Source organism: Falco punctatus (assembly GCF_963210335.1).
Source record: "Falco punctatus genome assembly, chromosome: 2".
Taxonomy (NCBI): Eukaryota; Metazoa; Chordata; class Aves; order Falconiformes; family Falconidae; genus Falco; species Falco punctatus.
Genome location: NC_137581.1, coordinates 51883971 through 52028149, shown reverse-complemented (window position 1 = coordinate 52028149; position 144179 = coordinate 51883971). Strand labels below are relative to the sequence as shown.

Below are 144179 nucleotides of genomic sequence, written 5' to 3'. Positions count from 1 at the left end.
ACTGTTAGATTAAAGAAAAGTAAACAAGAATGTAATTTATTTTGGAAAGGCAACTTGCGAGAACATTTAACACAATGGAACAAATAAGTAGAGGAACTCAAGTAGGTGGGACGTGAGGCTGCATGCACCCAGTTTGTAAAGGTTTGTGTTACATCAAAAGAGATGCTGCCCTCAGCTGCTTCTCCCTGAAGTTCTGTGGGATTATGTTGAGCCAGCCTGCATGTGAGTACATTAAAATGATTTATTTTTTCCCAGATCTGGTACCTATACATCAGCAAGTTGAAAGCAATTTGTTATGTTATGCATCAGCTCATGTTATGTTAAGTTAGTACTCCAGTGCTACATGAAAAAAGACTTGTCAGACCCTTTGCCTGAGTGATCAGCTTTCTATGCTAGCCGGTCATCACTTTTTTGAGGACAGTTTTTATTCACTACAAGGTGCCTGATTTCTTTTAAATTGGAGAAAAGGACTGTTTTCAGACATTTTTCTTTTAAAATTTGTATTAGCTTCTCTATTTCCTAAAACATAAATCCAGCACAATGTATTATAGCTAGCAGTCTCAACTATATACTGGAAAAAACCCTGACTTCATCCACTCTGCAATACATTTTTATATGGCTAAAGCTCTTTCGAATTTCAACTTCTGAATATGGCCTTGCTGTTTTAAATCAGCATATGTCTTGTCCTACTTAAATGTGTGTCTGATGTTACTGTATAAGCATAGCTTCCATATCTTGCTAGATTTGGAAGTTCTTATCTTTTTATCTGTCTTTTTCAGCATTTTCAGATCACTGATGTTTACAGGTGAGATCATACAAAGTTAAATCCTTTATTAATAGTTCTTTGCATATAAAATGGAAATGCATTATAAAAAGCATTCTAAAAAGATGATCTCTGTTTCTTTTGAGAAAGTTATAATGCTTTTAAATAATACTTTAATCTAGTAGTCTGTATTCCCATACAAATGTTAAAGTTGCACATACATACTTACTATGATCCTGTTATATTAAAACAGGCTCAGAATTGGTAAAACTTATCTTACTATGACTGCTTTAGAATCTGATGATGGTTTTGCTTTCTTAACTATGCTTAGTCAATCTGGCAGAACATGTTTTTATCTCTTTTTTTAGAATTTCACAAATGGGGTTTCTCAGCATAACACAGAGGTTCTTTCCTATGTCCTCTGTGGAATTAAGGAATTGTAATTTTGTCTTCTAGATGTCAGTCAGAATCACATAAATGTATTAGAGTTAGTTTAAAATTCTGCTGCTTTGTAAAACATAGCAGCACAAACATTTTAGAGTAATTTTAGAGTTCTCATATTTAACAGAATAACCTACTGTACTACAGGCTAGTCGATCTCACTGTTGTCCTTGGAAAATCATGCAGCAAGCCTCTGAGAAATACATTTTGATGCACATGAATGGGAAGAAGGTGATTAGGAATAGCCAGCATAGCCTGGAGAAGAGGAGACTCAGAGGTATCTTATTGCTTTCTACAACTACCTGAAAGGAGGTTGTAGGTAGGTGGGAGTAAGTCTCTTCTCCCAGATAACTAGTGTTATGCCAGGGGAGGTTTAGATTGGATATTAGTAAAAATCATTTCACTGGAATGGTGGTCAAGCACTAGAACAGGCTGCCCAGGGAAGTGATGGAATCACCACCCCTGAAGTTATTTAAAAAATGCATAGATGCGGTGCTTAGGATAGTTTAGTGATGGACTTGGCAGTCCTAGGTTAACGGTTGGACTTGATGATTTCAAAGTTTTATTCCAACATAAATGATTCTATGTTTCTATAATCTACCATCCTGTACAACAGGCCTGATGGCCTTCTGTGATGAAGTGATTAGATCTGTGCATGAGGGAAGAGCAGCAGGCTTTTTCTACCTTTAACTTTAGGAAGGCTATCGGCATGGCCTCCCACACCATCCTTGCATCCAGTTTGGATGGTCCAGACGGATGGACTACCAGATGGTTAAAAATCTGGCTGTATCATTAGTTTCAAATAACAGAGGTTACTGGAGGCTGGTTACAACTGGAGTTCCTTGGCAGTCTATACTGGCTCGTATCCTGTTTAGTTCCTGTTTATGATACGTAATGATACTAATCAAAAAGTAATTTTTAGTCTAAATATATTATATAATATTATTTCATGAATGACCACAAAAGCATTACAGCATTAGTGTTAAAGTTTAGAAACAATATAAAGTTATAACTATTGCTTTCACTGAGAAACAAAAAGGTCTTTTAGTATGAAGTGGAAAGACTGGGTATTTAAATTTAGGAGGCGGGGGGGTTAGATAGGATCTCTTATGTTCTTGGCATCATGTGATAAACTAAGGTATCATCAAAGGTTCAAAGTAAAGCAGACATATTTAAAGAACAAAATATTACAGATGGAGACTATCATCTATGGAGTTCTATATACTCTGAACATTTTTAAAGGTCTGTAAATATTCTATTTTGGGAAGCCTGCTGGGCCTGGATTCATCTTCCAAAAATGTAGGAATATAATTAAATGAATATATATAATTAAAATTAATTCAGGCCAGAAGCTCACTTTTCATCTTCTAGAAGCCACTTATAAAATTATGTTACATAGAGGTACAGTACAGGAAGTTCATTAATCAGTTGTCTCTTAACCAACATGAGATTCTTTGTTATTGTTCTGTTTTCTTTTCCAAATTTGAGCTGGTTGCATCCACCCAGATTTCTGTCTCGTATAATATGTTATCTAATCTCTTCTGATTGTTTTAATGGAAAATACATGTTTTTATGTGCTGGTAGGAAATTCAGAACTTCGAGAGTCAAATTAATTTTGTTTAAAGGACTTATGTGAAGTTCCTTGGACTTTTTGAGCACTCAGTAACTGAATAAACATATGTAAGCAATCTTGGTGACATAACTGATTCAATCAATACCTGTAAAAAAAATGGAAATATTTTAGAAGAGACTGGCAAAGACCCAAATGAAATCTAGAACACAGTTTTACTAAACTTTAGTTCAAGTTAATTCTGATATTTATTTTGAGTTAGAGACATATTCTATTTGAAAACTCACTGTTAAAATATAAATACTTGCATCCTTATTTTTCTTTAGACCATTCTTATATTTTAACACTTGGTAATACCAAGATATTATGAGATGTACATTTAAAATGCCAAAAGTAAACTGAAACAGATATCCATAATACTGAATTCTTTTAAGATGTTATATGAAAATAAAAATACTGTAAAGATCAGCTTTGCAGAACAAGGAACATGATCTTAAGATGCCAGAACCACTTTTCTTTTTGCAGTTTTGATTTTACTTAAAAATTTCTGTAGTCTCCTTATGTAAAACTAGTAATAATAATCACTTATCTATGCAGGTATCACAGCAATCCATGCACTATAATCAGCCTCTCACATATATTTTACTATGTTTAACTTCAGCTTAAGAGTTATAGAACTTAAAGCATAAAAAGAGGTACAATTTTAGGTCTGTCTGAAAGCAAGAATGTTCTCTAGCATATATTCTTAAGAGCTTTTTAATACTTAGTATTGTGGTAACATTTAATTTTTTTTTTAGGTAGAAATTTTTTAAGGATTTTTTTTTTTACACTAATCACTGTATCACAATGATTTTTGTTGTTGTATTCCCCCAGATTTTTAATCTGACTTTTCATGAAACTAATTAATCTTTGCTTATGTCTTGTGTAGAATAACCCTACAGCTCATAAGGAAGTCAAACACAGCTCCTGTGCTGAAGCTATATCATCAGTTTGCCAGAGGGATTGTAATGACCAGTACCAACGAAGGGAGAGAAAGGTTAAGCAAGCTAAATCGCTAAATGGATTTCATCTTTTATTTACCCATAGCTATCTACTGACACAAAAGAATTTAGATGACTGTTCAGATGATACATATTTACATTACCTGAATCACCATTACAAGAAAAAAATGACACACACACCCCATCAACAACAACCCTCACCAAAACCAACAAACCAAAAAAAAAAAAAAAAAAGTGCAGTTGAACCTAACATCTTCTATAGCTCTGAGGTTCACTTACACATGCTGCAATGAAGGAGTGGTAAGACTAAGGATTTGTTTTTATCTTCACTTCCAGGTGCTGTTCATCTCCTTGATGATGTGGTAATTGCCTTCTGTCTATCACATAAAAGTGTAACATGCAAAATATTTGGAAGAACGGCAATTCCTAGCTTTTTCACTTCTGCTATGATGTCATTCTGTCATTTAACTCACCCTTTTAATTTTTGCATTTCAAATTGTTTTTTAATGTTAAATCCATTTGCTGAAACTCAGATGTTTAGTACCATTTAAGATTCCTTTGAATATATTGTTTGGTTTTGGGTCACCAAAGGAGAGAAGTCCTGTGGCTTATCTGTCAGTCTGAGTTGCCAATCACAGGTACTCAAGCTCAAGTGGTGCTAAAGACATATGCTTATGAAACTTAATCCAGTCACTAAAATTTCCTCTGTAGAAGTCTTAATCAGAATTAATAAATTATTGTTTCCTTTCTTCTTTGAGTTTAGTTGGTGGAAAGAAGAGGCTGGTTTAGAGTATGATTAAATTAATCCTACAGTAAATAAGTAAAGTCAAATGAATTGTGCCCTTCAAGTCTGTTTCCCTCCATTGGGTATAAAAAAAGCCTGAATAACTGTGTCATATTAACATTATGGATTTTTTTTAACTTGTAGAGGAGAATCTCACACTAGATGTTTTATTGAATATTGCTTTGAGGCTTTTGCTTACTTGCATTATCTTCCAAAGGTACTTCCAATATTAATTCATAAACAGCAATATGTATTCCCATTTGAAAATCTAGGTGAGCTTATTGTCAAATACCTATTTAGAGTAATAATACTATAGTTGATCTGGGCTTTTTTATTCTGTCTGTCTGTGCAGAAGCAGATTCTGCAGCTTCCAGAAGCTGAACACATATGATTTTTCATGGCCTGTCAGCACTTTAGTGCAGTAAGCCTACACATACTGATGGTCAGATCAGACTGCCTGGCAGGTCCAAGTTAGTTGCATGAATTAGACACTTCGGATTCCACATGGTGTTCTTAATTTAGATTCTTCAACAAGGTGACTAAAATTAGGTGGCAGGATCCCACCAGCAATTTGTTTCAAAATTCTGTTAAGAAAATAATCTAATTTTATAGTTAAAAGGAAATAAAACCTGGAAAAATCCCCATATGCTTTATTAGGGCAAAACAGACTGGGCTTTTCTTTGCTTTTTGGCCTAGTCTTCAGTTTTATCCTGTCTGAGAAACCAGTTATTGAGCTCTCTTAAATATGGTAAACCATGTACATCAGACACACCACCAAAACTACAAATATGTAAACCTCATTTGAAATACAGTTTGCTTTTCCTATATATCAACAATGTGTTCAGAGCATGCTTTCAGCATATTCCTTTAACATCAAAGTTGCAGATTATTTGAGACCATAAGAAATGAAAGCTCATTACCGTTCACAGTATTTTGCTAAGATTTCATGCATGCCCATAGATCTAAAGCTTTAGAATTCTCTCATTTTTTTAGCTTAAAAATCCAAATAATTTTACTTTAAGAATCCTTTATCTTCAAATATCACTTATTTAATAGTTTATATGAAGGAACAGCAGTAGTTCAAACATGAATATCCTGTAGGATGCTGCCAAAAACTCATGGCTCAGAAAGATTGGATTAGATTTAGCCTTTTCAACATGGTAATTTATTTTGATTCTTTCATATGTATGCTTAACTATTTGTAGAGGAAAGTCTGCTTGTTTTCTGCTGTAACTAATTCTGCTGAAACCTTACATAATTTTGTAATATTGATTATTCTTATAAATGCAAAGATTTTTCACCTTTACAATTTTCATATTCTTTACTTTCTGTACAGATAAAATGAAATGCATTTTTCTCATTAAATAATAATTACTTGACATTCCTATTTATATTTTTGTATCAAACAGATAGTTTCAGTTTTTTTGATGATGCATCCCCAGTGTACCCAAGGATTATATTGTATTTCTTCCATCTTAATTCTATTAATGAGTTGTGAAACTATACTATTTTTTTTTTTACTTTCCTTTTAAGAGTGCACCCACAAATGCTGTCTGACTTTGATCAACCTAACTTCTTTGCTGAAAGCTTCTATTATAAAAATAATGTACAAATCATGCTTTAATGATTATGTGGTCATTACAGTCCTTAAAAGAGACTTTTGTACTTTATAGGACTGTTGCATAACACATCTTTATATAGTATTATAGCAGAGAGCTTAGCTGGCTAATTTTCTCCTGCGAAAAATACTTTTCCCTTTTTAAATCTACATATAGAAAACAGCAGTTTAGACTTTTACAAAAAACTCTTTTAAGGCATCTCTTTTCAAAACACGGAAATTATTAACTCCATTATTCACTTCTGCGGCCTGGACTGAAAACTTGGAGGGAATAAACAATTACCTCTTCTTTATGTAATTGGTGGAAAATGTTTTAGAGTGTTTTAGTTGAGGTCATATAGCTTAAAATCAAATAGCTACTGGATTGAATGATTCACATTTAACTGCTCTGCAAAATCACTTGCTGTGATATTTAATGTACAGGAAAACACAGGAGTAATTATTCAGATAGATTAAGTGCTTTTGTTTGTTAAGTAAACAAATCCATTTACTTCATGTTTGAATAATATTAATTTAAAACATTAAAACAAAACTCTCTCCCCAGTGTTTGGATAACTCATCCAGTAAATCAGCTGAAAACAAAAAAACTGGTCTAAATGCATACTGTTTCCTGACTACTGTGATGTTCTGTACTGATGAAAAGTAGCTGATAAGATATTCAGCTGGTAGCCAGTTTTCTCTGGGCTTTTTAGTGCTGTTATGAAGTAATGAAGAACAGTGAGTTGGACTAGAACGTTAAAAGTTTTTAACTTTAAAAGCTGATGATACCCCTTTAAGTCTAAAATGTAACTATGTAACATTTTGGTCAGGTTCATGTTTTGGTATTTGCATGTAGATTTTTTTCTAATAAAAGTGAAAGGAAAAAGGTTGCATCTGCATCAAAAGACAAATCTAGCAAGAACATAGAACAGCTTTTTATTGTTTTCTTTTAAACATATTAAAGGGCATGGCAATTATCCCAATGCTAAGCAAAAGGAATTCTGAAAGCTTATGAATAATAGCTATTGCAAACCACATCATTATATAGCTCTTCTGTATATCAATCAAGCTCTTCCATAAAAAAGATTTGACTTATTTTTGTTCCTAATAAACTGAGAGCTTTCTGATGTATATATATATATATATTTAATACCTATATTGATTTCTTCTTATGCAAACCTGCTCTTAAATGGCTTTTTTACCTCCTGCTTGGTGCTTATCCGCTTTCCCTTCTGTGTTGGGCTGAGGCTAGACCAGAAGCACAGCCACAAAGGGGCAGCTCCCTCTCTCTTCCCCCAGGCTTGTATTGGGTTTATGTGGGGTCTGCAGGGGTGGCTTCTGTGAGAAGACAGCAGGAGCTGTCTCTGTGTCAGCCAGTTTCAGACAACTCCAAGAAGGACCTGCTGCTGGACAAAGCTGAGCCCATCAGTGATACTAGTGGCACCACTGTGATAGCATAGTTAAGGGTAAAAACTGCTGTGCAACAGCAGCTGGAAGACAGGAGTGAGAAAATGTAAGAGAAACAGCTCTGCAGACAGCATGGCCAGAGAAGAAGGGAAGAGCTGTTCCAGGAGGCAGAGCAGAGATACCTCTGCAGCCTATGGAGAAGACCATGGTGACACAGATTTCCACACTACAGCCCATGGGGACCTCATGCCAGACCAGGTGAATGTGCCCTGAAAGAAGCCGCAGCAATATTATTAATTGGTAATAAATTAAATTCATTTCCCTAATTGAAGTCTGGTTTGCCTGTAATGGTAATTAGTGAACTATCTCCCTGTCCTTATCTTGACCCATGAGATTTCCATTGTACTTTCTCCCTGTTCTGCTGAGGAGAGGAGCAATAGAGTGGCTTGGTGGGCAGCTGGCATCCAGCCGGGGTCAACTCACCACAAAGCCTTTATAAAGGGCCCATTTAATATCTGTCTCTCACTATTGACCAACAAACCAAAAATTAACTTCAATTAGATGACTTGCTGATGATTGAAATTAGGTGAGTTAAAGAACAGCTGTAATGAATTCTCTGAATTTTGCTTTAATGTTACAGTGGTGGTATCTTACATAGAAATACTTCCAATAATCCAAACATTTTTAAAAAATCCACACAAAAAGTGGTGTTCATAGAGAAAAAAAGCTGATGACATTTTAGAGAAGTCACTGCAGACAAAGCAGAAGCTGTGGATATCACAGGCACATGTATAGATGGTGGAAATGTTCAAAATATTCCATGGTAGTACTGACAAATGGTTGCTGAAGGATGCTTACCAATGTTGTTTTAGAATTTTGTGCAAGGGAGCAAAGTGGTTTATTGTTTTCCCATACAGTGCTTTATGGGAAATTCTAAAGCTTTATGAAACTTTTGCTTAGAATTTTAATCATTATGTTCTCTAAATTAATAGTAATTATTCTATATTGCTCAGAAGAAATCAGTATCAGAAGTAAAGATTCATGAAAAAATGATTTAAAGGGAAAAGACTGATAAAAATGAGATACAGTATTAGATCATAGTTCTATTGACTTTAAAGTTCAAGGAGATGCTATTAGATCAGTTTGCAAACTAAAAGCTTGTACATGTAAGAAATATGTCACTGTTTCTTTGGTATTCAGATTTATTACAGTTCATATGCCTAAAATGAAATTAAACCAAGTGTAGTCTATTGCAAAGTCAGGACTGCTTAACAGGACTTTACTTGAGTTGTCTGGGAAGTGCCATAACTCTAGATTTTCTGTAGCTCTAACATTTTGTGGAATGGAAAATAACATAGTACTTTATTGTGGGATTTTGTTTTATTCTTGACTTCAAAAATGTTTCTTTTGTTAGTTTTTCATTATTGCCTTTGAACTGACAATTTAACAGATTCTCCAGATTCTTTCTTTGATAAAATTTTAAGGATCACTTCTGCAATCAGAAGTGGGGTAACAAATATAAACCAATCCAAAACTATCATACAATGTAATAGTTACTTCTGGAAGTATGAGATGCTTTTTACTCACTTCACTTTTGGGGTCTTATTGTAATATAAGAATGACAAAACCACAATAAGTTGATGCGTATTTTTGCTTTGTGTGAAAATAACACAAGATGAAAAATTAGCAAATTTTATTTTACAGTGGTCACGAAATGAAAAAAAAATGTTTCTTCTCTGGTTCTGTGTTACATATTGCATCCTGTGATTCCTAATAGGCTGCCTTGGAGCAGGTAAGTGGCAAGTAAACAGAGAACAGCTGAGGCAGCAAGAACTCTGTCATTTATTTAAAAAAATGATTGAAGGGGCCTCAAGTTGTACAGTAGTGTGTTCCCAACATATTAAAAGATCAGCCTCTGATCAGCAAGGCACTTCATAGGCACATTTTTAAGCATGTTTGTGATTGCTTAACTGAGTCAAGGTCATATATATAAAAGCTAAAACCTTTAGCTGGATGTATGTTTAGTTGAGATGCACTGAACTATAGTCTTTCTTGCTTGAAGCAGACTGCTAGGTTGACAAAGCAAGGTCAAGAAACAGTAACATTTTAGTATTATTATAATTATATATTATTATAGTACATGTTTTGAGAAAACCAAAAGGCCTCAGCCATTACTGGATCTCTATTAAGCTCTCTCTGGACAAGAAGGAGCTTCTCCTCTGCATTGAATAAGGAGGTGACAACGGTACATGTCTGTGAGGGTGGCTGCTCTTCCAGGAAAGGTGAGGCTATTCTGTTGTTAAGCTAAGCTTGCAGGAAGGTTCTTTAGTGTCACTGGACCATCCAAAAAATGGATGTAGAAGTAACGAATACTAGTCTAAGATGACTCTGAATTAGATTTTTTTTAAAAAAAATGTTTAATCATTAGAAGATGATTAACAGAAAATGAGATTAATATTCTGTCTAGTTCTTCAGACTGCTTTTTTCTGTAGGGTATTGTTAGTGTGTCACTTCACCTATATTCAAGTCTGATGTTTTGCATCCATGTGCATACCTCCTGTACAGCAGCATGGAAGAAAGCACTAAATAAATCATCATACAGGCTGAGCAAAAATTTAAAATCAGTTCCTGTAGCCCTTGGGAATGCGTGGGACAGTGGAAAACATTAAATTTTGACTCTTCCACTATGTATCAACAGCAGATTTTTACTGATTTTCTACTTCTTTTTGTTGTGTTCCAGTCATATACAAAATAAAAATTGTGGGTTTTTTTCAGCAGTTTTTCAGTTTGGGATTCATTATGTTTAACTTAAAATATCTGAAGCTACCCATTTTGTCACTATCATTCTCTTAACTCCCTCTGTGGTGGTTAGATAAAGGTAATTTGGTAGAAGTATTTTCTTTCTCCACTGTCTGTAACAGGAGGCTAGCCTAAGGTAAGAACCTTTTAGATGGCTATGTCAAGCTAAAAAAGCCTGTCCCTGCTGAACCTATAGGTGCTACCAACTTCAGTTCTGGTGATTTATTAGTGGCATTTTCCTTTGTGATCTTACAGTGTCAGTATTACCTCAGTTCCTAAGTTGTATGTTGAATGTAATGCCTGACAAATGAAACGATCAACCAAAAATCTTATAGCCATTTTAAGATCCCATGGAAAGAGCGAGATTGTTAATACTGGTGTCTTTTACAGGTTCTACCCAAGGTAATTCCATCTACACTCGTTCACTCTGGAGTTTTGGTGTCTTATTTAAAAAAAAAAAAAAAAAATAAAATAAAATTGATGCCAATTAAAAAAAAAAAGGAAAAAAGTAAAAAGAAGTACTTCACTTTAGTGCCTGATTTATTCTGGCATGCCGTGTCAAAAATCTAAAAATATTGCCATGCTGCAGTCTTATCTTGTGTCCTGCAAGCCACTTCAGAATCCTCCAGGGGGAAAGATACAACAAATATAGAATTTTCATATTATATATTGCATTGCACTGAATTAAATATATTTCCACCATTCCTGTGTTATTGGTAAGACAAAGTTACAGAAGAGAGATTTTCAGGTGAAAAAAAAATATTACTAATGGTACCAATGGAAAAGCAACTCATGTTTATCCCAAATAAAGTCTCTTCTAATATAGGAAAACTCATGGGATATTTTTTTTTTTCCCAGCATAAATAAATAAATATTCTTACTATGGTACTATTGATTCTACAGGACTTTATACCATTTGAAAATCTGATCTAGAAAATTCATCACTGACCTACCTAGATATATCATATTTAAGTGGCAGCACTCAGATTCTGCAGTTAGAACAGAGGTCCTATGATGGAAATTAGTTCTATCATTTTATCTGACACCTTTATCTATTAGCATTGTTAATAAAATTAATAGCCTGTATTTTAAAAAAACTAGCTAAAATATCTTTTACCTGTTCCTTTTCTTTTTTCTTTTTTTCTTAATTGTCTGCTTTTCTTTTTGGCAGAATCTTGTCTAAAATTATTTTCATTATACACCTGTTTAGTTTTACCCATTTGCTTCTTTTTTTATTTGTTTATTTGTTTTAACAAAATGGGAAAAAAGTTGAAATGATCATATTAAAGTATTGAAAGTGATAAGAGGCCTCAAAGCCAGATAAAGTGAAATGACACAGAGAAACTAAAGGATCAGAGCTATATAGGATTAAACTTTCATCAGTGCAAGAGGGGAAGTGTTAGATGTATTTGAGAGGGGAATAATAGAAATAATGATATGTGAGCAGAGAGTTAGCAACCTCATAATTTTGCAGCTGAAGCTAAGGTGAGTTTTGCTACTCTCTTCAAGACATGTGAAAAGCAGAATCTGACATTCATGTAGTGCAATTGTGTATTGTATTTCAACCCATAGGGAGAACAACATTTTTGAGGATTTGGACTTTGAAGGGAAATCCACTGAGACTAATTAAGTAATTCAAAAATAAATAACTCAAACTTCAAATGTCTTCTGAGGTTATAAATAATTTTGGTAGGCAGGGTTCTGCAAAAGTGTTAGGTGAGAGTATCAAATATACTTGCTCTCTTCCTGCTTTTCTCAGTCATCCATATATGGCTTTTCTTATTTACAGAATACCAGGATCATAGACCTTCAGTCTGAACAAATGTAACTCTTCTTATATTCCTGAGGGATTGCCCATATGAGAATGAGCTTGTATTCTGTAGATGCTAATGGGAAAATGCAAATCAGTAGTCTCCAGGGTTTACAGATAATTCTGCACCTGCATGTGGAAAGGGGAGCAAGCCACTTTTCCATTTTCACTCCAGAAAAGGTATTTTAACATCTTTACTGGTGTTATTAAAATTTATGCTGTGCTTGAAGTGTTCCAAAGCACAGATCATGTTCTTCTGCATGAACAGATGAGGTTCTTCTGGTGCTGAACTCACTGGGGTGACAGAGAAATAAAAATGTTAAAAATCTGAAGAAGGAATGATAAATTTTAAGCACTGACAAAAAATATTGTAACCTATGAGATACTGTAATCCCTGTGAGATTTACTTGGTTGCATGTTTCTGGCACATATGAAGACAATACTGTCCTAAAAACTGGGAGAGAGGTCAGTCAATAAAACATCCTTTCTCCTTCCTACTCTAAAAGTAAAGGTATGTTTCATACTTCTTTTTGGATATAATAAACAATAAAATAATTACAATTAAAAAACCAAAACATAAACAAACCAAAAAAGCCAAAGTTGTATAGCAGTACTGCTTTCTGAAGTGAGTAAAACATTGTGCTATAGACTGAAAAATAAAGTGCTGTTAGAAATTGAAACAAAATTACTCCTGATCTTGTGTTTTTCCACAAACCTCTTAAAACTACATAATATCCATTTCTTGTACTGTAGTCTGGTTTGGTAGCTTTGTACCTACCTGTTAGTATGAACCGAAAGAATTTACCCCAAACCTTTCGATTTCCCTTCAGTTCCAATATCTTAGTGGTTAAAAATACAAGTGAATAACAAGTGGTATTTTGCAGTTTTTCACATTTGAATTGTAACAAAACTTTGCTGTTTTTTTTTCTAAATGTCCTTTTTTTTAATTATTGAAAGTATAACAATTTAGCAGATAATTTGACCTTTTTACAAGTTTAATCATTCATGCATACAGCCTATTCTCAGTACTATTCAATATGACAGAATCCATGTATTTTTAAAAAGCCTGAGCTGGAAAGAAACATCTGGAAATTTCAGTGGTTACCCTGATGTTATGATAAATTACATGATTAACAATTATTGGCTGATTCTGCAAATAACATGTGCAATCGTTGGCAGATTGTAGTCTTGGATTATGCCCTGGATTGCAAGTCATAAAGGTCTTAATTCCATGCCTGGATGTATGACAGTTTTCTTTCCTGTGATATTATGCAACTTGTCTATATTAATGGCATCATACAGAGTTCAAACATAAGTGTTGAAGGTGTTGAAAACCCAAATGATAAATTTGCAATCCATAACAGTCAGTTTAGGTTAGTACTTCAATGTTTAACGTATATATTAAGAAGATTAATCCATAAATGCACTTAAAGAGCTCAGATACAACACATTCAAAAAAGTAAAAAATTCATACATTATTATTTTTCCAGACAAAATATTTTCTTTTTATATATGCAAACCTCAATTTTTTATAATATTTAATAAAATATTATAAATGTTTATTAAAAAAGAGTGAAGTTCCTAAATGATTCTGTGCAGCTAGATCATGACATTGTGTTGATGTAAGGTGTTTCTAATTTCCAAACCCATAGCTAAATTACCAGAGAGAGAAGAAAAAGATCTAGCCACTTACAGCTAAAGCTTCTATTTCTGATGCATGAAAATGCCCTTTGACCCAAGAGCAGAATTTAGATCTCATTACCTAAAACTAAATACAGTGTATTACTTAATACGTTGAATGAAAATGCTGCTGCTGCTAGTTCAGATCTAGCCTGTAAATGGTAAGGTGGATGTATTTTTATTAAATGTCAGAATTATTTCCAAAACTTTTTGTATTTTCCCCACCCTGCACAGCATTACATTGCTATATCTACTGTATCAGTTATATACATGTTTTTTTGAGATAAAAGCATTACTAACGTTAAACAGAAAGTAAAACTGCTATACTTCACAGGTACGGTTTCATGCAGATTGTTTTTGTATGTAAATTAAAAACAAAACTCTAAATGTTCACAATACTGATTAACCATTGTTGAAACCATCTTCCTGTTTCAAAAATTAATTAATGTGAAATATCATTATTTTTTTTGTATAGTCAGTTATGTGACTCTAAGTCCATTTGGATATATCTCTGCCTTAGCTTACCATGGAGCTCAGTGCCGGCTAGCACAATTTTTTACCTAACCTTTCAAGTGGATATTGCATCCCATATCAATTTGCAGATTGTTATGTTTATTCTCTAACCTATTAAAGACAGCACAAAACTACATATAAAGGTTACTACTATAGTTCCATCAATGGCAGGAAGGACATTTATGTAACTGACAATTTTAATGAACCTTAACATCTGCAGAGAAAATATCTGCATCTTCTTTGATGAGGATCGTCTATTGTTAAGGGTTATCCTGACAAAACTGCAGATCTAAATAAAAACACTAAGACTAAATTTGCCAAGCTCACTCAGAATGAAATATTTCTCAAGAGAATAATGCATTTATTTATTTGTTTATTTATTTCGCTCTTTATGCCAAGTTACAGTTGTTCTTTCCTAAACTTTTCCTTTTATGGCTGTGAACCAAAGGGTTAATGTGTATTTACACACAAATATAGGTGAGAGGAAAATGTCAGGTAGTTTTTCCAACCTATCCAACAGTGCTCTAATATATTCTTTTTTGAAAACTTACAGAAGCAAGTCTGCAATCATTAGGCAAAAAAAGTACTTCCCAAAGACCCCTTTTCATTGGGCAAAATTCATTCCACACATAGTCTCAAAGTTTTACTTAATTCCTCAAACATGACCCTAAATTGGACAACTGTGAAAATTAGGATTGGATCTGATTAACTAAAGATTACAGAGTTTTCTCATTGTTGGGTTTAAGCTATGCTTTCTTTCCCCTTTGCACATATGTCAGTGTAAAAAGGTAAAAAATGGATATAGGAGTTTTGTTTATCTGTTTGTTTTCCACAGAGAAGCCCAAACAATAGCATTAAGATGAGAATTACACCATTATCTAAATTACATTTAGGTTCCACATGTTCTGAAACCTGTGATTGTTGGCAGTGCTAACACTGTGTTCACTTTTAAAGCCCTACATAAATAAAAAATACAGAAATTGTCAAACAAAAATGACTGTTCATCTCAAGGTTTTTTATTGTTTTATCTGTCCTCCATCTCTTGATTTATCCTTGAAGCTATCTAGGGTGGGGATTGCCTTATACAGAAACTAACACAATGGTGTTGTGGTCTATACCTAGAGATGCAAGTGAGATGCATTTCTGTTGTGCTGATATACTTGGCAGATAGTGAGGAAAGAATTTCCTATGCTATTCCTCGTGTTTCTGAACTTATGATGTAAGGATAATCTATCTCTAGGTATGATTGAACCATACCAAGACACATTGCCACTCTACATATCTTATGAATATGCAAGGCATCATGTCTTACAGGCACTCATATCAATTTGCCAGTTATCATTATATGCTTGCAGGACCTTTTCTCCCAGAAGCACAGGATGAATGTATCCGTATCCATATTTTACATCCTTGTCCCCAAGGAAAGTTGTTACAGATTTTATTTTTTTCTCTCCCCAATGGAATTATTTAAATGCCTTCCCAGGCGTGTTAGATACTATGTTCTAGGGCTATAAATGAAATCTTTCTACAATGCACTCGTATTTCTATTGACTTTGTCCTACTCACCTAAAATAGATACACTAGACATATTTACATGTTATTATTTTTACTTTACTAGTATATTCTATAGGTAATATGTGGATGAAATATTTGTATGCATATACTTGATTTAAAAGTATGGTCAATTTTGAGTTTGCAAGTATTACTTTTCCACATACAGCCTATGGAAAATCCAGTTGTAAGGACAAAATAGATTACTGCTAAAGAGAAAACCACATTTTTCTTTCAGTCTCTTTGAGCTTTCTATATCACAGACTCAAATTTCTTGTAGTTTAAAGCATCTCTCCTCTATTTCATGATGGAAAAGTAGTTATTAACCCTATCTAATAAAGAAAATTTCCTGGATTTAATAAAAGAGAAACTTATAAAAATAATAACTATTTTACATTGCTAATTGAGTAGCATTTAACTACATATGTAATATAATGAAGGCCTTCAAATGTCTTCAAATATTTCATTTTTTCTTCCTCAGAATGGATATGTCATATATTTTCTGTTGGTATCTGGGTTTTCTTCCATAAGCGTATCTTGTCTTTGAAGGCTTGGCTTGGTTTTCCCCAGTTTGGCTTGATTCATAGCTTTTAGCTCGTTTAACAATCTCATATAAATTTATTAAAAGGAAAGTAGGGAACAGGTTAACGGATTTCACCACCACCACCCCTACCATACTGTCCATTGGGTACCTCTGAGGGAAAGATAATTTAATTGTTTAGGATCCACTGATTTTTTTGCATTTTCACTGTCATCTAAACCTGAGGAAGACCATTTAATGTGAAATGTAGATTGCTGAAGATTACAAAAGAAAAACTGCATTGTACATCAGGATGCAGGTTGGGGTTTTTTTAGGTAGTTTTAAACTCTACTTACAATATTTGTTAAAGTGAATATTGCCTTGCTTGATCTTTACTTTCTAATTATACAATCTGAATTTTTCCAGCCTTAATGTTACAACTCATCATTACCTATAGCATTAACTAAACTAATTCTAATATAGATTTTGATTAAGCTTAATGTAGATAGATAGCTCTTTTGGGATGTAAATACATTTTACATTCATGTTAATGATACAAATGTACATAGGTTAGTAGACATCTGTGTTCCCTATTTTTGTTTTTGTTCGACACATAAATTATTTCCTGTAAGATCCAAGAACAGTTCTCTGTACTGTAGTGTCCTGGTTTCAGCTGGGATGGAGTTAATTGTCTTCTTAGGAGCTAGTGCAGTGCCGTTTTTTGGCTTTGATGTGAGATTTTGCGGTTCCTCAGGCATTGTTCGCAAAAAGGCTGGAGAAGCACAAGGAATTGGGAGGGGACAGAGCCAGGTCAGCTGGCCCAAACCAGCCAAAGAGGTATTCCATACCATGGGGTGTCATGCCCAGTATATACACCTGCTGTGCTGGCCAGGATGGGCAGATCATTGCTTGGGGACTGGCTGGGCATCAGTAGGTGGGCCATGAGCAGTTGCATTGTGCACCATGTGTTCCTTTCTTCCTTTCTCTCTGGATGTTATTCTTTCCCTTCCCTTTTTCGTTATAACTGTTATTGTCATCACTGTTGTTATTGTTCTTTCCTTGTTATTCTATTTCAATTATTAAGCTGTTCTTATCTCAGCCCTCGAGTTTTACATTCCTTTCCAGCTCTCCTCCCCATCCCTCTGGATGAGGGAGGAGGGAGTGAGTGGTGGTGTGGTGCTTAATTATCAGCTGGGGTTAAACCATGACACGTACCCAATGTATTCTTTCTTATTCTTGGACATTTCCAATTTTTACCTAATTCAGTACTATTGCTACTAGTAGATTCCAGAAGCATGACTTAGTTTCTCATTTTTAGGTAAATGAGATTAATGGAATAAGACCAAATGCAAAACAGAATTAATATCAAATACTAGGAAAACAAACCTCTGCACCTTTACCTTGGGCACCATCAGATGTTAATCCATTTCTTCATCTTTCTATAGGAAAATAAAATCATGATCACAAGAATATTACAATAAGTTAATTTAAAAACAATGAACACTTAAAACATTGGGAGAAGGAAAAGAAAGAGCCCCCTTGTCAGCATGTTGATTTAAGTTTGGGAGAGTAAACTCAATCAGGATGTTAGGAAAGGCAGATCAGTTAAGCACATTATAATATTAAATGTTAAGATCTGTATGCTTGGAACACATAACAATGACAGTACTTCATGAAACAGGAAAGATATTTTTGAACTTAAATTGTCATTTAATGAATTTAGGAAAAGAAATTAAAATCACACAATAGATTATGTTAACATCTATGTGGCATTCAAGCTGTTCCTTGCATTAGACTTGGAATTAGGAAGCATTTCTTTACAGAGAGGATGGTCAGACACTGGAACAGGCTTCCTAGAGAGGTGGTCATTGCCCCAGGCCTGTCAGTGTTTAAGAGGCATTTGGACAATGTCCTCGATAACATGATTTAACTTTTGGTCAGGCAGTCGGACTACATGTTTATTGTGGTCTTCCAATCCCTTCCAATCAAAATGCCCTTTCCTGTTCTGTTCTATTCTATTCTATTCTGAATTGGGGGTGGTGGGGTGGGGGGTTGAGGGAAATCCTTTAAAAGATAAGACTTCAATTCAGAACACCTAACAACTATTTTTAAAATCATTTCAGTGTAAATCTGCATCTTTCTGGAGACATCTCACCAATACAGGTACTAGTTCCTGGGTAGGGACATTGTGGTATTTTATGAGGAAAATTTGTAAAGATCAGCGGAATTGAGGGTTTTTTAGATTGAAACACTAAGTTGTATTAGAAAATAACAGGAAGTTTAGGGAACAATGTGAAAGACATGGGGTTTAGAGGATACTGTTATAATAGAATTTACTAGAAGTAACTACTAGAAATCTATTAGAATACTAGAAGGTATTCTAATAATCTAAGTTACTATTTGGTTCATCATTTCACTATGGCATTATGAACCAAGAGATACAGTCTAATTTTTCTTTCCTAGAGAAGTGTGGCTTTGCCACTGTAACACTTCACAGTAGCTATTACTGATTTATACAGATATCAATAAATGATAAATCAAGTAATGAGACAAAGTCATGCATGAAATACTTGGGAAAATATCATTTGAAAAAGAAACTAAAAACTTCTGAAAACACCCCTATTCTTACAAAAAAGACTGTGCTCCACACAAAACTGTGTGCATATATATATCTAAGTTTACATAAATGTACCCATGTGAATGTTGAATCACAAAATAAAGATTGTATCCATTCAAAACCTTTTTTTCTGCTCTAGCAGCCTTATGGCAGCTACTGTTTCTGGTGATTGGTATCACATACACCCCAGATAGAAGTAGCATGGATATATTGTCCTGTTCATGGTCATGTTAGCCGCTGCAGGAAAGAAACAAACACTCTCACATATGCCATTCTCCTACTTGATCAGATTTAAAAGTCAGCTGACATGTGGTGCTAAAAAGAATTCCTTTTTTTTTAGTGTTCAATTATTTTTCTTTGGAGATAATATTTACGTGCAGAGGTGATACCTTTCACAATGCCTTAGCTTTTAATTTCCATAGGAAGGATCTGTAAAGTTTTTTTGAGTCTTATATCAAGGAAGGGGATCAAAGTCATAATGAAAGGTGATGACATTTGATATCAACCTGCATTTAACACAGGTGAAGCTTCAAATATTTTAATAAAATTGGAAGACTGTTTATGTACTTTTCTAGTATCTGTACCTCTTGCATGAGAACGCTCTTTTCTTGAAAATTGTACTTTCAAAATGACCCTTTTTGCAATAACCATACTTCTCAGGAAAAAGGTTCTTTCTTGACATAAGTATTTCTTGCATAAAAAGGCCTGCTTCCTGGTAACTACACTTGTAAGAAAAGAAAAGGCTAAAAATTTCAGTGAAACAGTAGCATCAACAGACAGCCTGACAGAAATTATATTCAGCTCCCACTTTTAGCTAGATAATTCTGTATTTTAAAAACTTCATGCATTACTGAGGCAAATGTTACTTGATTCACCCTGCATCTCTGCTGTGTATTCATCCTCAAAGATGTAGATTGAGGAACGATTGAGATTAATTCACTAGAAGATTACAGAATCTAGCAGATCTCTACTTTCTGGCTTCCATGTTCTAGCTTTTAGATGATACAAAGAATGAGTCTTACAATTTAGACATTTATGCAAGCTGCTTGAACTTAGTCTGCATGACTAAACTATGTGTGAGTAATAAAAATGTAAAGAACAAAACAAACAAAAATGCAGAAAACCACTATTAACTAGTTTTCAGATGGAAATGATGTCTGAGAATTATATGGATGAGAGGATTCTGAGATAACTGAAGGAAACAGAATTTGGCCTAAAATGCAATGCTGTAATACCAAGAAATATTATACACACATTATCCAATTGAATCTAAACCACTAAATCCTACAGTCTTCAGCAGGCAAGTTTCCATTACACTGAAAAGGATTACATAACAACTGATCACAAAATCATAAAAACTAGAGGTCAATATGTAACTAAATACATCTTTCCCAGTCACTGCAAAATAATTCCAACGTACCTGCTACTCTCTTTAGAAAATAATGAGCTTCATCTGATTCTGATCATTATACTTCTGCTGTCAAGCACAAAATTACTAGAATATATGCAATGCCCACATCAGGTTGTTAGATCAAAGTCCCTCACTCAATGGGCCACACAGACTAATGAGAATGCAACCTATCTACTGCTACAGATTATTTTAATATTTCAGAATGGTTTCAACAGGAATCTTTTTCTTAATGATAAGGCCCTGTTTCCTCTTTTCATTGCAAACTTTTCCACTAAAAAATTTGTAACTTAAGAGCTATTTCTACTCTCATAGTAAGTTTAACTTTTCAAGAATTCCTCAAATATTATCTTCCTGCTTCTCTGCATCTGTATATTTACCTTTTTTATTGTAAATGAAGTCTACTAGGCCAGCCATTCATTTTTTTTATTCAATTTAGCAATACTTTTAGGATAATGAAATTCTTAAATTACTATTCAATTTATGTGTGCTTTGAACATTAGATAATTAAGTGCCCTGAAAAGTAAATTGATTCCATTGATTAAAGGGTTTTTTTAAGATAAAACCATCAATAATATGCAGATGTCTCAGCAGGTTACACAGTGGAACATGTTAATGTTAGTTTTCTGAAATGTTATCTAAAAGCCTATCATAAAATAGTCATGCCATATCAAAGTTAAAATATTTCACTGTGTTCCCCTATTGCCCACAGAAGTATCTCAAGCAAAACTGTAAATATTTTAAAACATCATTTTGGATGAGGTAGCTTAAACATTTTTTAGCTGATGACATTGTGATAGCAGCACCGAGGCACATTAGCATAGAGAGTATATCAACAGAATTATCAAAAGAAAAATCAAAAGTTCATTTACATGTTTTCTGATCATTATACACATTTCTAAATAGTTCCATATATTTGAGAGATCCATACTTATTTAATCATTCATGAAAGATGTAATTCTAATATAGTTTAACATATTCAGAATATTTTTACCTCTAATAATTTAAGAGTTATAGCAGTCTTTCCACATGGCAGTGTCCAGAGTTGTAGGGGAAAAAAAAAAAAAAAAAATGTCTTGTGAGATTTTGGGGGTTTGGTGTGGGGTTTTTTGATGTTTTACAGCATTAGTAGTCTGTAGGAAACAGCAGAAATAGCATACCATTTATTTTTTGTTGTGGCCATATGGGTATATGTTTATGCATGCACGTGTGTGCATGTGTGGGAGAAAGATGGGAGGAGTTGTATCACCATGGGGCTTTTTCTTCACAGTGACTGACAGCTAGTTATTTCAACAGATGCAAAGAAGTACTGGTCTTCACAAGTTTAATACATCTTACACACCAAGGAAGGCATTTTACTGTGTATATGACAGTGTTGATTTGTAGAGATACTATTTTGTTGAGGACAGGACACTTTTGATGTATGGAATGCAGGACAGGAATAGTTCTGCTACCTAGATTTTAATATACTTGATTCTTAGACAGCAAAAATAATACTAGCCACTGTGTGAAGAACAGATTGTGACCTCCACAACAGGTTTACCATTGAAAAACTGAAAAGGAAAATTGTCTCCCATTTATTGACGGAAGTTGCTCTGTTACTGAATAAGCACCTTAAACATTTTGTGTGTAATACTTAGAGTTATTCAAAGTTGTTGCACTCCTAAAGTATCCATGAATGTTGTGTTTGTTAATATTTAGCATCTATGTGTTGCTCTATGATTTGAACAAAAGCAATAACAAAAAAGGAACCTAACTATTCCTCTCATGAAAGAAATTTAATACCTCTTCATGCCTTTAATTTAAGGTTAAAGATTCATGTTTCATGAAGAAAATATTTTTATTTGCAGAATGGATCTGCTGAGCACAGTCTATTCTACTTAATATGACTATGTACTGAACTAATGTAGTTTTAAAATAAGAAGGAAGTGAACTCATGCATTAAGGTTAGATCACCTCTACATTAAATAGGTGGAGGTGATAAAGACTTCAAATAAAGTCAGTTTGGATCTATGACTCTTATCAATTCACACTGCTTAGAACAAAGAATTTACCTGAAATTAATATAAAGTACACTTGTTACAATGAAATATTATAACAAATTATAATTTGCAATCACAAAAATGCATACAGCTTATGGTACATAACTATAAATATTTTAGAATATAATAACAATTCACAAACTACTTTTGCTTCAGACCAGTGAAATTTCTAGCTATATATTGACTACAGTACCAGTACTTATAACAGCCTGGGAAAGACTGAGTCAACATAGGTCTGATAATTTTTTAATGAGAACAGATTTTCTTTTGATTTTGCAATGGTTGACCTGTAAAGAAACCATGAGTAAGAATGTCTTAGGACAGCTAGGCAAAAAGCAAACTGCTATATACATCTGAGAGAGAAACTAAATCTTTGCTAGTACACTTCTAGAACCACCACTCAAAAAAGTTCATACATCCATGCAACGCAGCAGGCCTAACTAACATAGAAAAAAAAGAAAATTCAACAAGTACATATGATATCATGTTAATCAACTGTAGAGAATTGAGAAGAAAATTACTTTCTTCATTTGAACTAAGTAGATAGTAAAGTCTATAAATAATAGCAGTTTTATAAAGAAAATAGAATTATAACTGAAAAATATTTCCAACTTAGTGACAATTAAAAGTTTGTAGGGGTGATACAATTAGACATACACAATTCTTGTTACAGATGGAAAGCTTTATAATTATCAAAAGTGTCACAGCAAGATGTAATATGCAGTGAAGACTTGATGTTCTATTAATGTCAGAAAATATGTGGAAAAGTAATTTTCAGCACACTGGTAACGCTTTCTAATAACAATCAGAATTGCAATACCACATTTTCCAAGTGCCCTGAACTTTTCCTGTTAGTTGGGTCAATTTTCCTACATAATCTCTGTATGTGTAATATTAAAAGTTGGATACAAAAATCTAGGCATGATTTTGCATATGCAGGTTTTGTTTGTTGATGTAAACTTTGATATCTGCATTTGTGCATAATGGGTATATGCAAAATTGGGCACATAGGTTGTGCAACCAAAAATATGAGCATAAAATTTTCAACACTTTTTTTTTCCCCTTCTAAATTATCATCCTTATACCTAATATATTTTCCTTCTATCTTCCTCGAGGCTTCAGGCTAAATTTGGTTCTGCTTGGCAGATACCAACAAATGTGTGAAAGCAATAGAAACACTGTGTAATAATGACAAGAAAACAAAACTGTTGAAACAGTTATCTAGAGCATTCTTCTAGAGAATAAAACATCCTTAATTAGGAACTGTCAGGATATTGCTTTGCTGTATATCATATATTATGTCATTAAAAGCACATAATAACAAAATTATTTTGACATTCAGTATTACAATATCTTAATAGAATGTATTTAAATTGAAAAAAAAAAAAAACACCTCTTCATAAAAGACAGTCCTGACCCTAATATAGTGAAAAGCTCAAGAAGTCCTTTGCATTCATTTTTCCATATGATACAACTTCAGAAAAGACAGTCCTGAACCTAATATAATGAAAAACTAAAAAACCTCTTTACTTTCATTCTTCAGTATGATATAGCTCTGCACCTTCAAACTGGGGATGTAAACAGTATTTGAAAAAAATTGAATACAACCGAGGAAAACTTGTATTCCCTCTACATGATGTCTAGATTAATGCAGATATTGTTTTCTAAAGAATTTGCAGAAATAAAAACATGATGAAGCATCATCTCTGGTGTTTAAATATTGACAACTACTTCAACAAGGTAAATCCATGAGAAAATATTAATCCCAATGGCATTATTATTATATAGCTGTTGGTTCTGGGGGTTTGGGTTTTGTTTGTCATTCTCAGTTATATGTGACTGCACTTACAAAGACACTGTCAGAATCTGAACTCCATTAAGCTAAGAATTTCTATGTCTGCTATACATGACCTTTGTTTCAGTTGCTTTTGAACCATGTTATATGTTAAATAAGTGACAATAGCCCAAATTAGGTTTTCCAGATATAGAATATATATCTAATTTAAAGGTATTCTTCATTATTCTGAAGTGCTTCACCTCAAGAAGCAGACTAATGCACTCTGGACACATCTTTTGCACATTCTTTCACTTAGTTTGATCTAAATCATGAATAACTGCCAGACAGAAAGAGCAATAGAGTTCATCAGTATAAGACATGGAGAAATCAAGGCCAAAATTTGTAAACTAATATTCAGAGGAAATCATTATACAAATCACGTGTAGATGATACAACCTGGATGTTACAGCTATCAGGGTTTTTTAGCATGAAAATTTTAGGCCGCTATTTTGTCACAACCCTGTAAAAAAAAATAGGGTGGAAATCTATACTTGTATTTTTTGTACAAATGTATATACAGAAATTAAAGCATACTCCCAGCTAATCACACATATAATTTAAGCAAATCAAGCCTACTAAAGTTAAGGGAGTTATGTATATGTAACTAAGGACTAACATTTAGTCTAATAAGAATGGTCAATTCAGTTTTCCTCTCCATCATTTCCATCCCATACTGCATCCTTGAAAATTAGAGGGCACTGTGTTTAAACATAATAATCATACAATTTACAACTGTACTAAGTTGAGGGTATCTCTAATGTCTTTTCCACAAAGACAGGCTTACGATTATAAATGCATTTCCCTTCAAGCAATATCCATTTCCACCCATTTCAGCAGGTTTTCAGCTTGTCCGCTGGTCATTTCTCCTTAGTCCTACCCTCAGTGTTTGATTAAGCATGAGAGGGTTTTTTTGGTGCTCTGATGCCCAGTCCTGGGTAATCTTTAACTGAAGGGTAGAAAGGAGGGCAATGAAAGGCAGAACCCTCATGACGCAGTGCACGCCATGATGAAAAGTACCTGCAATGGCAGACCTCCTGTGAAAGGGAAGAGGACAGACAGTAAAGGAAAGAAGACAGAAGGAAATGCCATCTCACGCTTTTAAAACCTTAACAGAAAAGAACACCCTGCTGCTGACTTTAATAGTTCATAACAACAGCTGTCTTCCCCTTGTGAGTGTTTTCTATCATGTAGCGTTTCCTCATATGACATTCTTCAATTCCATCTACCTCTTGTATTGCTTCATGCCTCGCTGCACCACAGGAGGCATCATATTGCAAAAAACTCGTCTCTTGTGAAGTGCCTGAGCACCACAAGAAAGTACTTCTCTGTCAGAATGAAGAGTCTTCATTACAGATTCCAGCTTTTTTTTTTTTTAACCCAGAAACATACCAGTAACAATCAAAATTATCTGACACCATTTAATAAATTAACATTGTAACAGAATTCAGTTAAACTGTCAGATACATTATGGTGGCACTTTGCTGCATAATTTATGTCTAATGGGCTTTAACGTACATAAGACTTTTATATACATATATGAGCATACATAGATATCATGTACACCTATGATGCTGTATAAATTAAAAGTATACATAGAAATATATGTGTATAGTTATAAAGTCATGTATATATGATGTTCTCTAATGATTCTAATTTTAATTTTAATATTGCAAATATAAATATCAATCTAAAGACAGTCTTTGGATTATTCTGTTATGTATCTCACTGCATTTCTGAGGTATTAATTTTATATGATATTTGCTTTTTTTACTGTTCACTGAAGGATAATGTACAAAATGTCAGAAAAAAATACATGAATCAATTTTATGAGGTCAAAAGCTCCAGCAAATACTTGGTAGGTTTTTTTGGGGTTTTTTCCAATTGATGAAACAATCAAAACTTGAAGGCTCAGTCCTGCAAATGCTTTAGGCATATGGACAATTTTACTTCCATATGTAGCTCTTGATGCTATTATGAAATTTCTGAAAGTAAAATTACTCATATGGTTCAGAGCATGCAAGTCTAAATATCAGCAATATATTAACTATTAAAAGCATTGTTTCTGCTACAGAACTGCACTTTATATATACATTCTATTTGGCATAACACATTTGAAACCGTCCTGTAAAATAACATTGCTTGACCTCTGTTTTCTTCTTTTTTTTTTTTTCCTTTTACTTATGTCTTTTTAAAGATCCATTAAAACATATCCTAAAGGATTATTTAATTATTAATTAATTATTTTGAAAGGTAAACAACATAATGCATTGGTAAAAATCCGTTGTTATATTTTGCAATTATGAGATGACTATGAAAATGTGTATGTTCTACTCTTAATTACTATGGTATATTAATTACGCCTAAAAGCATAAAGCAATAAATCCTGTAAGACAGCTGAATGCAACTGTTTCTAGCAGTTTAGATCAACAATTTGTTTACTGACAGGTTTTGTTGGGCTTTTGGGGGCAAGACTGGTGATACACATCCAAATATTGAGCAATATTCACTTTTGACAAAGGTTTTAGTTCAATATAAAGCTAGATAAGTTGAACATTTGGTTTTGGTTTTATTTTATGCAAAATCATGTTTTATTTGTCAGGAAGATTTTTATTTAACAAATTCTAAAATACATTTGAAAAATAGTACTTTCTCAGGAAAAGGGGGGTGGGGTGGGGGTATATTGAGCATGTCCCCTCCAAAAAAGGAGAACTGCTATTTTCACCTCACTTTCTAATACAAAGTTCATGTTTTCTGTAACGGTTACAGATATGCCAATAAAAACATATTTAATGGAAATTAATGAAAACAAAAAAGTATTGTAGTACCCAGTAAAGTCTTACAAAATATTTATTAGTGAAGAAACATAATACAAAATATTTTAAAGGTCTGATCCTACAATGCTTTGCTGAGCAAGATGGAAATTAGCAAAGAATGCAGAATTTGACAATAGCTAATTTGTTTCTAATACAAGATAGATAAATGATCTTAGTATTGCATTAGTCATTTAGGCCCAGATCCTTAAAGGCATAGGACTTCAACTTAATTTTTTTATTATCTGTCATTTAGCCCTTTATTTATTATATAAGTGTATATGTATTAAATAATTAGAATTCTAAAGAAGAGATTGAAAACTGCTAAGCAAAAGTGCACTGATTTCATTGGGTGTTTTGCCTGATTAAGGACTGTAAAAACAAGCCTTAGGGAAGATCTAATAGGAAACCTATTAAGTGACCATGAGATCACACAGTAATCCTATCCTAAGGATAAAATCTAATCCTATTTTGTCTGAAGTGCTAAATTCCTCCTGGCCTGTCATCAGCACATGCATAGTTACATCTTTTTTGCTTTTGTGTGTGTGTGTGAAAAAGACAGTGCAGTATCAACCTTAATATGTCTTTTATTATACTATAAACTATAAAATGTGTTTATGGCATAGTAATGACTTAAAGAATTAAAAAATATACTACTTTTATTGAAAAAAACATATGAAAGAAAATAATTAGCTGTTAACTTTGGTGGCTGTTTTCCCTATCTGTCTGTAGCTTTCTGGAACAGTTATGTCAAATTACTTTTGCTTATGTCAAATTCTTACAGGGGAAGATGTGAGTTTTCTAGCCAGTAATGTAGATAAGAAAACATGGCATTTGTTCATCCAGCGTAGACTTTGTAATTTGTGTATTTCCAGGTTCTTATTGTTACAAAAGGCTGAGAGAGACGTTTATATCTACTGATTAATTAAGTTCTAACAGAGTGCCTTCCTCTAACAAATTCAAAACTACTCGAAGACCACACCTATATAACAGAAGCATACAATATGCTGTGATTTTGCTGAAAATCCCTTGTATGAACTACTTCTTAACTTTCTGTGGTGGGATGGGCAAAGGAATTCAATTACACTATAAATATCTTATCCAGGTACAGCAAGAAAAAGTGAACATTCTTTAAAAATTGGGTTATATTTGTTGGTGGGGGGGTTTAGTAAAGTAAATATAGTATTTCAGTGAACCATACAGAGTATTTTCAACTTGGACATGTCAAAAATGCAAAGCTGGGTCTTCTGTGATTTTGCCAGAGGATTTAATAGATATTTATTTAGTAAGGCTAGAAGGATTCAATAAGACTAGTGTTTAATTTATCCAGGCCTGTAATCTCAAACCTCTTTTTGAATACATGTATACACCATCTGATTCAAATACTTCAGTTGCTACATATTCTACTAGATAAATAGTTGTGATGGTTAGCTACCCTTGGAGCTGCTTATTTTTCAACCCCATCTTAAAACTTCTAACTAGAGCCAAACAAAACAGTCCAATAGCCGAGGAATTTCTTATGGTGTCTTGAAAATTTTTCTTTCAGCTTTTAAATTGTAAAAATTTTTAAAAATGTAAGTAATTTAATTATTTCCTCATTGACCAATATGAATGGTTGAGAAAAAATGCTGAAAAGCTATTCAGGCCTTTTCATAGTATTACAAATATCTGCATTAGTTACCACTTTTTTTTTTTTTTTTTTCATCAATGCATGCCACTTAGTGCTTTTGTAGCTGACAAATTTTACGTGAAAGGCCCTGTATTGAAAATCAAGTTTGCTTTCAAGTGGCATCCCAGGTATACAAATGTTGAATCCTATCCTTGCCGTATCGCAGCAGTCAGCTTAAGATATGAAATGAAAAAGTATGGAAATATATGTCAAATACTGATTGTAATATCAAGCTTTCCTCAGGTAGCAATTAAAAATAATCAAAAGAATACAATAAATATAGACGATTTCCTGTATTTCTGTGTTATATTTTTCTGAAATTATTTGATATTATTGCAGAAAAATGCAAATCTGAGCTCCAAAATATGCATATAGAACATATGAATAATGAAAGTTATACCAGTCATTAGAACTACTGGAAATAATGTTCAAAACCTCTGAAAAAAATACAAAAATATGTTTGGATGAACTCTGAAACAGAAATCTTAACCAAAATCTGGGATATTTACACTAATATTTTGACCACGTATCCCTTTAAAATTCTATTTTCTTTTTTAAATTTGCAATCTGTATATGATAATATTCACTTCCTGTGTTAAACCACTGGGGAGTATTGCTGTGTAAGTTGAACAGTTACACATTTCAGTGGCAGAAGTGATGTCTGAATGCAGCTTTTATTAGCTTCTTAAGTGCCCAGTGCTGTTCCCATTGGCAGTGCTCCCATTGACTTCAATCAGGGCAGGAACAGGCCCTAATTTTGTAAGGCACTTTAGGATCCTTTGGGAAGAAAGGTGTTAGAAGAATACAAGCCATAATTATCAATTAGTTTTCAACAAAGCACTCTCACAAATATCTCCCATGGTCATAGAACATCATATCTTAATTTCAAATTTTAGTTTGCTGTAGCAATTTTAATGCTGCTGCTGAATGATTATTTGTCCAGGCACTGAGTCAATTTGTGACACTATAATTTCCAACTTTGATGTGAAGAATTCTGATTCCTGTGTAATGAAAAAAAAAGAAAATTCAGCCAATCAAAAGGATTTTTCTTAGGTTATGTAAAATAAGATAGACCAAAATACCTGCCTGTCTTCTGACTATGCTGCCCTAACTACAGCTAAAGCCTCCTTCATTTTTAAGAATCTCATATAAAGGGTTAAAAGGCTGTAAACGTCTGAAAAATATGATTATATGTTTAAGATTCTGCAATATTCTAAGTATTCAGTACACTATATTCTATATGTTTCTACTCTTCCGTCTCTACATTTGGACAACGAAAATAAAATCATTGCTTTCACTTCTGGCAACAACAGTCCTTGCTTTCAGTCTTCACCCTGCAAATAACTACATTCTTCTCAGTATTAAAAAACAGTTTTGACAGCATTTAACTTTTAGATATTTAAAATGCAGACATAAATATAAATTGTCCATATTCTCAAAACATGAATTCACTACAAAGGGCCCTTATTTCATCACTGTGGACATTTAGCGAGTTGTAACATGGAGAGGTGCAAGGCCTCTGAGCCACTGTTCACCCACTTCCTAAAAACCCAGTAAGTCCCAAAAATAAACATGACCTGATTTTTCAGAGTTCAATGACAACAACAATAACAATTCTTATTGAAGCCTTTGGATGACAGCTATTTAACATCTTTATATTTCATTCAAATCCTGTAATCCCTGTTTGAATAAAATAATCTAACTTTCTGAGAAAACAAGACACAATGAAGAAATTCAGAACCTGTAACTACTTATCTTCTATATATGGCTTTACAGTTCAATCTCTGAATAAATAAAAATATTCATTAACCCTCACAGTACCTTTCTGCCATTAGGTGTAAACATTATTATGAGTAACCTTTTCAAGCCAGTAACATTAAATTAAAAACAAAATACAGGAAATTAAAAAGTAAGAGTTTCAGAAATGGAACTAATATTATATTTCCAGGTCCTCAGGCCTTTTGGAGCATATCAAAATGCTCTCTGTTACACACACCTCATCATATATTGTCTACATGAGTAAAAACAGAAAATTCCCTTTTTAAAGGAAGAAAAGACTTTGCTAACAGTAATCATTACCCTAATATGCTCAGAAACACTTACTCCTCCATCAAGGGAATGAGAACTCAGACTAAGGACTGACCTAAGCCTCTGTGTGTCAGAGATACATCTGAATCGCTTTTCTCCAAACATAAAAGTACGCTACACAAAAAATTCTGATTGAACCTGTTGAGACTACTCACATCAATCAAATTATTCACGTGGTAGTAGTCAGAGAATAAAAATATACCTTTGAACTTTTATCTTCATTACTGTGTTAAATTATGTTCCCGTTACAGTTATGTGAAATAATATCGAGATTTAATGATTAAACGAAAATTTGTGAGGTCTTACATCAACACAGAGCAGGAGGTAAGGGTAACTATGTGTAAGACGAACATAAAGAAAAACAGTTTTGCTGTGTAGGTGTAAGTTGAAATTACATAGTATTGATCAGGCCAAAGTTGGAAAATTTCAATATTTCATGACAGTTGATTGTATAGTGCAGTAAAAAATTCTCAAACATTCAAACATCAAATGTGGCAAAATTCATATTTTAACATTTTAACATTTTAAAAAATAAATCTGGTCCATTTGGACAATTGTTCCTAAGAAAATTATTATGAAGATAAAATGATGAGAGGATGCTTTTTTTCTTCATAATTAAACCTCTGATCCTAACCAAATCTTACAGAAACTTCTTAGTAATCCAAGAATTCTTAAGAAACATTTAATTACAGATAACATTCAGTATATAAACTATACTGAAAATTATAGAACACATTCATTGTAGAAAATCATGGATGATAAATTAGTAACCATTATAAATACATTTAATAATATTTATAAAAATTGATGAATTTGGAATAATTATTTTAAACTACTTTTATTTATAGAAACAACGTTTCCCAAAAGAGTAGCAACTTCTTATTCTTTAGGAAAAAAAATCGGTAAGGAAGAGATGATGTACAAGTTAGTACAATATCTGTTAGTAGACTTCTACCATTTAAAACTTATTAAGTAATATATTGCACAATAAACCTAATAGATTATACCGTTCAGCATCATATTATGGTACATTGCCAGTTACTTGTTGGTAGCTATTACCTGACATGTCAAAAAAGAAAAAAGAAACATTTCAGATCCAATCAAAAATTGTCGATAAGGAGTTTGTTTTGCACTTAATTACTCTACTGAAAACCTTCATTATATAAGCATTGCCTACTTTTAATCAGTTCCTCTTTTTAAGACAAGATGCATTTAAAAAAACAGCTACAACAACAACAAAAAGGCTTTGTTCTTCCTGTCTGGTGCCCCAGACATGCATACATGTAAGTGTAGTTTTACGTATGTATGTATTAATGTTACAAGTTTACACTAATGATGCTATAGATAGACTTAAAAAAAAAACCAACAAAAAAAAACAACCCTACCGTAAACATAATTTCTTTTGACGATGATGAGGATCTTGCTTAAGGTCTTACTCCAGCTATCAGAGCTACAAAAGCAAATACTTATGCCTCTTTACTGTCTCACAGTGTAAGAATGGAGAGAAAGAGGGGAGAAATGTAGACCATGTGATACTGCTTAGAAAATCAATAGCTATCTAAGAGAGTACAATACTTTTCTTTAACAGAAAATATACACACTTGAGAACAATAGCTTAGAATTGTGCTCTGTACTTAAAATAAAAAGCAGGCTTCGAAGCAAAGGTAAGCAGCTTGATTCAGTAATGTGTAGGGGAAAAAAAAAATAAGACAAGGAAACCAAAAATCAAACCAGAAAATGTGTAACTGTTAACTCCATTTTAAAGCGTTAGAATGTTTTTAAACATTACTGTCATAAACTTTATGAACCCATCAATATATAGTATTTTTAAATAATTTCCACAACCAGTATTGACTATATTGCATGCTATCTTTGGATGGAAATAAATTTAAAATATCCACCCTTAAAAGATCAAGCATAATTTTATCACTGAAGAAAGAAACCAACCTTTAGAAACTGCCGAAGTTATAAGTAATAGAGAAGTTAGAACCAACTGAGATTTGAAACACCTTTGCAGCAGGCATTTTCCCTATGCACGGTAAGCTAATAAATAGTCTCTAACAGGAAGAGACAAAACCAGAAGACAAACCGTAAAGACATTCCATATTTGCAAAAAATAAAATAAATGGGAGAATTTTCATTCACTTCAAAAACATCAAATATACTGATTAGCCAATTTTTCCTTTGGTGCACTTTTCATCATCACTAAAGGAAGATATTTATACTTGAGAAGAAATGATTCAGCAGAATATTCTTTGAAAGTATATGGTTCAATTTCTTTATCTTAATGTAGGCATTTCTTATAACACTGAAAACAGAAAAATGTACATATTCTTGAATGTTGAGCTTAATGTGAAATGTACTGTATCCTATACATTTGGGTTTGCTATAAATTATCAGATAAAATTTAACTGAACGTGCAGTACTGTATGTAACTACACATAAACCTATGTAGCTACATCATTATGTCACTTATAAAAAGTTCTATGAATGACTTAAAAAAGCCTATGTGAAAGCCATTTTAAATTTGATAACTAATAAATTTTAGATAACTGTAATGGCATATTTGATTCAAATTAATAAAGTTTCAACCTGAAAGTGCATTTAAAATTTTTAATTTTATAAATTTTGAAATATAAATTACAGTGATAAAACTGTATCATAGCTGAAGAGTATCAATACTGTCAACAAACCTGCTTTAATTTTAGCAGAAAGCAATTGCCTTTGGGACTACCAGTTTTATTACAGTTGTGACTAAAAACCCAAATATTTTACCTAAGTTCAGCATCTAGAAAGAGAAAAAATCTTTGTCATGTGATAATTACTGCATAATAAAATACATTTATGAAATTATTATTTTAAAAATAAACTCAGATATCCAATACTGAGAACTTTGTAAGAACTGTTTTCATTTTTATAAATACATTTGGTATGTATTTGTTTACCATTTGGCTCGGCAAAGTAAATGCTATTGTAATGGAGTTACAGCAAAGTTAAATTCAGGCCACTCCTGTTAATTGATAATACTTCAAATGTAAAAGGTAGAGTTTTAAGGTGCAGGAATAGTAATGGCCCTCAGTCTATGTTGTGCCAGTTGCAAACTGGATTTGGTCCTGAACTTTTGTTCTTAGCAACCCAAACTCCAAATTTATATTACTATATTAGACAAACTGAAGTCTTGTAGGACTGGAGTGACTTTTTGGTGACTCTGCATACAGCATTATATGCTTCTTATGTTATAAGAAGCACTTCAGCTTCATTCCAGGCCTAAGAGATTTCAAAACATATGTGGAAATGTTCTTACATCAGAGTAAAGACAATTTTAATTAAAGAAATATAGATAAATATAAGTGTATGCATACGTATACATATATATGCATACTTATATATACATGTATACATACACTTCCCTATATACACACACACATATATATTTCTTTTTTAAAATACAGATGGTAAAAAAATACAGATAGTTAAAATAATAATGTACTTGGTAATTAAGCTCCCTTCCAGAAATTAGAAAAATGTACTAAATTGTCACATTTCAAGTTTTAATTTAAGAATCTAACTTAGTCAGTACTATTATTTAAAAGTATTTTTGAATAAAGTTGACATGATCTCCCTGACAACAGCAATCTCACACTCTGACCCCTTTCCCAAACAGAAATATAAACTTTTTGCCACAGTATTGGTACAAAATTACCAGAAGGTGCCAATATTCTAATGTTCACAGAATCAGATATACTGTTGAAATCATGAGAATAAATTTTTTTATTACATGAAATATTGAGCTAAACAAATACTATTTCCACTGTTTATCTTAGCCCACTCTAGACACATTTTTGGAAGGTCACCCAGAACCATGTCATGATATACAATAGTAATCATATGTCCAAACAGAAAAAGAAAATAATTTGTGTTTGACATGGTCTATAGTTTTATAACTATAGCAAATTATAAAATAGCAAAATTTAAAAATACGTTAAATATGAGGCTGCAAGAATGCAGTAAAAGTGGTTGCATCTTCCATGGCAAAAACACCACAAAGAGAACAATTTTTATCATTACCTATTTAATCTAATTCAAGGTTTCAGGACCAAGCCCACAGAAATAAATAAAGGTATGCTGTCTTTTCATATGGTCCATCATTCTCTCCAAATGTATATGTGGACATAAACTGAACTTCCCATACAATCAGGACAATACGGTTCTGAGATAAATTTTACAGTGCTATACTACATTAATGTTCAGTTAATTTGTCAGCAGATTGGAAATGTAATTAATTTTGGAGGTACATAGCAGAACTACAAATGTTTATCATTACTGTATTCAAATTTTCCACTTTACAAAACAGAAATACTAAAAGAATGGCTTATTTCAGTGACAAAAAGCCTGACTCATAAGAGCAACGTAAATGGTTTTTAACTTCCTTAAGTCAACAGAATCCAGTTTTGTATTTGCACAACTAGAAGCAAAATGTTGTCCATTAGCTGTAAGTTAAATAGTTAATTTGATAACCATTTAATTACAAACTTCATTACACTTTATTTCTTTGTATATTCAATTAACTAAATGCCTCTGGTTCCTAGGACCAAAATGTGCCTCTTTTTGTTTCCTAACTCTGTTCTGTTCAGTGTTTTAAGAATAAACCATTATTCTAAAGCATAACTGTGCTTAGTATTTCCGGATTATTATCATACCGCTAGATGCTCTGAAATGTGGCTGAATAATTAACAGAAAAAAACAATATAAATTGTAAAGAACTGTGATATTTATATTAGGATAGTATTTATACATAGATGGATAAACACAAATCCATAAGACAGCATTGCTGGACTGCGCGGAGATCTACATGCTCTCTAATTTATCAGAGCACATTGCAAAGCTTCTTAGAAGGGTTGGGAAATGATGCAAATGAATAAGTAGTACGGCCGCCCTGTTCACAGTGCTGCTATCCTGCTCACTTTCACAGAACTGCCTCACTCCTCTACTCCTCCAGCCTCTCGTCACTCCTTAGCTTCAAGCTCTACATTTTCCAGAGTAAATGGATGCTGCAGAGAAGAGGTACAAGTTCCCTACAATCAAATAATCAATAGAAATGTGAAAACCATTTGAAGGCTGACAGCTATGGAATTGTGTCTGCCATTCACTCTGCCTTCCCTACCCATTTTTCTGGTTTAATGCCAGTAGTGCCAGTAGTGTTCCGAGTTCTACATAAGACAACCAAAGATTTTGGCCCCCTTCTCTAGAAGCTCTTTTGGAGATGCTGCATTTCAGTATGCCAGTCTTTAACCAAATGAAAGGCTATTTGGGTTCCCTGGAGACAGGGAGCAATATAAAGAACCTGCCCTCTAATAATGAAGGAGCTCTTGTTTACCCTGTCCTTCAGGATGTAGTGCCTTAATGGACTCTCCCCCCTGAGAGGGAACCATATGCATTAAGCAGACTCTCAAGTTTCTGTAAGAAACACACAACACTCTGGTCTGACTTTTTAGCTCTTTTTAGATTTTTAGCTGTGTTTTCCTTAGGTCAGAGGATCATTTTTTATTGTATTTTACCATTAATTTTGTTATATTACTTTAAGAATTAAATTATTACACAATATGGGAAAAGGTACCACCATGTCTAATATTTTCCTAAAAGGAATACTCACAAGAATTAGCTATAAGCTTTATAAAAAATGAAAACATAGGAAAAGTCAGAAATTAAATACTGTAGTATGCAAAATCAACTGAACATGTTTTTATAACCTTAAGTGACCATTAAAATAATGGGAGGTAAATCTAAAAAAAAAGGTGTGAGAATTTGGTCTCTAGAATTATAAAAGTGGAAACTGTGTTTATATCCGACTTCTAATTGATGATGGGACTGACATAGTATTTGGTGTTTCATGCAGTGTGTAAGAAAGTCTAGAAATTAGAGGGTAAAGAAAATAAAACAAGAGGAAAGAGAAGAGAAGAAGAGAAGAGAAGAGAAGAAGAGAAGAGAAGAGAAGAGAAGAGAAGAGAAGAGAAGAGAAGAGAAGAGAAGAGAAGAGAAGAGAAGAGAAGAGAAGAGAAGAGAAGAGAAGAGAAGAGAAGAGAAGAGAAGAGAAGGAAAAGAAAAAGGAGAGCAAGAAAGAGAAAAAGGTGTCTCACCCCTAAAGTCACCATTAGGATTTAGGACATTAAATTGTCACAATACTAAAAAAAAAAAACCAAAAGAAAGTACAAAGAATATTTCATTTACTTTGTAAGAAAAAATGTTCTATAGTATCACAATCCATGGTTTGATTCTAGTAGTTACACTGAGAAATTAGGACTCTTTTCCATTTTTTTTCACAGAATTTCCTGCACCTTTGAAATTAAATGTGAGACCATATGAGAGATTCAATAAGCTCAATACAACCTGTCAAAACAACAAGAAAAAAAAAAAAAAAAAAGGGAAAACATCACTCTAAAAATCAACCTAATCCTGTCTGATAACCAAACTAAAACAAGCTAAAAAAATACTCAGAATTCTCAAAATATGATTTTTTTTTCGTCACATTTTTACCTCTTCGGTCAGCACTAACTCAGAAGATGATCATGCAGAAGGTTTCACTGTTCTTGCTAAAAAAACAAAGATCACATTCTTATACAAATGAGTTTTCTTTAAACAAATTATCCTGTTTTCAAATCAGAGGCACATCTCCCTTTATCAAGTCATATTCTCATCTGCTTTTTCTTATTATAATTTTCCACAGATGTTATATGAGTTATACTGAGTGGGAAATCCTACTTCCATTAAAGTCCTCATTGACAAATAGCTCTTTCAGGTCTGTTTCAGGATAATTATGGACTAAAGAATATTGTTTTGTACTCTGCATCCTTTTTTTAAGGATTTATCTTCAAGAATGCACTTTCTGAAGGTAAATGATAACATTTTTTTTCCTCCAATAATGGAACTGATATTTTTTTCTACTGAAGATGAGAAGTTGAAGAGATTTAAATTAATCGTTCTGATTTTAGTGCAGACTGTTAGCAAAATTCTTCATTACCAGTTATTAAGTGCATGTAGAAAATATGGAAGCAGAAGTACTACCAGCCTCAGAAATGGCAGCATCAGAATGCAAGCATAAACAGACTGCGGAAGCATTTCTATCAGCTATTTCTTAAAAATCGAAGCAATTCCTGCTCATTTACTCATTTGTGGATGCTGCCTCTTTGTGGCAGAATGCCATGTTAAATGTACCTTTCACGTTAAGGACCTAATCCTACATTTGTATTGACACCTATGCAAACTTCTGTTTATGAGTTTAGAATCACACAGGAAAAAAAAAATATATATACATGAACAGACACAGTTTGCAGGTCCTTCTCATTCAATCCTTACTGAGTTCGCCTTTCTCTTAGTGAATGACAAAGCCAGTAAGTCTGACAATTTTCTTACTTATACCCATTTAACAACAGCATGCCTCTACTGAGTTTAAATGGAAGGAGAACCAGGCCACTGGTTTCAGCAATAGTTATAAAGGCGGTAATTCAGAATTAGAACTGCAAAACTGCACCTCGGCAGCAACACTCACATCTCTCACTAGTGTCAATGGGAAGTCTGCAGGAGATAGAGAGCAGTACACAGAACAGCCATGTGTTGTGTCTCTTGTGACAAAAGAAAACTCCTCATACCTGCATTTCAAACTGAAATAACACTCTACTTGCTAAACTGTCCAAGCTAAATCAAGCTAAATACAGTCATGCTTTTTTTTTCCCCCCTCTTTTTCTCAGTGTGGGTGGCATAGAGGGAAGAACACATGCCAACAAACCATTTATCTTGAATTTTAACAGACCAGTTTTATAGCTTTGTTTTTGTAGAAAGTGACATCATATATGGATAGGAAAAGCAGAACAGAACAGAGCCCTTTTGCCATAAAATATGTACTAGTCAGCAACTCTGAAAACATCACCAAACATGGTAACCTAATGAAGAAAGACAAAACCACAGGTGAAATATCACTTACCCTGTTCCATATTTCAAAGAACACTTCAGTAAGGAAACAAATTGTAAATATAAAACTATCCTATTCAACATGTTAGTGAAACACATATCCCTGTGTTGCTCTCTGACCCATGTTATGTGTGCTGGTAATTGCCGTATGTCATGTTTCGAAAATAAAGAACAAATTATGTTTTGCCTGGAAATGTTAGATCTTTCTGATGAGCCATAATTGCTAGTAAAGAGAATCCAACGTACAAACAGATGATTTTGGCAAGAAATTTTAAATTTCAGATACTCATTACTTCATGATCTTACATTTGAAATATTTATCAAGTGTTTATTCAGAAACTATTAAAAAATCACATGTGCTGGGATACATATGAGACATCAGTTGTCCCATCTTACAGTGATTCTCTGTTTATGAATATCCTTGCCATTGCCTGCTGCCCAAAGGGGTAAAGACATTGTATATAGATGTGTACAGTCCATTATTTGGTCTTTCAGGATGCCAGTAAACACATGGATCTGTACAAGTGCAATTTTACTTGACTAAACAATCAGAAACTGGCTACAACAGTTGTAAAATCATTATATTTTGGTTAACTAATAAAAAAGAGAGAAAAAGAAAGAAAGAAAAAAAAAATCAAGTGACAAAAATGAAACACTTTTTTCCTGCTAAAATGAATGCCTCCTACATGTCCCTCACTAGCTTGCCCAACCAGATGCCTGAGCAGGAGGTTGCTAAAAGGTACATTTTTAAATAGAGAAACATCAATTTTTTTTCTATTGTGATCAGATCTGATGTCTTAGATTGTCCGTAAAGATTTGGTCATAATTGGCATTATCTGTAATGATTTAAAAGGTCCTTCTGATACTACATCAGCTTTGGGAAAAAAAGCTCTCAATGTAGTGCAACACTTTAAAGCAATCTGGAGACTTTGGACCCCATCCTGAAAAAAGAAGAAACACTTAAATGTCCCAGTAGTTTTACTTGTAAGAATAGTTCTGCATCCTCTATCCTAATCTTTTGGGTGTTTGACTAACTTTGCTCAATGAGTGAGTCTACAGGACTTACACGCATTGGTAAAGTTGTTCATGTGCTTAAGTGCCTGTAGGACGGTGGCCTAAGCTGGGACTTCTTTCACAAGTAAGAATTTGCAGGATTAGGCCCTAGAATAGTGAAGGAAAGAGAAATGCTAATGTGCATATAAAAATAGGTGCTACAATAAAATATTTTTTTTATATTTCATCAATAAGTTATTTTCACTAACCAGTTATGGATCATATATCTCTGCACTCCTTGATGATTTGTCCACATCTACAGTGATCCTTTTAAAGATCATAATATATTTTTTAATTCAAAAGTCCAGAAAGCATACAAACACATCCTTAAAAAAAGGAAACCTTGTATTAAAGTCAGGGTGTGCTAATCTCTCCATAAAAGCCATTTAGACTCACACATGGCTAAAAGGGGAAAATGTGCGCTGTACTCTTCAACCAGAAAGAAAACAAAATTAAACAATGTCTGAACAAAAAAACCCACACAAAACAACCCACCACCACCAAAAAGTTACCATGACTTCTGTACTTGCAAACTGAATATGACCTGACATGACCCTCTTGCCACCTTGCCCAAGCACACATGGACACAGGCACAATGCCAGTGTTGTGCCCAATTTACACAATAGGTGGTTTCTTACTTCCAAACACAGTAAAAGTAGAAGAAGAAAAAAAAAAAATAAAAAAAGAAAAAAAAAAAAAACCCCTTATATCAAATTAAATTAAAATAATAAATAAAATAAAATAAACAGCACACCCTTCCAGAATCATTCCCCGAAGCTGAAAAATTCTGTGCCAAGGCACTTCACCCTACAATAAAATGAATTTAACGGGGAAAAAAAGGAGGGGAGGGGCAAGGTGGAGGGGGAGGTCTGCATTTACGTTTGTTTTGCGTGTGGTTGTTAAATACAAATACTCTAGAGAAGGAGCTGCTGTGGCTGGCGGGGTGGGGGCGGAGGGGGGCTGTTTCTCAGAACTGGCTGAATGTGGTCTGTTTTTCCAGCACTTCGAGGTAGTCCGGCTCTGCATTTAGTTTTGCTTTTAGCTCCAGGTACTCGTTCCTGTTGGGCTCTACATAGACAGTACTCGGCGGGCTGTAGAGCACCGTCTCCCGGAGCCTGCCATCCCCCGGCCCCGGGTGCAAGTACTGGTGCGCACGCCTAAGGTCATAGTTGGGGGAGTAGGTGTAGGCGGCGGGGAGCTTGGGGTAGTCGGGGAGGGTGGAACCGGGTGTACCCAGCGTGGACGAGGAGTGTTTGTCGGGCTCCAAAATGCCCCTGTAAAAGCGATCGGCGTCTTGCACCGGGGAGAGCAGCTCCTCCCGCGGCTCGATGGTGCTCACGCTGTACGCGGGGCTGCGCACAGGCGCATCCTCCCCGCCGGCCGCCGGCGGCGGCGGGGGCGGCGGTGCCCCCCCCCCGGGTTGCAGGGGGTGGCTGCTGTAGGTGACCTTGAGCTCGTGGAGGTCTTTGTAATCCTCACCCGCGTTGCCCTCCCGGGAGCGGTAGATGGGGTTTTTGCACATGTGGCCCAAGGGGTGCGGGATGTACTCGTAGACGTGGCCGGCGGGGGTCTTCACTTTGGGCAACGCCGCGCTCCCCCCGCCCCCGCCGCCCCCCCCGCCGCCGCGGTGGGGCGGGTGCTGCTGGAGGTGGGGGTGGTGATGGTGCTGTTGGTGGCCGCCGCTGTAGACGCTGTACTGCATGTTGAAGGAGCTCACGTCGGAGTTGTTGGCGCTTGCGTGGTCACCCTGGCCCTTTTTGCGCCGCTTCATCACCAGGACGAAGAGCCCCGCCGCCACGAAGACGGACATGATGAAGACCAGCAGCAGGCTGAGGATCAGCACCGAGAGCGGCACGGAGGAGCCGCCGCCGCCGGGGCCGCCTGCGGGCGCGGAGCCGCCCGCCGCCGCCGTGCCGTTAAGGCGCACGGTGGAGGAGGAGGGGGTGGTCCTGGCCGGCAGCTGGCCCGGGGACGGCGTGGGCGTGGAGACGAGGATGTCCGAGTAGTCGGGGCACAGCAGCTCCGCCCGGACGGCCCGCATGTCGCTCTGGGCAAACTTCTTAGGGGACTCGCAGATAACCTGGTCCACCAGGACACCGGTGTTGAGCTGCTCCAGCCACAGCTTCATGCCCACCACGTCGCAGGTGCAGTCCCAGGGGTTCTCGTGCAGGTCGATCTGCAGCAGGGATTTCAGCTGGTCCAGCACCCCGCTCACTGGCAGGTAGGAGAAGTGGTTGCTCCGCAGGCTCAGCCTGTAGAGAGACAGACCAGAAAAAATGTTCCCCGGCAAAGACCTCAGCAGATTGTTGTTCAAAAACAAGAGCTGAAGGTTGGGGACAGATTCAAAGGTGCCTGCCTCTATCTCTCGAATGACATTGTACTGCAGGAAGAGGTACTGCAGGCTTTGTAGCCCATAGAACAGCTCTGGGCTCAGCCGCTCGATCCGGTTCCCGTTCAGGTACAGTCTTCGCAAATTAGTTAAATCCCCAAAAGCTCGGTCCTGAATGACCGAGATCCGATTATTGCCCAGATGCAGCAAATCCAACCCAGTGGCATCCACAAAATCTGCCCTGCGTACCAGTGCAATGTAGTTTTCTGTCAGATACATCTTCTTGGGATTATAGGGTTTGGGCTGCAGTTCAGAAATGCTCTCAATCTTCCTCTCCTGACAATTAACATTGAGGCCCAGGTCAGAAATCTGTAAGTTGCAGGTGCAGGCAGTGGGGCACTCCAAAGGCACCGGGGATTTGGTCTGGTAGGCAATGCTGGGGCCATAGTTGCTGTATCCCAGGTCTTTTGAGGGCAGGCGGGAGGTGGGGCGCACCCTTGTCTTGTTGGGCTGGCGGGTCCCTTTGGGGGGCTTCAAGGGGGATTTGTAAACAGCTGAAGAAGAAGTGGCCACAGAGTTGACCGAGGCCGGGGTAGTGTGGAAGTACCCTGTGGTGCTCAATGGTGTCTGCGGTCTCATTTCATAATCCGAGATGAGCCTCCTGGGGCAAAGCTCCTGCTTGGAGACTTCATCCAAGTCTCGACCATGTAAGCGGAAAGGGGTCTCACAAACCACATCTCCCACCAGGGCAGAGTAGGAGATACTGTCTAGCCAATCCTTTAGAGCAATCAACTCACAAGAGCAATTCCAGGGGTTTTCCTCCAGCTGTAGCTCCACCACTTTATCCATATGCTGCAAAAGGCCCACATAGGGCAACAGCTTCAGCCGGTTACCCCTCAGGTCCAGGTGAGTTAAGGGCACAAAACGGAAAAGGTTGTTGGGCAAACTGGAGAGGAGGTTATCATTCAGAATCAGCACCTGCAGCAAGTGCAGTTTGCTGAAGGCATTGGGTTCAATGACACTAATATAATTATAATCGACCTGTAGGTATTCCAAACTCTCTAGCCCAAGGAAAGTGTCATCCCGTAAAAGTTCCAGCTTGTTATTGTTCAGGTGCAGCCTTCTTAAACCTCTCAGACCATGAAAGGCCCCAGTTTCAATGTCTTGTATGTCATTGCTCCCCAGATGCAAAATTGAAGCCCCCGTATAATTTACGAACTGGTTTGGGTACAGCCTGTTCAAAAGGTTCCCAGACAACAAGAGGTGGTAGACAGGGAACCTTGGTGGACTGATCTCAAAAAGGCTGATGATCCCTCTGTTTTCACAGCTCACTGTTAAGATGCTGTCCTTCTCCTCACAAGGACACGCATTATCACAGATTTCCCCATAATACTCGATGCTTTCTGCCCACGAAAGGACTAGTGATGTTAAAGCAAATGCGATCGTCTGCAGCATCCAGATATGCATTTTTTTGTTGAGGTCCTGTTCCAAAGTTACTGTAGAGCAGCAAGCGTACATTTTATTTCCTGTAAGGATAAGGAGAAAAAAGAAAGCAGCGTAATAGTATACCTTCATAAAACTTAAAATGGACACAAAGTTTATATGTATCTTCAGTGGGGTAGAGAATGGATTGTTAATCAAACAAACAAAAAAACTCCTGTCACTTCTAATTCCCACACTTTTGAAAACTGGATGACATGGATTGATTAAAAGGCTGATAGGCAACTCCTAGCAAGTCAAATGTCTGTGGTGTTTAAAAAGGTGAGGTCACAGTAGGAATTGTTCTGGTTCTGTTTGTGTGGGGTGCATTTCCATGCTTCCTTGGATTTCTTTTTCACGACCAGCCCCATAAATATACATAAAATGGCTGTCAGTTCAGTTTCACGGTTCTAATTTAAGAGAAAAGAAGCACCATTTTACGAGGTTTCCCACCTCCCCTATTACCCAGCTCCCCCTTCCCTTCAGAACCTCCCCACTGAACAGCGCACCAACGTCTTCCCCTCCTTCTACCTTGATTTTTAACCGGTGGTGGAAACGCCATGGTAGGAATCCAAAGAAAAATGCTCAGTGCTGAAAACGGCAGCTTAATTCAACAGAGGGAATACTGACACATTCTTTACAACACACATTTCTTAAAACTCTTTTATGGTGTTTTTCTTTTTTTCTAGCTGTACATTTGCAAAGCACACACACCCCCACACAGACATGCATGGATCCCCCCACACACACACTCCCCCATGCACCCCCATATGACCTTTGTGCTGGAATTCTTCAGTAGTGAGATTAAATATGTTAACCTCCTACTTCAGTGCACTTAACAGCTCTCCTCAGTGATAGAAATCTTGTATCTTCACAAAAGTAAATAATTTTAATCTATTTTATGATTGCCCCCCCCCAAGTTATATACAATGTAACAGAGCTGACTAGCAAACAGAGATCTTCAGTTCTTATACACACACACACACACACACACACACACACACTTAAAGGAAATGTTTTAACCACTCACCCCAAATTTGTGAAAAATGTAAAACATGCAGATGATCTTCAGAGACTCAGCCATATCTGACAAAGCGTTTATTCCCAATGTTCTGCAAAACTAGGCTGGTAGAAGTGGAGAGATCTAAATAGGTCTCATGGAAATATCTCATAGCCAACACTCCAAGCATCAGAGTTACTGATTATAAGCAGCGATGGCTGTCAGTACTCTTCATCCTTTAGGGGAGAAGACACCCAGGCTGATTAAAAGCCAAGGGGGTTGGAAGGGAAACCCTACCATTGACCTATGTCAGTAAGTTAATACCCAAATTCCACCTAGCTGGAAACAAATCCCATTTCCATTCCTTCTTGCAGTCTTTCTGACTCCTTGTGGCTTTCTTCTACTTCTGCTAGTCTAAAAACAATATGAACAGGGAAAATAAATGCATTGTGTGTGTCAGTAAGGGAAGACTAATAAATCATCCAGGCTTAAACGCTGGGATCTTGGAGCAGGCTTGCATTTTCTATCGTCCACCTCAGAGCTCCAATTCTCATGATGCAACTCTGGTTTGGAGGAACGCATCCTAAAAAACAGGAAGTCTCAGTACTGCAAGACATCTCCTGTGGCATCAGGTTCACGGCTGCAAATCTAGCACTTGCAGCAAAGGCAGTCATGCAGCAAGAAATCGGAAGTCTTGGTGAATCTCTCTCTAATTCTGACCAGACGTCAACTGAATTGGAATTACTCAAAGCAAAAGGCTTCACTGCATAAAGGCAGCAGAAATCTTACTCAAAGGCATGTATCTAGCATATTCTTTCTCAGCTCGATCAGATCCATTCATCCATTAACCAACAGTTCTTCGGAGGGGGGTGTGTGTGGAAGAAAAAAGGCATTGAACCTGCCCGGTCAGTGTTAAAACTCCCAGGCATTTTACAACTTTAATTCAATTATGGTTATTAAAGGAGGCAAATACAATATTCCCTCCCTCCTCCTTTCTTCCTTTCCCTGAAAAAAAAAAAAAGGGGGGGGGGGAGGGGGTGTGGGTAGGTAAAGAAAATAAAGTTGTAGCTGGCTATATGCAAGGTTGCAATCCCGCCCTGGAAACCCCTCTGTGATGACTGCGTGCTGCTGTTCGCCAGCTCCCTACAGAGGTTCAGACTGGGGGGGGGGGGGGGGGGGGGGGGGCGCGCGACGAGGGGGAGGGGAGAAGAGGAAAAGGGTTGCATTGGGATTTTTCTTGTGTGTGTGGTTTTTTTCCCCGAAGAGTTCAACCCTTAGATTACCGCACTGCATATCCGGCTCGAAGCAGCCTTCAGTACCGCCGACAGCAGCAGCAGCAGCAAGCAGCCCCCGCCGGACAGCGGCACCCCACTGAGCAGCACCCAGAGTTGGGAGACATGGCTTTCCGGGGGGGGGGGGAGGGGTTGGGGGTGGAAAGCAACAGCAAAGAAAGACCCGGCGGGGAAGAGCCGGGGGGTTGGGGGGAAGGAAGGGAGGAAGAAAAGGCAGAAAGAGAGCGCGAGAAAAGTCAACCCCGGTACTTACTTCGCCCGAAATCTCCAGGGCCCAAGCATGGTGTCAGCCCATGAAGACGCCGACCCGCTGCGCGGGCGCTGAGCGGAGCCACCGGGGCGGCGGCGGCGGAGGCGAGTATCGCAGCGGCCGGGGCGGCTCGGTGCGGAACGCACACAAACACCCCCCGCACGCAGGCGGCGCCGAGACACCAGCGCTCGCACAGGGGCGCACACACGCGGGCACACGCACACACATACACACACACTCTCTCTCTCTCTCTCTCTCTCTCCCTGTCTCTCACACACTCACCAACGCGCGGGAGCGCGCGCGTGCCCGGGCAGCCGCGGGGGCGCGCGCCCCGCACGCGCTCTCTGGCGCGTGCTCGCACGGCGGGGGCGGGGGTGTTCGGCGGAGCGTCGCGCTCTCCCCGCCGCCGCTGAGCGCAGCGGGAGCGGGTGGGGGTAGGGGGGTGGGGGGGTGCGGTGGGAGGGGAGCGAAGGCGGGGCGGTGGCCGGGGGCGCTGAGTGGGGCGGAGGGGTGCGGGGAGGAGGGAGGCGGCGGGGGGTGGCGGGGGGAGGGGGGAGGGAGGGGGGCGGTGGGGGTTGCGGCGGGGGGGGGGAGTTTGCGGGGGGGATGTCCTCGACGGAGGGCGCGCCGGGCGGCGGGCGCCGCGCGCCCCGCGGCACGGTCACACACCGCACACGCGCAGGCGGACACATGCCAACACGGACGCTGCGCCCACGCCCCACGCAGGACCGCGGCGCTGCTCTCGCACTTTCACCAGCACGGGCCAACTTTCCCCGCGCTCCCGGGGACGCCCCCGCTCGCCCCCAGCCCCTCGTGCCGCAGCCCCGGGGCCCGGCGGCCTGCGGTAGGGAACGGCGCACAGCGCGGCCGCCCCCGTCCGCTCCCTGCGGCACTCGCTGCCCGTGGCCGTGGCCGGGCGGCGCGGGGCGGGCGGTGGGAGCCGCTGGGCCGGCGGCTGCCGCTGCCGCCGCTGTGCGAGGGTTGCCGCTGCCTTTGCGTTGAGAGTGGGGAACCGGGCGGTCGCGGGGAAAGGGAACGGCGGCCTCGCTACACGCATCCTCCGATACGGGGCGCGCGGGGTGTGTGTCGGGGATGTTCATCTTCTCCCCTCTGCCCACGGCACCCACGGGGCGCGGAGACAGTAGGGGAGGGGACACAGCGGCAACAGCTAAGCGACTCTGCGGACACCCCCCGTCCCCGCAAGGCCCGTTCCCGGCGGCCGCGGGGAGGTGGCGGTGCCGGCAGCGCTCCCGGGCGCCCCGGGAGGCCGCTGTCGCGGGGCTGCTGGGCCGTGGGCTGCCGGGCCGTGGGCTGCCGCCGCGGCGAGATGCGGCGGTGTGCGGCGCCTCCGGCCGCCGCCAGGTGGCAGCGCAGAGCGGCGGCTGGGCCGTGCGGGGCCGCCCCCGGCAGCGGACGGCCCCGCGGGGCGGGCGCCGCACACGGGCGGGGGGCTGGGGCTGCCGGGGGGCGTTGGTGTCCGCGACGGGGAGAGACCAAGTAGGCGACGCTGTGCTGACTGCGTGCCGATGGACAGTGCTGCCGTTTTTCCGTTTGCCTACAGAACACAGAGGGTTTTTTCAGCGCAGAGCTACCTGTAGCACTGGTGATGGTTTTTACGTTTCCTTTAGGTTTTTATTTTCTGTGAAATTAACGTATTTGGCCGATCTAAAAAAAAAACCCTAAAAAAATATGGTAATTTAATTGCATACATGCAAAGATGTGCACATGTTGCCATTTCTGTGTTCATTACTGTTACGTGCTGTATGCATTTTCTATGTAAATCAAATGGGTGTTAAGCATACAGGAACAGATACAGTACATCCCATGTGCACAGCAGAGGGGCTGGAATCAGGTTTAATGCAAGGGGAACGCTAAACATAGTTGTGCCTTCACAAGGTTTTCTGGGGTGAGTCTTAACACTGAAGAGGGAACTATATTCCCCATGTGATATGTGAATTCATCACATCCGTATCTTCAGCACACCCCTGGAGATCCCTGAACTCCTACCTCTAGTATTCCAACATGGTAAACCCAGGCATGATTGTAAGGAATCACCTTTTTCTTAATGCTCAGCCTTCCCCAAAAGTGTATTCTTCTCTCTGCAAATGTAAAAGGAGTGTGACTGAAATCCTCTTTCCCTAGGCCTGATAAAAGTATGATCTGGTGTTTGGATGGACGACAACATTCTTATATAAGCCAGGTAATATTCCTGACCTTGCAGAAGTTTTTGGAAAGCTTCTCAGTGGGACAAAGTACTTCTATAATTAAAGAATATGTAACATTACTGTTTTGATGCAAAACCAACCAATTCAGTGGAAGTTGGAATGGGTTTAGATTGAGTGTCAAGATATTACTTTTAGTCAGGAAAGGAATACCAAAGCACACTAGGCACTTCCCCCAATTCCCCACCCCACTATTTAAAGGTTTTCTAATATTCCACATGAAATTTACGATAAGAGTAGAATAAAAAGTATTCACAGATAGGAAATAGGGATGTTTTATTGAAGTTTCTTATGACCTTGCTATTTTTGAAAAACATTCTTGTTTTCAATTAATAATTCTGTATTTTGAATAAATGAGATTTTATGCATAAATGCTTGCATTTTTAAGGCCTGTCATATTTATAGCATCTGCCTGTGTTTCTAGGCTATTTTTCTCTGACACACAAAATTAGAAACATACACTTTTTTATTGAAAAGAGAGAAAGGTATTTTAAATATGTAGCTAGGCTGAGCTTAACTCTTTCAATGAAAACATTTTTGGAAAAGTTGACATTTCATAAACCTGAAAATGTGTCAAAAATTATTATTTAAAAGTTAGTATTGTACATACATTTCAGTCTAACTATTCTGGTCCTGTGCTAATGAGACATTAAAAAGTATAATTAATAGAAAATCTGATTTAATAAAATCTTGCTTCCAAGTTGTCATGCTTCTAAATTATTTTAGTAGCACACACAAGATTTAAATAGTTGTTAGTGTAGAACTATCGTGCCACTGTTCCATTCATTCTTATTCTGATTAACATTATATTTTTAGCAAAAAGCCTTAAAGTTCTGTAGAGTTTTGCAGAATATTTATTTCAATATACGTGACTAGCATGAGAGGGCACAGCTATGTATTCCTTACTGAAATCAGAGACTCCGTTTGAATAAGGTCTAGGTAGTCTGAAAGCATTCCTTACAGTAAAAAGTTATATTTGAATATTTGAACTAGTACTGTCATAAACCTGAGCACACAAACGTGAAACAATAAATGCTGCTAAATTTATGAGAAATAAAGAGGTCTTTATTACTGTAGTGTGTTGCCTTTTGGTAATTTATCTTTCATCTGCCTTTAATTAAACCAGGAGATCCTGAAAACCTCAGGATGAAACCTGGAAGTAATTCATATAATCCTCATATGGAATAAAAATAGAGGGACGTGAACAAGGATGGAACAACAGAAAAGACAGATAAACAAAAAGTGATGATATGATGAATACATGGATTTTAACTTTATAACTGTACAGGTCTGCACCCTTTTTGTAGTATTTTGATCAATAAGACTAGCAGGAACAGTTGATACAGCGTGTGGAACCAGACATAATGTGAAAACAGGAACATGGAGGTACCGAAGCCATGAGTGAAATATATTGGAACTGAAAGATACACACGGTTTAGGAAAGACAAAAAAGGTGGTGAAATAATTTCATGTTAATGCACTAAAAATGTTAAGGAGTACAGACTGCTAAGCAATAGCGCAATAAAGGAAGTTAAATTTGATGGTGAAGATGAGATAGTGTCTGCTTGAATGAAAATTATTGAGCAAAAGGCTAGGAAAAAAGCTTCACGAGGATGCAATCTATTCTGAATCTGCTGGTGCAGATTTGATGTGGATAATAATGCCTACAAATACAGGAAATAAAAAAAATAATATTGTGTGATTACATAAATTTGTGTGATTTCTCATGGGCAAATATCAGAAAAAAGTTGAAGCAATGATGTTGGGGTTTATATGAATTTGAACATGATAGAGGATAGCTTATTCTGTGGAACAGACAATGAGCAAGCAAGAGGCAAGGATAACTTAGACTTAATTTTAATGAATTATAGGATCTGCGGTAAGAACTGATGATAGAAAACAATCTTAAATCTGGTGGTTTTGAGCTTCTCCACTTCATGTGAAATTGTAAGACAGAAAAAAGTGGAGGATTTGTAACTGCAGTCCAGTGTTTCAGAAAGGCAAACTGAGAAACAAAAACGTTTAGTGAAATAGTCTCGAGTGAGGAGCACCAGAATTGGTAAGACACGTTACTTTATGTAAAAAAGTGCAAACACTATTGAATGTTTACAGTGGGGGAGAGGGAGAGAAACAACAACCAAAAAAAAAACCCAAACAGGGATAAAAAGAATTCCCAGAAGGTGAAAAATCATAGGCAAGTGATTAAGGGTAAGCACAAAACCTGTAAAGAATGGAAAAGAGATATTGATTAGCAAGGAGAAATCTGCATCAGTAATTAGAAGGTATAAAACCAAACTGAGAATGGTCATAAACCTTGTTAAACCAACACTTGCACAGAAAACTGAAACAGTAGAGGTATTAAGTCATGTAAGCAAGATGAGAACTTAAGAAGTGGGATAGTTATTAAAGGATGGGGTGAACATAAAGTATAAAGTAGGCCTGGACTACATAGTTACTGGAAAAGTTGCCTCTGTTTCTGGTAAGACTGTATATGTAAATTTTTGTATATAATGGAAGTAGGAATAGGGCAAGAGAAACTACATCAGCAGCATATCTGGTACCGTGTGGCACAAGCATTTGGTCCAGAAAATTTCTGTCATAGAGTGCTGAAAGGATAAGCACATGAAGTGCAAGTTCAGAAATAAGCAATTGTAAAATTTCCAAGAAAGTTAGACAAGGGGACAGGACGTAATGTTGAGACGGGAGTATCTGAATGGATGTCAGTCGTTACGGGAGTTTCTTGGTGATCAGTTTTGAGCCCAGTCCTTTGTAACACACTTAGCACTGATTTCAGAGTATGAGGTAAGTGGGTCTAGACAGAGTTTCTAGACCATACAAAACTAGAGGTCTTGCTGAGAACTGGATAAATAGGCAAGAAGACTTGTATATACACATGTATTATACATGTACATATAGATACATATATATCTCTATGTGTGTGTTGAGATATATTTACATATATCTGTAAATATATAAATATGTACAAATTTAATGTTACTGCCAATATTTTAACAGTCAATATTTATAAATGTAATTCATGTGTATTTATATATTATTTCCTTTTGACCTGGACTGATAGGAATGGTGTGACATTTAATAATATAATCTACAAACTCATGAAAGAAAACTTTTGCTATACACAGGGAAGATCCAATTTTATAAAAAATTCTAGAAAACTGAAGGTAGTGGTCAATCAGAAGGTGACTGTATGTTGCCCTTACAAGTGAAGTACTGATACAAAGGGAAAAGAGAGATGTGATTCTATGGCATGTTAGGCAGGATTGTCCTAAAAGGTGGGAAGGCATTAATGCTATTGTAAAGGATGTGTTTTTTCATGAGTTGCTGTTGTATTTTTCATGGTTCTAGTCAAATGTTCAAAGATCTTGAAATGTAAAGATCAGAAAGAAACTAGGGTAATTAGGGCACGGAAAATGTGTCTACAGAAGAGATGATTTTTTTTTAAAAAAAAAAAAAGGCATACATAGCCAAATAGATATTGAAAGGGCATGTGATTCCTTACAAATGCATTTGTAGTTAAATACTAAAAAAAGATAGAAAACATTTGAACTAAAGAGTGATGTTGGCATGCCATCAAATACTTACATACTATATACAGATACTTACATTTACTATATAGCCTAGAAATATGAAGAAATTTACTGACCGTCTGTAAAGTGAGATACTAGGAAGGTCTTCCAAATAGGTAATCGGGCCAATAAACCAAAGTTGTTTTAATGTAGAACTTGAAAACCTTACAGAAAAAATTGTCATTGAATGGGACAGTTCCTGTTAGGAAAGTGACATTTGTGCCAAGTTGGGAAGGAAAGGGCTTTTTGAAGAAGATGGAATATGGTTGTTCGACATTTATACTCTATCTGTTCTCTGCCTCAGGGCTTACTGCAGGCTCTCAGGTTAGGAGGGATGTTTTCTCCTTTTATATATAATACAGTTTCTGAGTTCTGTTAATTTCTTTCTTTCTTTTGTTCTCCTTTGTAAAGTCAGACATGTTTTAATTCCTAGAACATTCTGCAAAGAATTTCTAACATATTTCCTCCCGTTGCAGTGGCCTCAGTAGACAAGGCAGTGCCCTTGTTCCCCTTCTTCCTCCCTTTTTCTTTTTCCCCAAGGAACATTAGAGGTCTGGTTTTTGGTCTTTACTGCAAAATTAAAGGTTTTGAAACAGTATTGGAAAGTGGGTAGTACAATCTAAAGTAAAAGTTCTGCAGACCTTTCTCCCCCGCTACATATCTAGTATATGGTAACCCACAACTGTGAGGATGCAGAATCTGAGATATCCTTTCCAGCTTTATGTTCCTATGCTTCCTCTTACTACTTATGAAAATATTCATATATTCATATTCATAAATATTCTTACTCAACTCAGTTCCATTCTTTCAAAAATACTAGCTAAACTTTAAGCATTTTCAATAGGACATGTATTAAGTGACATATAGGAAAAAATCCCTCTAAAATTTCCCAAAATGTTCTGCCCATTATACATTAGATCTAACTTTTCATCTCTCTTATCTCCTTGCTATACTTAGGATTATCAAATAATTGAAATTATATTACATCAAATATGTCTAATATTAAGTATCTGAATCTGTCCATAATAACTAAAATAAAAGGATTCTGATTTTATGTGGATCTGAACACTTCCTCTGGGATAGCTTCTTAGTTTTTCTCATGGAAATTGTAGGGTAGGAATTATACAGAGGTTTATTCATATACTTATGCACAGGTTTAACCCTAAGGTACAAATGTATTAGGTTGTTCTTTTCTTCCTGCTGTAATTTTCTTATAGTTAGTCAAGCAGATTTAACAGGAGAAACTCAGAGAATTACCAAGTGTTTTCTGTCTTAATGATTAAAATATTCAACAGAAGGAGCTGGGTTAAAGTTTTTACTTCAGATTATTTAATAGAAATTTGAATATGGTGAGTATACTAGCCCTCAAACATAGAGACTGACCTATCTTGTTCCTGTTCACTTTGGGAGAGTTAATGTCTATTAAAATATTCCTCACAAGCAAAACAAGCAGGGGAAGTCAGAAATTGGAAATCAGTTATTATGTTTAAATTAGACTTCCAGATGACTCAGTAGTAACAGCACTAATGTGATTCCTAATGTCTATGAAAAAATTGCTGTCTAGTTAAATGTTGTTGGCAATAAAATATACAGCAAGGAATGTAAATCCTTAAGGCACACTCAGCAAGAACCTTGGCAGAATCAATGGTTTCTGAATACTGGATCTAGATACTGTAAATGATAGGTAGGAGCACATATATATTTTTGTAAACTTAGTCCTATGTGACTACAAGTGGATACAGGTGCTTAGCTTTGTGTTTTATAATTTGAATTATTTTGCCTGAGAATAATAAGTTGGTTTACTTTTCTGGTAGTGTTAATTAAGAAAACCTATCTGCACGCACATTAATTTTTAAAAGTTAAAAAGAAACAAAAAAATTAAATCCTCAATCTGATTTCTAAACACCAAATCCAGTCTTATGGATTTCCCTATGTATATTTAAACATGTATTTACCAAATAAAAACATACATGTTGGTTTCACATATTTATATACATGCATTCGCTTAATAACATAGAACAGTTGATCAATCAACAATGATTATTGATGAGACAGTTTGGTCTTTATTTAAGATAAATATGAAACTTTATTTACACAGTGAGAATTAAATATCGGTATTTTATTTATTCATTCTACCTAATATGCACTATATGTTCTGTTGCATTAAAAGGAAGTAAGGAATGTATTGATTTGGTTTGTTCATTTTTAAATAAGTGGATTCACTACACTAAAAGTGCAGAAGCCTTACAATGAACTGAAGTTGCATGTTCTGGCTATGCAGCATGATCTGGATTTCCTATGACTGGTGACTCCTGCGGGTCTTCTAACTAGGGAGTTTTCATCAATTGCTGCCGCTAGGTGTCCCTATATGCACCTATGTGTAGGAAAATGCCTAATGAAAACATTATCTGAAGGAGAAGAGAAATTGAGCAGAAGGAATACAAAACATGTTGATAAACTTTCTTTGTGGTTTTTAAAGTTCTGTTTGCCATCTTACACATTACCGAAGAGGACATATTAATAGATTCATGTTTGTGCAATTAGATTTGAAAACAAACTTTTCAAAAAACAATATTAATGTGATCTTAGAGTGGTCTTTTTGACGTAACATAGTTATATATATACAAAATGTGAAATAGCTTCTAAAAACATGTTAGTTTAAGTTTTATATTTGGAAAATCTAATATAATTTTAAATTGTTCATGCAGTTTATTATAAAAATGGGTTTTCATATATTTAATTAATGATATATGTCTAAGAGTAATGAAGAAATGTGTATTGCGATTAGTTTCTGACAAATGGGATGTTTGAAGAATTAAAGGCCTTTGATGGATTGCACAGCCATCTAACCCTTATAATTAATGTTTACATAGATCACAATGTAAACTATGATAATTTGATTGATACCATATTCTTTTCATGATCAAGTTGTTATTGAATCTTATGCAAGCATTCTTTTAGTTGGCCAGTTGTTCAAAGTCAACAGCCATTACAACATTATAGCTTTTTGTTGTTGTTATTATTTTCTAAAGAAAAAGGAAAATGCAAAGAGGCGTGAAGGTATATTCTTTTAGTTATAATAAGCAAAATACTTGAACAAATACCTCAGAGGATTAAATAATTATTTCCTGTAACACTAAAGGCAGGGTGTGCAACACTGAGAGCTGGATTATACTGATATTGTCTGGATACCAGGTGTTCTTGAGCTGTGCCTTCTCTTTCTCAAAATACAGGCATTTACTTAAAAAACAAACAAACAAAAAAACAAGCTTTCATCTTTCTCAATACTATTCAAAACATGACTACAGAAAAGCGGCTTTTCTGAACCTGCAGTCAGTAATCCTGAAAATGTAATTCTGAGTTTACTTGTTTTGAATTTGTAGAGAACAATAATTCTCTTTTGGAGATGTCAGCACTGTTAAACATTTTACTGCTGGACATTTGTATCACACACAGTCTAAGAATTTGGGATTAGGTTTTATTTTAAAGGTATTTACTAACAACATAATTTTGCCAGAATGCCTCTACTGGTTTTAAGACAGTCAACATCTTGGTTTAAAATTTGAATCCACAGTCTTTTAACCCAAAGGTGAGAGTTCCTGTGCCAAGTCCACTGCACTAAAACCTGATTAACTGGTGGATGCATTTATGAACCATAGCTTGTTTTTCTTTGTTAGCATTGATTACTTCACGTTGCTGATTCTTCTTCAGAAGTAAACCAACTGAAAGTCAAAGTGAAAGCAATTTGTATCAAGACAGATATGATAATCTGGTATTTGGTTTGGATTTTCATGTGTCTTAAATTTCAATACATTTAAATATATCTGGTCAGTTGGCAAGACTGAGTGTTGGCAGATCAAGAAAACTATGAGACAAATCTATTACAAAACTGCAAATCTGTCTTTAAAGGAATTGTGATGTGGCCCCATATTCTTTGGACACAGGCTGGGATCAGGGATCATGAAAAGGGAAGTGGTATGTAAGGACTGGCCTTTTCTTTCTTTACTCTTTTAACTTACTAATTGCTGTAACTGATAATCAGTTTAAAATTTGTATACAATAGGCAATGGAAAAGAGAAGGACTGGTGCTTTACCATTCAAATTGGAGAAATAGAACATGATTTGTGAGCAAGGGAATTTAACCATTATAGAACAGTGGAAAACACAAGAATCTGCCTGTGTCTTACTATCAGTAATACAACTGAATAATAAGAGTTTATTAGTTTGTCAGTGAAGCTTTTAGTTTAAGTGGAAAATACTAGTGACATATGTAATACAAGTTTCTACATAGCATATATTTTCTATATAAAGTATACAGATATCTTACAAGACTAAAAATATGATACAGTCATATATATGTTATATATATATATATATATATTAAAAAAAACATGATAACTATATAATACACCTTAGTTAAGAATACCAAATGCCCTGCAAATATTGTTTAAGCCTTATTGTATCACTAGGTATAATACATCAAGCACCCTTTCATACCCTCTGTTAGAGAGAAATACAGAGTTACAGTCTTCAGAGGAAAAAAAACCCGCTGATGAACAGTTTATTTCTGCATAGGAGTGTCATCAAATTTATGATTTAGTGTTGTTTCAGCTCTAGATTTCTATATATGTCCCTGTGGAACATTAACATCCTTCAAGGTTTAAGTAGAAACCTGCATGGGATTTTACTGTGTTTATTGCTATTATGGTGATACCTAGTAGTTGCAAATGGCATCTGGATTCTCCATTAGAAATATCTAATTAGATAGTATCAGTACATATTGCCATATTACAACCTACAACTTTGAGAAAAATCAGTTGGAGTGGAAGTGTCAGTCCTATTGAAATCCAGTGGAAACTGGATAGTGTGAAGTTACTTAAGTGTACTGGGCTACGTTGAAATTTGCAGCCAAAAAACAGATGAAGGAGAGGAAAAGGAAATATTATCCCCAGTCTTCATTTCAGGAACTGAAGCAGAATGAAATCAGTTAACTGAAATGCTGCATATGGAATATGGAATACTTTACTGAATTAATTCAATTAATTTCTCAGAGCTCCCTCTTCAATATATCATCCGGAAAGTGAATCTAGTTCTTATTGTAGTACAATGTTGGAAATGTCCTTTATGTCTTGCTTTAATGCATTTTTTTAATGCAAAGTATTGCTGAAACGGATAGCAACAGAGAAGTTTAATAAATAACAGTATCAGTACCTAAATCATGAAGTCTTTCTTGCTTAAGATAATCTTTAGCATTTTGAAGCCTATAGGTTCTGCAAGCTTCAGGCTTTGTTAGGAAGCTGTATTCCTTTACAGAATGTTACCTGCTTCTGTAATGCATCTATGCAGTGCTAAATTAAATTAATTCCTTCCACTTGAACAATTTCCCAACTATGGTAGGAAAGGCAAGAAATATTTTACTTAGCTTTATAAAATAAAACACACTTCTTAAAGGCAGACAGATCCTGTATTTTGAAATAGTCTTACTAGCAACTGTGTGTGGTGTCTAAATCAGGGCAAATTCATCTTAAATACTGTCCTATAGATAATAATGTGTGATGGGTATCTCTGAAGGATGATTCTACCTATGTGACCTGAAGTCTGCTCTAAATACACGTCCCCATTTACTGATCATGGGGACATAATGCATTTAGCTTAGTATCTGAGCTAATACCAAAAATCAAGTGGGGTACATACTTGGTGAATGGTCAGTCAGAATATATTAAAAGCAGAGATACCTAAGTATAACTATAAAGAGATTAACATATATTTATACTTTATGTCATCTGTAGTCTTACTGACCTGGGTGGGGCTTTTTTGGGAAATACAGTGCTACTAATTGTGAGGCAGATATAGTATCAAAATTCAGACTTGCATTAGTGAAAGGACTTTAAAAAAAACTTAGAATTACAGGGAACATCTTAAGTTCTCTTTCAAAAAATAGTTCATATGGTCACTAGCAAATTAGCATTAAAATTTCTGTATGATAGCTTATTTTATGTAGCTATTTCTATAATAATATGTATTTTTCATTTGTTATTCCGTTAAATTGATCTGGATGAACATATGGATTGTGGAACATTGCTGCTAGCATTAACGATATGGTAACAGATCTGTGTAGCCAGAAGGGAGGATTTTAGTTTGTTTCATTTTTTGCTATTATACATGGATTAAAATGTTGTGTAGATGCCATAATAAGAAGTCAAGATCCTTGCATTGCATTTATGTTTTGTTGTCATAGCAATTGCTATTTAGTCAACAAATTATGTCTAATGAAAAGTTTTCTGTTAATTCATATTTTATTTTCTTTCATTACATATTCTATTGTTCTTAAAAATATTTTAAACCTGCATTTTTTTGTTTGTACAGAGTTAATAGAGCTCAACGGTTAACCTTCATATCTAAGATAAAAGGGAATAAGTGTCTTTGTTATGCTGAAAGGAAAGTATAAAAAACCCCATAAAACTGCTGTCATTAGTCTGACCAGTGAAATTTGAAGATTTGGCAGGAAATCTAGAGCAAAGACTGCCATGTGATTTATCACTAATGACTGCTGACTACCACATAATTTAATATGCTACACTAACACCCAAAATGCTACTATAAAACATACATTGTTCATTTTCTATTTCTGCTTTTGACAAAAAACAGTTCAATTGACTTGTGTGTCCCTTCACTCTAAATCTTATCAGTGTATCTTCACTCCAAATTCTTAGCTGGAGGAATCTAGTACTATCATGAAAAACCTTCTGACCCTTGTAGATGTCAGAAGTATGTAATCCCTAGTCATTCATCATATGCTGCTGCTTACAGCATACTCTGTCAAAAAAATAAAAAGTGTATTTTCAAATATAATTTCTATTACTTACACAGAGTAAGAAGTAATAGATCTTTTCATATTGTGAAAAATAAATTATGTCATGGATTCATGTTGCATTATCATATAGTTGTTGAACAGTAAATTAATAATCTCTTATGTTTATTTAGCACATACTATTTTGATGTGCCTCCATCTGGTTTTGGTTTCTTTTTCTAACCCTTATCAAACTGCAGTTACGATTTTTAAAATGTTATTAATACTTTCAGATCTTGAGGTACAACCATATTACTACCATTTCTTTTTCTAATCAAATTATCTTTGTGTTTTGTTGCAGTGTTTCCTAGCTTAAATAAACCCTGCTTCATTCCAGACCAAATTCTGACATTATGGGTTGCATTTCACTCCACTGATTCTACTAGTCCAGAAAAATTGAAGCCCCAGTAACAAAATCTGTGAGCAGAGAGACTTTTCTTTTTGGTACTTCTCCATTGAAAGTTCATATTTTAACCCTTTCAAAGTACTTGTAGTAGGTGACATTTGCCCCATTTCCCAAATCCTGTCCATGATAATATGCCCCGCATCTGTGCGGGTTAAGATTTAAACCTGAACTACCTGTAGGTTCCTCAGTCTGTTCCCCTTTCTGAGTTCTACCTTGCAGAACATGATGTCAGTGAACAGTTCAACCAGTAAAACTGTTCCAAGATAAGGAAAATAACTTTTTCCAAATTATTTTCTCATTATTTATTATATAATTTCCTTTTTCTCTTTTTCAAGTAAGAATAGCATTTGCATGCCTGAAATTTACTCATAAAAAATAGCTCCAGAGATGCCATACAGTTTTGCTTCATCATCTGCACAGCTGCAAAAATTATTTATTGCCTTGAATACTACTCCGCTATGGATAAAATCCTTTATAGATTTAATGAAGGAAACTGTTAATTAAAGCTGTTAATTTACAAATTGCCAAAGCTTTAAAGAGTGTTTGCTTAGACATCTGACCTGTGAATTAGCACCTGAGAAAATGTATCACGTGATGTTTATGATCGTTGTTTACTCTCTTCTTTTTTCATACCTGTCAGTACAAGTTTGTTGATAACAACAGATTACAAAGTTAAAACCTCAATAAACTAAGATGTACATTAAATAGTAATTTCAGTTAGACCTGTGGATAAATTGAGGGGATTGCATACTAAAAGGGGGCTGAGATGGACTTCAGGTAAATCAAAATATGATTCAAAACAGTTCCGCTTAGAAAAGCCCTTCCATGACACCTAACCCTGAAGAGGCAAGAAATCGCTTCTGTGGGAGACTAGCTGTTCTTACTGGGAAAATTCAAGCACAGCAGATAGGCCTGTTTTAATGGAAGCTTATTTGCTCTAGGCTGCCTCTCTGCTTAATGATAAACAGGTGTTAAAAGCCTCCTTAAGAACTGAATCATCCTCTCAAGATAGCTATTTCTTTCAGTTGACCATGTCCCTCTGTCCCTCAGGGAAAGTAGGAATCCAAGATAATTTAAAGGCTCATTTAAGTGCTGCAAGCTAGATGGGAGGAACTCCAGCCCAGGAATCTTATTTTGGCTGTACCAGAACTCACTGAAAATGAGTAGGCATCCGTGCTGATAACCTTGGTTCTGGAAATTAAGAGAAGCAGTTTACATGACAGAGCTACACTGTTATGTTCTTTAAAGGTTAGTAATGAGAAATCTGAGTTTGATGTTGTGTCTGTGGGAAGTCTTTAATTATAAAACAGATTAATTAAGAAATCTGAGGGACAAAAGATTCTAAGGCAGACAAAAATTGTTTGAATGAGTCAGGCTGTTAACAGAAACTTTTATTATTCACCTGTATCAAAATGTTCCATGATGTGTTATAATGCAGTACAAGCCTGTTCAAGACTTCATTAGCCTCACATTCCCCCTTCGCATCTCCCAAAAGAAAAATAGTACACATGAGAAACTCACAGGCAGTTGCTGAGATGTCTTAGGTTTTAAAAGAAACTCATGACTTCAGACTTTTTCATTGCTCTTCTGAGTTTTTTCCAGTGCTGTTTTCTGACCTACTAACTTTTCTGCAGGCCAAAAGTTTTGGAGTGTGGAGAATCAGAAGCCCTCTCTTGTCAAATACTTCACAAAGCTCAGCATAAGTGTCATGCCATACCGCATGTAACATCTACATTCTACTATCTACCACAATAAGGTCTTGTAAGAGCTCTTGTCATATCCTTCAACATATATGCTCCAACAAGAAAGTAATAGCCTTTATAATGTTTATACCAGTTCAGAGAGTGAGGGGTATCTCCTCTCTCCAGTCTTAACATTAAGACTCATCACAGCTACCTTACCCTGACATCAACCATCAACAATTGAACCAGATAACGGCACTTACGCTGATACTGATACCAATAAATGAGGATGCTGGAAATACCTAATGTTAGGTTAGTTCCACATTTTTATCAGGTATAAAACTGTTTTTTGAAAAGCAGCTAGAAACAACAGCCATATGAAGGCACTGGCTTTAGAATCGGCCCACACTGTTTTCAGTCTAAATGCTATAAGCTAATACCAAGGACCTTTACCTGGAGCTTTTTTGGATAGCTTACAATGTTCTGAAACCTGCCAACAGAAATTTTACTTTGTTTCTTCTTGTTACTCTGTTGTTGCTAGCCTGTTGATTGTCCATTGTTCTGGTTTCTTTATAATATGACTTGATTCTGCCACAAATCCTCTATTTATTTTATTATATAAAATATATTCTCTATGCTTAAGTTAATATCTTGGGTTTTTTTCATTTGTTTGTTGTTGGTTTTTTTCTTTCCAACTCTGTCTCTGAACACCACTGTAATTTGATAGCAAATTACTGGGTTTTCAGATCATTAAAAAAAAGAGTATTTGTCTCAGCTGTCCCAAATATGTGATTCAAGGAACATTCCAGGAAGAATATATCCCTCACAGCATGCTATTTTATTGCAAAATGTGGTAATACTACTCCTTTCATGCAGAAGTTTAGAGATGAGAAGTTTTGACCAAGGAAGTTGATAACATGAGTTTAACTGCCTCTTCAAATTGACAGATTTCAAAATCACTTCTTCCCAGTCAGAGGAATCTCTGAGTATAGCAGACTAGTCTTTTATATTTTACGAAGCCATTTATAGATCCAAACCTTTAATTTTTTTACTCCATTTCATTTGGCTTGTGTACACATCCTTTTTTCATTTGTAGTAGTCAGTTAATAATCTTTCAAATGCTTTGAGCAGCCTTAGCTTGACACTCCACTCCAGGAATGCCTTTTTAGTCACTGACTGTGGTATTCAATTTGCTCATATAGCAGTTCAGCATGACCTTTTCAAACTCTAAATAAATGAGCAGGGTTCGTTTTTCAGTCATTTAAATTAACCAATATAAAAAAAGCTGTATGAAGCCGCATTGCTTAGCATTTTGGCTAGATCCTCCACACACTGACAACAGTGTTTAAAAAAGTTATAGTTTCTTTTGGTAACTTTTTCACCAAAGATGTGAAATGACTCAGTAACTGAAGGTCGACGCTTGCAGTTACATTTTCAAGTTTAAAAATATATTTGTAAAAACCACAGAGTTTACAAAGATCTGGAAAAGATAACTTTGCAATCAAGGGGAAAATCCCCTTCAGTTCTATCACACCAGAGTGTGCAGATTCTTTTCTACCTCACATGTCTACCTTACTTTTTCAATGGAAAATAATTGATTATAATTACCAGACTTTTGAATATTCTCATGTAAATACAAACTAATTCCAGAGACACTGAAGATTAATGTGAGATGAACATTGAGATCTGGATGAAGTCTACTGTGTGGCATTATATATTTCCAGCTGATCATTTATATTGTAAGATGTTCTCCATTAAAATGCCAGGATACATAAATGGGCCAAACTATAAATGCCAAAACTTTTAACTGAATAAGACTTCAGAATTCAATTTCACAGCATGGAAATTTTTATTTTGTGAATTAACTTTGTGATGAGGATAATTTAGTTTTTTGAAATCAGCTAGTTAATATGTACTGAAAAATTCTGAATACATTCTGGAATACCTACTACATGCTGAAAAATACTGAAAAAGAGTATTTTCTAAATTAATTGTACTAAAGGAGGACAATTTTAATTCTTAAACACATTTTTTCTGGGGTATACCCTCCTATTCTCTTTTAATATTTTCTATATTGCAGGTGTGAGAAAATAACAATACAAGGACAAATACATACACTTGCCTTTAATATAGGCTATGGTCACATCATATTTCAAAGGCAGTATTGAATCTGTTTCTGTCAAAGATTTTTAAGGTCAGTCTGACCCCTGAATAAGGCTCTTCTCCACTGAAAACTGATATAGCTGTGTGACAGGGGAGGAAAGTGCTTGCAGCATCAGTTCCAGAGAAACATGAAAAGGAATAGCTCTGCAGATGGCAGAGTGCATATGAAGGTCCTAGAGATGTAACTCTCCTATATGCATATAGATATATGTGGGTACATTTCTGTATAGGAGAGAATATAAATATATATCTCCTATGTATGACTCTGCTATATCTACAAGTATAACTGTCTTTTTTTATGGTGTGTGTCTTGCTACCCAACAGTAATGCATCATTTGTCACTCAACTGCCTTCTTTAAGACACAACACAACTACAGAGGAAAAATGATCAAACAGTTCCCCAAGACACAGTGGCTGTATTTACTCTTTGCCTACATGCAGGGTATGTGAATATAGACATAATTTTTCTACGCTCTCCGCCACTAATTTGACCTCATAACAGTAAAGCAGAATCTGCCCTTTTAAATGTGATTTTCACATATGCATCATACAGGGGTGCATGCTTAGTGAGTTTGGGTATTTTGACAATTCTGTAAGTTACATACAGTAAAGAATTGATCTGTAGTAAATTCAAGTGGAATATCGCATGCCATTTTGTGACAATGATCCTAGATAAAGTGGAGAAATTTGAAAAGGAGCTAAGAACCACTAAGGACCACAGTTATGCATCTAATGGCTTTTTGAAAACATGTTTGAAATCAGTGGAAGTTCAGTGTCTAAATACCTTGGGGAATCTGGGTGTGCAGATGACCTAAATAATGTCTGAGGTGACAGCATCATAGTAATTGCTAAGAATGCTGTAAACGTGTCATTCCCAAATAGGGAAAAGTAAATCAGAGAATATGATCAATAGGCTTTCTAAGCTGAAAGGTTGTGGAGTTAAAAAAGGAAAAGTCAGGTTAAAGGGCAGGTTTTTAAATACAACAGTTGAAATCCCACCAATTTCAATTGAAATTGAGTAAATAATGATTGAAAAGATACTGTTGAAACAAATTCCCTTTCAGCTGAGTTGATCATGCTATTAAAAAAGTAATTTTTATTTCTAACATCTCTAAACATTTTGAGGTTATATTTCTGATAGAGTTCTTGAGTACTTGAAACCGAAGTTACTGTTACATTAACTCAATAGCACTCTGTTGCAATGTGGGTTTGACCCTGCATTTGTACAGTATTTCTTTTACCTACCGACGTTCCTCAGTTTTAAGTATATAGGAAGAGCAAAACAGACAACTTGCAATCCCTGTATGGGGAAGAAGATAGACCATCAGTAGATTTTACCCATTTTTAGATATGCTTAGTCTGCCATGCCATCTCCTACCATGCATTTAGAGTACTTTTCTGGCACACAAGAGTGGCTGTTTTGGAGCTTTTCCAGAAGCTCAGCTCTGAGTCAGAGAGAGAAGTCTACATTTACAAAGAACCATTCACAACTGTCAGAAGTTAGCTGTCTGTGGGACTCAAAGTACAGCTGCAGTTTTTCCAGAATACTGACAACTTCTTTGGCAACCGGAGTCTGTTCACTAGTACTGGGCTTTCTGAAGCTTTATCAGAAAAAATGTCTCAGTGCCCTATGCCTGTAATTTCCATTTCTGTGTTTTTATTACTCTTTTGTTGTTTTGTATTCCAAAGATATGCTGCCAATTTTTTTCTGAAGTTAGGAAATTGTAAGTTATCAAGTTTTGAAATCATATGCTTATTATCTTCAGGTTTCGTGTTTGGATTTTTTTAAAGCTTCCAGATGAACAGAAAGCAGTAAATTCTGTTTTTTAGTTTCTCTGAGACATATAAAATTGGGTTTGTAGTATTTATGAAGAAGAAACAGCAGTAATATTTAAATTAAATAGGAGTGATGGGATTGTATCCTCCCAGTTTTGCTAGTCAGAAGTACAGTCATATCCTCCTCTTTTTACTTCAGTATGGATGCTGTCTACAACTCCATTTCTCCTCCAGATGCTCTGAATGTTCTTCATTTTTTCTTCATATTGAATACACAGAAAAACAAACATACTGTGATGTAATGCAGTAAAGAGATTTCATTTTCATTTGTGGAATTCCTCTGCAACTGTGTTTCTCAGAAATACAGCAATAAACTGAGTGAAAATGTTTTTTGTGCCACATTTTCTGAATTCTTTTTCTAATTCCCTTCCCTTATTGCCTCCTTGAAAAGTTTGCAGTTATAGCAGGGAAATGAAAAACAGCTGGGAATAGAATCCATACTTTCTTATTTCTTCTGAGAAGTGCACAGTACACATTAGAATAATATAAAGTTGCATATGGTAAACACTAGCATTTTTTGAACTGTGTCCCAGAATGTCATCTTAAAGAATATGTCAAATATGAAAGAACAGGAAAAAACCCTACAAAGCCAGAGAGATCCCGTTGCAGATTTGACACCAGGCAAGAAATAAAATTAGGATAGTTATTATGACCTGTAGTTTACATCTAAAGCACATTCAAAATCGTCTTTTAACTTTTTTTGTAGTTGTTGTCCCATGTCCCCCTGCCTCTTGCCCCCTCTGCCCCCCTTCCCCCCCCCCCCCCCCCCCCCCAAGTAAATCTGACAGTTTTCAGGGTACAATTTTATGTATGAAAATTGTAGTTGTCAATGCAGAGGGGGCTTACAAGCTTAGCCAAGGAACCTTGGTCCAACTCTCTTTTTTTTTTTTCCCCTTTGTGTTACTTGGAAATAGCTGTAAGTATTTGCCAGTTTACAAGGAATCACTGTTAAGAAGAACAAGGGGAGAAAAGAGAGGGGTGACATTTTAAGAGTCATGACTTCTCTTTCTTTTGTTATTCCTGACCCTGACACACCTTGCTTGTGTGTTCCTTATCAGTTCTAACTTCATTACCGTCTTGAGGCTGACCGGGTAGCACAGAAATGTGGAAGACCCCTGCGGAGTTACAGCGAAAATCCCTCGCAATCAGGACGGGCTGTATCCGGCTGAGCTGCTTTCCTGTGTGTAGCACAGCAACTGATGGCTGCTCTGTGGGAGCCTTTCTGGATGTCCATTTTCTCTGATTATACTGATTTTATCTTCAAAATCTCCCTGATTTCTGTACTAATTTCCTGAAAAATATTAATGGGCTGTTCATGTGAAAGGAAAAGACCTGTAAATGTGTGTTCTCAGTACTTTTGATGTTCTTAAAACTTTTTTTTTTTTTTTTACGTTTCTTTTTCTTCTGCAGTAATAAGCAGCTGCCACAGGCCAGTGATCATGCAGATTTCCTCAGGAAGATGAACTCTTGGATTTGAATATGTTGCCATATTCTGAGTAATGCTGCCTTGCTATATTAAACGGTGCATTGGGATGTCATTCAGTGAAAATTACTTTCCCTCTGTGTTGCCATCACTTGTTAGTTTGGTTACTAACTAACATGGTAAGTTTTTTGTTTGGTTTGTTTTTATGCTTTTACTGTGGCTTTTCCTCTCCCTTCCTTTTTAAAGCCAGATCCAAATCACAGTACTCTAATCATTATCAAATCACTCTAAGCATTGTAACATATATATAAACGGGTGAGATGACTTCCATGATGTTTAAAGAAATATTCAAAAAGCACAGTTGAAAAGGCTGTGAAAGTGAGTAGCCAAAGAGAAACCTCCCCCCCAAAATTATACTTTATTCAAAAAGACATCTTAGTAAGTATATTTTCTTCCCATTCCTGAAAGGAGAGAAAAGCCATGTTGACAAATGTGTTCTTCACTGTACCCTGTGGAGCCCAAGCAAATCTTTATACCAAATAGCACATAATTATTGTATTGCCATCATGTTGCCACAGGTTTCTAAGCAGCCTTGACGCATTCACTTTCTAAACCACTGGGAGCTCTTTATCTCATGAAATTTGACATGCCCATTATGGATAGGAAAGTACTCAAATGAAGTTACCTTTTGTCATCTCAGGACTTGCAAGTTGTCAAAAAAGTAGGTTTCCAAGGGTCATATGAAAGAGCAGATATTTATCATTGTTTGAATTCTGTATTCCACTTTGGCCACTATGTATGGAAGAAAAGGTGAAATGCTCAGGAAAAAAAAAATAATCTTGAAATGTTACTGCTGTTCCTTTGTGAAACCCGTCCTTGTACCCTGTTTTCTATAGCAATAATAAACCATCATTCAATAACCCTGAAAAGCATAAAAGTTGATGATGGAAGCACTTTTAACACTGTCCAATTAATACAGAGAACTTGTTATAATTTGGTAACCATTGAGCAATATGTTTATCAAGACTCAAGAGTGAAATGTTACATGGATATTGCGGTTCAACCCTGGCTGGTAATTAAGTGCCACACAGCTGCTCGTTCACTCCCCCTCACCCAGAGGGATGGGGAGGAGAGTTAGAAAGGAATGTAAAACTCAAGGGTTGAGCTAAGAACAATTTAATAATTGAAATAGAATAAAAAGGAAAGAACAATTGTAACAATGATGACAATAACAGTTACAATGAAGAGGGGAAGGGAAAGAATAACATTCAGAGGGAAAGGAAGAAAGAAACACGCGGTGCACAACACAACTGCTCGCTGCCCGCCAATGGATGCACAGTCAGTCTCCAAGCAACAACCTGCCCGCCCTGGCCAACACGGCAGGTATATATAAGTCAGCATGACATCCCATGGTAAGGAATACCATACTTTGGCTAGTTTGGGTCAGCTGTCCTGGCTGTGTCCCCTCCCAACTCCTTGTGTTTCTCCAGCCTTTTCACTAACAAGGCCTGAGGAACTGCAAAGTCTCACATCAAAGCCAAAACACAGCACTGTATTAGCTCCTAAGAAGATAATTAACTCCATCACAGCTGAAATCAGGACAATGGATACTGCAAAAATTCAGTTGAACTGGTAAAAAAGCCAAGAGTTTTGGAAGTGAGATGAGTAGTGGTACGGGGGAGAGAAGATCTGGAAGAACAAAACCAAGAAAAACTCATGGGTCAAAGTAAAGTTTAATAGGTGAAGAGAAACAAAACAAAGTAAAGCAAGTGATTTGAAGGCACTGACTCACCACCTCCCACTAGCAGAGTGATGCCCAGCCAGTCTCCAAGAAATGCCTACCTGCTAGACACTAGCCCTGTTCCAGACCTTCCCTCCACCCATTTTATTGCTAAGTATGTCGTATGGTATTGAATACCCCTTTAGCTGATGTGTGTCAGCTGTCCTGGCTGTGTCCCATACCAGTCTCTTGCCCACTGCTCACTGACTCCCTGCAGGGGGAGGGAGAGTGAGAAACAAAGTCTTTGATACCGTGCAGGCACTGTTCAGCAATAGCTAAAACATAGGTGTGTTATCAACACTGTTTTGATCACTAATCTAAAACAGCACCATGAAGGCTGCTATGAAGAAAATTAACTCCATCCCAGCCAGACCCAGTACAGTATATAAGTTTTTTACCAACAAAGATTACTGCTTCTGGCACTATTTTTGTAAAACAGCTGTTCATAACTACTGTCAAGGACATGAAGCTAAACTAGGTGGACTGTCCTGTGTGGCTACTGTATGTCAATTGTTAGCTTTTTAACCCACAGTAACATAGAACAAATCTTGGGGAAGCAGGCTGGACGCTCATGTCTTAAACTCTCTAAAGGAAATTAAACATCATGGAAAGAATAAAAATCAGCTACGCTGTTCAAAGTTAGTTGTAAAACAGAGTTTCAGAATTATCCTATTCTGAGAGCAGGGAGTCATAAAGAGTTGTCACCAAAATCTGCATACAGTTTATATCCAAGTGCAGTCATAGTAATTATGTTCAGAGAAACATAAACAACAAAGACTGAAATAGAAAATATACATCAAAATATATACTCAGAAAGTTTTATCTTTATTGCAATATATTCCTTTGAAAACTGGAAGATGCTGTCTTGGTGACTTCCAGTAATTGGTAGACTATGTTTTAGTAAGTGTTCCCTAAACAGATGAATAAATATATATGGTTATATTAATATCTCTATATACCCACACACATATGACCACCAGTGTATCACAGAATCACAGCATCGCTGAGGTTGGAAGGAACCTCTGGAGGTCATCTATCTTATCTATGATCTCTGCTGAAGCAGGACCACCTGGAGCAGGCAGCCCAGGACCATGCCCAGACAGCTTTTGAGTATCTCTAAGGATGGAGATTCCACAACCTCTCTGGGTAACATACATGTGTATATAATATGTAACTATAATTTTTCTGCAAAGTTGAATCAAGTGAAAACTGAGAACTCTGGCAAAAAGCCAAACAAAAGATTACAATTTGCTTTTAAGGCTACAATTCTTTATAATCTCCACTGGATATGTTAGTATACATATATTTTGTCTTCCTTTTTTAAAAAAATAATTTTGAGAGAGAAAAAAGAATATAAAATTGAGACCATTTATAGCCATAGTATTTCAGTGTCTTTATGTATTGACAAAGTCTTGTCTTTTCAGGGCTGCATGTAATGTCGTGTATAATTTTGTTAATCTTTTTCTTAATCAGTTACAAGGCCACTTTCATACCCCTTTCTCTTTCTAAAAATAAATATTAAGACTGATTTACACCTTCTTGTTTACAAGAATACAAGGACTACAATTTACTGTTTAATTTAAAATGCTATTTGTAATTTTTATAAGCTTTATTATTATGCTATGGGACAATGTTATGATCTTGAAAAATATATGTAAGGACATTTAGTTATCCACACTTCCATCTAATTTTCAGGTCACCTGTTGTCATGTGACTAGACACAAATAATTAAATGGTATTTTTCCATTATGAAATTTATGCTGATTTAAGAAGTTAAGATTGTTTTTATCAAAGCTCATTTCTCTTAAGAAATATCTTATTAGGGATTATTTCTCTGTTTCCAATTTTAGGTTTCATACGGAATCTGGAAAGACTTGATTGAGTTACTGATGTTGTTCAAATCATAGAATCATAAGCTTATAAATTAGGTAAAGTCAGAGAGGACCCTTGGGAACCATCTCTTCCAACTCCTCACTGCAAGCAGGGCCAAATTCTAAATATCAGGTTGTTGTGACCTGACAGACTTCCTGCCTGCTACCCAGAGTGGGGAATCCTCTGCTCTGGTTATAGAGCCGGGCAGTGCAACCAAACAGTAGAACTCACTATGTGATTAATATGATTACTTTAATAAAACACCATAAATCAATACTGACAAGCAAACCCCTGTCCCTGTTGATATAATGGAGGTAGTGATCATATGCTGATCATCCTTGATAGTATTATAATAAACAACACATGGAAAGGTAAAGAAATAGACTATAGAGGTGATTGACACATTATAGTAAGCTACAAGAAAAGTAAATAGACATATGACCCGCACTGGGGAAAAGCACTGTGTGACGATGATGAGGGATCTCAGGCCAGCTGAGAGGCTCCGTAGAGCACCGAGTTAAGATTTTATACCCTTAAAGTCATGTAGGCTTTTTGTATGGATAACTTTGATAGGCAAACCTTTTTTATCAGTTTAGACACAACATGAAGGTGTTACAACACTGGATGTGTGGTCCCCCTTAGCCGACAGATAGTTTTTATCTTTGGGCTTTGTTCCCCTTGAGACAGGTGTGAGTGAGGCACTATCGCACATGCACAGTAGCGATCGAGGGCCTCAGAAAGGAGAAACTACCTGGTCTACACCCAGTCCTGCTCCTCTATTGACTTCATTGGCTGTTTCCCTTCTTCAGCACACTTTGTTGGTTTTTTCCAAACAACAGTCTGAACCTGACACAGGTCTTATCAGCCTTTTTGTAAATGCTGCTCTGACACAACCATCAAGGGAGTAACAGAAAGTTTATTTACATCTATGAAGGAATTTCTGTTGACTTAGCTTGGCTTTCAGTTAGCCCAGACTCACTGATAAGAAAGGCTTTTTGAGTTCCTTTGGAAATCAACTTGTACTAGTTTTGATTGATTGAGTATTGCATATAGGTGTGGTGGGGTCGACTGGCTGGATGCCAGGTGCCCACCAAGCGCCTCTGTCACTCCCCCTTCTCTGCTGGACAGTGGGAGAGAAAATATAACAAAAGACTGTGGGCTGAGATAAGGGCAGGGAGAGATAACTCAGCAGTTACCATCATGGGCAAAACAAAGTCAACTTGGAGAAATCAACATCATTTATTACCAGTCAAGTCAGAGTAGGGTAGTGAGAAATAAAGACAAATCTGGGAACCCCTTCCCCCCACCCCTCATTTCTTCCTGGGCTCGACTTCACTCCCTATTTCCTCTGCTTCATCCCCACCAGTGGCACAGTGGAATGGGAAATGGGGATTGCAGTCAATTCATCACATATTGTTGCTGCTGCTCCTTCCTCCTCACTCTCTTCCCCTGCTCCATTGTGGGGTCTCACCCATGGGAGACAGTCCTCCATGAACTTTGCCAACACAGACCCTTCCCACAGGCTGCAGTTCTTCACAAACTGCTCCGGTGTGTGTCCTTTACACAGGGTTCCTTCTGGAACAGACTGCTCCAGTGTAGGTCCCCCATGAGGCCACAGGTCCTGCCAGGAGCCTGCTTCAAGTGCAGGTTTCCCACAGGGTCACAGCCTCCTTCAGGCATATCTACCTGCTTCAGCATGGGATCCTCCACAGGCTGCAGGGGGATATCTGCTCCACTGCTAACCTCCATGGGCTGCAGGGCACAGCCTGCCTCACCATGGTCTTCACCACGCGCTGCAGGGGAATTTCTGCTCCAGCACTTGGAGCACCTCCTGCCCCTATTTCTGCACTGACCTTGGTGTCTGCAGAGCTGTTTTTCTCACATATTCTCACTCCTCTGTTGTGGCTGCTGTTGCACAGCAGTTTTTTCTCCCTTCTTCAAAATGTTATCCCAAAGGAGCTACCACTGTTGCTTATTGGCAGTGCTGCTTTTTGGCTTTGATGTGAGACTTTGCAGTTCCACAGGCCTTGTTAGCAAAAAGGCTGGAGGGGCACAATGAGTTGGGAGGGGACAGTGCCAGGTCAGCTGACCTGAACCTGCCAAAGAGGTATTCCATAACATGAGGCGTCACACCTGGTATCTATATATATACCTGCCGGGCTGACCAAAGTGGGTGGATCATTGCTTGGGGACTGGCTGGGCATCGGTCGGTAGGTGCTGAGCGGTTGCGTTGTGTACCACATGTTTCTTTCCCTCTGGATGTTATTCTTTCCCTTCCCATCTTCCTTGTAACCGTTATTGTCATCATTGTTATGGTTGTTCTTTCCTTTTTATTCTATTTCAATTATTAAATTGCTCTTAGCTCAACCCTTGAGTTTTACATTCCTTTCCAACCTTCCCCCCCATCCCTCTGGGTGAGGGGGAGTGAGCGAGTGTGTGGCACTTAATTTCTAGCCAGGGCTAAACCACAACGCTTTAAAAGAAAAAAACCAAACCACCAAACCCCCCAAAACCACCCACAAGACATGTTTTCCACTAGTTCTCTACAAGTCCATCTTTCCACGTGACTTAATTGAAACAACTACTTTGAACTTAATACAAGACCATGCTGTTCCAGCCTGGGACCGCCCAGGCCTGGGCGACCCGACGCAGCCCCTGCGGTGCAGTGCAGACACACACGCGGCCAAATGCTGCCAGGCAGGAAAGTGCCTCGGCAGCCGCGTGGCCCTTTGTCACGGCCCGCGCGTACCTTGGGGGGCCGAGGCGGCCGTGGGTGCCCGGGCCCACCCCCCGCGCGGGCGGGGCCGCTGCTGGGCCCCGGGCGGTGCCCGGTGGCGGGTGGCTGTTTGCCCCGGGGCTGGGCACCGCTGCCGGGGGCGGCCGCACCGCCGGGGCGGGGGGAGCGAGCGCTGGGGCGGGCAGCGTGCGGCGCGGCCTCACACGCCACCTAAAACAGCTTCTTAAGATTATGTCCTTTGGTTTACTGGCTTACAAAATTAGTTTGATTTGTGAGAGAAAACCTTGATGTCAGCCTTATTGAATGGAATCTCAGTCTTTCAAGGACTGCAGTTTGTACTATGAACCAGTACACTGAATAACCTGTTCAGACCAAGACAATATAAACTAGGAGTATGGTTACCAACTTGTATAAAATAACATAATAGAAATTAATGGAAACTGTTTTATAAATGATTAGGTAGCAAAATTCATAGAACAGTTTTTATTCCATTCTGCAACTTTGGTAGTACTTTACTTGATTCTGTGGATTTGAATGTCTTGTATAGGAAGTTAAAATACTTACTGTATTAATGATTGGACCTATATTTAAAGTACATTCTTAGATTTATTTTACCATACATCTGGAAAGTTTTGTGTATGGTTTGCCAGTATAATTTGCATGGGTGCCTCTTATCTTGACACAATATTGCATGGGTTGTTTATTTCGGAAACACCATGAAGTACCTGCTCTGTCGTTTCTCTGAATTCTGAAATCCTTGTATAACATCATTCTGTTCTACTTTCCTAACCATTTGGTGTGGAGGTAGTGGTTTTATTATTCTTAAGCTGTTTTACTAAGGAACCTCCTACAAAAAAAATTAGCACTTTTAACATCTACTGAATGGAATTAATGCTAGTGCCAATGCCAAAGCTTTTCCACTTTTGAAGGATTGTTTAAATGAAAAACAAACTTGATGCTCTGAAAAGGCATATCTATGTGGGAAGTATTGTAGGAACATTTACTCTCATTTGTATTCATATATAATTTCTATCAGAGAATTGGCATAAGTGATACTAGCAGAAGTACTTTAAACAGAAATTGCTATGTCCATCATCAAGTAGGTCATCCAAACAAATTAGCTCAATCATGGAGTTATTCCACTAAAAGTATGTGAATCATCTGAGGCCAAATCTTTATAGACTGAAGAAAACCCCTAGGACAGTTGCCAAAACATCTTAAGCATCAGAAGAGTGTTGTGAGTTAACCCCAATAGACAGCTAAGGCTTCTCACTTACTGCCACACAGTTGGGTGGGGAGAGAACTGGAAGGTTAGGAGGGTAGTAGTCCAGTGATACTCAAGTCTCTCTTTAGGCATTGTGAGATGAAAAATTCAGCTTTTCAGACACATGATTTTTCAGCTACATTAACAATATAACATGGACGTTGCACTTTTTTTTTTTTTTTTTTTTTTTTTTTTAACAGGGCGGACAGAGCCTGAAGTGTATAGTGTGAACAAAATTCCTTCACCATTGGACTTGGAGAGCAAAGCAGCTGAGAATATAATGTGTTTTAAATAATAATGACTATGGATGGGAAAAATATGTAGCATAAATGAAACCCAGCTGTTTTTTGCAAATAAACCCTTCCTAAACCAACAACCAAAAAACCCCAACAAAGTTGATATAGTAATTGTGGCCCAAAACGAAACATCTCCATGAATAAAAATAATTCTTGTGATAGCATTTTGTAATAAAAAAAGAATACACTGATAATTTTGTATAGTGCCAAAGATAACATGTTTTCATATAACCTTATTTTGAGGAATAGCTATAAAGAATTAAGGACAGTGCATGAGAGGACTATTAAAAAGATTGCTTTTGTAAAAAGAGATAATTCCTGAGAATAAGGAAAATTAAATCCCTGAGACAGAAATTGTAATGTTATAGAATTCTAATTAATCTATGTAGGTCAGTAGGGTCGAGTTTCTTGATTAATGGTAGACTCAAGAAATTTTAGGATCATGGAAGAAAATAGTGTTTGCTAAGTAAGATAACAACCCTCATTGTTGCCATGGCAAACTCTGACAGTCATCATTATATCCTTCTGTATTATCACCAGCTAGCTAGAGTACTCCTTTCAGGACCTGGATCTGAAGCTTTTCTTTGCCTGAGACTGCTGTCTGGTACATTGAGATAGTGCCATCGCAAGAGATACGGCTGATAGAGGCTAAAACCAGGAGGGAATGATTTCCTATCCTCTGCCATCAAGCTGAAAAACTGTTTACCTAAGAAGTGGTTTGGCTGAGAAAAATAAAATATTTGTCTGTAGTTTGGTGCTATATTGGGACAAAAGAATCTTAGATTCTTGTCTCTGCACATGTTGTTTATGTCTTTCATGTAAATTACAGGAAAACTACAGAAAGAATATTTTATGCACCAGAATTCTTTGCTGTGCCTTTTACAGAGCTAAAGCAAAATGTCAACTAATCTGATTTTCACCTAAATGTTCAAAGAACTTTTTTAAATCTTTCTATGAAACCCAATTTAAATAAACAGGTATACGCATTTAAAAAATAAATCAATACAGAGTAGACAAAGTTCTGCTAACATTGTTCAAACTGTATATAAAGCACTCCAGTGGAAATACACTCCCCGCTGCGCCCTCCCACCCCGCCCCGATTTCTACAGTGTCAATAGTGCTACTTGGTAAACCGAAGTTTTGATTATGAATTAAATGTAGGTTGAGTCTGAAGAAAAATGTAGTTGAAAAATTGTATCTTTTCTAGATTAGTTTAATAATAATTGGGAGATTTCTTTGTGGTTCTATGCTTTTAGGTAATTATTTTTACCAGGGAAAATCAGTGCTAACTGCTCCAGTAAATATGCTTGATGTTATTTGGCAACCATATATCCTGCTTTCATTAGTGATAGAGTTCTAAAACTTTGATTCAGCATCACCAGTGCTTCTTGTAGATTGAAGTCTACCCCTGGTAGATTGACTAGATGGTTTTTAAGCCACTGAAACAACTGTGTTTTAAACTACCTAACCTCTATACTTACTATACTTTTCACATATACAGTAATGTCTATTACATTCTTTATAAATATAATATTTTCAAGGATTGTGTTAGCCTGTGATTCTTATTTCCATCTGTGTTGTCTAAAGAAATTTTTCTTGAATTAAGCTGAGGGACTTCACGGTAATGTCTAGTTTCTCTGCATTTGTTTTTTTTCTGAATGGTAAAACTGAAATTGTGCATATAGTACTTTGAAACAATTTATCTTTAATTTCAATAGTTAAAATGTAAAGCATGTAAAATCAAGGTTATACATGATTGTATCCATTTTCTTCTTTAGAAATATCTTCTTTAGAAATAATATTTGAAAAATAATTCAATATGATAATTATACCATTCATTTGTTGATTATGACTAAGATCCAAATTGGAAAAAGTAATGAATACAATATAGGCAGATTTTCTTAATACAGATACTAATTTTCTATGCTGTAACTCACTCAAATAGCAAAGGTTTTAAATTATACTTTTACTACCTGAAAGCCATTCAAACACACAGAATACTCACATGTTTAGGTGTTTGTATAATTCACAGTAATTTTATTGATATGTGGGACTCTTCAGTGTGAAGATGTGAGCTAGAGAATCAGAAAGTTTTTACTGCTATATAATACAGCAGTGTAAAATAAGTTCTAAAATGTAATTATTTTATTTGTGTAGTGATGCTGAGGTTTATGTGAATTGAATAACAACATCACAAAGAAAGTACCAGGATGAGTTTTTTCTCAGAAAAACTCCAGTTTGTAATTTTACTTAGACAAACTTAACCTCCTGCAGTGAAGAGCCTTGTAATGTCTTTGAAGTCAAAAACGTGTAAAGACTTTGGATTTCCATTGAAGGGTCCTGTGAAAGAGGCTGATATTACCTTCTCCATCTTGGCTAATCCAGCCTGTACTGAAATTGTCAAAATGTAGGATAAAATAAATTATTATTTGTGTCACGAAGTTGTGCTTTGTTGTCCCCTCTTTTTTTCCCAGTTTAAGAAAGTAACGCACAGGATTTGTAGGTCCTATCTATATAAATCAATGAAATGATGCAGTAAAAGACCAGAACATCTCCTAGATATGACACTCCTTGACCATCCATAACTTCCCTTAATTTCCAATGAGCTTTACTGTATGTAAAGAATTCAAGTCAGAGGTAAGATGCAGTTGATCAATACCATCAACAGTTATATAACCTAGAAAAGGTACGCCAAAGGACACAGAAATCTGAACTGGGCAAATAATTCCTAATACTTTGTTAATAAAGTCTTTTTTAAAAGTTAAAAAGCTTAACATGGAGACATTTAATCTGAGGAAACATCAAATTCACAGAATAGCCTGGAAGTACTCTGGAACAATTCATCAATTATAATTTAAATTTGCAGAACATTGCATAAACTGAGTAGTGCAGCCTATGTTCCTTGATTTCCTAACTCAGCTAACCAATTGGGAACAGCTGAATTGTAGTCTAAAAATCCTATTTACTGTACAAACTCTTCCAATCAGTCTTTATTTACCCAAGAGCAACATTTACAGTCTATTTTTGTGAGTTGTATTGCTAGTGAAGTTCTTTTACTGGAATATTCAAAGCAAGTGAAACAAAAAGGTTGCAAACATGGTTAGAATTAATTAATTTATTTTGTAAATGCACAGTTTCACCAGTTCTGACAGTAGCTCTTACTGGACATGTTTTAAGTGGCCACATATAATAAATATAAAACCATTCAGCTGTCTTTGGACAACATAATAGGCCTCCTCTGAAATAAAATAAAATCTTAATGTAATTATAAATAAATACTTTCAAAAATACTTTTGTTTTAGTGGAGCCTATCAGACATTTTCACATTCCAAATAGGATGCCGTCTAATTTCTCTGTTTTTCAATTACATCCTACATTTTGGCCTAGTGCCTAATCTGTGCTCTTTATGCTCTCTTTTCAGAACTAGCACATGCCAACCACCGATTGCTTCATAGTCACCTGTGTCTACCTTGTACTTCCCCTCAGATTTTAGAAAAGAATCCATATTTCAATGCAATCTGTGAAACCAAGACATATCCACATCTTTGTGTGTACTGTTTTTGTAGTATTTTGTAATATTTTGACATGTTTAGCATTAAAATCCAATATATCTATTAATAACATTGTATATATTTGGAAACTCTAGAATGAAGAACTGTGTGTGAGACTGGCGGGGGAGAAGGAAGAAGAGAAATTTTAGCCTTCACATTAACCCCCACATTCATCTTTCCTACTGCAGGACTGATGCTACTTATGTTCTCAGAGCAGCAACTCCACTGCTACCTCATGCCTTGAATTTATAAGTGCAGTTCAGTTACTTGAATATTTGAAAGGCTTTAGGGTACCTGAGACAACTACATGGAACCTGCACATAGGAGACCTGATTTGAAAGATGACCCTTGTCTTTCTGGACAGGAAAGACTATCCCTCAAGCACAGACATCTGTTGTAAGGCAAATGAAACACAGTTCATTTAAGAGATGCTTCATGTGTCGGAAAGTCAGGGACAAGAAAGAAATGGAGAGGAAATTCCTCTTCTTAGTAAAAAAAAAAAAAAAAAAAATCCTGGATTGTTGTCCTGCTGCTATTTCAAAATTTTCACAGAAAGGGGGAGACATTCTGAGGGGTGAAGTGATATGAAGTAAGGGAGTCTCAGCTGTCCACCCACTCCATACTTGCATCAGAGATGCCTTTTCCTTGACTTGTTAGTTGAAGTATAAACAACGTTGTTTTAGCAGTGAAACAGAGAATGAAATATATGCCACCAAATAAAATGCTGTTCTGTTTTGTTGTACCAGCTACTGAAAGTGCATGAACATATTTTTTTACCATGCAACCATTTTGAAGTTTTAGTGGAATTAGTCATGTAAAATTAGATTTGCAGCATTGACTAATGAAGAGTATGTACCAGAGTCACAAGACATTGCTCATTGATCTATAAATTATACCTCTTCTTCTCACTGAAGGATGCTGTGTAATAGTGGTTTGAAGAAGGAAAATTTCCAGAGAAGTTCCCTTTACAAATCCCTCATTAGCCAGGCTATTGGTCTGTGGTCATGGAAGAGCTCAGAGGCCCTCTTTTTCCATTATGCAAATCTCAGAGGATTTTTACAGAAATTAGTCTGCATGAAGACTTAGTTTCCAAGTTGGCTTTGAACAGTTTTTTTTTTCTCAATCTTTTAGCCACGTTGTGGCTGTGCTATCAGCAGCTGCTTAACCAAACCTTACCGGAGAATTTCATGTTATATTTTCTGTGGAATTCCAATGGAACCAGTCTATTAAAAAATCCTAAATAAATGTTATATCACCACGGTGCCTATAGACAGTAGTGCAAGAACTAGCACAAAGACTGGAGCCCAAGGACGAGCAAAAGAGACTGTAGCATAGGGAACAAATCAGTAGATATATTGTAAGACTTAAATTGTTAAATATAATAACTTGTTACACAATCTGAAGTCAAGCTTCTGCCTCAAGCAATTGCTAGAAGAAAAAATGAAGGAGAATAAGAGAATATTAGTGCAAATCCTGGAATAATATTATCTGTTATGAATCAGGCTATGGATATAAATTTTTGTACATACTGTAATTATAATTTAGTGACTTAGTGAGTTTGTAAATATAATTTCATGATTGTAAATGTAATTTTGTGATACGATTTAGTTTATTGTAAATATAATTCAGTAATTTAGATATATTTAGTAATTTATTCAGCATAAAATGTGCAAAGATATTGGATTATAATGTTGGGAATTAAAAGAAATAGGAAAGAAGAACCTACTGTTGATTAATGAATCTCAAATACTCAACTGTGAAAAAGTGGAGATTGGAGAAACAGCACAGCTGTTGGACTTCTTTGATTTTCAGAAGTTGTTAAAAAAAAAAAAAGCGACATTTTAACACAGCTATGTATGTATTTATCCGTGTTTAAAATACTTCTCTAATTTTTGTCTATTTGTTATGATACAATCCAGATCTACAAAACACCTGGCAATATGAAAATTTAGCAAAGTTATAATAAGAAATGGATTTTAAATGAACTAATGTTCTAAGCAATGCAAGCAAACAAACAAGGAAAGAGAATGATCCTAAGGAAGAGCAAAGAGGTAATGTTTGGAAGGGATTCATGTTTCCTGAAAAGGATATAATCTATCATCAGGCTTCCTTTAAGAAAGATTAATTCAATGACATTGCTCAGTGCAAGGAACAGGGTAGATAAATAAAAATATTGTTGCTCTTTCTCCTCTTCACCTACTGAACTTAACAAGGGTAATAATATCTAATTTACAAAGTTCAGTCAAACTCACCTTTGCTATTGGATGGTATTTATAGTATCTCTCCATGACTCCCATGCCTGTACAAATTTCACTGATTCCTCAGGGTTGTGGAGTGGTTCAGACCACGAACTACATTTTATTGAAATCCATGCTGGGTAGGAAACAACAGCTTGAATAGCCATAATTTACAATTTCCCTTTCATACCAGATAAGTCCTTGGAAATGTCAGTCTAAGGTGGTGCTATGTCTTGAAAAAGAAGTCTCTCAAAATTGTTTAACACACCATAGCTCAGTGGCTAAAAAATCAGTGAGGGCCCATCATACTCTTTTCAAACAGGAGAGCTACAGAGGTACATTGAAAGGAATGACCCCAGAGGCACAATTAGAGAAAACATGGTATGTTTTGAACTTTTTGAGAACCTGTTGACTATACAGTGCCTCCCATTGTGCGGCACATTGTGTCAATTGGTGATAAGCAACAAATGCACAAAGGTGTCTTAGTACACATGAAAGACACTTGTGCCGGGCATTGGTCAGGACCGCGTGAATTGTTAACTTGGGGAAGAAGTTATGCTTGTGTCTTTACAGATGAAGTTCCACGATGGATACCTGCTCGCTGTGTGCGGCCTGAGCTTAGCATGCCTGATTGTGGGAGCACCACCACCAGCAATCAACCTAACAACTAATGTGTGGGTCTCCTTAGCACCGCAACTGAACCAATCCTGGTTTGGTGTGTCTGTGGTGCAAGGCAGTCAACCTTTCCACACATGTCTGGTTGGTGTGCCCTTCCTCGAAACTGACTTGCAATGTGTGTTAACAGACATTATTGTCCAAAAGCTGAACGTACGATTTCAACAAAGACTTTGGGGAATGGAGAATCTTACTGAAAACCTTGATATTTGGGATAATTGGTTACCTCCATGTAACATTAACCCACAAGAAATTGACACTGTTGGCACTTTGAATGCCTATAGCTGTTTTTACGTAGATGTAACAGGAGGCCATGATGGGACCATGACACCTGCATAAATCAACACATGAACATGTTGATAAGCATAATGAGTTTAAACACAATATAGCTTTAGATGAAGCATGTAATGATGTAGTTGATTTATGGAACTGATGGGAACGTATTTCAGAGGCTCTTCTCTTACCCAGAGCAGCAGCAGGGAAAGCATTAAAAGAGTTAAATCACCTTGTTTGTTAGGTAGTTAAGAATGTGCCTCAGACTAGTGTTTTGGGATTGTTAGCTGATGATTTGCCATAAGTACCACACTTGGTTTTACAAAACAGAGCAACTATTGACTTTTTGTTGTTGCCTCAGGGACACAGCCATAAGGATTTTGATGGCATGTGCTGCATGGATTTAGAGGCCCCATTGCAGCAACACGGTACCAAAATCCGAGAAAATTTTGGTTTTTTGACATTGATTCACTCAATTGGCAGTAATGTTTGTTTGCTATTGCCTTGTTTGCTGGCCTGTTTGCAAAGGGCCCTGCAGCAAACCTGGTACTAGCTGTTCTAAAACAAAAAGGGGGAATTGCTGGGGTCTGCGGCAGGTCTGCAGACAAGTTAGTTGACTTTGAAGACTTAGTCGTGTACCTTTAAGACAGCCACAAAAATGTCAAGCGTGTAAACAGGATGTGAAAATCCAGAACTTAGAACCGTAGCATAAGGGCACATACAGCAACAGCAAATAGCAAGCAAGAATAAGAAGACAGAAAGCCTATCAGCGTCTGACATGTACTATCTAAGATATATGAGCAATATGTAAAAACAATAAAGCACGATTTTTGGCCATTTTGTCCAAACCCAGCCATGTAGATATAGTGTTTTTATGTCCGTCTTGACTTGCATCGCCACAGTACATATGGCATCATAAGGCAATGTCTTAATAGGCCTAAACTGGCATAGCTCCCTTTGCATCTGCACTACTCACTGTAAATACTGTTTATATCTGATGATTTTCAATAGAAATTTATTAATGACTGAATAGTAAGTTAATCATTTTGCCAGCTATACTTTTTCTAACTTAAAGCCATCATGTTGAAATTTCTGGTATCAATTAGTTTAAAAAAGCTCTGACACATACCTTTTATCAAAGTCTGGTGCTTGTAAAATGGCAACCTGAATGTACAGTGCTATGAACCAGCTTTTTAGAGGTAACTATCTGACCTGCTGTCTCTGAATGTCACTGAGAGACTGGCATCTGCTTATTTTTTAAATACCTCCTCTCTTCTACACATTTATCTATAGAAGAGTGTTTAAAATACAGTTATGTGGGAATGTTACCTCTGAAAATGAAGGTAGGTTTGAACCCAAATAAGGTGTTTAATTGTGAGAAATACTGTGTTCTATCTTACCAAATTCGTTTTCCCTTTTATTCATACACCTTAAAACCCTAAAAAAATTTTTTTGAGGAAGCCCAGATGCTCTAATAAATATTTTTAAAGGGTAAAATAACTGCAATTTGCAGTAGTTTGATCACAGGGTTGTTAGATTTTTTTTTTCAAAATACATTTTAAAATACCATATTCAGACATTTAAATGTTAAATCCATGCAAGTTATGGCATAGATATGCATGGTATTTTAAATACACTAGACGTCAGTATAAACAATTGTTATGATATATTGTGTAGTTTTCAAGTCAAAAATGGCCTCTCCATGTACCTAGTAAAAGTTTCATTAAGTTTTACAATCAAGAGTGGTTTTTGATGAAGCTTGTAATATGAATTCAATAGCATGATATTTTGGAAAGAATATGCATAATTTTCTTTGAATTTAATATTTTTTTTAAATTAGGGGAATATTACCTACAAGTGCATTGGCAGTCAGAAACTTCTGTTCTGTGCCATTGTTTGAATATTATGAAGTCATTTGGAATGTTAGTAAGAGCTTTAAATGTGGTTGTTATGACTGACATCTACTTAGACCACCTAATGGGAGGTCAGGTAGGTATGCCTTTAGTACTGCAAAGGCACTAAGCTATTCCATATTCTTGGTCAGCTGTACTACCCTTAAGAATGAGATTGTTTACATCTTATTTTGGGTTTTAGAAGGAATTCAGAAGTTCATACTTCATTTTTACTCAGTAGAAAAAGGTATGCTTTTCCACTGAGAGGCTTACTCGGGAAGTTAAGTGACAGGAATTTTCCTTCCCACTGATTATAAAGGAAATACATATGTGTCACTGCTGTATTTTCAGAAAGTAGAAGAATTAAAGAAAAATTAAAGGAATCAATTGTCTGTTGTTACGTCTGTTTGAAATAACATTTCAGTTTCAAAGGACAAAAAATCTTAATCTTGTCTTCATCTTAAAAACTCAAAAAAAACCCCATTATTAAGAAAAACATTTGTGGTATATTTAAACTACTGTCTTTTAGACATTCAGAGAAAGCTTAAATACTAGACCCTTAATAATCTGTAGTTTCTTTTCTCACTCCCTGACCCTGTTCAAGACTTTTTCAAGCATCTCTTTGAAAGTCTGAGTTTATTTTAATATGGTTACAAGAACAGTTTGGTTCAAGGGCTGCACCAAAATGATGGTTAGTAATATAATTACACCAACTTTGGTATCCTTTATGCTCTGCAGTTCACTCCTCTGGCAGGCTTTGCACTGTCAAACCATTCCCACATGCTTTTATGCTACATCTTGGGGCACACAATGTATATAGTCAGTTTTGACCCTTAAGAATCATTTTGCTGAGCTGTTAGAGTACCACACACTATTCTAGGCATTTAAAACTAAATAAAAAGACAAAGAAATAATTATACTTGAGGTCTGAGGGTCACCAGAAGGGCCCCAGGGGAAATCAAGAACTGAGGAATTTGCTTGGCTGTGATTCAAAATGAAATTAAAGTGATTGTTTTAAAACTTTTACCCTATCAAGTGATGAAGCTTGTAAACAGCTGACTATTTTCTTTGGTGTCTCAAAAAACTTTAGTTACTCTTTTGATAATAAAACAGAAAGGGGAGCAGAATATGTCATTGTTTTAAACTCTTCAAGCAGTTAATGAAGTAATAAGGGTAAGATGAGAATAGTGTTCACTGGATTCCACAATGTTAGAGATCAGGGACCTTTCCCTTTTAACCTCCACACCATTTAAACCTATTTTAATCTTATACAAAGCCTATACACCTTAGCTTGTAGGTTTTAGCTTCTGTGTATATAATAAGCAAAAAATATATAGTATATTTATATAGTAGTGTGTGTGTGTGAATGCTGTTTATGTACTTTATTTCTGGATAAACAGAATATAACTAGCAATAGTGGGTAGAAACCTTAACAAGTTTGACAGCAGTTCCCTCCTACCTTCTCACATTCACACTTAAAAACAGGGCTGGGAATAGCTCTGACAGTATACTGCAATTACGTTACTTTGCAAGTTCAAGACAGCTGGCAGGTAATAGCTAGAGTTAGTTCTGTCTGCATCCATCTTCTTCTTGATGTCCTGCTTATTCCTGTTGTGTAGCAGGAAATGAAAAAGAAAAAAAACAAGTGGATGCAGTCTGGAGGTGAAGTAATTTCTTCATGCCAGCTCTAGCAACTGTTGTAACTATGCAGGAGACCTGTTTTTGAACAGAGTGTATTTAAATGCTTACTTTGGTAATGAGACAGAGTCCTATGTCAGTTTCTGAAGGATTCTCCTGAGTAACTGATGACCTGTGGAAAGGAATAGAAGAAGTTTGTTAAGAGAATAGATAAACTAAGAACTTACTTAAATTCTTCTGCTTGGTCAACCTTCCTATGTCAAGTTTTGTGATCAAGCTGTTAGAAAAACACCTCTCTAGACTATTATTCCAAATACAGTTCATCCTATGTGGTTGTTTCTGTGTGCAAACTTGCACTTACAGAACAGGCTTGCCTGCCCAGCAGGATCTTGACTTCTGTGAGAAGTCTTTTGATCTAACATCTCCCATTGTTGTGCAGATGTTCATCAGGTATGCATGGGGATGCTGCCTAAAGAAAACTTTCTTTTAGGAGAATTCAAGAACCAATTCAGATGTGATATAATACCCATCCCTCTTGTTAAAAAAGTGGGGAACAGATACAGTGCAGAAGCAGTACTACCCTCAAAACAGTTTGGATCAGAACTGGGCATCACCCAAAGGCAAAAACTGTGCTCTGAAGATCTGAGTACACCTATAATGGTGACAGATAATAATTATGTCAGAAAAATTAATTTCTCCTAGATTTGAGAATGAACTGAAGAGTGTGAGAAAGGACCAGAGGCTAGTAAGAATGTATACATGAGCAATTACAATTAACAGCATTTCAGAGGGATGAGTAGGCTATCATGAATCACAGAATCACAGAACAGTTGAGGTTGGAAGGGACCTCTGGAGGTCATCTGGTCTAACCCACACAAGCAGGTCTACCTACAGCTAGTTGCCCAAGACCATGCCTATATGGCTTTTGGATATCTCCAATGAGGGGAAACTCCACACCTGTCTGGGCAGTGTTCACCAGTGCTCAGTCACCCTCACAGTGAAAAAGTATTTCCTGATGTTCAATGGGAAACTCCTGTGTTTCAGTTTGTTCCCATTGCCTCTGGTCCTGTCACTGGGCACCGCTGAAAGGAGAATGGCTCCATCTTTGGGACCAATACTGTTTAATATCTTCATCAATGACACAGACAGTGGGATCAAATGCACCCTCAGCAAGGTTGCAGATGACACCAACCTGAGCAGTGTGGTTGACACACCTGAGAGACAGTATGCATTTCAGAGGGACCTGGACAAGCTCGAGTAGTGGGCCTATGTGAAACTCATGAGGTTCAACAAGGCCAAGGGCAAAGTCCTGCACCTGGGTCAGGGCTATCCCCAGTTTTAATACAGGCTGGGGGATGAAGGGATTGAAAGCAGCTCTACAGAGAAGAACTTGGGGGTACTGGTGGATGAGAAGCTTGACATGAGCCAGCAATGTGCACTTGCAGCCCAGAAAGCCAACCATATCCTGGGCTGCATCAAAAGAAGCATGGCCAGCAGACTGAGTAAGGTGATTCTGCTGATCTACTCCACTCTCTTGAGAACCTACCTGGAATACCAAGTCCTGCTCTGGAGGAGCTCTGTGTCCTCAGTACAAGAAAGACATGGACTTGTTGGGACAGGTCTAGAGGAGGGCCACAATAAATGATCAGAGGGATGGAATACCTCTTCTGTGAGGAAAGTCTGAGAGAGCTGGGGTTGTTCCCAACTAGAGCCTGGAGAAGGGAAAGCTCTAGAGAGACCTTATTGCAGCCTTTCAATATTAGAAGGGGGCTTGTAAGAAAGATGGGGGCAGACTTTTTACTGGATCCTGTAGTGATAGAACAAAGGGTAATGGTTTTAAACAAAGAGGGTAGATTCAGACTAAACATAAGCAAGAGATTTTTTATGATGAAGGTGGTGAAACACTGGAACAGGTTGCCCAGTGAGGTTTTAGATGCCCCATCCCTGGAAATATTCCAGGAGAGGTTGGTCAGGGCTCTAAGCATCCTGATCTAGTTGAAGATGTCCCTGCTCATTGCAGGATGTCTGGATTAGATGACCTTTAAAGGTCCCTTCCAACCCAAACCATTCTATAATCTTCTTGCACCATTCCTTCAGGTATTTATATACACTGGTGAGATCCCCCTGAGCCTTCTCTTCTCTAGGCCGAACAGCTTCAGCTCCCTCAGAATTTCTTCACAGGAGAGATGCTCCAGTCCCTTCATCATCTTTGTGGCCCTTTGTTGGACTCTCTCCAGTATGTCCATGTCTGTCTTGTACAGAGGAGCCGAGACCTGGACACAGTACTCCAAGTGTGACCTCACCAGTACATGGCTGCTTAATAGACTCAAGGTAACTTCACTCAGGAAACAGTTTCATGTTTATAACAGAGTTTTAGGGGCTGGGTAAGTGTCAAAAGAAAAAAAAAAAAAAACCAGGGAAAAAAAAACCGAACAGAAGACTTGAATTGATATGGTTCTGCTAGTGGCATATAAGATCTCTGGAAAAATTCCTTGCAGTGTGAATAGGTGAAGAGTGGAGAAAACCACAAAGAAATAGACTGGGGGTGGAACTTAAGAGTGTGAAAGAATCCATAGAGAAACCTGCCTAAGCAGTCCCATGCTCCTCAGCTGTTAAAGGTTGAGTGCCACTTCCTTAAATGAAACTCAAGAATTATCTCCTTTGAATGGCCTCACTTATCAGCAATTTCAGTTAGTGCAAAGAGTCTGTAACCTCATCAATATGTGATACTGTTAATGGACAAATAGAGTACTCCAGATGATTAATTTCTCAAATACACTCTACTCTACACAAAGGAAAACCAGTAATATGACATTCAGAGATGCAAACCAGCTGATTATCTTATTGGATAAAAGAAGTAAGATTAAATGATTATTTTCAAAGTATTACATTTGCTACTAAATGGTGAGTGTAGTAAAACACCTTGAATTCTTGAATACTGCGCTAATTTTTGGATTCTACCTGAGAATCCAAAAGGAAAGAGAGAAAAAAATGCAAATTATTTCTTCTCTTTCTCTTCTATAGTTTAAAATATTAACTCATCACACATATGTAAATATTCATCAAAAAATTTATTTTGCGTATCACTATATATGTTGTCAGTGTTGGTGAGTACTGCTAAGAATATTTTGACAAGTGGCAGCTATTCATTTCTAATATATATTTTTACATGTTACACTCAGCATTTAAATCATTTTGCAAAGAACTGTAATGAGAAAACAAGCAAATGATTAAAGCTAAATTCAGAAGTTTTCACTCAGGCAAACTTTAATTACAGTCAGCAGGAGTTTTGCTTAACCCCCCCGGCCCCAAATTGCAAGAGCATTTGGCATTATTTCTCTTTTCTTTCAAAACAGTACTTGTGCAACAAATATTCCCATGAAATTCAGAAAACATTTTATTTCTACTTAAAAAAAAATAAAAAAATCTGAACGACAAATCAGGCAGGATGTGCTCAAAAGTGTAGAGCAGCTGAGCAATATGATGCAAAGCTGTCATTTCCTACACTTCTACCATTCACATTTCAAGTGATCTGTGAAGTATTGTCAGTATGCTGAGGCAACTGTTCTAAGCAAATGATATTGATTCAGCTTCAAGGATGCCATGAAAGCATCCAGATGGCATGCATGCTTTACATAATAAACATCAGATAAATTATAACTTAAAAAATCAGAAAGGTGGTCACAGTATTACATCAGTAAATAGGAAAAAGTAGATTTGTAATGGGTTTTCAAAATAGCATATGCCTTGTTTGTCTGAGAGATAGTGACATGTACCATAAGCTATAATTAAGAATTGAAATTTAATCAGTGAGCTGAAATAATTATTGCCTCTTTCTGAATCTAATATTATTGAAATGAAATAAGAAGGAATGGGGAGATTTTTTGGATCAGCTGTCATACACATCTCCTGAAGAAAGATCCTGTGTAATGAATGAATGAACTGAAAGTGGTTTTGAAAGAAATTCTCTGGGGAGGAATTCTCTTATCATCTACAATTCATGTTAGTAAAAGGGTATTATTATCTTGTGCTACCAACTCATCCAGTAATTACGTTCAAAGGACACTGAAGATTTGTCATTCTGTGCAAAAGTCAAAACTCAGAAGTTCATTTACTTTGAAAACCTGACATTTTGGGGAAGGTGGGGAGAAATAACCTAAAAAGAAATTGTTCATAAAGAAAGTCATGCTTAAGAATAATTTCCTATGGTAGGAAAAAAAAACCCTTGATTGTAGCAACTAGGGAAATATTAGCCATAAACCACAAGTCTTGAGGTTTGAGAACTGCAAAGAAATAAAAAAGCTAATTAAGGTATGTTTCAAAGTATATTGAATATCAATGTGCCACTGGAAGGAAGATAGTAATATTTTAAAGCTAACTTTTGTTTATTGCATACTGCAGCCAGTGACAGTATAACCCATTCATTTTTAAGCGGAACATCTTCTTAGGGCAAGATTATTCTGAATTAAATGGAAGACCTAAAAATATTATTCTGCAAATTTATTTTTATGTAATTGTCATTAAAATGATTAAGAGCTCTTTGTTTCCAAAGACTCCTCCATAATTAAAGATTAGTTTAAATGCAGGGATAATGATTTATTACAGCAAAGGATAGAGAGCTTTTATAGTTAAACTTTCCATCACTCTTGTAAAATGGAACAATTTCCTACTTTTGATAAACATTGGACTAAGGAGATTACTGGAAGCACTTTTAAATACATAGATGATATTCAAATAAATTATTTATTTCCTCAAACATTCAACACATGCTATAGCAGTATTTATTATGCATAGCATTAGGAAGACAGTTCAAGAAAATTTACTCATTTTGGATAAGCAAAATAATAGTAGAAAATTTTATGGCATCTTTTGTTTCTATATGGAGAGTAATTTAAAAGGGTATTCTGTCACAAGAGTTCTTACCTTTTCTGCTTCAATATACAAAAAATGCTGTGAAGACAAACTTGGGAGCAGAAAGATTTAAACATCCTTTGTGACAACAAAACTATGATGTCTGTTAGCATTCAAAACTTGAAGACTCACACACACACAATATATGTACGTGCTAGATTTGGATAGCAAGCTTTGGAGCTGTTAAATTGTTAATCACCAAGGGAGATCAGACACTTAATGCTGAAACAATCCACATGTTCAAACAACAGATGGGAACATGCTGAAGTGATGATTTTATTTCCTACAACACATGGAGTGAATCTATCATTGATAAGAGTATGGGCAGCAGTACAAACCTACAATTTACATTCCTTGCCTTCAACCTAATTTTAGGCAACTAAACCAGATGCCAAATAACTGTTCTTTGAATATAATGCTCTTCTTCCTAATTTTCTCACACTAGTTTCTTAAATCTGGCCAAAGAACATAGATTACAAAAGTGTTCATAGCATCAAGGGCAAATATGGCATTCCTTGGCTTGCCTTCTCCATGGAGTAACAGCTGATTCAAGTGAGTTCTTTAAACATATTCGTCATTTTTACTTTTTCTTAGTAGCACCACCAGATTTTTTTCTGCTTCAGGGATTCAAAACTCCATTATTTTAAGTGCCCAGTGCTTTTTTATTGAGAGAAAATAATTCATGGCAGTCATCTGTAAAAACAGTGTGTTCTCTTAAGAAGAATTAATGCATATTATTTTTCACTATAGTAGGAAAACGCTATATCATGGTAACAAATAAAAAAGAAATCCAAATATTCATAAAGTGTATTAAATAACTGCAACAAACACTGAGAAGTAATAACTTATTCACTGTAAAGATAATGTTAATAAATTTACTGGCTATTTGTGTACACTGAAACTGTGATGGTACCATGTAAGCTCTGTAGTGGAATCATATAATACATGCTATTACCATTTGAGATAAATTATGCTAAACAGAGTAAAAAGAAACATAGTGATGCTAGCTGCAGTATCTCATTTGCAAATTATTAATAACTAACCACTCTCAGTGGCACTGCCAAAGTTTCTAATCTTTCAGTGTTTCAAATTTATTCTCTTTTTCAGGATTTAGCACCTCAGCCATTTTACAGGGATGAAATATTATATATATAATGCATATAAGACTATGTCTTAAAATGGTATTCAAATCTATATAATTATGTTCCATTTAGTGAAAAGGGCAATGCTTAAAATTATATGAAACTCTTCTTTAAAAAAAAAAAAAATCTAGACCATCATGACAAAATAAATACTTCTAAGACTATTTGGTTTTCATTATTATGATAACTCCTGTAACTCCTCTCTACCTTTTAATCTCAAGACTGAGTTTTGATGGAAATCTTGCAATTGCCCCACCATTTGTCTTTTCTACCCAGCAGCCCTCCTTTCCTTACTCTCATAATTAGCAATTATTTCTTGTTAGATTAACAGCTTCTCAATTTAGTTGTTAAACAGTTCAGCTGAAGCTTCTGAATCTGTTAAATTCAGCTGGAATTGCTTTTTATTACATTTTTAAATTATATTTTGAGAGTTCTTTTTGAAAGATATAAAGCAAAGTTATCTCAATAGATCATTCTATGGTAAGCAAATATATTTAAAATGCAGAATTAGACTACAAAGCATAGGCAGTAGTTCTAATTATATTAAATATATTAATGTTTTCTAATTTGAATACAAGACCTAAATTCACAATTGATCTTACTAAAAGAGTATATTCCAAAGTATGTATATTAGTACCAGAATTAATCTCAGCATGATAGTCTTTATTGAAGTAAGGGGAGAAGGGTAAATGGAAGAAAATTAGTTTTGGAAAAAAAATAGGGTGAGAACTCTGGGGCTTTTCCTTTGTCTTTTCCTTCTTTCTTCAAACAGGCCTGAGTATTTCATTCAGCTTAAAAAAGAAATAAAAAACTTCCTTTCCCTCCCCCCTATTTGTGGTAATCATATAGAGTTTATTTAGACACATTTTAACTTGAAGATCTCAGAATTAAGGAAGGATTCAACATTTGTGACATCTGACCATCATTTGGCAGTGGCAATAGTCATGTTTTCTTTATTTCCCTCAGAATCACAAAAAGAGAGTGATGATAACTTCCTTACTTGTATTACAGAAGCTTTGATCAGTGTCCAGCGAGTGCTTTTTACACTACCTTTAAAATAGTTCTTTGATACAAGGGAGGAAGAGATTCTATGCAATTCAGTTTCATGGAGCACACAACATTCAACACAAAGAACTCCAGAGCACTTATATAACACAATGCAAAGCTTTTTTCAAGTATTCTCAAGAGAAGGAGAAATATCTTTAATGTTCTTACTGTCTCCACCCCAAAAATCTGGCTTGAAAGGACAATAAGAAAAACAGTGGTTTTGATGACAACTTTGAAAATATAATACTTTCAGGCCATATTTACTTTGAAATCTAGTTTTCACCAACACAACATCTACCTTGAAATATACATAGTCCAAAATAATAACATTGCATTCCACTTCAGTCAGCAGTCTGAACAATAGGATTTGCACTTTTATGCCAGCAGTGGACACCTTTGAGTTTCATTAAATTCCTCTGAGCTTCTATGTAGAATTAATACATTAAGGATTCACCTCCAAAAGCCTAAACTATTCTGTCTAGGCTGTTTCTTTTCTTGTACCATATTGCCTGAGCTGTGATAACCAGAAATTCCTGACCTAGAGCTTCCTCCATGTAATCAGCTGTCAGCCTGTTTGATTTAGGACTAATTGATTCAGGATTTTTATTTATTTTTTATTTATTTTGTCCTTCCTCCTTGGTCTGCTCCAGCTCATATCTGTTATCTCATGGTCTCATTATAAAAACCAACTTTTCTCCTGTGCAGCTTTAGAGAGGCTGGATCAAATGCATTGACGTGATTACTGTTTTCTGGTGAGCACACATTTAGAGAGGCAGGCTAATCCACTATGTGGCAAATGAGTATGGGTAATCTCATTTATGTCAGGGGTATAAAGGATTAGAACCCTATGGACTGTATTATTTTAATTAAAAAGAAATAATCAGTCATACATCATGTTAGATGAAGTCTAACAAATCTGTTAGGAAATGCCAAACCAGCCAATATATTGTTATGGAAAGGAGGAAAAGAAAGTGACTTCACTATTGTATTCTACATGCATATTGGCATGATTTAAGTACTGGTGAATGTGTTTATGCATGTTTATTTCACTAATAATATATATATATATTTTAAGTAAATAACTTTTGCATGGTAACTAGAGATGCAGTCCATATTTTTCATTCTCCAAGAGCAATATGTAATGAAAACCCACCCATTGCCTTTATACTATTTGAATATTGAAAGATGAATAAGTTTCATTAAAATCATCTCAGCTATAATGGATTGCTAGCAGTTTTCATTGCATTTATTTGGATTAAAATAATTATAAAAAATAATAAATTTTCTGGTGAATCTAATCTTTTGGCATGAATGTATAAGGGATGACAGTTAAACTTACCTGAAAAAAAAGTTAAAGTAGAATAAATAGAATTGCATTGCACTGAATTTCAGTTGGAAGGGGCCTGCAATGATCATCTAGTCCAACTGCCTGACCAATTCAGGGCTGACTGAAAGTTAAAGCACATTATTAAGGGCATTGTCCAAATGCCTCTTAAACGCTGACAGGCTTGAGGCATCAACTATCTCCCTGGGAACCTCTTCCACTGTTTGACTACTCTCTCGGGAAAGAAATGCGTCCTAATGTCCAGTCTGAACCTCACCTGGTGCGGCTTTGATCCATTCCCACCCATTCAATCACTGGATCCCAGGGAGAAGAGATTGCCACCTCCTCTCCCTCTTCCCTCCTCTAGAAGCTGCAAAGAGCAATAAGGTCACTTCTCAGCTTCTTTGTCTTCAAACTAGACAGCTGCAAAGTCCTCAGCCACCCCTCATAGGACATGCCTTCCAGCCCTTTCACCAGCTCTGTTGCCCTCCTCTGGGCATTTAAGGTATTCAAGTACCTTAAATGCATCCACAGGAGTACTATTTAAGTTGTTTACTACTTAAGTACTATTTAAGTGGTTTGATGGATATTTTAAAAATTGTTAATTAAAACCTTTTTTCTTGCCACTAGCATCTAAGCACATTTAGCACGTCAGATAAAGCGCAACAAATGTTTGTGGTGTGCTGCCGCATTTGAGGGCAAAAAACCTTGTTCTGGACTGCATCTTTGTTAGATCCTTTTTGTCCTTAGCTAGACAAGTTTAATCAGAAGAAGAAATCATGTTCACTTAAAGCAAGTGTTAGTGTGTAATTTCTTCCTGATCCAGTGAAGAATTTAAAGTGCTCCCCCCCCCCCCCCCTTCCCCGCTCCCAAATTAAATTCTAATGCAAAGCGGCTTGTAGCCTTGTCAGTTCTAACACCCATGCTCACAGCTTTTCATGGAGATTGCTTTCTCCTTTATAAAAATATAATTATAATCAATTTCAAAAACTGAGATGTGAAAACTATGGATTTCCTTAGGCCCTTCATTTAATAATTTAATTTTCTATTAGATGTTAGCTTTTTAAAAAATGAACGAGGTCAAGTGATTGATCTATGCCAGTCTCTTCTTTTTGAAAATAAGGCCACTAATTTATGTACTTAAATAAGAACAAAAACTTATTACCATTCTACCTCTTTACTCAGATATCAAGATAAGAATTGATACAGCTGTAGAAGTCATAAGGGATGCAAAGCTCTGTCAGTCCATTTCTCTGTCCTTGTGAAATTTTACATTTAAAGACCCAATATTTATTTGGATTACTTTATTTAGAGCTTAACAGGAATAGTGTTATATATTCCCTCAGCTAGTTATAATGCTGCAATTAACAATACAAATGTTTTCCTAAATTCTGTTGGTATCACTTCTGTGCTTGTCCTCATTTATAATTGGTTTTAAGGTTCAGATAAGGAATACTTTTCTTTGATGTTTTCACAAGTGGGAAAAAATTATTTGCCTTTTTGTGCATATCTTAATAGAAGGTAAACAATTTTAATAGGCTGTGGGATTGCTAATTAGAGCTAATTGTGACTTGACTGACCTATCTTGACAGTAAGTAACTTACAAAACTTGTTTTCTTCTCAAAGTGAGGATTTGTTTGCATGAATAACTTTTATACACTGAACCTCAGAGACAGAGAGTTTGGCTGTGATTCTCTGAATTTGTTAGTTTGTACTTCATAACTTCTTATCCACTTATAAAACAACGGCAAAACTCAGACTCATCACTTGGGTATTGAAACATGTACTTTCTTATTCTGTTGCTGTCTACAAAATCGGAAACTAGCACAGAGTCTCTAGTGAATCAAATTCTGAATATCATGGATAGATTGTTCTCTGTACAAACACAGAAAAAAAGTCAAAAGGGAATTACGAAATCCCAAAATCTTAAGTGTAATGTAGATCAGTGCAAATTACTAAAATGAAATTATGGACTTTTCTAGATCAATAGAAAACCTCTCCTATTTCACCAGACAGTTTTTCCCCCAATTTGTGTTGTGTTTCTATAAAAGAGCCCTGTCGAGTGCTTAATGTTTTCCATAAGAGATGCTTATTGCCATATGGCATTCTGAACTTTTTGGACATTTTTTGGAACATTTGTATTACGTTCTTTTGACATAGTGGCTGTTGTAACTGAATGTAGCCCACCCAACAGTACCACCCAGACATATGAGACCTGATTACATCTGCCCAGTTTGAACTGACTAGCTTGACTCAGTATGATCTGGATAGCAAAGACAATTTTTTTTTTTCGTAACATACTTAGGCAGCAACCTAAAGAATGACAGAAACTAGAGATGTAACCACTATTTGGCCCCTTGGATGGAGAAAGTCAAAGAGATTGGCCCAGAGTAATTGGAATAGCAAAGCCATTGGTTGTTTATGCTGATAGGAAGCAATAAATAGTTAAAACAATATCTCCCATGGGGGAGAGGGTAACATAGTACACAGTATTCAGTGCAGAATTTATACAGAAGTTGAAAACCAAGGAGAGGACTTCTGCCATGTAGGGGCTGAACTTTGGCCAAGGATCAGTTGGAGTGAATGTCTTGCTCTGTTGGGTCATTGGCTTTGAACTGATTTCAGCTTGACAGATGGCACTGGCGATGCAATTTGTAGGATGAATATATGTAGTGTGATGACCTTGGCTGGACACCAGGTGCACACCAAGCCACTTTATCTCTCCCATCCTCAGCTGGGCAGTGGAGAGGAAATACAATGACAGGATCATGGGTCAAGATAAGAACAGGGAGATAACCAGGCAATTACCATCATGGGCAAAAAAAGACTCAATTTGGGGAATTAGTTCAATGTATTACCAATCAAATCATAGTAAGATAATGAGAAAATAAAAAAATAAATTTTAAACCCCCTTCACCCACCCATCCCTTCTTCCTGGATCAACTTTTCTCAAATACTGTAACTCCTCTGCCTGAGTGGCACTGGGGGATGGGGAATGGGGGATGGGGGTTACAGTCAGTTCATCACATGTTGTTTCTTCAGCTCATTCCTCCACAGGGGGAGGACATTGTAGGTCCCTTCCAACTGAAATTTAACTGAAGGTTGAACTGCAGGTTCACTGAACTGCAGGTGGATACTATTCCATCATGGACCTCCATGGGCTGCAGAGGCACAGCCTGTCTCACCATGGTCTTCACCACAGGCTGTAGGGGAATCTCTGCTCCAGTGCCAGAAGCACCTCCTGCCCCTCCTTCTGCACTGACCTTGGCGTATGCAGAGTTGTTGCTCTCACATATTCTCACTCCTGTCACCAGCTAGAGTCACACAGATTTTTTCCCCGCTTCTTAAACAGATTGGCTCAGCTTCAGCCAGCAGTGGGTACGGTCCTTCTTTGAGCCAGCTGACACTGGCATTCTCACAGAAGCCACCCCTGTAGCCCTGCCGCTACCAAAGCCTTACCACAGAAACCCAATATAGTGTAACAGGTGGAAGTCAATCACTATCCTGCAAACACAGCAGTGATTTCTATATACCTGTTATACCATTCTACCAAGCAAATAAACTAGATTCTGTGTCCCTGAATGGTGTAGTCTAGCAGCTGTAGCAGCTACCTTACCTCATCTTTCCATGACAAGTTATCATAAAACTGTGTTAAAACCTGACTGATAATAACAGGCTATTCAAATAGAAACTGTACAAATTTTGACACATGACTAAAAATGTGTTACTAACTTGTAAAACTACTGTCTCCTCCAACACCACCAACAAAAAAATTGGATGCAGTATTTCTAGAAAGCATCTGAAAGCTATATGGGTTAGCAAAACATTAATGAAAATCTAAGACTTTAAATAAATTAGTAGAAATCCAAACAATCTGAAGAATGAAACTACAGGAGCTGTGTGAGATGTCTGAAAATAGGTTCAAGCATTGATCCTGAGCTCTTCAAAGACAATGCATAATCACACTTACAGAAACTAAATAACTAACTAACTAACTAGTGGACAAAGTGTGGTTTTATTTGGTAAGTAGATAAATATACAAAACCGTGACAACATTAGAAGAAAAGTATGTTCTTCTGTTAATTTCCCACTAGTTGAAAGTAGGAGTTTCATGATAAGGAGAAAGGAATGTGAACTTTCTAAGAATTCTTAAATCAAAAGACCTGTAATTTTAATAATTTTCAACAAAATGTAAATTATACATAAATTATACTCACATTGTGTGTGGCTTTTTTTCCATGCTGTTTTTACTAAAGCCAACTTTTAAGACAGAAAATTAATTATAAACAAAATTCCAGGCAGACATAGTAAATTTCAAATCCTGTTTCTTTAACTGAAAATTATTGCATGACTCTGTTGTGTATAACATTTAGGAAAACCTGATAAGATTAATTCTTTAACTGACAAAAGACCTGGTTTTTAAAAATATCTGTAAGTGCACTCACTGAGAATATGTGGATGGCTTTAAAAAAATATCAATATAGTTTATGTGTACAATTTGGTTTTAACAAAGAATAAGCTAGCTCCTTCAAAAAAAACCAACAAAAATACTCCCAGAAAATGCTTACAAGTCTACTTAACTTCCTATGACATGATGACTTAATTTCTCATCACTGCCCTGTCCCAACATATGGATCTGTTCTAGAAATACAGAACAGCTCAGACCTTACAGATCAGTTTTGCTTCTAGGAATGAGTAAGTTTGTTCATTATATATCTATATCAGTACGTGTAACAGACACCTACAGTGGGTGGAAGTAAGGAAAGGTATATGGGAGGAATACAGAGAAGTTGTCCAAGCATGCAGGGATCAGGTTAGGACAGCTAAAGCCCTGAGAGAATTAAATCTGGCCAGTGATGTCAAGGAGAACAAAAAAAGGTTCTATAGGTGTTTGAGGTGCTGGTGGACAAAAAGCTCAACATGGCCTCACAATGTGCACTTGCAGCCCAGAAAGCAAACCGAATCCTGGGGTGCACCAAAAGAAGTGTGGCCAGCAGGTCGAGGGAGGTGATTCTCCCCCTCTACTCAGCTCTCATGAGACTTCACCTGGATTCCTATGTTCATCTCCAGGCCCCCTGCTGTGATGAGAGACGGGACGCTGTATGATGCAAACAAATGTCGATTTATTGTACAGAAGCACGAGTTTATATATACTTTTGGAAGCTGTGCGTTTTAAACAGATTGGTTCTTTAAGCTAAGCATTGCATACTAGGCAATCCCCGATTGGTGGTTAACTACCATCAATTAACAGCAAGGTGTTACCTCTCCTTGGCGTCATCCTTGGTGCCATCCATCCCCCACTCCCTTATCCTCTCTCAGCATGACTCATCATGTTAATTGTTGTGTCTGTTCACACTCCTTGTCCTCCCAGGGTTTGTGACCTACAAGCTCGAGCACATTCCCCTCAGCTAACTGAGTGCCACGCATGGTCCTAATTTCCAGCCTGCTCCTGCAGCCCCCAACATAAGAGGAACATGGACCTGTTGGAGCAAGGCCAGATGAGGGCCATGAAGATGATGAGAGGGCTGGAGCACCTCTCCTGTGAAGACAGGCTGAGAGAGTTGGGGTTGTTCAGCCTGGAGAAGAGAAGGCTCCAGGGAGACCTTATAGCAGCCTTCCAGTAGCTAAAGCAAGAAAACTGGAGAGGGAGTTTTTACGAGGGCGTGTAGTGATAGGACAAGAGACAATGTCTTTAGCATCAGGTAGATTTAAGTTAGATATTAGGAAGACATTCTTTACTGCGAGGGTGGTGAGACCCTGGAACAGGTTGCCCAGAGAAGCTGTGGATGCCCCATCCTTGGCAGTGTTCAAGGCCAGGCTGGATGGGGCTTTGAGCAACATGGTCTAGTGGAAGGTTTCCCTGCCCATGGCAGGGGGGTTGGGACTAGATGATCTTTTACATCCCTTCCAACCCAAACCATTCTATGATTCTATGATTCTATCTGTTGCTCTATAGCATGTCTGGAGAGATTTGTGTAGTTGGCATTGTCGTGTCTGGTGTCATTGCAGACAAGGAGCTAGAATGTGTATTCCCAAAAAGCCCCCCAAGAAAGGATGCCCTTAAGCCAAACTCATCTTAGTAATAAGCATCTGGAACTCAAAGGAAAAATATAACAAGCTTCAAATGTTGCACAGTTACAGCTATGTTACACTTGTAAATATCTATCTTTATAAATTTCATAGCTCATTTTGCAGAGGTTTTAAGAAGCAAAAATATTTTCAGTTGATAACAAAGATAATTACTGTGTATTATATTACAGTTTATATAATATAATTTTATTTACAATCAAGAAAGAGTGCACAGAATAGATATATTATATCAATACATATTTAATCTCCTTTTTTGATTGTGTCATGTACCTGCATGTTATTTTCTGTGTAATTCAGAAAAAAACCTGAGTTTGTAGGGTCTGAAAAATGAACTCTTACAGGTTAGCACGATGTAGCTAGGTCAGGATCCCTGGAGAATGGGTAAAACTGAATTCAACTGACTGACACAAAGTACTTCCTTCCACACAGTTAGCATCAGTGATACCATGGTAGTTATGTATTCTATTTACTCTTACTGATTTCAAAACTTCTCTGTTCTTGCGTATGTTTCATATCAACGAAAGAAAGGATGAATATGAGCATTTAAATAAAAATGAAAGCTAGTAAAGGGGAGAATATAAACTAATGGATAAATTCATGGACTTCAGAGTGCATAAACAAATGTAATTATATATTTATAAAGAAAATTCAAGGTCAAAAATGAAGAATGAACCATTTCTTCATTTGATCATTGGGTAGTTAAACTGTCTGCATGTATTATTTCAACAACTGAGATACATGAAACAGCTTGAGATTAATTTCTGTGGAAGATGGTTGTAAATGGTGCAGTTGTCCAAAGAACTCAGAAAATAGAAGCACTGGCAACCCACACGGGGATTATAGATGACCAAAAGATGAATCAGCATTTTTTCAAAACGTTTGCGTTAACACCAAGAAAAATAAGTGTTCCAGTCCTGTACATAGTGAAGTACCAAAATCAAAATACCTTTCCTGTGTGGACTTAGTGCAAGAATACAATGAATAGTCAGAGAGAAGTTCTGTCAGGAAAAAGCAGACGAGAAAAAATTTTTCCTGGACAATTGAATTATTTTCTTAATTTTTTTTGACTGAACTTCTTCGTGCCTTGTGCAGATTATCCATAGGTTTTTAGTCTTAGCAATGTTTGATGGGCTAATTTAACCTTATCTTCACATTGCCTGTCTTGTTTATCTCCTCCCATTCTTTGGTTCTTTTAAACTCCTTCATTCATTTTATCTCTTCCTAAGTAACCTCTCTGCTAAAACCATGTGTAGTCATAATTTTTTTATTAATTTTTCCAGAGGCTACTAGAACATAAACCTGTGGTCACCATGGGATTGGGGCTTTTCATCTGGGCTTTTCCAGGAAGCGTGCATCTTTAGGTAACTTAATGTAGAGGATAAATTGCAGAAAGGAAAGCTTTGAAGTAGTTTTGATGTAAATCATAAAGAATACATTGTCTCAATATGGACTTATACAGAAATCTTTGAAACTAAAACAGAATGAATTCTGTAAAGCTTATAGAAGCAAACTGACTGTGACCTGTGGTATTCTTGTCCGTTAGGTACAATTTTATGACAATTCACTCTTACATGATAAGTTGAATGTAGAACATGTTTCCAGATTTAGGCAATTGTTGGTTTGAAAAACAGCCAAAAAAGAGCTTATTCATACTGTTCTATATCTGATGGTGCTGCAAAGTTCTGTTCTTTTGCCTGATCACTGAAAAAACTAACTTGTATATGTCATTATTAGTAAATGCTACAAATATGCTATCCCTTCTGAAATGTCATGTATAAGAAATACTCTTTTTCTGTTGTAGGAGGAGAGAAAATATTTGGAAATATTTGCCATAGTCCTTCTACTATAATATTTTCACCAGAAAAATTACCTAAAAATGATATGAGCTATTATCAGCTCTAGCAAATGACTACTGTGTAGCGGAGAAACTACAAACTGTTGTTTTGATCTCTTGAAGGGAGAGCAAAAATAAAACTAAAAAACACAGCTGGACAAGCCTGAAGGCTTAGAAATTTTAGGAGTTGCTAAGTGATCCTAGTAGTCTTAGAGGCATCACTAACTATACTATATTCCCATGCCAAAATTAAAAATCTGGGCTTGTATTTCCGAATTTATCAAGAGTGATCACAATGCAAATGGTAAACTGTACCTGAAATGAGTGACTAATGCAGGTGTCTTAAGAAAGACAACTTGTGGGCTGCTATGCATGCAGTAACACATCCTGAATCATAAAACAATGTGGGTTGGAAGTCATCCTTGGAGATCATCTGGTCTAAATCCTCAGTCAAAGCAGAGCCAATTTAGAGCAGGTTGCTCTGGGCTATGCCCAGCTGAGTTCTGAATAGTTTAAGGACTGAGATTCCGCGAACTCTCTGGACAACCCATTACAGTTGACACCTCTTATGGTGAAAAAATATCTCCCTATCTCTAATGACATTTTTCAGTGTTCCAACCTATCTCTCACCCATCACTGCACACCTCTGAGAAAAGTTTATCCTTTTCCTGCCCTGCCCTGCCCTCCTTTCCCCTCTCCTCTCTTTCCTCCTCCCATTCAGGCAACTGAAGACAGCTGAAAGATCTGTGCTTAGTCTTGTCTTCCTAAGATTGATGAAGCTCAGTTATCTCAGCCTCTCCTCATATGTCCTGCTGAATTTAGAGGAATAGAGCATATGTGAGCTATGGGCTGACAAGAGCAAGAAAAAATTTCCAAGTCTTACATTCTCAGTTGAATTGTTGGGCTGTAATATTATACAGATTTGCTACAAGACTGGCAAGGATTTTGACATGACAGTCAGAATTTTGCAAGTGTTTCACCATCGCAAGCTCTGCAGCACCTACAGCAAACTATTTATATCTCAGAAGTCCTAGCAAACTGTCAGAATTTCAGAAGTGTCAGAAAAACTACCTGAATTACAAAATAGCATATACAAGGGGAGAAGAATGTGAATCAAAGACCCTGAATGATACTGAATTGTAAGGCAGACAGAGAATTATGCCTGAAGACACATGTTGGCTGAAGTCAAACTTCAGGCTCCAGGGTAAATAAAAAATTTGAGTTGCTTAGATTTCTTAACAGCCTTGGAAAATGACACTACTACTACGTGGCCAAGCATGTGAAATATATGTGTCTCTTTTCATCACAGGATTTTGTCAATATTAATTTCTTCCATTATGACTGTCAAGAATCAGTTCCAAAAGCTGATCCACAACATCCTAAGGACTTGATTGATTAATCAATGGGTATGCACACTAGTAGTGTGTTGCAAAGTCTGTTGGAGATGTGCAAATCTGTATCAACATCTGAAAGTTTAATGAAAGGGTGGGACCCTGAATCACTATCAAAGTCTTGGTCAGTGTCATAATGCTAAAAAAAGGTTTCACAGATACCCCTCTCAGGAGTTATCTGCTCCCATCACATTCGTTCTTCCATTTATGAGATTCAGATATTTGCTCTTTGTAACTTCATATCTACCTGAGGTGCTGTCTACATGATGGAAGGACTAGGAAGGCTGTTTTGCCATCTGGGTTCATGTTAGGAGCTTCCAAATCTGGCAGCCGAATAGAATAGAGGCTGTTGTAGCTCTCTGTTCCCAGGTCCAGCCATTAGCGAGGATGAGCATGTATTGCCAGTAGGCACATGAACAAACACACAATACATACATAGATGTACGTTTAGCCATCCACACAGCTGGGCACACAGCCAGAAACACTCAGGCAAATACAGATGACATAAATGACTTCTGTATTCAGCCTTCTCTGGCTGAACAAGGTGAAAAGGAAATATATACATATATACAATATGGATCTCTCCTTAGACGCTGTCTAAGGATGTCTCAGTAACTGGCCCATGATCTTCACTCTCCCCAGATACTGGTTCCTGGGGTGTGTGAACCCCCAAAGCCCACAGCTGCACTTCAGTTTCTGATATCCAGACCCTTGCACACACCACTGTACACACAGGCACATACACTATGGATCCATCCAGTAAGTGCCCTTAAACCCTCTGTCTACCAAGTACCTGCCCCTTGGATCCTCTCATCTGCAGTTGCCTTATACACAGACATTCACACACAAATGGATTTCCAGTTAACCCATAGACACCACAGTCTATCCAGGAGTTGCCTTGGACCTTCTGGTCAATCCAACAGTCAACTTGCAGACCCTCTGGTCTTTCCAGTACTCAGCCCAGACTTGTGGCTGTTTCAATACCTGGCTCCCAGGCCTCCTATCCTACTTGCTAGCTAGTCTGACGTGATTTTTGCTTTGAATCGATAGAGCTGTACAAACCTATGGGCAGCATGCAGGGGAAGGGGGAGCAGGGGGGAACAAAAAGATGAGTAGACAGAAAAGGCTGTAAAAGGGAATGGTTGTATATGAAATAAGGCCTTCAGGAACTCCCCAGTGTGGGTCCTGCAGGAGCTACAGTTCCTGACAGGAGCCTGATCCAGCATGGGCTCTCCACAGGCTGCAGCTTCCTTCAGGGCACATCCACGTGCTGCAGTGTGGGGTCCATGGGCTACAGGTGGATGTATGCTCCACCATGGCCCTCCATGGGCTGCAGGGGTACAGCCTGCTTCACCATGATCTTCTTCATGGTCTGCAGGTGAATCTCTGCTCTGGCACCTGCAGCACCTCCCCTCACTCCTTCCTCTCTGACCTTGGTCTCTGCAGGGTGTTTTTCTCACATTTTTTCACTCCTCTGTCACAGATGCTGCACAGCAGTTTTTTACCCTTTCTTTAATATGTTATCAGGGAGGCACCACCAGCATCACTGATAGCTCAGCTTTGGCTGGCAGTAGGTCTGTCTTGGAGCTAGCTGACACTGGATCTGTCCAACATGGGAGCAGTTCCTGATGTTTTCTCACAAAGGCCACCACTGCAGTCCCCCCTGCTACCAAAACCTTGCCACATAAACCCAATACACCTGCACTGCCAGGTAGACACAAACCCATCCACTAATAATGACAACATCTTATTTCCTGGCATACAGATTTCACTATAAACACTGTTATCAATAAGACAAAATTAATTTTAATTAGATAGCATGTTTCCATGAAGATCACACAGGCAGGCAATAAATATGAGTAAAGATTTATAAAGTTCTTTGTTTGCAAAAGACTACAGTATAGTCCATGTCAGTTTGTCTCACTGTTCACAGTGCAAGTATCATTGAGACAATGATAAATATAGTAGAGCCATATGTAATGTTGTTGGTCCACATTAATAGTTTCAAATGGTTTCCACTCTTTTAATGAACTTCTCATGAACAGCCACTTTTTTACATCAATTCTAGAAAGTATTTTGTAAGTGAAATCATATATCCTTCACATCTATACAGTCTGAGATAAATGAAAATGTACCTTGGAAATAACAAAAGCTTATGACAGACCTCACAGAGGATAACTTTGCAATTCAAAGGCACGTGAGTATGAACAAATCAAAGAGGCCGAGTAGATTTTCTACTCAGACATTGTAGTACAACATCTGTGTGTACACGATCTGGGAGTCAAACCAGATTACAGTAGTAAAACAATGTCAATTCCATGTTCAATCTTTGTGTCAACAGCTCTTGTGGCACTTCCACTGATATCAGCAATTCATGATTAAGATAAACTTATAAGTAAATATATACTGGTAAATAAGTGTGTTGTAATCAAAGACAGCCAAAACAGTAGTACAATTTAAATGATGATAAATGTAATTTCAGGACTCTGGACTCTGTAGTTTCAATACAACCAACCAAAACCAAATTTTTTTTTTTTTTTTTCTGTTCTGATGCTCAAATAATATGCAGTACAGTGCTTTATCTGTACAACAGCTCTACATTTTCAGAAGTCTAAATACTTAAGTGTATTTACATATATATAGAACATAATCCAAACTTGACTATTAGGCTTGGCAGACACAGAGCTTTAAAAACAGCAGTGCTCTAATTATGCAAGTTTGGATATAGTTTTCAGGAAGTTGGATATAGTTTATCAAGAAGACTTGGATAAGTAGCCCTTATAAGAACAAGATTAGTAACACAAATATATGCAGTAAATACCCATAAAATATATTAAATTGTTTTGCCATCTGTAGTACTTCATATTAATATATCATATTTTTTGATAGTGCTTCTTTGACCACATTAATCAGTTCTTTATACTTCACTTATCTTGCATATGTTTCTCAATAGATGGCTAGATAGATAGATAGATAGATAGATAGATAGACAGACAGACAGACAGACAGACAGATAGATAGAGGTACTACACACCTCAAAACATTCTAAAATTGTATTTATAAATGAGCATTATGGCATTAATGAATGGAAGGAGAGTTGAAACAAAAAGATGCTACTTTCAACAGTTTACAAAAGACAGTATACAAAACAGTCACAATGGGGGCATTTACATATTCACTGTTTATTTCTGTGTGTATATATGCGGAAAAAATACATGTATTTGAATGTGTGTAGTGAAATGCATGTGTAGTACAGATGTAATCCAGTACGATACAGGTACAGATACAATACCTATTTTACTGCTATAAAAGGAACAGCATTAAAGCCTTTATGGAAGGAGTTGTTAAAGATTTTAAAATAAAACTGAAAGCTAATTTCACCAAGCTATTTGTAGAAAGAATGTCCTGTCCTGTGGGTTCTATGTCAAGAAGCAGAAACAACCTCTATTGACATTTCTATTGCTTTTATTCCTGTTGCCTTGACATCCTGTATTAGCTGTTTGTGGTGTTATATATGCCCCCATGACAGATGAAGGGGCATTCTGGCATGACTATTTCACTATAAAAAAAACAAGAGAGAGAGAGAGAGAGAGAAAAGCCCATTTTCTTTTATTTCTAATAAAAAGGAAAACTGGTGAAGAAGCCACAGCTCTGTTCTTACTTCATGTCACTAGAACCTTTAAGGACAACTCTTGGAGGAAGGGAGGAAGGGAGGAAAAAAAGAAAGAAGGAAAGAAGAAACAAGGAAGAGGGGAGTGAGAAATGTTATGACTGATCACAACAGATTTTTCCATTACTAAATAGTAAATAAGGTTAAATGAAATTCAAATTAAAACAATTTTGGTTCATGGAAATAAGATAAATGGTAATTACCAAGACTACTAATCAGCTTTTTGTACATAATTCCTTCCTAACTATGCTAAGAAGAATGACTATTTTTTATGAGACAATAAATATTCCCATGCATTATAAAAAAAAAATACTGATTAACTGAAGGTTTAAAGTTTATCAAATAAGTTCTAAGAATATGAATCAGAATAACTAATTAAATGCTAAAGAAAAAATATTTATTGTGTTAACTGTCATGAACTAAAAATTGTTAAAAAACTTGCTGGACCCTGGTCTTACCAGCAAGGAGGGACTGGTGAGGAATGTGAAGCTCAAGGGCAGCCTCGGCTGCAGAGACCATTAAATAGTGGATTTCAAGATCCTTTGGATGGTGAGGAGGGTGTACAGCAAGCTCACTGCTCTGGATTTCAGGAGAGCTGACTTTGGCCTCTTTGGGGATCTGCTTGGTAAAGTACCAGGGAGTAAAGCTATGAAAAGAAGAGGCACACAAGAAGGCTGGTTAATATCCAAGGACTACCGCCTCCAAGCTCAGAAGTGATGAATTCCCCCCCCAAAAAAGTTGGGCAAAAATGCCAAGAGACCCGCATGGATGAATGATGAGATCCTGGACATAACAAAACACAAAAAAGATGCCTACAGGGGGTGGAAGTAAGGAAAGGTATATGGGATGAATACACAGAAGTTGTCCAAGCATGCAGGGATCAGGTTAGGAAAGCTAAAGTCCTGAGAGAATTAAATCTGGCCAGTGACGTCAAGGAGAACAAAAAAAAGGTTCTATAGGTGTTTGAGGTGCTGGTGGACAAAAAGCTCAACATGGCCTCACAATGTGCACTTGCAGCCCAGAAAGCAAACCGAATCCTGGGGTGCACCAAAAGAAGTGTGGCCAGCAGGTCAAGGGAGGTGATTCTCCCCCTCTACTCAGCTCTCATGAGACCTCACCTGGATTCCTGTGTTCATCTCCAGGCCCCCAACATAAGAGGAACATGGACCTGTTGGAGCAAGGCCAGATGAGGGCCATGAAGATGATGAGAGGGCTGGAGCACCTCTCCTGTGAAGACAGGCTGAGAGAGTTGGGGTTGTTCAGCCTGGAGAAGAGAAGGCTCCAGGGAGACCTTATAGCAGCCTTCCAGTAGCTAAAGCAAGAAAACTGGAGAGGGAGTTTTTACGAGGGCGTGTAGTGATAGGACAAGAGACAATGTCTTTAGCATCAGGTAGATTTAAGTTAGATATTAGGAAGACATTCTTTACTGCGAGGGTGGTGAGACCCTGGAACAGGTTGCCCAGAGAAGCTGTGGATGCCCCATCCCTGGCAGTGTTCAAGGCCAGGTTGGATGGGGCTTTGAGCAACATGGTCTAGTGGAAGGTTTCCCTGCCCATGGCAGGGGGGTTGGGACTAGATGATCTTTTACATCCCTTCCAACCCAAACCATTCTATGGCTGAAACAGCAACAATTTTTTTGTTATGTCTGGGCATATTTTATTTATTTTTTGTTACCATTTTTAGAGAAAACCAGTGTGAATTTACCATTGCACAGCTTGTTAGCTTGGTATTCTGCTTTTCCCTTTAATTCCTTAAACAAGACAAGTGTTTTCAAAGTTGGTAACCACAGGATCCGTGGAATAACAGACTTAGGTGCTTCATCTCAGTGTTAGTATGAAATAAATTTATGCTGGAGCCTTTACTGATTTGAAATGGTCCTGGAAAGCACTTCGCTGATGAAGAGGAAAGGCTCAGCTGCCAGCACTCTGGTGATACAACCTTCATCAGATCTGAGTAACCTAGAGTATCCATGGGTGAAAAGTTTGTAAAATATTCAGTAAATTATTTTATGATGGACTTTTCTGTTACACAGAAATGCTGCTAGCATTTTCTGTAGTAGTATATCTAGCATCAGCTCATGACCTGCCACAACATCATGTAACAGACTCCTATAGAGGAGGTAATATGTGGCTTCCAAAAGGTTTGCCACTCTGCAATGGTTATCCACCTGTTATTGCCAGGTTTCTTTAAAAGTTTATTACCAAATATTCACTTGTAAATTATAAAGACTTTGACTAGTGCTTCCAAACCTAAACCCTTCCCTCCTTGATTCAGGCACAGAAAATATGTCATCATGCTTTTCTGAAACCAATGGCCTTCTGAGGTGCAGTTCTGATTGTGAATTTCATTTGCAGCAGGTTCTGTTCTTAAAAAAGGCTAGCATAGGTAACAAATGCCTGCTTATTCCCTTGTGCTGGATTATTTGGATTACATGAATAAAATAGGTCCTACTAGTTTGGTATTTGAAAACAGACCACAAAAATATATTCTGTCTGCTAAAAAAAAGTCTATGATTACCTTGAACATCTACAGCTTGATTTTACAGTCAGGGAATCTTTGGAGAGTACCACTCATTAAGACACCTGTTACTGTACATAAAGCAAATAAGAATTATTCACAATAAATCAGAGAGGTTATGTTGGAAAATTCCCACTCTATAAGAATATTGTATCTGTATCTCCACATTCAGGATATTCAATGCAAAACAGGAAGTTCAGCTATTCAGTTGTTACTGCATTTCATATCTGTTAAGTGATAAATGTAAATAAATTCCTTATATGTTCAAACTCCCTAAAACTTCAAAGATAAATCAGGCATAATTTTTACTGTGACAAGGTGCATATGTGCCTTTTTAAATCTCTTCCCGAAACTTAAACCTATTTCTATTATAAGTTATGAATACGTAATAAAATATCTGAATTGTTTCATTTTACTGAACTAGAGAAACAGAAAGGGAGTGAATCAGAACAGTTAAGGTACTTTCCTACAGTGAATCATACAGTCAAAGAATTTTCATTGACTCTCAGGACACACTATTCTCATGATTTCTGACTCACCATAGCAACCACAAAAACAACAAAACCCACCAGAAAACAGATGTTTATAAAAGCAATTTCACTTGAATACTCTGTTAAAATATGACATCACTAAAGGCAGAGAACTAAAGATATGTCAGTACATATGTATTCACACATTGTTTACAATCAGTATATAATTCTTAACTTTATTATGGTTTATTTACAACCTTATCATAGAACTGATCAACTACAATTTCATGCACTGTGATGTTCTGACCTTTTTTGAATTTTTCTGAGCTGAAAATGAAGAAGATTTTACATCTAAATAGATCAATGTGTGAATACATTGAAAAATCCTGAAATGTTTACTTCCCATGTTTTAATAATTATGTAGCTGATATCAGAAATTTCAGTATAGAACATCAAATGGAAATATTAAATACTACATTGAATTTTTATAAAATATAAACCACAAGTTAAATCTGAATAAGTATGTCTCGAGTGAGGGTTTTTTTAAAAAAAATTGAATCAAAGGTTCTGTTGTCAGAATCAATATTATTGAAATGCTTATATATCAAATTATTAAAATATTTTTGTATTTTTATGAAAAACATTTAATTTAGCAAAACTGTACTTTGTTCTGGAAAAAAATGTTTCATAAAAATATCGACAACAGTTCTATTTATGGCTTATTAGTAATACAAATCTGAGAAGGATTATATAATAGAACATTGCCTCTTCAAGGAACTAAAACCAAGATGAGATTTTGAGGTATTTTTAAAAAAAGTTTTACAAATATTGCTTGTATTTATATATAAAATTTAAAATAGTGAATGGAGTTTCTTGCTTTTGAATACTCAAAGCAATTATGGCAACAAACATAAAACTAATTTGAAAAGGTCCATGGGGTGGCTACTCAAAACCTTGTTTTGGGTGAAAGGAAATATATCTTACATACAAAATGAAGAATTTAGTTTTAGCTCAATTGAAATCTTAACAGTGTAATCAATAAATTATTTGTCTAGGTTTAATTACTACAGAGGGGAAAAAAAAAAGAAAGAAAAGAATATATTTCAGAACAAGTTTCATAATGATAAAGTTTAAATTATTACAGACACACTTTCTTGTATCTACTGTTTCCTCTGGTGTTATGCTCCCCCTCCCCCTGCCCTTCAGGGTCCTCTGGTGCTGAATTTGCTGTATTGTTCTACATAGGGTGTATGTTTGGGGGTTTTTCTTTGGTGAGTTGTTTACAGTCCTGTGACCTCCAGTATAATCCTGTGCCCTTTGTATTATTGTCCCATACCAGCATTGCTCTACCCTCATCCCGGGCCTCCACTTTTGAGGCCCTTTCTATCATACCAGACTTATTTGTGTCTAAATGACATTTTTATGTTAACAGTGAATATTTCTGTCCAACAGATTACCAACTCATCGCTAGTATCTGTACTAAAATTGTGGTTATGTCACACAATTATACAAAGTTAAAAAAAGTGAAATGAATGAAGTAATAACTAACTTGATCATTAGAAAACTGCTGTTATAGCCAAACAAACTAAAACAAAGCTCCAGACAGGCCAAGAGGAACTCAAACACAGCCTGATGAGCCTCAGCACAGTTGGTGCAAAGCTTCTGGCCTGCAACTAGCAATGGCAATGCTGTATCTACCTTGCTAAATGGTTCCAAGGCAAGGTGACACCATCTGGCTTGCTTCCTGTCTGCTCAAGGGCTAGCTTTTTTTTGGAAGAGGTTGAACGGTTCCAAAGCATGTAGCACTTGATTCTCAGTCTCCTTATGGTGCCAAGTGGTACCTTACCAGCAGAATACATTGCCATTTTGTTTGTACAATTTTCAGCTCAAATTATGCAAAATAAAATGTGAGGGTTGTGTGGAAAACCACCAAAGTAATAATTTTTTTTAGTTCAAAATACAGTGTGCATGTTGTGCTGTGCCATGCGGTGAGACATGATCACGAGGAAGGAGAATTTAAAGATCTACTTAGACAAAGACTAAATAGTGTTGGAGGACAGAGGAGTGTGAAGGTGGTTAATTTTCCTTCCCTTTTGAGGGAAGCCTGTGGACTCCCTACAAATGTATTCAGGCTTTGTCTTAATAAGTTATTTTGGGAAGGGGTGGTAGCCAAGAAATCAGGAAAAAAATCAATGTGGATGATTAGGGGAAGAATGCTAAAGCTTGTTTAACTGTGTAGATATATCCATGGATCTAAATATAAGTCCATGTATCTTCACTTTGAAAAGAAGAGCTCTGAAGTTTTGAAAGTGTCTGAGATATATAGTAAACACTTTGTTCCTCTCCACCTTTTAACACCTTTCTTAGACAACTAGTGTCAGAAATTTTATGTATTTAGCGTATCAAATGTGACAGTATTATCAAAACTACTCATACATTCATATCTGGAGGGCCATAAATAATTTCAATTATTGATTTTAATGCTGCAGCTACTCCAAGTTATTGCAATGCCATTAATGACTCATTAACATGCTTAGATTTCCTACTGATACCAGCTGAATGAATGAAGAATATTTCCTGTAACATTACAAAATAAACGAGATGGCAGAAAAAACATGTTTGCACATTGATTTCCATTTTAATTAATGTAGTGCTTGTTAAATACATTGTATTAGCAGAACTAGAAAGGATTCTATCAAATGTGTAGCTGTAGGTGCATAATCTTTTATTATTCTAATAATTTTAATAGTAGTAAGACAATCTGCTTAAAAGGAATGACGCTGCATATCACTCTGGAAAAAGGGCCATTTGGTTAGAATTGCTTCGCTAGGGACATTTGGAAGGGCCCAGAGGCTTAGTGATAAAAAACCTCAAAGATATAAACAAGCAACACACACACACACACACACACACACACCACTTTCCTGAAATGTATATCTTCAAGGATTTGAAAGAGAAAACCTTCTTAGCAGTTAAAGACAATAACACTGCAGGAAATGCTAGAAAAAACTAGCCTAAGGGAACATTAAGAGCTAGATTACCTTTTGCAGTAACCTAGCTCTCCAGTGATCCAACTTGAGTCATGTATACCACCTCCCCCACGTCTTTAGTAGATACATAGTTATGCACTTTCAACTGAAAACAAGAAAGCACATCCAGGGCTAGCTGTGCAAGACAACTCTCTGGTAAAGAGTGCAATAAGTACCATGAGGTACTAGCAAAAAAATGCTTCACCTTCCCCCACCTATGCTTGCAAAAAAGTAGCTGAAGTTAAAATTACATGAGAACATAGAGGTAAAAACAAGATTATCAATCTATCACATGCTTAGAAGCCAGTAAGAACCTAAAGATTTGAAAGTCAAGAGAGGGGAACAGAGGAATCTGGGAATTGACTTGACAGAATCATTTTAATTGGGGAGATTTAAAAACAAAATTTCCAAAGTATAGGAAGAATAGCTGTCTTCCATCATAGAAAGTACAACATGAAATCAAACTGCTCACAAATCCCGAATGACAATTCTCATTTTTGTAGCATGGCCAGTTAGTTATTATGAGAAAGAATGTCAATCTACCCAGGAAAAGCAATTTCTTTAGTGCAGGAATCAATGATCAAATCTTTTTGGTCTATGTTACACAGAAACTTAGGTTAGATTAACAAAATGGTTTTATATGTAAGGCTATCAAACCATCTTCCAGAAAATTATTTCAGGAGTTGCTTTTCCTCTCTGTTGAACCAAATAGTGTGTACTAATTGGCTGCTTTTCTGTACTCCAAATATGATTTTTCATTTCCTGAAGTAGACTTAAAATACAATTTATTTGTATTTATACATCTTTCAGAAAGCAATGGCAAATTTTAAATCTGGAATGCATTCTTTACAATGAATTCTACATTGGTTTTTTGTAGAATTATTTATCATATATGCCATATAGAACACAACAGTCAGTAATCTTTGCCCTAGTACTTTAGCACACTTATCAAACAGTCATGGCCAAAACAGTGAGAATATTTTTAGGACACAGGAAATTTGTTTAGATATTTTACCTAATATCTAACAGTGCAAGAAGCACTTTGTAACATACTGCCCATGGAGATGTTACTGTTTTACTGATTATTTGATATATTTTTCTAAGATTTAAATTTTGACAGTTATTTCTTTCCTATCTCTCTCATGAAGTAATGAGTCTGCCAGGAAGACTCTGCAATGATGAACTGTCTTACAAAGATACTTTTCCACTAAACTGGTCATTGACACAAGTAACAATTTTTATGCAGCAATCTCACAGGATTACTTTTCCTACTATAATTTGTTCTTCAAAACAATGTAACTTCTAATAATGTTTATTTTAACGCAGTATGGGTAGCCATATCTGAGGGCATTTTAGTTACGAACATCATGAAGGCATTTAACTCAAAGAAAGGAGAACATCAGAAGCTGCCTTTGACCAGCATTAGGCTGAATTATATTCGCTTTTAGTGTCAAGAAAAAAAATGTCCTTAATCCACTAATTCAGCATGAACATTTCTATTAACTAATACTCTCAAACTGTAGCAAATCCCATGATGTTTGACTTCATAACATAATGCATCCCAAGCTCATAAAAATACTTCTGATTTGGAAAAAACCTTAGCCTCTATACCTACATTCACTGAAGTGTCTTGCAGTGCTTTTAGGGATCTAAAATGTGTGTAGGTTGTTTTGGCTTGGTTTGGTTGGCTGGTTGGTTGGGGGTTTGGGCGTGTGTGGGATTCGGTGGTGCTTTTTTTGGGGTGCCCCCCTCTTTTCTTGTGACTTGGTACCATTTTGCTTGTTTTAGCTAAATCCTATGTCATTGTGTTTTATGCAACTTGCATCCTGGCAGATTCTAAATCTTAAACAATCTGAACTTGTTTATATATACTCAAAATATTTCGAAGTCAATGCCCTTTTGATTATTTACGCAACTCTCAAAATGGCATTATTTAACGTATTACTTTTCACAATACATATACTGTATTGATTCACAATTTTTTTCTTAGGGTCTGTAATGGTAATAGTCTCAAAAAAGTTTAGATAATATGTGATATGAGTGACAGTATTTATATAAGCCAATTCAGTCTTAAATATCCAGAACTGAATGTTTTCGTAAGCTACATTTCCCTTGGCAAGACTGACTGAAATCCTGTAAAAGTAACTTCTCTTTTTCATGAAATGAGTGTTAAGTCAGAAATAAACCAGACATTTAATGAAAAATATTGTAATATTTTTGGACCTTCCAGTGGTTTTTTATCAATGTTTTCATCAATGCATTATGTAGAAAAATTTATCCTACAATGATTACTGGGATGGGATTCATCAGTTGAAGTATAACTGACTATGCCTGACCATATAGAACTCTTCATCTGAATTTTCAGCGTAGACTCACTTTGTTGCCTTCACAGGCACGCGGTGACCTGGCTCAGGAACGGCACGGTGGCCGACCCCTGGCCATGCGGTCCATCGGCTTGCAGACACCAATGTGGTGGATGGCAAATGGCGTTTATTGCTGAACGACTCGACGCTATATAGCCTAGGTTTACAACGTCACTTCCGTCTGCTTACATCATAAACTAAAAGCTGTTGGCTACCTGGAGGGGGGCCCTGTGTTTCCGTACAGCGCGAGATCTTCCGGCCACCAGGCCCTACCTAGCAACACACTTATAGTAAATAGAGAACAATGAAAAGCAGCAAACATTTCTCCTCTCATAAAACAGATGTCTAAATTAGATAGTGCGAATTATTCCCTAAAAGTGATTGTCTCCCTTGAGTGTAACAAGAAGCTGATAAATGTCTAAAGCTAAATGAGTTGAATCTTACTGTAGACAGTTACAGACAGATACTTCAATATGAGTAAATTTTACACTTACAAATGTGGATGCTTATTTATAAGAAAAACATTATTGAAAGCAATGACATTAATCATATAACCAACTCTGCAATGAAAGAGGCCTTTGAGACTGAACTTAATTGTCTTATTAGAACTATTATTAATCAATAATAATTTGATATGCTTGCTCACATTGAGTTGTATCTTGACATCTCACTGAAGTAAACGGGATTACTAAATAGAGTAGCACTGGTCTTAAGTAAGAAGTTCTGGACTGTGTAGAAATTCTTAAACTTGAATTAGATTCATGTGTGCCCTAGGATTTGCATCCTCTAGAATCTCTATATTTGTATCCATATACCTACAGCTGAATTACTTCATGCTCAGTGCTTTACTTTGCTGAACTTGAAATGTTATTGCTCCTATTTAATGGACCTTTGGCTTTATTACATAGTTCAATGTTTTGTTTGGTGTTTTCTTATGTATCATGTTGTGATCTATTTTCCTTTTACAGAAACACATCTCTCTGATCCAGGAAGTGAGGTAACTTCTAAGAAAAAAAAAAAAAAAAAAAGTTCTTCTAAGTAGAATTGATAACAGCCAGTAGATCTGTTTTTTTCTGCATTAGTGTGAAACGCTGAAATGAGATATTTGGAACTATGTTTTTAATGCCTTCAAGAGACAGATGATTAGTTTGTCTTTGTGGAGTGTTAACCTCAGCTAGGAGCTAAACTGTCACTCAGATACTCTTTTACTCCCCCTTTTCAGCAGTACAGGGGAAGTAAACAGCATGAAAAAGCTTGTGGGTTGAGATAAAGAGACAAAGATTGCTTACCAGTTACCGTCATGGACAAAACAGAGTTAACTTGGGGAAAATTAATTTAATTTATTTTCAGTTAAAATAGATTCGGGTTTTAAGAAACAAAGACAAAAAATTGAAAGACCTTACCCTTCACCCCACCCACCTTTCCAGGCTCAACTTCCCTTCTTCATTCACAGCTCTTCAACTTCCTCCCCATCCTGATGAACAGTGCAGAGATGGGTAGTGGCGGGTTGTGGTCAGCCCATAACAGCTCCCCCCTGCTCTGCTGCTCCTTCCTTCTCACACTTTTCCCCTGCTGCAGTGTGGGTCCTCCCCACAGGCTCCAGTCATTCAAGAAATATCCATCTGCTCCAGCATGGGGTCTGCAATCTGTTCCATTGTGGTCTTCTTCAGGGGCTGCAGAGAAATACTTGCTCCACTCTGGGAGTTGCAGTGTGCTTATCTGATCTGGGACTTGGAGTACCTCTTCTTCTCTGATCTTGGTGTCTACATAGGTCTTTCTTTCACATTTTTTCTTACTACTCTCTCACACAACTCCTGCACAGCATTTTTTACCTTTTCTTAAATAGGCTGTCACAGAGGAAAACCCTCTGCTGTTTCTCACTTTCTCTGCCCTCACCATCCCTTCCTCCTCTGGCCTTTCTTTAATACCTACTCCCCAAGGTGCCACCATCTTGGCTGAGATGCTCAGCGTGTCCTGCAATGGGTCAGTTGGAACCAACTGTGTCCAACATGGGGCAGCCCTGGCCTCTTCTCACAGAAGTCACCCCTGTATCCCTCTCCACTGCTAACAACTTGACACCTAAACCCAATACATAAACATGCAGGAACATGAAAAATTATTTCTAATTTAATATAAAGTGCTTGACAATGGAAGATCATTACTCAGAGTATAAAACAGTTGACTGACTGGATTGTATAACAGATATTGCACAAGACCTATGGTAGACCTGAACCTTTCTGAATTGGCAGGTAGTAATCAAGCTAGCCTAGGTTATCCTAAACTGTATTAGATGCCAATATTCAGGCAATCGATTCAGATTCCCTAAAGTCTATTTAAATTTGTTTAAATATTCAAGTTTATTTTTTAGAGCTGACACTAGTTCATTTTTATGATTATGGTCCAGTGTCTATTCTAATATTTTCATCTACTTGAGAGCAAGTAATGGTTATTAGGAACTGGCAATGTAAGGAATAAGCAAATCTTCATAGGAGAAAAAAATACACAATACTGACACCAAATTGCATTGCTGTCATTCTTTCAAAATTGAAACCCTTTATAAAGTTATAAAAAAATATATTCTCTAAACTTTAGAATTTTAGCAATGCTACTTATCCTTCAGAAAACCAGATGAGATTATTTTTAAAAGTCACAACAGCATTTGGGTCAAGTGCATTTTTAAAAAAAATATTTTTATTGTCATTTTGGATTCTGTCTTGACTTAAATAGTCTTAATATTTTACTCACATGAGTACTAATCACTGTAATGTGAGTTGCAAGAAAGACTTCAGAAGACTCACTATTAGCAAGTCACCAAAGAATATTATGCTGAATATTTGGACTGATACAGGGTACTATGAGTAAGTCATACAAATTTTCATTTTATTTTTGAATAAAAGTTCAGGACCTGAGAAAAAAAGGAAGTTGCATATAACCATGCTGCTGATCTCTTAGCTAAGTTCACTGAGTTTTCTTGGTGAAATCCCAGTAAAGGGACTTAACAGGAACATTATGATTAAGTTGTGGAGGTGTTTTGCTGATTGACTGTACACCAAGAAAAATATGCACCTCAAATCAAATATAAGTATAAATGTAGTTTATTATATTGCAATATAATAAAGTAAAATAACATGCAATATGATAAAAGGAAATGGTACTGGGTTTTATGCACAATATGATAAAAGAGCAATAGGAGCGAACCATCAGATCATTACTGCAAAGCAATACAGAAACTAAGAGAAGGATACCTCATCAATTACCACCTTAATAACATCATCCAGGCCCACACTTCAGCTGGGAAGCCCTGTTGCAGCTGTTGCCAGGAGTCTCTCAGTAACTGGGAAGTTCCTGCACAGTGTGTCCAACCATAGGTGAAGCTTCTGGCCCAGTCCCAGAGCTTGCCCGCCTTTATACTCTGAAAAAACAAAACCAGCTTACATACCTAGTGTATGCAAGCTTTTAAGTGTGTGCCAGGTGCAGGCATTGCACTGTCTCATGATGGTCCACACATGCCAGGGATGTTGGGCAGACATCTGAGTGTGGTGGAGTTACTGTCATGGCACAGCTGCACACAATATTGTCCAGATGGTTCTACTAACATCCTGCCTGTTCAAGGGTCTTAGAACAAGCCAGTTCCCTTAGGATCCACAGGTGCCTTTCATCAGATCCCATGGACTTGTGCACCTTAAGGTTCCTTAGATGTTCAGCGTGCAGTTCTTCATTCTCCCAGTCCCTGCTACCTCTAACCTTGACATCTCCTGTAAGTTCTTCTACATTAGTGAGCAATAGGTCCAGCAGTGTCTTTTTCTGGTAAGGCTCTCCAGCACCTGTACTGGGAAGTTGTTCTCAGTGCACTGCAGTGTTTTCCTGGACTGCTTGCAGTTTGCTGTGCTGCTTTTCCAGAAGATATCTGTATGCTTGAAGTCTCCTGTCAGGATCAGGGCCTGCGAGCATGGTGCTACCTACAACTGAAGGAAGAACTCTTCATCAATCTCCACTTGAGCAGGTGGCCTGTAATAGACATCAGCCACAAAGTTTCTGTTGTTGCCTTGGTCTCTAATTTTCACTCATAAACTCTTGACCTGCAGATTGCTGTTCTTCAAAGACAGCTCCATGCAATCAATCTCATTTTTGACCTAGAGGCCAACTCCCCCACTTCTGGTTCCTTGTTTGTCCTTTCTGAATATTGTATAGCCATCAATCACAGAACTCCAATTGTATGATACATCCCACCAAGTTTTTGTAATAGCAGTCAGGTTGTAGTTTTCCATCTGGGCAGCAGCTACCAGCTCCTCCTGTTTAGTTACCGTGTCGCATGCATTGGTACCAAGGCACTTCAGCATGGCTCTTGGCCACATCCCCTTTTCAGAGGAGCTCACTCTAATTCCCTTGAGGTAATTCACAGGTGTTTCCCTGTTGCTTCCTAACCTCAGCACCCCCTGGTTCTTCTCTAGTGGTTAGAACACTGTACTTTTCCCCTGATAAATCTGGTTTAAAGCTCCGTTTGTTAAGTCCAGCCAGCTTATTACCCAGGTCATAATTTCCTAAATAGGTTAGCAGAGATTTGAAGCTATTTTAAGGTATTTGTTTCATGAACATACAGACAGAAAAGCCAAAAATTTATATCAAGATGAGTCAGTATTACTGCTCAGTAAGTGCAGTAGTCAGAAGGGAGAAGCTGTGCTATGGAAACTGAGATGTATTTCCTCTAGTCCTCAAAAGTCTTTGTTACTATTTACCAAAGTACTCAATGTTCAAATAAATGGAGCAGTTTCCAACAAAATATGTATTTTGCTATAATAGATATTCTTAGCCCTTTAATTTTCACCCATATGTGGACTGATGCCATTTGAAATCAATTGTTCACTGCCTCCAGTTTAAGGATTTCATAGCTCTTTCTTAACATATTCCACCTTAGAAACATGAATATGACATGTCAGACATCCTACCCCTTGGAATTGGGAGGGCCAGAAAAATGAGAATCTACATGTTATCTCTATGACCCAGAACTGTAAAAAAAGAAAGCCTGGGTTTGCATTGGGTAGGCAAGTTGCTGTCATCATCCTGGTTAAAACAGTTCATCACAAATTGTCCTGTGTCTATAGCACTAGCACTAAAAAAAAAAAAAAAAAAAAAAAAGGTAGAGAAAGGTGTATGACCTTGAGGCAAGTGGAACTGCCTGTCAATAGTACTCAGTGATGATCTTCTGCAGAGCAGCCCTGGGTATCTCCATGTTCCACACTTGGGCCTGAATCTCCTATGAGCTTCATGTGGTGCTCCATGCACATAATTACTATCTTGTGTTTCTCTGTTTTGGTGTGCCTCAAATAACATGGAGACTATGCTGTCCCCCCGGGAGACTGATGTTTTTACAGCATGCAATCAGAGATATACGTTGCATACTCAGGTGTGTGATAGGACAGCTTGAAGCATGTCTGAGTGTAAATTTTTTTAGGATACTGGAAGTAAAGAAACACCTGAGAGTAATCCCTCCTGAGATTTATCCCCAGAAGCATACAAGCTTTGCCTTGGAGACAGATAAATAAAGGCATCCAAAACATATGCAGACAGTGAGATTGCAAGTGGTGTCACTGAGCAGAAACTGAGTATATGAGCTGATTTTCTGACTTCTATTTAGCAGTATGGACATAAAGTGCAATATTTTGCTAGTCAAGGGAGGAAATTTTACCATGATTGTGGTCTGAGCTACTGAAATACAATATTGTTCTCAATGAGGATTTTCTAAATACGCTTTATTATACAAAATAATATTTTGTACTCTGTTGGTCTTACAACTTCCCTTGCAAGACTTTTCCCTATAAAATCTTTAATTCTGTTTAACAGGTCCACCAGTTCTAAATTTAATAAATATTTACATACATATATATGTAAGGTTTTGTCATATATTTATATGACACAGTTAAAAAGGAAAACTCTCAGAATGGGATTTCTCTGACCACACTCTAGGTGTATGAGACAGCATTCCAGCCACCAGCACTGAGCCCCTTAGTCACCTCACCTACTCTGGTCCTCCCAGTAGCTGGTTCTAGGGACAGACACCATTCCCACCCCAGTGGCTGGGGGTTAAAGAACCCCAGTCACTCCAGTTACTGATGCTGACCCCACTGGTTCCAGAAGCTGACACCAAATTTCACTCTTACATACACGGGTACTGAGTCTGTGCAGCTCCCTGACTCACCACCACCCCCCACCACCCCCGGGATAGACAGTGAGATTATGCAGAGAGTGTTAAGAAAAGATTTGGTAAGAAGACAGGACAGACTACAGTGATCAGGCACAGGGCTCAGCCAGACAAGCATACTGACTGGCTTTGATTTACACACAAGCGACCCCTTTTATACTTCCTTCTGTCTACTCTCCTCTCTGTTCCTTCCCCTGCACATTGCCTCAACAGGTGACAGAGTCCCACTAACCCCCTCCAACATGCAGGACCCTCAGGTTTACATCCTTATCAATTGCATAGTCCCAGTTTGCCTGCCGTTTCTTTATAGCCTATCAATTAGTGTGACTGACCAGTTATTCTTTGTTAATGTTAAATGGCCAGATTTTATATCTCTGTGTCTCCCCCCTTTTCTTAATCACCCAGCTGACAAAATAAAGATTTTCACACCTTGCATATCCTTACTAATTCATGCCACTGGTCGGGTTTGTTCTCTTCATGACCTCTAGGACTGTGTGTTGGTCAGGTTTGCCTCTGTATTTTCTTGTTTATGGCTCTTTTGACCAGGTACCTTTAAAGGAGCAGACACTCTCTTTCCACTTACAGTAAGCACATTCATTCAGGGTGCACTTACCTTCGTATTGACCTGGTGTAACTGTTGACTGCCCACAAAAAGGGTGTTTCACATTCTCTCCTTCCGCTATCTCCAAGTTTTTGATCCTGTCATCTTTGGCAGCATCTTAATTTTATATCAGTTCAGGGATTGTGAACTATTTCCATTATTTAGCTTCACCTCAGTCCCACTAACAGCAGTGGAATAATGGACATATTTCTAATGAGTACCCCAAGCCTTAGTAAAGCTGTTATCTCTGTTTTGTATAGCAGAAAAGAGAAATCATCAATTTGCTTGTACAGGTGGTGGAAGACTGTACTATTTTGAGAGGTAAAAAAAGGCTTTGTGTGTTCTGCTTAATTACATTTATAGGTGTTAAGCTTTAGAGGAAAAAAACACTAAAAAGTTATTTTCATTGCTTCTTTGAAGATACTGGACTTACAAAATTTAAAATATATGTTTGTTTTTCCATTTTGTCTCTAAATCTGAGTCTTGTAGTCTCACTTAAAAATAAGCTACATTTATAAACTACTCAATGATATTAAAGAGTATTTCTTTTCTTACCTAAGAAATTATATGGTAATCTAACCTTTAGTCTACTGTTTTGAAATCTACTCACTAAATGAAATTAGTTATCAAATTGTTATTTTATGATATTTAATATGTCCTAAGTTACTTATGATTTTTTCCTGGTCCAGAGCTCCTGCCTATGAGTTATACCTATATAAACACTCAGAATTATTATACAGTCAAAATATTACCGAAATGTCCTGAAAACGACTCTAGCCAAAGTGTAGGCAATCAACTCCATATTTAAAAGGTCACACATTCAATAGAGAAAACTCAAATAAAATCAGGGTTTGTTCACCACTTTAGTTCATAAAAGACATTAAATGCATTTAGCCCTTTAGCAAGTAACTTCAGTTCCAAGACAAAACTATTCTAGGGCAGGTCTATTGTAGTAAATTTCATAAAAGCTCTTGATTCTTGCTTCTCTAAGAAATTGTTTAGAATCTTTAAATCCATATGTACTGCTTAGAAATACTGTGCTAAGTAACTTAAGATGGTTTAAAGCTACAAACTCAATTACAAAACAAGATTTTGTTTCATATTTTTTGTCTGTTCTGCTTGTTTGTGTTTTAACTACAGAAGCCTAACACAATCACTAGCCACTGATGAACAGAGTAACTAATTATAGTTTAGTATCTTCCATTTTTAGTTTAGCTTCAGTTTGTAATTTTAAATTAGGCTAGAAGAGCACTGTAACCTTAGGTGTTTATTGAAAAGAATGGTTACACTTCTTAAAATTATTTATGAAGGGGAAAATTGCTTCAGAGACTCAGCCTATGTTTAATATTTGGGATTCAGATTCCATCAAGCATGCTTCCTGGAGAAATGCCATTCAGGATTACATTTGCTTTGAAGACTAAAGGCGTAGGGCCAAACTGCGTACTGAGGGCCAATTCATGCACATCCAGGCCTCCTAAATATCCATTGAATTGCATTTACTCTCCCACTTCCTGCAATAGTTTAATCTTTTTTATAAGTGGAATGATGAAAGAGGTGCTGTGGCACAAAGAAGCACAAAAAAGGGACAGGATGAACAAGATTTAGATACAGGGATAGGAAGAAACCCACATTTAAACAACATCATCCAAGCAGTTGCCAAGAAGTACTGAAACAGAATAAGTCAATGTCAAAAAGAACAGAGTTCACAATGCATTTATAATTTAGATTTATATACATAATCTTTAGTATGCAACCATTAGACCCCCTAGTAACTATGTGTACTAAAGAGCACTGAGTATTCTCAGTATCTTGTTAAGAATAAACAGAAGTGTCACAAATATCTCAGCCTTTCAGGACATGAGCCTGCTCTAATACAACATAAGTAAAATAAAAATGGAAGTTATCCAATAGGAATTCCTTTCAAAATGTTACTTTGTCTCAGCCTTTCCTACCTCCTTGTAGATAAAAAGAGGAATTCTAAATCTAGGAAAACAGTGGCTGTTCAGATAGATGGATACCTAAGAACAGGGAAACAGACAGCACCTATGTAAAAGAGAAAACAAACATACTAGATCCGTGTTGTTTGTTTCTGTTGCCCCCACCCCAGAAATAGGACCTGATGTTACACAATGGGAGTTTCTAACACGTATAAGCTAGAACAGCTTGGCTTCATCAATAAGATTCAACTTGTTTTCTTTACATCCTGTATAGCAAAGGAGCTCTAAATCTGGGATATTTTCCTAGCATCTATTTACATGAGAGCTTAGTTATATGTAAAATACATGGACAGTCATCAACTCCAATGGCCATCTTCACAAATACACAAATATTTAGTGCTCGTTAGTATACCTTTCCTCTCTCTGGAGATCAGTTCCAAATATTACTCAAATTGCCCTCCCAGATAAATTAATTCTATCCCAAGATATTTCTAGCTTCCAGCTTTCTATAATTTTATCATGTCTATTTCTGTTGGGAAAGGAGAATTAGTTAATTTTCCAAGCTTTTCTAATTAAAAGCATAACATTTCAAACATTATCACCATTATTCTAATAACAGGCATAACAAGTATTAGAAAGTGGTCCTTGTGGCCATTTCTACAGTGATTACTGGGTGCCTAAATTGTATTTAGAAGACTTAATGCCTGCTGAATTCAGGAACACTTTAAGAAAAAAGTGTCTTCCACATTTCAAGCTAAAAATTTCCAGAAAACGTTTAGGTGCTTAACTCCTAAATTGTAATTAACTTCTCAGGCCTACTCTGAGGAAAGAGTTTATTTCCTCCAGAAAAGAACCTGGTTGCTGTGTAAATGACTGCTGGGAAAACCAACATCATGATATAAGTACACTTTAATGTACTTATAGAAAGGAAAAATGCTATACTTTAACTCACCATCATGTGTTCATAATGGATATATAATGGAGATAACTTCTTTTTATTATTGCCATGTACATATGAGTCTGTTCACTTAAGAATGACCTTCATTTACTGCTTTTGGGGAGAAAACAGATGGCTCCAGAGAAAGAAGTCATGCTCTGCATATATACATAAGTGGGTAAATGTAGTGAAATACAAGATGGGCAGAATAGTGGAGATAATTCATAGGAGATCACAATGTCCAGAAGGGTAGGAATCATAGGAAAGGCTGAGATAAAGAAAAATGTGAGATACACAAGAATTATGGAAGATATGGAGGGGAAAAAATATAAGACTGCATCCAAGGTTTTTATTCATATTAATTTTCTTTCCTGTCATCAAATTTGAATGTTTTCACCTGTTGAAAACCATGAAACTATCTTTACATTTGACATTGTCCTTAGCAGTATCTATGTACTTTACTGTTACTGGAAATGTTAATAAGTAATATTTCATATGCATATATATACACCTCTCTCTATATATATAGATATACACCCCTATATATATATATATACCTATATATATATATACCTTCCTGTATATTTACTGAATTTCTTAAATTCTTCATAAATAACATGTAAAGACACTTTTAATTCTTGCATCAGAATAGGTTTTTTTTCTTTGTGTAACTATCATAATTCTTTCTTATTGGCACAACCATACAAAAGTAATGTGCTAAATCAGAGTTTTGCTTTGGTAAATTTGTAATTGTATTCATCCTGTAGGAAACTGAAAATTTAATCTCTATGGTGTCCTACCATATCTATCAACACAATCAGTGATGTGCTTCTTTAATGATATGTTGATACTGGAAAAGTAGAACTATGACCTTTATGCTAATTATATGAAGAATCTAGTGAGATGCAAAGTGTTAGACGTAATGATACCTCAGATTACACATTTTAATCAAAACTATGAAGGTAATACATAATGCTAATTATACCACAGAATTAATTCAAACAGGTACATTATAACATACTTGTAGGCTTAAGTGCATTTCTCTTTAGAGGTTTCTAATCTACTTCCTAATTATTTAATTAGTAACAAGTATTTCTAATTTTTTAAACTTTTAATGAGAAATCTTGGCAGGCTGAATACTGTTTTCTGTTTTAGCAGGAAAATGTATGAAATGTAATTGCCACTTTATGAGCAGCAGTGTATCTATATCAACTTATACTATGAAATATCAGGACAATACGTTAAAGCTCATACTTGGCAGTAAAATGCAATGAATATATAGCCTTTGTGGTGAGGTCTAGCACTTCAGAGGGTGCTAAGGAAAGGTTCAGGTAGCAGCAATATCCTTCTGGACATATTTTGGTGCCATGAATATGTTAAAAATGTTCATGCCCCTGTCTATTCTCATTCATCCAGAACACTAAAGTTTGAGAAGACAACCAACTTTAGCTCATTAATTTTGTAGTTCCTACTCCAATGAGTCATGGACTCTTGAGTTGTTTGTGGTAATGATAAGAGAATGACACATTAATCTGGACCCATTTATAAAACCTTTGTCCATGTACCTAGTTTCCCATTCTTTGAAATAAATAAAACTGTTTCTGTTTAGGGAGAAAGGGTCTATCAAGGTAAAAGGGAAAAAAAGTAAGCTTATGAAGAAAACAAATTAGTTATACATGTGATTTTCTTGTACATTTTACTACAGCAGATGTGCAGTAGACAATTTCCATTAGAAAACAGAACAGCCTGGGAAAAAAGTTTCTTTTGGTTTCCTGGGAGCTTCAGGATAAAATTCTGCTACTCAACTAAATGAAAGGCTGACATAAATCTGTTCTCCACCATACGTCACCACACACCCAGCCTGAGAATTTTAGAAGTAAAGTCATGGCTTTTAAGTTTACTAAATTGTGCAGGAGACAGCTTCTTTTTGAAAATACAGCTCCAGAAAAACACAGCCCAGTCTTACCCTTTCTCCTGGACTGTTATTTCTGCACAGTCTTCTTAAGCTTGGTAACTATGTTATATAGAGAGGGTTCACTGATTGAACCCTGTGCCTCAGCTCTCCTATGAGTGATTTCAGTATGACTGCTCATGCATCTGAAGGATCAGATTTATCTTCTGTAATAAAGTGTTGATCTTTCTATCAACATTCAGCTCAAAATGAGCTTCTGAAAAAGCTGATTCTTCTTTGAAGATCTTCCTCATCTTTCTTTGGTTACCCAGGAAAAATAAAATTCCCTATTTCCACAAAGAAGTTGAATGAAACTCTGGAAAGAAGGATTTATTCAAAGGATGGATAGTGAAAAAGTCTAAATTTTGTAAAGCACTTTTGCTGAAAAATTTCTTACAGTCTTTATAGGTCTTTTTATGTTACATCAAAATCTAGTTGCGCTGCTACACCAAAGTTTACTTATGGACAAAAAGGAACACACCATATATACAAAACCAAGAATTCATTGTTAGTTCAGTGTAATTAATGTTTTAGCAGTCTAATGGTCCCAATAACCTAGCTGACATAGAAAGGTCTTATACAATAAACAGAAGAACAGAAAGCTGTTATATGATAAGTACCTCCCCAGTATCTGACCCCTTTCTCTGGTGGTATGCTTGCTTCTCCAGTGTCCCCAGGGCATCCCAAGCTGAACCCTTCCATGTTCCTTAAGCATGATGAGGGTGGGTGAGGAGGGTTTCCCAGAGCCATTGGCACTGTGAGGTCCTGGTCAGCAGAAATACAATGGCCACAGCAGGCCAGCTTGTTAGGGTGTCAGGGTGCAGCATGGGCTGGCCGCTCCCCAGTGAGCAGAAGCTGTGGGGGCTCCCCCGGGGTCAGGCAGGGCAAGGCCTGGCAGCCAAGGCCTGTCCCTAGCCCAGAGCAGCAAGAGTGTGGTGCAGCAGAGCCAGCCCTGGGCATCAGGCAACTATCAGGCCACCAGGCTGGAGTCTGTTATGCCGTAACAACAGACTGGCCAGTGGTAACTCCCAAGGAGTGGTGACAGTCACGTGTGCATAGGAGTGGGGAACCAGCTCCAACCAGCCCCAACTGTCTCCAACCAGCGAAGGCCACCCCAGCCCCCTGTGCCGTGTTCCTGCTGGCTTCTGTCATTGCCTGGGAGCACCCGCACCAGACTGAGGGGACATGCGCCCTAACAAAGCCAAGGGCTGACAACACAAACATAAAAGACTACAGTGAACACAGGGGAACTTGGTGAAGTATAACCCACTCTGATCCACGTAAATTAGCTTTAGAATGAAAGTTGTGATGAAAAGAATGTTAATTTTGCCTGTTTTGGTACTCTGAAGCTTTTTGTAATGTGTTCGTATTGTCTACCTGTAATACAAAAGAAAGAAGTGGGGGGAAAAAAAGAAAAAAAGAAAAGTAAGAAAAGGTTTTCAAAAGAAACATTTAGTTCAACTTAAATTTGTTTTATAGTTTATCTAACAGATAAATTCACACACTTATAATTAGCATACTAAGTATAAAACTAAAGGTAGCCTTATTTGAGAAACTGAAGGAAGTATTCAATATTTTTAATTCTATTTTGTCATGCTTAAATATTGTTTACATGATTGATATGCTGCAAAATCTTTGGTTTATCCCCCTTTGATTTGAATTGTTCTGCCTTTCATCCTAATTAATTTCTAAGATAATCATGTTGTTGTCCATAATATTGATGAAGAGGTTTGAACAGAAGTCCCTCACTGGGATCTCACTTCCCCTGGATTCCAGAGATTTTTATTGTGACATCCTTTACAAATAAACTTGGAATGAAATCACTAAGGCAATCATTCTCATCAAACAGCAGTGTTTCAGAGTGTTCTTGCTTCTTGATCAACACAGAGGTGCTGAACTTTGGTGGTTTGTTTTTTGGGGGTTTTCTTAGAACCCTTTCTAATGAGTGCATCACAGAGAACAGATAATGACACAAGTAAGGTAGATTAGAAAGAAAACATATTATTAAATGCTTTTAATACATGACTCACAAAAATACTAAACCACAGATGTCAAATTACTCTGACTATACAATCTCAGATACTTTCTGGCAAAATTTTCCACTCAGTGGGTGCTCTATATTCCACATACACTGAGTACGTCTGGTGAAAACAAATTAAATGCACCCTCATTTTCCTTCCCTTTCCCCAAAAAAGTCCACTGGAAGATCTGAATCCAGTCAAATCTAAACCAATATTTTTAAACCAAATATTGTCAACCAGGAAAATGTAGCTCAAGTGAGTTACTTGTGGGACTAAGGCTTTTTCTTGCTGTAAATGTTATAGGGATCATTGTCCTATCTTTTTTTCTTTTAGTTTGAGGTCCTTGACACTTTTAGTCACAATGACATACAAGCAGAGACAGTGATACAGTGCATGTTGTTCCCCAACAGGATTGTGGCACCTCATTAATAACGACAGCCAACACTATTCTTAGGGTCAGTCACCCTCCAGTTCTCTAATCTCCAAGACCAAACTACTGTAAAAATATATGAAAACCCCATCTTACTAGTTCATGAAAACTCAGAAGCTTATCATTTGTCAAAAAGTGATCTCTCTTGCTCAGGCTCTCCATTTCTGTCTTATTAAATACAATGTTCATCCTCATACCCAAGTACTGCAGATCTATCTGCCTTTTTGATAGAACAGAGTTTTCTGTAACTTCTGAAGTTTTCACTTTTAACTTCCATAGACATTTTCTTATGTTTCAGCTATTTAAAGCTTGGTGCTATATTTTATGATGTAGATACAAAAATCCAAGCTCCTAGTAATGTTCTGAGAAAGAAAAAGGAAAGTAAAGCAGCAATGCACTTACAGTCTACCCCCATAAGGAAAGAAAAATAAGATAAAGTTTGTTAATATATATTAATTTTCTGAAAGGATGTTGCTAATAAAATAAACAAATTAAAACTGCAGTACTGGGGTTGGGGGTGGGGAGGAACCACCAAAAAAAAGCCCACATGTTGATATTATTTTTATGTTTAAGTGAATCCTAGGACCACTTTTGTAAATTATCTGTGGAAAATCTAAAAGTCTCCAAACCAAAAATAACTGATCAAACCCAAAATAGCTAGCTTCATTTTTTTGTGTTGGTTTCATGAAAGATTTACATTTACCAAAGAAGAATAATGTTATGTAAAGCACAGGGCAGTAAGACTTCCTAGTTCAGTAAGTATTCTTATCCTCCGTTGAAATTCTGTGACATAAGCTTACCTCTAATTTTCATGTATGTTTTTGGAAAGTGAGGATGAATTTGTTTCCTATTAGCATTCCTAGGTTGCTTTACCAGTTTGTTACTCTATTTTCAGTCTCATTTTTGTTTTGATGACCTACACATTTGTTTTAATTACATTATTTGGTGTGTTAAACAGAAATATAACATTTCGGTAAGTCTCAGACTGGCACACTTTCTTTGTGACCACAAGCAAGTCATTTAATTGTCCTCATTTACCAGTTTGTGAAATGAAGAAAGAAAAGCAAAGTTTCCCTGTTTAAGGACATTTTCATAAATGATTTGTATGAGTGTTTGCAAAGTCTTTAGAGTGTATGATGATGAATGATGTATAAATAAGACACAACTCCTTTTTGTAAGTTAAACATCAGTTAAGAGGTAGAAAATAAAGAAAGATTATGGTTAGTAATTTAGGGTGGTTTCCAGCAGTGTCATCTACAACAATTCTGTCAAAAAATCTGAGTACAAAGAGATGGATCCCTTTGACACCCCACAACAAACTATTAATTCTAAGTCTAGTCTGGCTTACCTCAGAGCTGCAGGTTTTTTTCTTTCTGCTGCCCCTGAGCTGGTATCTCACAGTCCCATGCTCTACAGAACTTCCCAAATAAAAAGCCCTGGACAGCTCTTCCCTCCTTGACTGCAATATCCCAAACTTCCCAAGTACTTCAGTCATAACCTTTCAAGCATGTCTACTCTTTCCTGCTCCAAGTAGTATCTTGGTTTTGCCACCGTCCTATGCTTCCATTCAACTCCCCAGCCCTTTGGATTTTGTCACTTTTTCCTCCATCTTTGACTACACAGTGCTACTGTGCCACCCCATCTATATTCCCAGACTTTAAGTTTCTGTGTTTATGAACCTCATCTTTCTTGGCCTTCAAGTCCTTCAAATAGTGGAGTGAACTCCCCCACTTTTGACATAATCTAAAAATGCCCCAGGGTCTTGTCACTACTGCTTTTGCTCTCCCGCTGACAACTTGTTCTTCTTCTCCATCTTCTTTACTCCCTGCTTGGCCAAGAACATGGACTTGGTGCTGCTGTGGAAGGGATTCAGCATAAGAAGACTCTTGACATATCCACTTGGATACAAGTAATGGCACAAAAAAAAGAGATCCAAGAACAAAAGTTAAAAAAGGCAAAAAGTTATATGACAACCTCACCCAAGAATCTATGTTAGTTGTTCTTTTTTTAACTTAAATGAGTTGGAGAAGGGAACAAAAATTGTAATTTTCCCAGCTGGACAAATCTGATGGTGATGGTACAGAATTGCAGAAGGATTTGAAAATGTGATGTGATTAACTGATGGAACAGCAGATGAAATTCGATGTTGATAAATATGCCTGAGGAAAAAATGACTAAAAGTTAACTCTTACTTCTCATAAAAGTGATTCTGAAGCTACTGTTGACAGTCGTTTGAAAATTTTAACTCGGTGTTCAGCATTAGAGACACAAATTGAATAGTAACTTAAAAAAAATGACAAGCAAACAACTGGAAAGTTTATTTAGTCCTGTTTAATGTATGGTTTGCAAGCACTTTCAATGCTATGTGCAGTTCTTTTGACCTGAATCTTCATAAAAAAACAAACAAACCAAAAACAAAAACCAAACAAACTTTAACAGAAACAGAAGAGGTTTATATATCCAAAAGTACTTCCTACGTTGGGGCATGGGAATGTTAGCTGTATTAAGCACTTCAATTTATGAAAATAAGCTAGATCAGGGAGACTTTGGTAGAGAAAGTTAAAAACATGGATGAACAGAGGGGGTAAATAGTGATTATTCACTATTTCTCATTATCCAAAAAATAGGTAATGCTTAATGAAATTATCAAGCAACTGATTAATTAGTTTAAGCAAGAACGCAAAAGTACTTTTACATACAGTTAGCTATGTTTATATGAAATAGGAATATAATATACATGATGGCTTGGGTACAGATTTAACTTGCAAAATTTAGTCATAGTCTGGTATTGGAATGATATCCTAGTGAGGATTTGAACAGTATGTGCTCTGTTTCCTATACCATTTAATTAAACACCTGCCATTGGGCAGTGTCAGAAGAATTTACAGAGTTGAAAAATGAACCAGGGTCTTGTGACTACTGCTGTTGCTCTCCCACCAATCACATAAATCATATATTAACTTAAAAAAAAAAAAAAAAGACAGATTAGATTATTTATTCCTGTTTAATGTTGAATGCTTAACAGATGCTTGTCCCACTTGACAACTTGACAGATCCAATGTAGAAAATAGCATAAATTAGACCTATGGAAATAATTAATTTACTGTACATTTTTTGACTGAGATTGGCAGGTGTACTGATATGAAATGCTTTTTTTTCCTGACATCATGTTACTTACAACACACTTGTTTTGCTACTGGTTCCAATTGGAACTCTGGTTCACAGCCAGTTTTTACATTTTCCAGGTTCAAACTGCAACAAAACCTATTTCAAAGAAAGAAGCATAATTATGGAAACACTTGAAGATTGCCACAGCTCCCCCCACCAAAAAAAAATAAAATAAATCCATCTCCAAAAAAGGAAAAATCCCTTACTGTTTAAGAATAAAACTTCATATATTGTGGAAAAGATTGTATGTGCCAGCATCACCTAGTGTGACCAAACTGCTACCAGAATAGCATAGAGGTTAAAGGTGAACTATGAAACAGATTTATAGTGAAAACATTTTTAATGGATGGGCCCTTGAGAAAAATATATTGTTTTATAAAATGACCATGAGGAAATCAGCTCAAGACAGAAAAGAAGATAAACTTCTGGTGTCTAAAGCCAATGAAGTAAAAAGAAGAAAACACATTAAATAAAGTTGGTAAAAGAGAGGCCAAAGAGAGAAGGATTTTTACTTTATTGCAAAGAAAATAAACAAAAAATCTTGTACTTCTTCATAAATAGACTATTCACTGTAATTCTCCTGGAAAGTAACAAGATGTTACCTTTTTTTTTGTTGGTTTTTTGGTTTTGTTTTGGGTTTTTTTGTTGTTGTTGTTTTTGTTTTTGTTTATTGAAGAAGGAAGAACGATGTTTCCTGACAAAGATACGTTTTTGACACTACAGACACCAATCTTCTGAAAATACAGTGTATTTTAATTTAGAAACCATGATATTTTGAATGGTAAAGATCATAGGTAAGTACAGAGCTGATATGAAACATTAAAGCAATAGCTCTGTGTTATGATGAACAAAATTGCCAGAACAAAATAGGTAATGGCAATTGATAAATCAGAGACAGAGACCATGGCTTTGCATCAGGTTTATTGCTTTGCCCAAGCTTGCAAATGCTTGGTTTCATAGGAAAAGTACTGTTTCCATCAAAATTAATATGACTCTTTCCAACATCTGTTGGATGTCTGTGACAGCAACAGACATCAAATTAATCTCAGATCTGAAGGTTTTAAGTATATTACAAGTCAGATGTAGAATATGCTTGTTGTTTCTGTGACGTAGTTTCACATCTAACATTTAAGTATTTTTCTACAGGAGACTATGCTGATACAAACAAAATTGAGGGATGTAAATACATATAGCTATATTACATATATAAATAAATGGGAGGGATAATCCAGCCAGAGGTCAGTAAGAATGCTGTATTATCATGTCAAAAGAATGTGTTTTTCACAGCTTATAAATTTCTCTTTTTATATATATATATATATGTTTGCTAGAATTGCTGTATCTAGAAAGTGACATGCTAACAAGGAATGATCACTGCAAACATATGCATACCCTGTAGTTTTATTTATCAAAATAAAAATGGCTTTCTAGGCAATCTGTTTTCTCCTAGATGAAGATAAACTCATTTTTTTCACATGTAGTTTTTCCCCTCCTGTATCTAAAGGATCAAATTAAGCTGAAACTTGCATTTCCTGACTTATTTAGGAAATCCATTCATGTAGGAGAAAATTTGCTTGGAAAAAAAAAAAAAAAGAGGAAGAAAAACAGGAGCATGAGAGAAAGCGAGAGAGAGAGCATGTCTTTGAGCCAAACAATGGAAAAGTTTCAGAGATAGCTACAGTTTATATCATGTGGTTGTTAAGAAAGCAGTAGGGATTTAGAGAATCAGAGAAAGAGGAGAAATATACTGTATCTCAATCAGGTTCAGTGAGCTGTATAATCTACCTAAGAATTTGATTAGAAATTCTATTGTGTCTGGACACTGGACAGACTGCCTTGTGGATGTGAAGGAAAGCAATGGATTCTTAAACTTTTTCAACAAAAAAAAACACTCCTATTGTTGCCTCTTTTTACTTAATGACATGAAGGCAACTGTGATAAGTCTAAATGGGCAGAGCACTGATTGGCTTAAGTGAACTTCCTATCTATAAAGCTTTGATATTCCCCTTGTCTGTTGGATTCTATAGCAACAACTGAAGGGCAGCAGTACATTGAAAAAGAGTAGTAAAACACTTTCCTGCAGTATAATTTGCTCTTATCTTAACTTTAGCTCTTTTTCAAAGATCACTCTTGCTTTACTGGAGGATGTCAAGCTGTGTTTGCTTCAGAGAGGTGAAAATGCTTAAGAGTGAAACAGTCATGCTTACAGTCCTAACATAACATCTGCTCCAGGACACACAGACATACAAGAATATCTGTATTCAATACATACATTTTAAAAATACTTGCGTACTCTGTACGTTCATCTTGCTACTTATTTATTTTAATGCTCTCAGATATTAACTAAGGTAAGTTCAAAGGATGAAATTAAATCTTTTTTTCTCAATTTTTTTTCCAGCTTTGCTCTTAGAAGTACTTGGAACTGTGTGTTATAAAAATATATTAGTAGAATGTGATTTCAATGTAAACTCTGTAAAGAAGTTATAAAAGAGAGAAAACTGTTTTAAGGAGCCTGTAAAATGTGAAACTTAATTTCAGTACTAAATATATTAATGAGTTTCACTCTATCATCTCTAACATTGTAAACTCTACATAGTCTCAGATAATGTTTTTTAAATATGCATGCTATTACTGCTAATTTATTTTTGTTCATTTCACACTGTAGAGACCACTGCATGTTGTACATTACGTGTTTATTTGCCATTAACACTGAAGATGATAGGCATATTGTGCTTTAAACTTATTTACATTATTCTGTAAATAATGTAAAGTGGAGTTTAAGATCAGAGGCTAAATATATTTTGATACTAGCATTGCATATGCAATAGCAATACCTATATACCACATATTTATCATTCTAATGACTGATGCTGAAGCATTTTGCCACAAGCAAGAAGATGATATAATTATTCAACTCTTTCCAAAGATTTTTACTTTTACTACTGGTTATTACAACACTTTCATTTTCTTCTCTATAAAGTATATTTTATTCCAAGAACATACAAAGTGATTGTATTATTATACCATGATGTGTTCATGTTATCATCTGATTTGGACAGAGTTTTACTTTCTGTATCCATATCAGAAAGGTATAGTGAATTAACTCTGAAAACCTTGAAACAATGTCCTGAATCTGATACAACTTTAAATAGTTCTTACAGTTCTCAGCATAAATTTATATGTTTCTACTAAATTGCTTAAGAAAAATGGGAGTAGCACAGATTTTATCCCTGAATAACAGCATACGTTCATTAGGTTTCAGTAAATCAAAATTTTCCTTGATTACACTTATGAATAGAACGTCAGAAATCAAGAACATTTAGATAGAAGAGAACTTTTAAGTTAATTCATTATGTTCTTATTATAGATGTTTTTCATCCATTATATCCACTGAAAATTATTTCACTACTGGGGGCTTTTAATTTTCCCTTCCCTCCAAATACCTGCAGAAATTGCTAGATAATTTATTTCTGGCTGTGGGACTTGAAACACACCACCACAAATTTTAGCCTAGTGGTCCCAAGTAAATTAGATCAACAGTACAATAATCCAAAAGGAAAATACTGTCACACTTCAACAAGGAAAACTTAATTACTTCTTTAATTAATTATCATAAGTCTTAATGAGGATAAGGTCTACTATAAACTCTGCTCTACATTTCAGAGACTGTAAAGTAGGCTTCTAATTACATACAGCACATTTTTACTTTTTCAGCATATCAATGTTCTGCTGCATGAATTTATAGAAAGAAGATGAAATTGACTTCAGCCAGTATATCATATTTCCTTTAATTTCAGCACAGCTTCATAGCTATGGGAAGTACTTACCAGAGAAGACAGAAAAAATGTGATCAAAACATATCCTAAACCCTTAGGTCTTTCAGTGTTTGGAAAGCAATGTAAACTCCTGTCTTGTCATGCTAAAAAAAATCAGCATAAAATGCCAGATAACCTCTGTGCCTCAGAATGATCTATTAGCTTTTATGTGACGCTCTTCATTATTCATGTTAGAGACAGCAAAACTATCTGCAGCATCATGGATGCTTAAATATATAAGAAAAATGGCAGAAAGAGATTAATAAGAAATAATACAATTCAAAGTAATAGAAAAATCATTACAGGAAGAAAGGAAGAACAATTAAAATAGATAACTATGGAGCATAGCAATGCCCTTTCTCTTGCTGAATATTTGACCAGTTTCTTAGAAAAGGACTCAGTTATATGTGTGTCAGGGACAGGAGACATAATTTGGAGAAATCTCTGCAGTACAAAATGTTTTCATTTGTGGTGGGTTGACCTTGGCTAGATGCCAGGTGCCCACAAAGCCACTCTATCACTCTCCCTCCTCAGCTGGACAGGGAGAGAGAAAATATGATTAAAGGCTCATGGGTTGACATAGGGACAGGGAGATCACTCAGCAGTTGCCACCACGGGCAAAACAGACTCTACTTAGGGAAATTAATTTATTGCCAATCAAATCAGAGTAGGATAATGAGAAATAAAAGCAAATCTTATACCACCTTCCCTCCACCCTCCCTTCTTCCCAGGATCAACTCCACTCCCAAATTCTCTACCTCTTCCCCCTGAGTGGTGCAGAGGGATGGGGAATGAGGATTGCAGTCAGTTCATCACACGTTTGCCACTGCTTTCTCGTTACGCTCTTCCCCTGCTCCAACATGGGGTCTCATCCATGGTAGACAGTCCTCCACAAACTTCTCCAACTTGAGTCTTTGCCAAAGGCTGAAGTTCTTCACAAACTGCTCCAGTGTGGGTATCTTCCATGGGGAGCAGTCCTTCAGGAATAGATTGCTCTAGTGTGGGTCCCCCGCAGGGTCACAAGCCCTGCCAGCAAACCTGCTCCAGCGTGGACTTCCCATGGGACCACAACCTCCTTCAGGCATCCACCTGCTTTGGCATGGGGTCCTCCATGGCCTGTAGGTGGGTATCTGCTCCACCATTAACCTCCATGGACTGCAGAGGCACAGCCTGCCCCACCATGGTCTTCACTATGGACTGCGGAGGAATCTCTGCTCTGGTGCCTGGAGCACCTCCTCCCCCTCCTTCTGCACTGACCCTGGTGTCTGCAGAGCTGTTGCTCTCATATATTCTCAGTTCTCTGTTCTGGCTGCTGTTGTGCAGCAGTTTTTTCCCCCTTCTTAAATATGTTATCACAGAGGCTCTGTTACCTAGCCAACAGCAGGTCCTTCTTTGAGTCAGCTGACATTCACTCTGTCAGACATGGGGGAAGCTTATATCATCCTCTCACAAAAGCCTGTAGCCCCCACCTGTGGGAAACCTCGGCTGGTCTGAGGGATCGGAATGCAAGCTTAACATTAGCCTTGAAGAGATACCTGTGTATCCTTGAAGAGCCTGGGAAAGTCCTGAGAAGAGCTGAGCCAACATGATAAGGAACTGCCAGATGCACAAGTAGAAGACGTGTATCAAAGATGTACCAAAGAAAAGGTCATCCAATCATGAACTGATGGTCTGTGAGTGAACCAATCATGTATAGACACCTATTCTTAAGAAATATATTAAAAAGGCTTGTTAGAACAATAAATGGGGGCCTTTTGGCCTTTTGGCTTTTGTGCACAATTCCTTGTGTGTCGTGTCCATCTCAACAGCAACACCCACCCCTGTTATTAAAACCTTGCCATGCAAATGAAATACAGCATTCTAGTTCTGTTGTAGACATACATATATGAATACATGTTTACATACATATATGAATTCATGTATACATAGAAGATGTGGGGACATAACTGATGCTGAGATAATGTATCTACCACATATTGGTCTTGTAAGTAGATCAGTGACATTGGTATCTGCAGCAAAGATTAATGGAGACAGTATCTGCTAAAAAGAAACACTTCTGGAATAAATATTCAGTATATCTTTTGCATATCTTAGGTGGAGAAGTTGATAATACTAATAGGGATAATATTTTTAACAATCATCAAAAACAGTTCCAAAGGGCTAAGGAACTATTGATGTAATTCCACAATTTCATAGAACCACATTTTCTTTATTTCAGTTGGTCACCAAGGACTTGATTGAATGTGTTCTACTCTCCTTGTGAGTGAGATCTAACAGATTAGATTCCACCATAGGACTGGGATTCATACTGCATGACTTTAACTGTCAAATGTGACCTAATGAATCTATTTGTATTGTTTCTAGGACAGTGTAGGATTTTTATGTGTAAATGGTCTGGATGAATAAGTTAAGCGTAGACATTCAGCTTTGAGATAGGTATATTTAGGTTTCCTGACTTCTGCACCTGAAACTTGAAGACTTTTAGGCTAACTTAACTGAGCTCTGTATCTGACTGAACCAAAATATTTGTAATATTCAAGAAGTCAGAGGACATAATCAAGTGATGCTTTTCAGTCAGCAGCTATTGCACTAGTATTGACTATAGGAAAAATAATAATTAAAATATTAATTATAAATCTAAAGGGACTAAAAGAGGTTAATCATGACACAGCAGAAATTGACATGCTGTAAATCCCTAAATAGAAACATCCTGTCAATAGCTTTCCTCAACAATGTGATACAGAGAACAAACACAAATCACATAAAATATAGAATTAACAATCCTTGTCTTGAAGAAAATGGGAGTCATAAAACATTTTGGAAATGATGAAATGCAGTGCAACTGAAGTGACAGAGATTGAAACAGAAACTCTTTCCTATTTTTTCTTTCCAGACAACAAGAATTTCTGCAAATGAATCCTTGTACTCTGGTTTTTAGAAGGCTACATAAAACAATATTAGGGCATTGCTTAACTCACAGAAAAGCAGAGAAACAATAAGGAAAATGTCCAGGTGTGCATTGTGAGGTCAACATAGCAACATAAATCCCCAAATCAGCATGAAATTTGATGACATGTATCTGGTGTGCTTTCCCTTTTCAGGGTGAGAAATTGTGAAGAGCAGCTGCAGGAAGACTGAGCATTATGTCAAAGCTGCAGTCTTCAAAGGAAAGTAATAGAGTTTTAAAATTATAAAGAAAATAGTGATAAGCACAGGAAAAAAGGTATATATAGGAAAATGAGAGGAGTGTGTGTATTTGAAGGAGTCAGAATAAAGATGAGGAAGAAGCATCCATTAATTTGTGAATCTATGGAAATTTTTGCCTTTAGAGAGATTAGATTATGTTACTTAAAGGATCTTAAACTTCAAGGTTCCTAAACTGCTTGTGCATGGGACAGTTGCTCTGAGGCTTGTTCCAAATACCTTGAGAAGTCAATGAAACAATGTAAAATAATATTAAAAAGGAAGTTAATGTCTAGGAACTCAGGTTTTGAGGGTAAAGGAAAGTTTTGTCAGTCTTTCGCTATGACAAATGGCAACGGGACAATGAGAACTTCATTTGCATCTAGAGGACATATTAAAGCAAAATAAGCTTCATTTAAAGGAGTTGTTGCAATCAGGTCTGTGAAACTAACCAAATCCTTTAGCATCATATAAGAGTCTGCATATAACAGTGGATGACATTTCTTTCACATGATGAAAGAAATTGACTTGTAGCATGCTCCAGTATGAAAAGAAGTGAAAGCAAACCTAATGGGAGAACATAGTTGGTACACTCAAAGGCATCTGAAACCTGTTGGAAATATCTTGCAGAACAACACTAATCCTTTTGTAATGAAGAAGGAAGAATTAAAATAGGTTCATAATAGCAAGATGTCTATTGGAATCAGTAGTTATAGCCATGCAAATTCCTTCCTGCCCTGTGTTCTTTCAATGCACAAGAGACTGCAGATTAGGCTGGTGATGAAATCTGAGTTCAAAGAAATGTTAGTCCCTTACATTTTCCCAGAGGGAAGCAAGCAGAGGCTTCCGTGTAAATTTTGGAGAATAAGGAAAACTCTTCCGTGTAAATTTTGGAGAATAAGGAAAACTGACCACTTTTTGGCATGTAGCCAACATCTACCAGCATGTTAAATGTATGACAGATGAGTCTGCAGGAAAGCAGCAGGGCCTGGGCATTCAGATTAAGCAAAAGGAGAAAGGCTGTTCAGATGTGCTCTCTGAAATACCTTGCCCTGTGATGCCCAGGTGATGGGAGAGGAGGGAAAAAATAGCCTTTTATTCCTACAGTTTCTTCTGCATAATACTTTGGAAGAAGAGTGCAGGGAAGTGAGTGCCTTTTACCTCTGAGAAAGAAATCAATGAGCGATTTCATAAATGTTTCCATGTAATGTCTGCCCCCTGGGGTTTTCACAGAACAGCTTTTTGGAAAAAGGATTATAGGTCTCACTGAATTTGAAAACCATCCAGTAATGTCTTGCTTTCAAGAAATTCAGATAAAAATGCCAGGGCACCACTGGCTGTTACAGTTTAATACTGATGACTTTGTGTCTGTATAGGGAAGTGTATGTAATATTGTTCAAAACAGGTCAGTCCCTCAAAATAATAACACTATTTTAGACATCAACAAATTAGAATTCTTAATGTTGCTTTTCAGTGTTAATATATCAGTTGGAACCATGAATATATTAATCTGGATTTGTTGGTGAAGCATTCTTTGTCAAATGTGTTGGGCTCTCCAGCTTTGTTCCTTTTCTTACATGGTCCGTTCTTCAAATCACAGAAGTGTATTTTTCCCCAGCTATGAAATACATGAAAGAAGAGGAAGATAGTACAGACTGCAGTGATCAGTCACAGGGCTTGATCAGACAAGTTTACTGACCAACGACAATTTACACACAACCAGATGCTTTTATATCCTGTTCTGTCCCTCCTTTGTTCCTCTCTGCTCCTTCTTCCCCTGCACATTGCCTCATCAGTTGGCTCAGTCCCACCAAACACCGTCCAACATCCTGGGCCCTCAGGTTTGCATCTTTAGCAGTTGCAAAGTCACAGTTTGCCTGGAGCTTTGTGATGCACCAGATCCATTCACACATTGAAATTAGTGTGACTAACAAATGTTTGTTTCTTGTCTTTGTCTCTGTTATGTTCTTCTGTCAGGTCTATGCCCCCAAATGTTTGTTTATAACTTCCTGTTTTTCTTGGTATCCCATTTGACAAGGTCATCTATCAGACAATCTTACTAAAATAAACATTCCCACATTCAACATACCTTTATCAATTAGTTTGACTGGCTAGGTTTGGTTCTCATCACTCTCTTCCTCATCATTTGCCAGTCAAGTTTGTGTCTCTGTATGTTCTTGTGTATGGTTTTCCTCCTTTCTCTTTATCCCTTTTTGCACTGAAAACTTCTTTGACCAGAACCCCTTAAAGGAGCAGAGGCTCTTTGCTTCCACATACCCTTACATAGATATTGCCACATCATTTGTGGCCATACCTTTTGCCACATCTCTTCTGTCTTCCTTCTGGAAGCTCTGTTGTAGTCCAGCCCTGTGTCTTCTGCCCCTTAGTGTTCTATGTGTTTCCTAGTCCCAGTCAGTAATCTGCAGTCTTCCAAACCAGGCCATCGTGGTTTAACCCGAGCTGGCAACTAAACACAACACAGCCACTCACTTACTCCCCCTTGGTAGGGTTGTGGAGGGAATCAAAGAGTAGAAGTAAGAAAACTCATGGGTTGACATAAAGACAGTTGAATAGGTAAGCAAAAGACCTGCACACAAGCAAAGCAAGACAAGGAATTCACTCATTACTTCCCATTAACAGGCAGATGTTCAGCCATCTCCATGGTCTATCACATTTAATGGTTACTTGGGAAGACAAAAGACCATAACTCCAAATGATGTGTGTGTGTCCCCCACCCCCCCCTTCTTTCTTCTCTCTGCTTTACATGCTCAGCATGAGATCATATGGTATGGAATATACCTTTGTTCGGTTGGGGTCAGCTGTCCTGCTTGTGTCCACTCCCAACTTCTTGTGCACTCCCAGCCTAATTGCTGGTGGGGTGGGTTGAGGAGCAGAAAAGGCCTTGGCTCTGTGTAAGCACTGTTCAGCAATAATGAAAACATCCCTAAATTATCAACACTGTTTTCAGCACAAAGCCAAACCATTGCCCCATACTTAGTACTATGAAGAAAATTAACTCTGTCCCAGCCAAAATCAGCACACAGGCCAGTGAGTCAGAATCACTTTTTCTGTATGTGCTGGCCAAATCTTTGGCTGCTTTCTATGCCTAATTTATCCCACTTTCACAGTCAGGTCTCAGCTGCCTGGCCTAAAAGTGTAAACTCCTTCATCCCACATTTCTTCAACATTCTCCCTACCAGGATTTTTCATTCAGCCTGTGTCCTGGCTTTTTTCTTGTGTCCTTATCTTTACTCTATTGCTTTTTGCTAGTCTTTTGGCCAGAATGGGAATTGAAATAAAACAAGGTGAACAATAAAACAAGCAAATGAAAAAGAAAAAGATCAGACCTTCTAAGGTGACTTCTAGGTCTGTGAGTTACAGACAACTTGTATAAAGGCAGAAGCTGCTGTCATTCCTAGATCAGATGACCATTATTCACTTTCCCATTGGCTGCTGTTGTAACAATAAATGTACAAAAACATAAGCTGGTGTGTTTGGTCTGACCTTTTAAAAGAGGCTTTATCACAGTTACAATTGATCTTACAATCAAAACATTAATTGAAGAAACTATTTCATTCACTCTTGTATAAATAAAGTGGAATAAAGCAGGATAAAAATTTAGGACATAAAAAAGGGTATATATCAATTAAGTGAAATTGAAGGAGTTGGATTCATGGCTGCATTCCAGCTAGTGCTGATTCAAGACACCCATGAACACCTCGTTACATCAATATAAAAATGATGAATCAAGCCTGGTTGGAATTATTTATAGTCAAAATCTTTGTTGATTTTCCAATCACAAAAGTTTGTTATGATTGTGAAGTATCATCTCTCTTACTTATTTTAATAAGTGGATTTTTTTAAAATATGCATGTAATTGTAAATTTTCTCATAAACAAGAAAAATTAAATAGGGAATATTAGAGATTATATTATTTACATATGCATGCTAATACAGAAATAAACATCAGGTTACCTATAATTATGAAATATAATAAGTTTTTTGCAATATTTCTTCTTGCTTTTTAAAAATTTATTTTGGAGGATAACAAATTAAAACTCCTTTCCAAAACCCATCATCACTGACCTATTAATTACTTTGTTGATTACAAATAATAACAAAGGCTGAATTCAGTTATCTGCAAATGATGTAGACTTTTGATTATAGTATTTTTACACTTGTATTCCATGTCACTATAAAAATAAATTATTGCAAAACCCAGTAATACATAACTATATAGTTTTTTTTCTTTTAGATGGTTGTATAATAGAACCATGAAATTATTCAAGTTGGAAAGGACTTCAGGAAATCACCTAGTCCAACTTCCTGCACAACACTGGATCCGGAGTAGGTTGTTCAGTGCTTTGTCCAGTTCAGTCTTGAAACCTCCAACCTGTAACTTCAATGATGCATAACCTTCGCTCCAAATGGAGCATAACAGCCATGTATTGCCACCACTGTCCACAATAAAGAACAAAGACACCAACACCCATGTTACTGTTACCTTGTGTCACATTAAGAGGGAGGTTTCCCGTCATCCCGTCCCATCTTGTGTGTGTTCCGTCGTGTCCCCGTGTCTTGTATTGTGTGTCCCATCGTGTGTCCCCCCCCCCCCCAGTTAAAGATTAGCTAGTCAAACCAATTATTCAAGTTTCTGGAAACCCACACAAAACAGATTTCAGCTGAGAATTGTTTATTATACAGTTTCATGACAGATTAAGGGTCAAGGTTGCCATTGATAGTACACTGACTGCAAGAACAAGGGTGAAATTTTATACACACAAAATCTAATCACTAATAAAAGCCAGCTGGAGTTAACTTATTAAGCATGCATAGAATATAGTATAGTTCTTACCCAATAGGTATCGACTGATCCCAACAGTTACAATGGAGTCTTCCCAAACTTCTCCCCTTCCTAACTTACTTTCATATTATTTCTTTACTTCAATGTGGAGCTTGAGTGGCTCTAGTCATAAGAATTTTGTTACTGATCTGTGTAAAATTATCTTGTTTTACCTTTAAAAGTACAGTCAACAAAAATATAAATCACATGCTCAAAGAGGGGTAGCTCTACCTTGGAGGCAGGTAGCTTTGAGAGGGAGGTGTGCTCTCGTATTACAATGAGATTATAATGAGCAAAGTTCATCCAAGGAAAGCAATTTTGCCACAGTTGCTGGCTCATCAGCTGACATCTTCCTTTATCTTCCTTGCTCAACAGCTACTATGCTGTTTATCAGTACATGGTACCATCAAATTCCCCTTCCTGCAGGGAGTACAACAAGGCCTGGCTGTGGTGTCTTCACAACATCCCCCACCCCCTCACGCCCATTCCTCTTAGCATATGCTAAGATTGCAGGTTGTGTTGCCTGGGAAACTACTGGGCAGTAAATACCCTGCATACCAACCACATTCCATCCTGAAAGTAGCAGCTGCAGTTTTATCCTAAAATTGCTTTGATGTTATAATATAACTTCAGTAATTTTTTCCACA

The 144179-nt window shown here is 36.8% G+C and overlaps 2 protein-coding genes across 3 annotated transcripts; one reads left to right on the top strand and one right to left on the bottom strand.

The window, feature by feature from the left end:
* Nucleotides 1–27383: 27383 nt before the first annotated feature.
* Nucleotides 27384–46355, bottom strand: SLITRK5 (SLIT and NTRK like family member 5). Of its 2 annotated transcripts, none has more exons than XM_080375643.1 (2): nt 46279–46355; nt 27384–43780 (listed from the first exon to the last, which is right to left on the bottom strand). In XM_080375643.1, the coding sequence occupies exon 2, from the start codon at nt 43770–43772 to the stop codon at nt 40893–40895; it is 2880 nt and encodes a 959-aa protein (XP_080231769.1). In that variant the 5' UTR covers nt 43773–43780; nt 46279–46355; the 3' UTR covers nt 27384–40892. The 2 variants fall into 2 exon arrangements, with proteins under 2 accessions (XP_080231769.1, XP_080231770.1); XM_080375644.1 differs by lacking the exon at nt 46279–46355 and adding an exon at nt 44764–45878.
* On the top strand, nt 44948–106107 carry LOC308059154 (uncharacterized protein; the record flags this gene model as incomplete). Its single annotated transcript, XM_080376091.1, has 4 exons — nt 44948–45045; nt 45998–46120; nt 46870–48475; nt 66432–106107. The coding sequence occupies 3 exons, from the start codon at nt 44948–44950 to the stop codon at nt 47774–47776; spliced, it is 1128 nt and encodes a 375-aa protein (XP_080232217.1). The 3' UTR covers nt 47777–48475; nt 66432–106107.
* Nucleotides 106108–144179: the final 38072 nt, after the last annotated feature.

Bases quoted from the DNA above. Each gene is read 5' to 3' on its own strand.
- SLITRK5 (XM_080375643.1), bottom strand. From the start codon at position 43,772: ATGTACGCTTGCTGCTCTACAGTAACTTTGGAACAGGACCTCAACAAA.